General features: G+C 40.9%; 8 protein-coding genes across 12 annotated transcripts; 1 reads left to right on the plus strand and 7 right to left on the minus strand.

Annotated features, from left to right (window-relative positions):
• Positions 1–2,099: 2,099 nt before the first annotated feature.
• Positions 2,100–5,409, minus strand: mad2l2 (mitotic arrest deficient 2 like 2). The gene is made up of 8 exons (XM_069660385.1): positions 5,074–5,409; positions 4,589–4,707; positions 4,414–4,485; positions 4,227–4,327; positions 4,016–4,110; positions 3,683–3,756; positions 3,455–3,547; positions 2,100–3,325 (listed from the first exon to the last, which is right to left on the minus strand). Exons 1-8 carry the CDS (start codon positions 5,111–5,113, stop codon positions 3,287–3,289), a joined length of 633 nt encoding a protein of 210 aa, XP_069516486.1. The 5' UTR covers positions 5,114–5,409; the 3' UTR covers positions 2,100–3,286.
• Positions 5,410–12,564: 7,155 nt separating this feature from the next.
• On the plus strand, positions 12,565–70,476 carry tns2a (tensin 2a). 5 transcript variants are annotated; one of them, XM_069659441.1, is made up of 28 exons: positions 12,565–12,925; positions 31,712–31,817; positions 33,201–33,238; positions 47,980–48,018; positions 48,459–48,500; positions 49,882–49,931; positions 50,594–50,777; positions 51,025–51,075; positions 51,179–51,304; positions 54,475–54,539; positions 54,970–55,053; positions 56,794–56,906; positions 58,205–58,265; positions 58,704–58,779; positions 59,136–59,265; positions 61,192–61,257; positions 61,364–61,480; positions 61,753–63,324; positions 63,537–63,702; positions 63,823–65,036; positions 65,170–65,301; positions 65,427–65,522; positions 65,657–65,734; positions 66,042–66,119; positions 66,270–66,438; positions 67,362–67,430; positions 67,761–67,790; positions 68,139–70,476. In XM_069659441.1, exons 1-28 carry the CDS (start codon positions 12,797–12,799, stop codon positions 68,275–68,277), a joined length of 5,220 nt encoding a protein of 1,739 aa, XP_069515542.1. In that variant the 5' UTR covers positions 12,565–12,796; the 3' UTR covers positions 68,278–70,476. The 5 variants fall into 5 exon arrangements, with proteins under 5 accessions (XP_069515542.1, XP_069515543.1, XP_069515544.1 ...); XM_069659442.1 differs by having other exon boundaries at positions 51,182–51,304; XM_069659445.1 differs by lacking the exon at positions 12,565–12,925 and adding an exon at positions 21,570–21,673.
• Positions 70,477–71,324: 848 nt separating this feature from the next.
• On the minus strand, positions 71,325–79,891 carry tmem106c (transmembrane protein 106C). The gene is made up of 8 exons (XM_069660319.1): positions 79,819–79,891; positions 79,275–79,531; positions 78,762–78,825; positions 78,500–78,659; positions 76,043–76,183; positions 75,102–75,151; positions 74,496–74,549; positions 71,325–72,681 (listed from the first exon to the last, which is right to left on the minus strand). Exons 2-8 carry the CDS (start codon positions 79,486–79,488, stop codon positions 72,522–72,524), a joined length of 843 nt encoding a protein of 280 aa, XP_069516420.1. The 5' UTR covers positions 79,489–79,531; positions 79,819–79,891; the 3' UTR covers positions 71,325–72,521.
• Positions 79,892–81,018: 1,127 nt separating this feature from the next.
• On the minus strand, positions 81,019–82,840 carry LOC138589225 (PTB domain-containing engulfment adapter protein 1-like). Its single transcript, XM_069659427.1, has 6 exons — positions 82,793–82,840; positions 82,070–82,141; positions 81,686–81,784; positions 81,443–81,580; positions 81,249–81,353; positions 81,019–81,092 (listed from the first exon to the last, which is right to left on the minus strand). Exons 1-6 carry the CDS (start codon positions 82,838–82,840, stop codon positions 81,027–81,029), a joined length of 528 nt encoding a protein of 175 aa, XP_069515528.1. The 3' UTR covers positions 81,019–81,026.
• Positions 82,841–84,142: 1,302 nt separating this feature from the next.
• sars1 (seryl-tRNA synthetase 1) lies at positions 84,143–92,701 on the minus strand. The gene is made up of 11 exons (XM_069661030.1): positions 92,546–92,701; positions 91,395–91,465; positions 91,171–91,251; positions 90,911–91,069; positions 90,165–90,308; positions 89,884–90,039; positions 87,263–87,484; positions 87,016–87,145; positions 85,618–85,775; positions 85,349–85,478; positions 84,143–85,140 (listed from the first exon to the last, which is right to left on the minus strand). The coding sequence occupies exons 1-11, from the start codon at positions 92,679–92,681 to the stop codon at positions 84,989–84,991; spliced, it is 1,539 nt and encodes a 512-aa protein (XP_069517131.1). The 5' UTR covers positions 92,682–92,701; the 3' UTR covers positions 84,143–84,988.
• Positions 92,702–93,155: 454 nt separating this feature from the next.
• LOC138589181 (interleukin-17 receptor D) lies at positions 93,156–107,716 on the minus strand. The gene is made up of 12 exons (XM_069659361.1): positions 107,594–107,716; positions 102,105–102,189; positions 100,265–100,423; positions 99,744–99,862; positions 97,561–97,684; positions 97,221–97,259; positions 96,943–97,088; positions 96,721–96,795; positions 95,889–95,955; positions 95,460–95,606; positions 95,204–95,376; positions 93,156–94,284 (listed from the first exon to the last, which is right to left on the minus strand). Exons 1-12 carry the CDS (start codon positions 107,714–107,716, stop codon positions 93,724–93,726), a joined length of 1,818 nt encoding a protein of 605 aa, XP_069515462.1. The 3' UTR covers positions 93,156–93,723.
• Positions 107,717–108,185: 469 nt separating this feature from the next.
• On the minus strand, positions 108,186–120,659 carry fam50a (family with sequence similarity 50 member A). The gene is made up of 13 exons (XM_069660241.1): positions 120,418–120,659; positions 119,980–120,064; positions 119,023–119,122; positions 117,088–117,212; positions 115,339–115,415; positions 113,360–113,426; positions 113,138–113,199; positions 112,854–112,930; positions 111,636–111,690; positions 111,098–111,146; positions 110,914–110,984; positions 109,873–109,983; positions 108,186–108,467 (listed from the first exon to the last, which is right to left on the minus strand). Exons 1-13 carry the CDS (start codon positions 120,526–120,528, stop codon positions 108,459–108,461), a joined length of 999 nt encoding a protein of 332 aa, XP_069516342.1. The 5' UTR covers positions 120,529–120,659; the 3' UTR covers positions 108,186–108,458.
• A 2,225-nt stretch (positions 120,660–122,884) lies between these two features.
• cav4b (caveolin 4b) lies at positions 122,885–126,242 on the minus strand. The gene is made up of 3 exons (XM_069659466.1): positions 125,988–126,242; positions 124,650–124,837; positions 122,885–123,068 (listed from the first exon to the last, which is right to left on the minus strand). Exons 1-3 carry the CDS (start codon positions 126,240–126,242, stop codon positions 122,885–122,887), a joined length of 627 nt encoding a protein of 208 aa, XP_069515567.1.
• Positions 126,243–128,290: the final 2,048 nt, after the last annotated feature.

Genomic DNA, 128,290 nt, shown 5'->3' on the forward strand with positions numbered 1-128,290 from the left:
ATTCTCTGAGCAGAGGGTGCAGGTCTTACATTGGATGTTCGCACCCACCCACTATCCCTTCTGCTTGAGTGTGTGTGTGTGTCTCCCTTACGTCACAGAGACGTATGTGCTTGTGCAAACTGTCCAGAGTCAAAGAAAATGTGCAGGTTGAATACGTCATCTCCATGACCCTGAAAGTTGCTGGGATAATTGGTTTACTGTCTCTGTCTCACGGATGGTGAGATCATCCATCATGCAGGTATCCTCCTCTTCTTCCACGTCAGTGTCTCAGCTAATAGGGAGAGTTGATTATTTATAGATGCTCATGTCATTAGAAGGCTCCCAGACTTCTAATGACCTATACAACTTTAGTGATCTCGACTCAGAGTTAGACATGGAGTTTATAACAATCCTAATGGTGACACATGTTGTGATAATGTATGATTAAATTATATTATTATTCTATTCAATTCTATACTTTATATCTACCCCTCTGAGGGCATCTGTATGCAGCAGTTGCTGCAGTGCAGGAGGGCAGCGCACCAAGCTTCTTCTGCTGGCTCCTTCAACCTCTGAGCCGTTGCTTTGTGTTTAGTGACACAAAGACTGACTGATATTTGATGTGTGAAAAAAATAAAAGTAGAACTAAAATAATTGTCATCATGTGACAAATTGTTTGAATTCTGTACTGGTTAAACTATCACAGTTTTAAGATTTGGAACATTTTTTTTTTTTTTTCAAAATGTGAATATAACATTTTCTACAACAAATCCACAAATGCTGATACAGTGTATATTAAGAAATGTTAGTTTAGCTCAGTGTGTGGAGCAGGCGCCCCATAAACAGAGGCTACAGTCCTCGATGCAGCGGCCACAGGCTCGACTACCGCCCTCGGCTTTACTGCATGTCATTCCCCACTCTCTTCTCCCCTCATTTCCTGTCTCTCTAACAAAGACAAAATGGTGAGAAAAAAAAAATGTTCAGTGGCCTATAATATTACATACATACATTACAGAGAATCATTCTGTACTATAAAAACTGCACAATGTCTGCATATGTTTTTGTAAGAGCAGAGAACACAGTAATACCACAAAACAAAATACTCAATTATGATTAAAGGTGCTACTTTCAAAATGTAACTTAGGTAAATTGCATGAGTCATACCAGCAAATTGTACTGACAGTATCTCAAGTATCAGTATCGGCCTTTTGTGAAATGTTATTCTAGGTAATGACTCGTTTTTGTGGTTCATTAATTCCCCAGACATTCATGAATCCAGGAAATTACTTGATAATTTTTCTTGCCTAAAATGCACAATATGTGACATTTCTAGATCACTGGATTTGAGACATTAGAATAATTAAGGAAATAATTGAATGGATGAGATTTCTCTTTTGTATTACACCTAATAACACAAGAGGGCGCTCTTATTCCACAAACAGAACTTCAAGATGTTAATCAACTTCATCCATCCATCCAGCCATCCATCCATTATCTATACCGCTTATCCTGTTCAGGGTCGTGGGGGGGGGCTGGAGCTTATCCCAGCTGCCATTGGGCGAAAGGCAGGGTACACCCTGGACTGATCGCCAGTCAATCACAGGGCTGTAAATCAACTTCAGTAATTCTAAAAGAAAGACATGATGATTTTATATTTGACCCCATCACAATGTCATGCGGGGGAGGGATTCAGGGTTGTGATGAAAGCAGCAGCTAACAAACCTCACCTCACAGTCGGACATCGGTGAAAAGAAGTTAAGAGATGTGCCAGCTTCTTTCAAATCAGTTTGTTTTTACAGTTGTTCTATAGCTCTGAAAATTTCAGTTACGTCCTGAAAACATGTTCATTCAACTCAGTTTGTCAAATCACAGTGAATAAATATGGTACATTTATCCTGCATTTTTTGTATTCTTCAGTTACTCAGATATGATGTTTTATTATATGATTGTCTTGCAATATATCAATTATCGTAGAATCGCTGTATCCTTATCGTGGGCCACGTATTGTGAGTTACCCTGCAAGTCCCACCCCTACTGGCATTAACTAAAATATCTGATGTCAGCAAAGGCAGGAAAATGTGTTCCAACCATCTGCATCGAAGGTTATTCCACATAGAAGAATAGCTTTATTGCTTTATAACATTTAATACAGAAGGATTTCTAATGCTGGTGCTTTCACTGCCATTAAATCAGTTTTTCAAATATCAAATGACTTTGTTATCAACAATAAAATCTGTAGAATAGAATCTGTTACTTTATGACAACATCAAGACACGAGTTTGTTACATAACAGTTAAGGTGAACATTATCACTGGTTGCAAATTGGCATGAGAAAACACACAATGTCTTTAATTCCATAGGAACCTATAAAGCATGATCACCTGACCTCTGACCTCCCCTTGGAGGTGAAAACCTCTAGGTAGCATTGGCAAAAAAGTAACCAAAAAAGTAGAGCTGGGTGTGTTTAAAAACAAAACTTTTTTCATTTTAACCTGGGAATTTAAGGTACAGGTCCGTTCTCTTCAAAATGTCAACATGGCAGCATTGATAGTGCTAATAAGGGAGGAGGCTCCTCATTTGTTTGAAATTAGTTTGGTTTCGCAGTAGTTTGCTGTCCGCTGTAGAATTTGTGATAACCAAGACACAACACAATTTTTTAACTATCTCTAAAACAGACTGTGTGGGAGAAGAGTGTGCGGCCATCGGAGCAGAAGAACACAGCAGCTGCCCGAAAACGCATGCTAGAAAGCAGCTAACATTAGCAAATTCAAATCGATTCAAATCGTAAATCTTGTGTAATGTAAAAAAATGTGAGATTTTATTTTTTAGGTCATAATGCCCAACTCTACTACAAGAGAAAGACAACTTTTTTTTTACATAAATGTTACAACACAGCTAGGAGTTACACTGATTGCACTGCTTCATAGATGCTGCTGGTGTTAGATATTTAAGTTAAAAGCTTTGTTTTTTGTTACACATATAAGATTACACTGAAACAATTAAATATAATACATCAAAATAAAACAACCATTTCCATGCATATGTGATCAAATCACAGCCAGCAAACAGTCTGTCAGGGCCAGATATCAATCTTCATGAATGTCGCACCAGTCTATCAATCCATCCCTAGATACAAGTGCAGCATAATGACTCCTTACAAACACACTCCACTTCTCTTTCTTGATGATTTCATGTGTTCAACAAAAAAATCATGTTTTGCTGACTGTTCCAGCTCTGATAGGCTGTCATTCAAGATAAACTCTGCTCATGATGAGACACGGATTAGCCCCAATTTGTGAGGGAGGACCTACGTTTTCTGGGCTCTCTCTTCAACGTAGAGTTGCATCTGTTAAAGAAACACAGATATATGTCAACATGTCGATCTAAAAAGGAGATTAAAACCTCAACTTAATTTAGGTCTCCATGTTTTTTCTTTGAAAACGTAAACTGATCCACTTGGGATGTTACTGCTCACTTTTACAATGTCAGATGTCATGGTCTTCAGGGGGATGAGTCGAGGCTCCTGCATGTGGACCTCCTGCTCATCAGCAACTATCCAGGGAAAATCCTAAAGAGGGAAATGATGCACAAATACAACACATGCAAATAATTAATCAATGTTAACATATTTCTCTGCTCTGTGAGTATTGGCAGTAATATATCATGAATTAATCTGAAGGTTTGCAGTGTTTTAAAACCTGACCTTGATGACTTGAACCTTCTCCATGTTGCGTGTTGCAGCATCTCTGGTGTGAACTAGTACAGTAAATGAACACCCTGAAACAAAGAAAAACAACAGGTCATAAGTTCATGATTTGTAACAATTCTCATCTGAATATCACTTATGTTTCATAGTATCTTCTTAAAAGCGAAGTTAATGTTATTACAATGACTTAAGTTTCTTTTAATTCTGTAGTTCTTGGACATTTAGCTGGGCTCAAAGAAGTAATTTACTCCTACTTGTACTGGATCTTTAAATCTTGGTGAAGTGCACTACATGTCTGTTATCTTTGTATGTATTCATCAGTCACAATACCTGGTGGGTTATTATTCAAAACAGCATCACACACACTGATCTTCAGGATGAATGCTCGCAACAGCTGCTCCACGTGTGACAGTAATGTATCCGAGCTGGAACAACAAAAGCCCATGCAGTTAGAGACACAATCACCATGAAGATGTATTACAAAATAAATATGTTGTATCCTGATATCTCTCATTTTTAAAAGTAGAGAAAGAAGGGAAACCTGATAGACAGCAGTGTAGGCTGGGAAATCTCAAACACAAATCTCTCTACTGGATGATGCTCTTTGTCCATGATGACCACGACCACCTTCTCTGCATCATTCTGAGAGGAGAATTAAATATTTCAGTATTAAAAGGTGACACATACTGTATATCCTAAGCTAACCTCAGCCTCAGACTATGTCTTACCTTCTCAATGAGTGGTTTTATACAATGAAGTGTATCTTGGATATACTGATTCAGCTCAGGGTGACATGACATCTGGAAATGAACATATCAAAAAACACAATCCAGTATTAGCAACATAAATATGGAAGCCTTGCAAAACTGTGAGTATGTCGTAATTACACATCCACATCCATACCTGCACAGGTACATTGTATTTCTTCCTCTTCTGGAATATTCCGGAGGGATAAACTTCGCGGACATATAGGATGAGATGAATAGCGACTTCCAGGAACTCACACAGGATGTCAGCAACCACTAAAACATAAGAAAAATAAATATCAACATCGAGCATTTTGTTGCTTTGTATTATGACAGACACAAAACTGCCACAAAACTCAACTCAATGCAAAAAGCCAGCGATGAGACCATATTAGCTCAAAAAAGATAACAAGCAGCACAGGGTGACTGACAGCATAAAAGGGATAATTTATAGAAATAAATCGCTAATTTGTATTATACCAAGCCGTATAGACCAACATGATATATAATAATGATTTTGCTTCATCTTTGTTTGTGGGTTAACTGCTGAAAGGTAAAATTGAGCAAATTGCGTTATAAATCAACTAGGTTATGTCGAGGCAATAGACCGTCTAATGCTATAGGCTGGTTTGATCATCTTACCTTGTCCAAAATTCAGGTCTTGCCTTGTAAGAGTCGTCATATTTTCGTTCCCCCAAATTGTCAAATAAAACAGATACACAGTTTTCTTGCTAACACATCGGCTGTCTGTGAAGCGATCACTAACTCTATGCTAGGCTGTTTGTAGGTAGATATTTGTCTTTTCGTAGCTTTTCACTCTGTTACCCGGGCCGGCATCACATTGTCAGCCAACGGTAGGGGAGAAGTAAAATGTCACTCTTTACAAAGATTTACAGAGGGTCTATAAAAGTCAGAGGCTGAATTTAAAAGGCTATGACTGAATTTCATGATCCGAAACGCGGCTTTTCCCTGTGACCATCAAATCTTCATCGCGCTTGACAATGACGTCACGGTTGTTTGTTTACACGCTGCTTGCCGTCCACTACTGATGACGTTGCTTGCCCGGTGCAAGACGAGAATGTCGAGATGTGTGCTTTTTTGGCAAAAGAAGTATGTATTTCTTTCTGCATATTTTTTTCTATGCTGCTACATTTATTGGTCAAACATCCCCAACAGTGAATGACACTGCAACATAATTAGGTTATCAGTGTGACTGTAACAGACTAGGCTGTGGGACCATACATTGGTAAGTACTTCATTAGCTAAGACAGCTCAACCTATAAAGTCAGTTTTTCAATCAAGCAAACTATTAAATACCTCAGTAAATCAAAAATTACTTAATTTTGTTATAGGCTGTTTAATTTTATTTGCAAACCACTTGTTTCACCTTTTCCTGAAAGTGCTCTTACTAAAGGCAGAATGCAGAGCCAATTCAGTGAAGACAAAACCATCATTCTGTAAATGTTTCCTTTATTTTTCACCCAATTTACCTTTGCACCTCAGTTTTTTAAAATAGATTACACAATAAATACAGTAAAAATAAACAAGTAACCTTACACAAGTTTAAAAGAGGTATCAGTCATTATTAAGTAACACACATAAACATGTTTGGAAAATGTCATTGTGTTTGTCAAATATTGTACTGAGTATGTGGATGTCTTGATGAACCACATCTTTGAGAATTATTTTGTTGATTTGTCTCCATTAACGGGTTTAAACGTTTTGAAGATCCCCATGAAAGTTTAGAAGTTTTTCAGCAGTAGGTGGATTAAAGACCACTGGGAAAATCTCTTTCAATCATCAAGCAAGTAGTTCATGTTTATTTAATAAAATCTCAGCTCAAATAAAAGCTATATACATTTTTTAACAAGGCAGAAACAGCGAAATGCCACCACAGTACTGTTACTGTTGTAAAGACATACTTTACTTTGTATATATTTTTACTGGAAAGCCACTGGAAAACTTTTTTACTTGGCTTCCTTCATCCAGGGAACCAGTTGATGTATGCTGCAGACATAAGGGAATGATGTGGATATGACACATTTGTAGCCTAGCCTTTTATTTCAGCTTCCTTCCACATTTTCCATGCTGACTAAGCTAAAAACCTCTCTGAAGCAGACACTCTGTTTCCGGCTTTTGTGTTCACCGTGTGCTCTGAGTCAAATCTGACGTCAATCATAAAGATGAAAAAATAATATCCTGACCTTGCTGCTCATGAGCAGTTTGCCACCTTAATAAACGAAACGCACAGGGCCTGTACACCCCAGTGTTTTTAGTCTTTGCTACAGCTATTTTTTTTTTTTACTTTTAGGGAGATGTCTTTTTCATTTCCTCACAGGAATGGTTTATATTTCCATTTAATTATCATGAACACTGTTGTCATTGTTTGCTTTTCAGGAGCCTGTGGTGCCACCTGGGCACTGTGCCACAAAGGGCAACACAGGTGTGAAATTTCCATCCTGTCTGACTCCCACAACCTTTTATTGTTTTAAGTCATTCTGCTGATTCTTTTGCTTTTAGTCCCAAAACCCATTTAAGTCCTTATATATTAGGCTTCAGCTTCTACCCAAACAACTTGGTAAGGACTGAATATGATTGAACAGATAAGGTTTGAATATTATATTTCAGTATTAGAGTTTTTAAATGTCAACAAACCCCATGGAAAGATTTAAACCAACAAGGTGTTAGTCATTATCAATATTTTTTGGCATACTATGTGTGAAAGGTCCAACCCCTCTGGTTCATACTGAGGATAGGAAGTTTAAAAAATGGCTCCCAATTATGTATTTACATTTTAAAAGGCTAAATAATTCTGTTTGGGTGATTAGCACTGATTAGCAGTGGTTAACACTGTCGCCTCACAGCTATAAGGTTAATGGTTCGAGTCCCGGTTTGGACGAAGAGGGACTTTTTGGAGCTTGGAGTCTGCATGTTCTCCTCGTGCATGTGTGTGTTCCCTATAGGTACTGTTGCCATTGCTTATATACCAAGGACTGTTGGCTTTGTATCCATCATGCGACATCCATGGGAGTTATGTATTATATGTATGTATGTATGTCTCCTGTCCTTGTATTTATGTCTTTTGCGATGTGTATTGCTTGTGTGTGCTACTGTTGAAAAACAAATTGCCCCTTGGGGACAGTAGAGATTTCCAATCTAATCCAATCCCTCCTGGTACTCCGGCTTCCTCCCAGTGGTCCCAAAGACATGCTCGTTAGGTTCATTGGTGACTCTAAGTTGCCAGTAAGTGTGAATGCGAGTGTGTTTGTTTGTCTGTCTCTGTGTGTTAGCCCTGTGATTGGCTGGTGATCATTCCAGGGTGTACCCCGCCTCTCGCCTAATGACAGCTGGGATTGGTTCCAGCCCCTGCGTGATCATGAACAGGATAAGCAGTATAGAAAATGGATGGATGGAAAATTGTTTCATTGTTTAGTTCTATTTTTCATCATCAGATAAATACACATTTGTTGCACTGTTTAGTATTAACAGCAGCAGGAAGGCGTACCGGTGATGTGGGATTGACTCAAAATAAACTGTGGTATTTGTGAACATGTTGGCCAGTGCAAGAATGTGACTCATTGACGTGTTTTAATAGCTCTTTGAGTGTTGGATGCATGACAAATCAATGCTGCTTTTGGTATTTTCGTGAAACAAATGCTGACAATAAGATAAATACAGACTAACACTAGGCGTATCTTTAGATGTGATATCCTCTAAATATATATTTGCCCACTAGGGGGCAGACAAACTTCAAAACAAACCAATAAAAACACAGCTCTCATGAACTGACAGTATATCAAGTCTGTGTTAGACATTGGAATAGTTACCCTGTCCTTTCGACCCTGTTGGACTCATACTTGATGACTGGAGAGCCTAACCAGTGCACACACCCTTGGCATGGGTGTCCTCAGCCTGTGGCCAAACAAATATGGATTTATGGTTTGGTCGAAGACTGACTCCAAAAAAACAACCACACATACACGGAGAAAGGGCCAAAGAGAGGGTGACGTTAAGCATATGGGAATGTTACGTATGTTTAACAACTTTGGGAACCTGCATTTGAAGATGATTGAAGTCCTTAAGTTGAGATGTGAAATAGTCAAAGACGCTCAGACACAGAACAAGGCTCGAGTAGCATCATCCCTGACATCATCACAACTGACTCTATTTCTGTGCTCCTTTGTTTCTTCAGTGTTTGTTTCTTCAGATACAATCTCTTCTTTTCTCTCTGCTTCTCCATATTTGGACTTTGTTTATCAACTCTTAACTCCTCTCTCTCTCTCTCTCGCTCTCTGTCTCTCTCTCTCTCTCCCTCACTCTCTTTACGATCCTCCTTATCAAAAACTCTATCTCCCAGACTAAGAGACATCCAGACTGAAAGATGTTTCTGCCAAGACTGTCAAACTAGAGCCAAGAATGCTGCAACAGAAGGTAGCCACATCATGCAAGAGAACACTCAGGGTTGAAGCTTGTTATTTAGCTTTTAGTCTTTTATAGAAGCAACATTTCCAACAGTTTAAAGTTGGATCTTTATACTGCATTTGTAATAAGCTGGCCATAACGGCTGCACACAACCTGCATAAGTAGGATTTTGTCACACCGTTAAAAGTAGAATTGAAGGAAAATAAAAGATCCTAATCAATGCATTATATGTGTTTTTTGAAGTTATTTCATTTCACCTGTTTAGAGCTATGACGTCTTAATAAGTGATATAACTGTTCTCAATGGTTCTGAGGAGGCCTGCACGATATGAGAACACTGTGATATGCGATTACGTCGTTCAGTATTGCGATGACGATATGAAGTGCGATAAATAAACAAATATTAAAGAGTGTGTATTAGCTATACCTCTTAGTTTCTATGTATATATATGAATATGAATATATAAAAGTCCCTCCAGAATCCAAAATAAATCCAATAAGCTGTTTTTTTGGCTGGGGTCAGCCCCACACACGGGTCTGTATGTGACTGACTGAGTGACGGTACTTTCAGAGCCGTAGAGAGAGTTGCGACATCGCAATGGCGGATCATGGAGCATATTGGACCTCCACTGACGCGACTCTTCGGGGAGTAGGCGGGGTAGCTCGTCAGCTGTCCTCACCATGTCCTCAGCGCGCATATCCAGGGGTAGTTTGGGGTCGTTGTTTTAAAGGTTTCCATGGGTTGGTCTTAACAGAAAACAATCTTATATAAGTTAGAAACAGGACCTTAATTAACGCACAGCAACTCTCTGTCTATACAGCTCTGGGTACTTTGTTCGGGGAGTAGGCGGGGCTGCTCGTCCGCTGTCCTCACCTACATCCGTAGTGCGCACCTGCTTTCAAACACATCGTCATCAGCCTCATAAGGACAGTCCTTGTAACACATTGCTGTCAGGTCAGCCACATACTAGGTTTTGACCTAGTCTTGTGTACCACTAAATTGACACCAAATAATCTGAGGGTAGCCGATAGCTTCTTGAGCTTCATCTGATCGCATCCAAATGATGTGTAAGCATGGCCATTATACCCAGGGCTCCATCCAATAGGTAACATTTTTGAACACTTACACTACCAGTCAAAAGTTTGGACACACTTTCCCATTCACTTGTATGAGAAAATGTGTCCAAACGTTTGACTGGTAGTGTAGTGAGAAAGCTCGGCTCGTTTCTTATTCATTTCTGATTCGCAATATGTTTTGTAAATGCTCTTACTGGATGACGATGAAATTGCAATTTATTGTGCAGCCCTAGTTCTGAGGAACTTTGTTGGACCCAATAGCATGAGGTTATTTTGTTCTAATGTTTGTACATAGTTTGGTGTATACAGTATATCGATAGAATGATTCACTTTGAACACTAGGGTGTGCATTGTGTTGGGATAATTGGCCACATGATAAGGTCAGGTGTTTACAGGTCACAGGTGAATAGGGAGTTAATAAGGCACATCAGTATTGGATTCATCATCATTCATCTCAGCAAAGTGGTAATCACTTTCTATCTGTTTCATCATTCTTCCATAAACAGGAACATCACCTGCAGTTAATTTCATTCTGGACAGTTATCAAGAGCATTCCTACACACATATGCAAGTTAGACCACTGGAACACTGGATAGTCACTACAAAACGTAATGCTTGAAACTAGAATCACCAGAATAATAAAACAGTTTGATCCGAACTGACAAGAACAAAAAGCACTTTGTCCAACTCAGAATTTCCTGTTTCAAGCATTTTCTTCTTTTCATCTCTTCACATGTTAAAATCAGATTATTTTTTGGTTTTATTTTCAATCTTACATCACAGCAGAACAATCATCGTACATTTAAACTGACATGTTTGTTTATATGTGGCTAAAGTACGTGGGACTCGTGACCTCGTCTGCAGCGGTTCTTAGCTTAGCTTCGGTGTAGGAAGTCTGGCAGGCTTCTCCTAACAGGGGCCGTGCTGACTGTTATCTACTGTACATAGCACACGTACTATTTATAAGTACCTCATACAACCCCACTTCTAAAATCCTAAACTATCCCTTTAACCTAAGATTTAATTATTTCCTAAAACAATTAAATCTAATTTCTTGTACAAGAACATTTTTTAAGGATTCATTTAAGCACAATGTGCTGTTATTCTTATGAAGTCCAGGGTAAACGCCTTATCTGAACACGTGCAGAAGCAGTGGTAGTTCATGTTTCTTCATACCAAGAAAATATCTCAAGATAAATATGTTTAGTAATGCTTTCCCCGTTAAAAACTTTCCCCCTGTTCTTCAGAGCTGACTTTTTGTGCTGCAGGACTTGAGTTGATTAGAAGGAGTTAATTTCACGGCATGTAAAACCAGGAGGGGGGCTCGCTGTAAACACTGTCTGCAGCCTGAGCTCATGTCTGAGGACTGAGCATGAAAGACATACATGGAGGGGAGGGATCGCAGCATAGCCAGAGGAGGGGTTGGGGTACACTGGAAGGGGGTCTAAGAGAAACAGGACTGGGGGATGGATGGATGGTAGATTGTAGGAAGGGAGGAAAGGAAGGACACCTGGAAGGCTTGTCTGGGGCAGACTGCCTGCAACAACAAGGCCGCATTACCCCTGCTTCTCTCTCTGCAGAGAGAACATAAAGGCGAGAGAGGAGAAGAAACGAAAGAAAGAAGAAAACAAATGAGAAGAAAGGGGGAATGTGGAGGGTAAATACAAAGAAGGGGAGGGGGCTTTTGGAGGAACATCAAGAATTTGCCTTTTAAGGGGTACAGTCTCACTCGTCCAAGCCTTGTGAGCTGTTGCGTCGCAGCCAAAACACTCAAGGGAGGAGAAATAAACAACAGCAAAGAGGCGGCGAGGGAGAGACACATGAGCAAGGCTGATATTTTTCACACTTCGTTACACAATATTAAAAACACACAGGGCGTCTTTGTGCTTGAAATTTCCTTCAATATCCAGGCAGAAATCAAGAATCCATCTGACATTCCTTCATACAACATCTCCCGTCCTTTTTTTAGTTAGGTAAGGACTGTGCAGTGAAAGAGACCTTGTTTCCTCAATGCAACAAACAGGCTTCTGCATTGTAAACAAGGGAAGACTCAGGCTCAGTCCTCTCTGAATCACTGGTTCGCCCAGCATCCCGACAGCTGCCGTCACTGTTTGGTTTTCTTGGTTGTTCTCTAGACAATATCGGCCATGTGCTTCCCCCGAGCCGAGGAGAGACGGCCTGTATCTGGGAGCAGGAAACTGGCGAGGAGGAGAGAGGGGTGGGGGTGAGAACAGAGAGGTGATTGTATACGTGAGTGAGGCAAGAGGTATAGGGGTAGAAGAAGCAGGAGAAAAGGGAGGAAGGAGGAAGGGGCAGATGTGTTCTTGGATGGTAGGGCTGGGGAATAGAAGAAGAAAAGGAGAGAAAAGGGTGGAGAAAGAAAGAGCGTTTAGAGTCACAGGAAGGGAAGATGAATCCTTGAGAGTCCAGAGAAATAAGGGACTTAATGACTGATGTATAGAAAAGCAAAGAAAAGTAGGGAAACTCAGAAAGTTTGGGTGTCAACACTGTGAGTGTGAAACAAAGGAGATTAGCGAGAGGGGGTGGAGGCAGAAAAAATGGGGAGTCCACATGTGACTGCACCAAGTTGGAGAGAGAGGTGTTTTTAAAGGGTGTATAGAAAGGAGAAGGGGGGCAGTGAGAGCGTGCACAGTGTATCCTTCCCTCTGTCCCTGTAGTCGGGCTGAACGAGAGCCAGGAAAAGGGGAAGGGCCTCCCTCTCCTCCTCTCCAGCTGACAAAAACAGCTGCCCAGGAGCCCGGGCTGGAGACAGTTTAGAGGACCGAGAGGGAGAGAGGAGGAGGGAGGACAGAGGGAGAGAAGAGAAAGAGAGAGAGAGTCCCCGAGGCCACGACCCGTCCAGCTTTATGGGTTGCGTCCTGAGTTCGGACTGGTGCGGGGAGGAAGAGGTGCTGCCGGTGCCGGTGGTCAGGAGCTCGTCTCTGAAGAGAAGGAGTGTGGAGAGGAGTGAGAGCGGCAGGATGAGGCTGACAAAGGTGAGCGTGCATGCAGTGTTCACGTGAGACTATAGATGAATATATATGTGGTGTACATTTGTTTATATGCATCCACGAGGTACACCATGTTTGTGGTCAGGTTGTTGGACATCCTGGGTGATGGAATAAGGAAAATTCATGCTATAGAAATTTTCACCATCCACTGTTATGTAAAACAATGTTAGAATGAGAACTTATTTATTTATTAGGACCGACATTCCTCGGAAGTCTACCAGATTAATAATAGAACTCTTACACATGAAAGTCTGTTTAAAGGTCTTCTGGAGTGCTTGTGCAAGATATATTAAAAGAAAAAAATGTTAATGGTTGCAAAGACTCTGGAGATAGTTGCGGGAATTCTGATGAATTGCCTTGAGTGATGTCACTTGAGTCAGGGTTGGTTGTGGCTGAAAATTACAAGTCTGAGGAAGAAAAATATCTGTTATGTTGAGTTACACAGAAGTAAGTTTGTTTGACCTTTCAAGCCTGCGCCTCGTTGAAACCAGTGTTGTGCCTGAACCTGCTAAAAGAGCGCGTTCATTGAACTTATGAACGAAAACGTAAGCGTAGTTAACTTTGGAAACAGTGAATTACCTCTCATGTTCTGAGACGTACCGAGAGTTGCTGAGCACTGTGTTTTACGGCCGCTGACGTTGGTTTTACAGCAACGCAGCATGCATCCGGCGTGGCTAATGCTGCTAGCAATTCAGGCAATTCAGACACCAGTACAGCTGAAGCAAATCAGTACAGATTCCAACAGGAAAAATCTAACATCAGTCACATCAGCAACGAATTTGAAATGACACATCGAGTTAAAGCATCCGGCTCATCTTGGAAAATATCTGCAAGTGAATGTTGATAACAAGATTCAAGATCATTAACAATGATTGAGGGCTAGGGATGGAAGCATAGGAGGCTCTACTGAACAGGAGGAGCTCTTCATAAAATACAAAAATAAATTAACTTGAACTAGTTGCACAACACTGGTCGAAACTAGTTAGCTGCTGCTAGCATAGCGGCACAATCGGGGCAATGTCGGTGTACGTGTTGGATTGTGGGTAATATGGTTTCAACAGAGTAAATTAATATGTAAAATAAAATACAGAAATGTTCTGCTGCATCAATTTTGAATTTTCCAACATCAGTTGCAAAGACGGTCTTGCTGCTGCACGGTCATTATTATCAGACTTTTACAGCCTGCATATTGACATTATTGCCCAACATTTGGCAGGTGAAAATTTACTACAAGAAAAACAAACAATTGAGGAGAAACAGAAGCAGCTTTTAGCCGTTTCCTTCCTCCCTTGCCTCCTTGGTCACGGTGACCGCATTCTTGTGTTAGCAGTGGCTTTAGCCTCCCCAGAGTCCCCTCTATAACAGCTAACCTGTTTGGTGCTGACAACGCTTATGTCATTGAGCTTTACTATGTGCATGTGTCAAGACCAAAAACATGTTTAATTGTATCAGATCACAAAATGAGAAAAAGACTGACTTAAGACAGCTTGAATGCATGTCCTGGGTGGCATAAGAACAATTGATTTATTTAAAAAGATTTATTTTAAGTGCAGCTCATGTACAAATCATGCTCAAATCATGCAATCCTCCAAGAATACATGTTTGCGGTGCGTGTGGCGTGTAATTTGAACTCCCCAACCAGCAGTAGACTTTTGTTGCCTTACCACAGAAGATGTAGTAATTATGTTTCAGCATCAGCACGCTTTGGACAGACGCGTGTTTCATATCCACATTTTAAATAGATGAGCAGAAATATAATGTGGTTTGGTATTTTTAATTGTCTCGGTTTGTTTATGAAGGAGACGACAGGCCTGGCACTACTTCTTACAAGTGGTGTGTGTGTTGTGTTCGGCCTTGATTAAAAGACGGTGTGGATGACGATGGCATCTCGGAGCTGAGGTCACATCTGTGCAGATACAATGGCACTGTTGTGATGGCCTCTGCACTGCTTGGGTATTACCATTATGTAAACAGGCAGGCTGGCCGGAGTGATCTTAAAGTGCCATTCAGGAGAACACAGAGAACCTTGAACCAGTTTACATCACTTTGATTACATACAGCCTGAAGTATTTGTGGCCGTTTTATCCAGATGTTTGAATTATCTCTGTGTAAGATGTGCATACATTTCGTCTTTTATTTGCACTTGATTCTGTGTATGTGTGTGTGTGTGTGGGTGTACATGCTTGGTTGCACCACAGTCCCAGTGGCTCCATCTCACATGCTGAGCAGCGTGGGAATGTGGAGCCCTCTGGACTACGTCATCCAGCAGTGTTTGACCCCGCGTCAGGGGTGTGGGAACCAGTTTGATCCCAGAGATTGCACTGAAGCAGGAGATGTCCCATCTGTCTATTTTTGGTCGCTTTTCATCAGCTTGTTTTTCACTGCTTGTTTTCATCCTCTCATGCTCGTCTCTAATGGATCTGCAGACAATCACACATGTTCTAATATGTAGGGAGAGCCTGCCCGCAATGTGACCTGGCTTTAACAATCTTGATGTTTTGGCAAGCGACGTGAACATACAGTCCATACCCAGTCAGACTCGTGCCAAGTACTTACTGGAAATATTTGGCAACAGAGGACGATGTTCCACATGTTCTGCTCTCAGTGTGATTACATAATTTGCTATTATGACAGGAACATGAGAAATTGACTTTTTCTTTTCTATTATTTGACCTTTCCGATTGACCAGTTTGTCGTACAAAAAATTCTTTTAAAACATTCTTTCAGTTAATAAAATCTAGTACATAAACTGTTTCTTCATCCACTGCACTCAGGAGCAGTTGGCAGAGTGGAGTCTAAACCATGGACTTGAGTAAGACGTGGACGTAGCCTCTCGGTTTAAAAGTGGAGCATCCAGAAGTGCCTTAAACCTGAAGACAAAGAAGTGCTGCTGTCTTTGTAGTAATCACATACTGGTGTTCTTTGGATACTTTGGGTTTGCTGTGGTTAATTCATCTTGTGAAGGGGTGAAAAAACAAACCCAACCTTCAGTGCCAGATGCAACCGTCCTTCAAAAGTTTGGACACATTTTCTCATACAAGTGAATGGTAAAGTGTGTCCAAACTTTTGACTGGTAGTGTATGTATATGTTTAAAATAGCTGATGCCTTGCGACCAACTTGGTCTTCATCAGAGCACATGTCAGCAGTGGCTTGCCTTAAACCTGAATTCTTTCTAATGGCCAGCAGGGTGCGAAGTTTCAAGAGCGTAAATGTAACTGTAAGTGGGATGACCCAATCAGTGGATACATGGAGTATTAATAAACTACACAGCACATCAAAGGAAACCCATGTCCTTCAAAATAAAAGCACAACATAAACTTGTTGCCACAACTTTTTTCAAGCACACACTGAAAACAGCTCCGCAACCCACCAGTTGAGTACCAGGGGTTTAGGGTGTGGCTAGCTGTGATTGATAAGTCACTAGAGTTGCAGCCTGGCAACCTTTCCTCCAAATATGGTCACTTCAAAAAACCACAACAGCAACAACTTAAGGCTCCAGAAAGTTTCACCACAAACCAATGGGCGACATCGCAGAGGCTGCATCCATTTCTCACACACGTTCTGTCTTGGCTTTGTGTCATTAATGGTCCCTAATTGGTGACTAATTGGATTATTCATATCATTTTAATTGTCACATGCATTCAGAATAAGCCTAATCGCCTCACAGTCTCGATTCTTTTAGATGTTGATAAACAGAATCTGAGCATCAACAAAAAACTTGAAGTTGGATACTTGAAATAAACATTTGATGGTGGAGAAAGACAAACATCATGTGTTTCTCTTTAGGACGACAGTATGCGGAATGAATTCTGGACAGATAATAGACGAGCCACTTTGCGCTTATATTCCTGTTATAAGAGCTTTTTTCAGATCCGTCCTCTTATGTATTATAATCAAAAACAGACCATATTGGCATCGAAAGTTAAATGTGTTCATATCTTGGCGGACATCATAATAAATGTGCATTTAATGCACCTACATGAACAGCCAAGAGTTCAAGTCTGACAGTTATTAATGGAATCGCTTGGCAGCGGAATTTTAATATGAAACTTATTCGCTCTCGCCAAGGAAAGGCAGGAGCAATTTAGCAACGCTAGCAGCATGGCTCTGGAGGTCGCAATGTTAGTGTGTGTGTGTCTGTCGGTTATCCACTTTAGTCCACACGCAAACATAGAGTAATGGATGATTGGCATTGCATTCAGTGTGGATATCATTTGTTAACTAACTAACTGGGCGCCGCTTGTGAATTTTTCTGCGAAAGTCGCCACAGGCACCCAGTCTGTAATACTGCAAATGCAAAGGCTTTCATCAGTGGGCCATAGGCTCAATCACCATTGTATTACCTCATTCAGCGGGTGACTTAACAGACATTTATTTAAATGAGAATCTTTAATCTGTTTGATACTTTGGTTGGTGATAAAATACTTTTAAAGCTAATGACATCAGCTGCTCTAATTTGTGTTCAGGTCAAACTAACAAAAGCCTCCCTGTTATGATGTAATCTAAACCCAATTTTGGAACCCGTCAGCTATTGTCTGACGAAGATTTTGCTGACAGCTTATAACTGGGGCTTTCGTTGTAACCAGCGGATATCAAGTTAACTTAGAGCCATGACATCCTCTTCTGTCTGCTGGTCATTGTTTACAGTCCCAATAGCATTTAAGATGCTAGAATGGAGGTGGAGTTCAGAGTTGACATCCATGACCGGATTGTTATCTGCACTCATGTGATTAAAGGCTAAATTATTGTCAGATGACAGTTGATGGGTTGGGTCTGCATTTCGGCCAATGCTTTCTGCTTCTATTGCTGTTGTCCTGCATACAATCAAAGCTAGCTTAAACAGAAATGCTACTTGGGCTACTTCTACCTTCTACTACTCCTTCACCAAATATCTTGTCCCTTGGCGACAGATTGTGTATTCATATCCAGGTGTCTTCTCATTGATATTACTCTAAACGAAGAAGATAACCGTGTTTGCTGCTAGTCATTCACCATATTAGCTTTGTCATTGTTGCCATGCTGATTTTAGCATTTCACACAAAGCATCATTGTGCCTGAGTTCAGAGCCACTAGCACGGCTGTAGAGTCTTAGCCTTGTTAAGTTCTGGGCTCATATGTTGAGCTCCTTTTCTGTTATGTAACACAGCTTTGTTCCTGTTCCTTTGTTGCTCCAGACTCTACAGCAAGTGTTGCTGCTTCTAAGACTGCCAAGCTTACTGGTAGTTACAATGCCAGTGATCTACAGTTCATTATATTCCTTCAACCCGCTGTTTGTCACCACGGAGGATGAAAAGGATGTGGTTTGTCTCTAGAAATACACAGAGGCCTGGCGTTGTTTGGATGATAGTGGTTTTGTATGTATTTGTATAGCTTCCCTGTAATTTCTCTACGAGCAACAAAGTTTAGATTGGCCGTGACCGATACTGAAGCCTCGAGCCACAGGCATTCACTACGAACACACACCCAGCACAGGAAGGAACACTGACCGGTCAGGGTTAAAAATAGACCCCTCCTCCCAACATCCAGAAAAGAATAAAAAAGAAATAGACAATTCAACAAAACAAAGGTCAACGCCATTGGAAACTCCAGACTCAGGGGTGTCACTGACCAGATTCCAGAAGCTAGAAATCAACAAACTGTCCCCGACTGTGAGCGGGATTTTAGGAATGCTTGTTGTTGTTGGTGCACATGCAGATGAAAGCTGATCATGGGGAAAGGGAAACACATAAACCATTTCCTCTCTCGGCATGAAATATTTTCTTTTCTTGCACTCAGAAATGTGCGGCTTTGTCCAAGTTTTAAAACTGTCTTTGGGGATTGAGTAACATTGGCTTACAGAAAAGGCATTTATTGATCTCATCGGCACAATAACTGAACATGTGCTAAATTGTGTCACCACTGTTCCCATCGCTTTCTTGGTGTTCTGCTCCTTCCACAGCTGCACCTTATCACTCTTTGGTGTAGGGGCTGTCTTACACAATCCTTCGTCAAGCTACGCAGTCCCCTTTTCCAGCCTCCTCCTCCTCCCTTCATTTCCTCTTGGCTCGGTTCCTTCTCTGTCCACCTCTTTCTCATTTACCTCCAAGCATGATCCAAGTCCTTCCACTTCCTCGAGACTTTAAATCCTCCGTTCTAGACGGACTAGACCACAACACACCTGGCATCCTCGCAGTATTTCATGCAGTGTTTACGAATGTTAAGCACCTCGATTTATGGCTTCGACTGTGGTTAATTCCAGAATGAACTCCATGTGTCTGCAAACGAATATTTTTCTCACATCAACACTTGTATTAATTCCTCTTTCTTTCAACCCACAACTTCTTCATCTCCATCTTCTTTCGAACATGACCCTCCCCCCAACTTTACTCAAAAACCTCGACCCCTCATTCCAACCCCAAGCACCAGCTTCCTGTCTCTCATGGTCCTTTGGTATTTTGCTAGACACACATGTGGCCTCCCCCACCCCTCATTTTACCATTTTCACCTTACTTCTATGTTCCTTGCTTCTTAATCCAGCCCTCCTCCTCTTCTACACTCTCGTCTTTCCCCCCTCAGCCCGCCACGATCCAAAACAAAGGGAGCCAAAATTCCAGGAACAACTAAACTCCCCAAGACCCCCCAAATCTATCAGTCCTGCTTTTTTTTCAGCCATGAGCCGGAAATTCTTGGATCATGAGCAGAAGGACTGCTTTACTGCACATGTTTTTTTGGTGGGGGTTACTCTACACATATGACTCACAGTCACGTTTCACTGATTGGTAGGGATATACTGTACGGCCTTCGTACCTGCTCGTCAGTCTAACACATATGGAAGTGACTAAGAGATTGAGGCAGCAGACAGAAACAATGCTCTGTGCATTATGGATCCTGTGTCTGGGGAATATTATGGGCTAACAAAAGGAATGATCTACATGTGGGAATATATGGAGTATAATAATGACAACCATAAGTGTTTACAGAGAGGTTGGAGAGGAATCAAAGATTATGTTAACATATTTGGTTGCAGGAAATGTAATGCTATAGTAAATCAGTGCGGACTGCTGCCTCATTGTGCATGTAAAATAGATAAAATGTAAAGATACTACATGCAAGTTTTCGGTCAAACTTCAAACCGTGTATCTGCAGACTTTCTCCAGAGCTCAGTTTTATTAAAACGGAGATTGTAAGGTGCCCTGTCGTAAACTATCACTTGGACGAAGCGCTTTTTCTGTTCAGGGGATCAATATGTGGAATGCCTTACCTCCCTACCTACTGTTTTTGAAGACGGCTCAGTCATGTAGTCATGTTTGTTTTGTGCTTCCTGTTTTACAGCTGGTTTTATTGTATTTTGTACTGTCTGTGTATTTGTTGTTGAATTCATGTATTTTAAAGGCCCATCTAGGGACGGGCATTACAAATATGCTATGGCTATAAATGCTGTAGTGTGTGGCATCGGTTTACTTGCTTCATACTTGTCGCTTTACAAATAAACACTCAATGAATGAATAAATAAATAAAACAATCTAAAAAGGTCAATCAACTCTTAAGATACAGCAAAACGTCTCCTTCACCTGCTGCAGTTCTCTTACTTCACCACTAGGTGCTGCTACTAACACACTAGTCGCCACTCAGCTGCCGTGTACATGCAGGTGCAGACACGTGTGTTTGTTGTACCTCTGGAGGGAAAAGTGGAACATTGATAGATTGGGGAATAGTAATTGACAGGTAATATTTAGTCTTTGTAATAATATTATAAAGATAACAGTTAAGACATTTTCTTTAAGAAAACTTACAATTACTAATTGTAATGGTATTTGTTGCTTTACAAATTAAAATGACTTTAATTGACTGAAGCATAGGGCAGCAATAGCAAGTCATTATACAGTATGAACTTTGTCCAGAAGATCTTTGTTTTCTACCTTTCACACTCTGAGTATTCAACTGTGGAACTACATCACTCTGGTTAAGTGTCACAGACCAAATACTAGTAAGATATATCCTTTAAATATCCAGTTAAAATCATATGACAAAGACAAAACAGTTTGAGAACCACTGATCCAGGGTGTCTGGATACTTTCTGTGCAGAATATCTTGAGTTTATCCCCATTCATGGGCTTCTTGTTGACATAAACATGTCTGTTTCACGTTATGATGGCAGTATGTAGGAGGAGGGGGCCCAGAGACATCTTAAACACATGGGGCCCATAATTTAAACGCCTCAATATGTGTGTGTGAGCTACATTGCTGCATGTATGTTGAGATGCTTCTTGTATTTGCATACCAGAGTTGTGATAGGGATAATTCTGCATGATAGTTACTAACATGATTATTTGAATGTATTTACACGAAGATAATATTGGATTAGATTAACTGTAAATGTAGGCTATCATAAGTAATACAATAAATGCTATCTTATGAAGAGGGGTAATAGAGTAAAGCACATTCTAGAGTCATCACCTAACTCACGCCAGAACTTTTTCCAAGAATATTACCGTGTTTCCTTCAGCCAATCTGGATCAAGTATCCCTACGCTCCCCTCCGGAAACCGACCAATCAGGGGTTTAAATTCCAGTAATAGTACTCCACACATGCGTTTAGCTGCGTGTAGCTCCGCCCCGCAGCCTCAGTGCGGAGGGTGGACCGGAGTAAAGAAAACAAGTTACCTCAGTTGCAGGCCATGTTATTGATGGCCTTCCTGAGAATGAGGGGCAGCTTTTAAACCGGGGGATATGTTAAGCGGGAAAACGAACAAGGTAAGATTCAAAGAATATTAGTTGGAATGAAAGTTGGAGTAGAGTTGTGTTTGTCTTGGATTCGGTCATCCAGTATCTAAATAGACTGTATGAAAGATTTTGGATGGGTGTATGATGCTGAGTTCTCGTGCACATGTGTTGCTGTGAAGTCGCACACTTTTTGAATTTCTTGAAACCTTTATAAGAAAAGTAGGCACCTGTATGTCTGTGCTGTTCAAAAGGAGATTTAGTTACACTATTTTCTCTATGATTAGCCCACATTTTCATTCCTGATAATGTGTTGGCTACATTTATTTCACTTTGTAGGCAAGTTATTAGAAACATAGAGACTTTAAAGGGAACTCTGAGAGGTTGCTTGAAGCATCGCACTTCATTAAACTGACATGAAATGTTCTGAATAGGGTCATATGATGCATTAAGCAGCCCCCCTACCATCCCCTCTGTTACTGCGTCAGCGCCAGTCAGACATTGTTAATGTCGCACAGTCATGTTAGAGGGAAAGAAGCACGAGCGTGCGTGCGCGTGCAAGGCTTTGACGTTGAAATAATAGTGAAATTGGAGGTAGAAAACGAATATATACGTTTAAAGCAGTACGCTTAAGATAACAAAGTAATTATTTGTTAAGTGTGTGCAGATGTTACGTGATGGTTTCTCTATATTTCTATGTAAATATTATCAGTATTTCCCAGCTGTAAATCTAAGTATGCTAAAGCCAGTTTCTTTTGCCTTGTCTCTTTTTCTCATCACTCACTAATTGAGCATTTTGAAGAGTTTTACAGACTTAAAGTTTGTGTTTAAATTTGCAATGTTTCAATTATTAGTACCTTGCTAAGGAAAAGTAGTCCTAAAGTGCATTTTACTCATAATTATTTAAAGGATACTGTTGATAAAACTCTGTCATACATGTGCATGTCCACACATGGATGCTTTGAGTATAGTCCACACATTGCACTGTAGGTGTTTGTGTGCGCGTGTGTATGCGTGACAACACTGATTAATTACTGTTTCTGGTTCATATGACGGCCAGTTAATGTTGACGGATTTCCCATCCTGCTTTGCAACATGAGGAAAACTGCTCTGGATTAACAACAAGATAACATTGTCCAACCTTTCAAACCTTTCCTTTACTGATAACAGAGCCTATGTGAACTATATGTAATGCAGATAAGCTGGAGTCTGTCTGCAGGAGCTTGTGATGTTAGAAAAGTCAGATTTTCTGGGGGAACCTGTGCATGAAATTCATTCGAGTAATACTCCTCCCCTCCTATAAAAACACAGCTGTCTTTTAAAACTAAGTTTAAACCCTTAAGTTGTCCCCTGCAGATGCTTAGTAACCAACAGGACAATACTTCACTGTACCGCGCTGTTCGTAGTATACTGTAGGTATTGTATATTTGTAATTATTGGGTGTAACTGAGAAGTTTGATGGTCCAGAAATGGTTCATGTGTTTATTTGGGACATCCCCTCTTCACTGCCAAGCCAAGAGACTGAAACACAGGCCGGTTCACATTCCCTCCCGCCAGATGCACTTACACTGAGTTCAAATCTACAGAAGCAGCTTTTGATTCACTCTCAGCTGGAAAATCCTGCAGCATTAAAACAGAATGGATGCAAATGATTCACAACTCCAGCAGGAGAAACCACAGGTTTCCTTGAAACTGAACTTCTGTGAGTCATGTGTCTGAGGATGCAGTCTGATCAGGTCTGGTCCTAACTAATGCGCTGTGAACCATCACTGGATGATGTCATCAAATTACCCAGGCTCCTTCACAGTACATGGGAAACATATTGAGGCAGAACAGATGTCGCATTTTGCGGGTAAATATCAACAACTGCAGCAGGGGGGTTTGGAGCTGCTCCTGGAGTAATAAGACCCTTCTGTACGTGTGTGTGTTTGTGTGTGTGTGTCTGCAGCAGGAGTCTTGTGAACGGAAGTGTGTCATGGCGGCACATTGACCTCACCCCGGGAACAGGCAGTCTCTGTTCCCTCTACTGCCTGTCCCACCCTTTAGTTTGGACACATGCGCGCACATTCAAATACAAATGAATTGGAACACATTTATTAACACACACACCGGCCTCGATGCCAACAAATGATGCAGGAACTCAGACACCGGCCAGTGTGAGGTAGTCTCAATGGAGGGTGTGATTTAAGCAAACAGGAAGTCACAAACACACCACTGAATGACTGTGTGTGCTGTGGTGCATATAGTCTATCAGGAGAAATACAGTAGGTTCCAACATACATGTACATGCATGCCGTTTTTTCTGGTTCAGGAGTTTTGAAAATGGCATTTTTTCTATTAGTGTGACATCAATTCAAGATGGCCGCCTAATGAACCCCATGGCCCTTTAGTTAACCTAATGGCAACATGACGAATTCTTAACTAAACACCATAAAGAGTCAATTGATGTGTTTTGTAATGTTGACATACTGTGACGTTTTGTTCCGTCTCAGGCCCAAACTGCACCATTTTTCATTAAATAAATTTGAGTGAAAATTGTGTCGCGATTTGTCATCAAGGAGGTGGTGGAACTGCTGTGAAACTACGTGAAAATAATCTCTTATTTTACATTGATTGCTCTCTCTCTCTTCACTTCCTGTCTATGTCGCTCAACCACAGCTGCTCTCTCTCTTTTGCTTGTGGCAGTTTTAGGTTAAAAACCTGACTGTAGATCTTTTTAAAGCTTCGATACCTTTGGTACTAACGAAGGGAAAAATAATGGAGACTATCGTTTAAAAATACGTGCTATCAAAAGTATTCAAGTATTGAAAATTTTAACAAACGTACTACAAACATTTTTTGTTTGTTGTCCATTCATTTATTTATTTTTGTCCATTTGTAAGATTTTGTAAGTTTTTTGGTATTTATGCCTTCATTAGGATAGGAGGACAGTGGATAGAGTTGGAAACAGGGGGAGAGACAATGGGGGTTGACACGTGGCAAGTGAGTTGTGCTCGGGTCCGCCGCATCGCGGACTGTGGCCTCTGTACATGGGCCGCCATTAACCGCTGAGCCAAACCGGCGCCCCGTTACCCATTTCTGATGGACTTTAAAGTTCCTGTCACAAAAAGAAGACTTGGAGCATTTCTGTGGAAACTGAGGGTCGAGTCTGTAAATTCCTTTAAGGACCTTTACAAGAATTTCCGTCCTATTGAAGCTAACTTTGCCATTTGCACACCATTTCTGCTCCATTTGTCATAGAGCTTTAGCAATTCGTTACCATCAACAACTTTCTCTACGGGATTTCTCTACAGATGTTACCAACAACTCAATCTCATCTGGTTCTCATCTCTATTTTTTGTATGTTTCCAACAAGAGAGAGAAAAAAAACGATGGCTTCAAAGTTGTTGAGCTCGGCTGGCGGGATGAGGGAAAAAAGGCCACATTGCTGCTAGGCAACAGACATCAGAGTAAATAGATAAGGTTGGATTGAGTATTTAGGATTTCCCAACCAGAGATAAGTTAGGATGAAGAGAAGAGATGTGATTCTTTGAATTAGTTCGGACTTAAACCAGCGTCAGAAAGTCTTATCTTAGACTGTCTCTAGCCTAACTGTGATGTGGCCCCAGATTCTGACTAAATAAAGACTGTGCAATAAAAAAGCAGAGATATCTGGTTCTGTTGCATTGCTTTTGATTGTCTTGAGAAGGCTAACCATGCCAGTGATGATGAAATAAGAAAAAAGGGTTTGATTTCATGCTGTTTAGATGTGGTGGTTGTGTCCTGTTGCCAGAGACAATAAAACTCAAGCTATATATATTAAATTAGATACAAAGTAGGTCAGAGAGATCAAATGATCAGAGCAAAGTGGCCTGAAAATAATGATCTAAAGACCTGATGACAAAGTTCCATTATGTAGTCAAAGTAAATCAGAAAGAGGAGTGTGCCCTCAAGGCTACTTTTGATGCCTTCACTGACCATCTGCAGCTGAAGCTGAGGTCACAGTGTGCAATCCTGTAGTCAGTAATGCACCACTCCCACACAATGCACAACATTGTCTAAATATCAGGACTATTTTTAGAACGGAGGGATGGAGCAAGAGAGTTTCCATCGATGTGTGTGTGCCAATGGCTCTCTCTGTTTCTGTCTGTTTTCATTTTTTGATGCATAAATCTCTGCCTGTGTGCATTTCTTATACATGTCCAACCCCTCCCTCATTCAATCCAGCTTCTGTTCGGCGACGCCTGGCAGAGGTGCAGCGAGGAAGGGGAGGGGTTTCTGGTTAGAAAGCATCTCTTTGACTGCAGGAACCTCTGGTTCATTTTTGTGCCAGGAGTAAAAAACATAAGAAAAAGGACTTTCTTGTAACAGATGTTGTTGGAGAGCTGGGGTCTGTCCTGTCACACAGGGGGGGACACCGGGACTGGAATAGGAAAGAGGAAGGCTGTCTGTTTCCACTGACTGTCTGCAGGGATACCCGTCTGCACGTGAGTGAGTGTTTGTGTGCAGCGTTACTTCCTGAGGCCTCAGGTAGCTGTTTACAACTTGAGCCACTTGTGTGGAAATGTAGGCAGGTCCCAGCTGGTGCAGGCTTTGTGCCTCCGATGGTCACATGTTCTGTCTGCTTAGGAGGGTTTGTCCATCACTGTTAACCTGAAGCTTGTGGTCGTGGAAATATGCATCTTCATTTTATAAATTGATGTGTTGATTTCAAGCTAAATAGAAAAATGTCTGTGTTAGGGTCTCTTCTTTTTCAGCGGTTTTCTCCAAGGCGGCACACATGATTTAAGCAGTAACAGTTTCTTCATAATCATAGAGTTTTGAATACCGACTAACACGTGTTCTACCAGAGGAAGAGGCATTTAATCCATTACAGTGGTGACAGTAATGAGTATCTTGGGGACCCGGCTCAGCATCACAGGTTGTGTTTTGTGCTCTTTCACTCACTCAACCAGCTGTTTTCTGTTGTGTATGTTGTAATCCTCCTCAAAGTTGTAAAACCTCCCTCACTGTGGTTTCCTTTGCTGGACTCCCAAGACGAGCAGAGTGGAGTGTTTGATGGATTTGCTTGTTAAGCCTGTTTGCACAGTGATGCTTTCCTTGATTAAGCTGATCACATTTGTACTTGTAAAGGTTTCCGATGAAAAAGGACCAGTGACTTGTTCTCTCCAGGCTGCTGAGCAAGACTTGTTCTATTTTTATTCTTTCTTTCTTACCATAATTACATGTAAGCATTTAGGACGACTGTGCTTTAGCCAATGCAAATGTTGTTAATGTTAAATTGTACCTATTTTACAACCAAGTGTTACAAAATAGTCTAGGCTCAGTTCGAGGCTGAATTAGAAAGCTGCTGAGAGACAGCCAGCAGAGTTTGTTTTGTATATTTCACTACAGCGCATCTCTGAGACGGTAAAACATCAACGACATGAGTGAACATAACATGGGCATCGAAAACGGGAGTTTGTCAACCACTACGAAGTTCATATCCTTAATTGTTCACATGAAATAAGTGATGATGGACAAGTTGCTGTTGTAGCGGCTAAACTAGCACGTAGCAAGACTGTGTACACGTGATCTCATCTGCGCTGATTAGATGCGCAGAGTGTTGAAACAGCGGTGCTCTGACAGCCAGGTTTCCCTTGGGGAGCCGTGATTTTAACACAAGTTTTACTACAAATCTCTTATAAAGTATTGTTCTGTATGGGAAAGATGAAGTGCATCCCTTGGACCCATGGATAGCGAGTTTACTGTGTCCTTTTAAATTTTAATGCGTCAGAGACGCAGGACGCGTACCCTGGAACATCACTGGTGTAAAAGCGCTTTGAGTGGTCGGAAGACTAGAAAAGCGCCATTTAAGTACAGTCCATTTAGCATTACCATTTACCGGCACTAATGCTTTCTTCTTCTTTTGTCATTTAATGGCGGTTAGCAAACAGATTTCAGATGCGCTACAGCCTCCGTCTGTGGTAGTTCCACGTTACAACCAGGCGCCACTAAGAACAACGGGAAAATATTTTTTAAGATGAGATGACAGTTGCGTGAACTTTTCAATTTTTTGTAAATTAATGATTTTGAATATTAGAAAATGATGACTTATCCCTAAATTGCTCATATGCTGTTTCCAAAATAAAGCGTGAACTTTAACCTCAACTAGAGTTTTCGCTTTAACATTTAATACTTTAGGAAAGTTCAATGAACTGTTCTTTATATTATAGATGCTGCATTTGTTGCAGAGACAAAACATCAGTCAGTGGTCACTCTGACCACCTGTCTAGCGTAGCATGTTGCATTTTTACTGAAAGAGCAGCACTCTCATTGTTATTTAAAAACAATTTCAACATTTGCCTTTATGTGCCTTCATTTGATTACAGAGTATAGAGAGCTGACAGGAAATAGTGGGAGAAATAAAGGTGGAGGATGCAATGCAACAAAGATCCTCGGCCCTGATGCCAACAGAGGACATTGAGGTTGATGGTCAGCGTCTTTCCCATTGGCCACCATGGTGGTTTCAGTCCCCTCACATGAACCAGAGTGTAGCTTATATCTGAGTTACTCCATATGAGACCTTATATAGAATCCAGTAGTAGCCGTGCATCCCTGCCTGACCATGATTGCCTGTGGGTGGATTACATCGCGGTCTTGATTGTGTCTGAAACTGGAAGAATGCTACCAACCTGTCATCTGTGTGTTTATCTCTCTGCCCACATCACCACTGCGGTTTAGCTGACAGGTTGCTTTTTTAAACTTGGCACGGGCCCCGAGTGTATACTCACGCACGCATGCACACAGACACATAATTATTTTTAAGATTATTGCACAAGTTAAGAGATTGAGAATGAGGACATATTTCTGTCTGAATCCACAAAAACACACACAAGGAGAAGTTTGGTTTTCTTATATGACTGTAAGTCTGTATCCGACATGTCGGGTCAGCAGGCAGAAAGGTTGAGGCAGAGCTAATGAGCAAGGATTACATGAGGTAATTAAATTGGTTGAGGCAAAGTTATGTTTAGGGTTTAGAAAAGGGTGGACTTTGAGTAAGGAAGCGGAGCCAAATTACGGATTCATGGAAACAGGATCAAGATAAGATAACGTGAAACTTTAATAAAGTCTGTGTGGACTCCGGTTTGCTACTGTGAGAAAATTAACAAGCGAGAAGAGGCCAAATCACACCGAGCCAAACTGAGATTATTTCAAATCTCCACATGAGAAACACACACTTTCCAAAAGGAAGGACTACACAGTTTTAGTGAGGGACGTCAATCCTCCGACCACAACACATTACATAACAGACATCAGCCTCGAAGCCACCCACCCTGTGCACCTCTACCATCCATGTTGCTGTGGTCGTAGTACACTTGTATCGGAGCGGGCCAGCAGCCGCTGAACGCTGCTGGCGGAGGGTGATGCCAGGCAGGCAGCTGTCCAAACAGCGTCCAGTCCCTGGAGCAGAGTCAGAGCAGCAGAATAATGGAAAAAGTGTGCAAACAGCACCCTTTCTTTGTTACCAAGGACTAAAAGCATACAGAGGAAACAAAAACCCTTTATGTGGCTGTATCAGATTAATTATCGAATCATGGGCATTGAGTGGTGTAGCAGCATGATCGCTATCTTACATGGCTGTTCTCACATGTTGATGTTTGTTTGCATTCGTATTTGAGTGAACAGAGCAGGACTGGGCACGCACTTTTTTTCTTTATTGATCAATATCAACATTTATCAAGACATTTAATTTGATAATGTTTCCAGTTGGAAGGTAATCTTGATAATAATGTGGGCCTGAAGCAACCAGACGGTTCAAAAGTTAAACATTAGATTGTAGTTTAAGAACGTATGCTAAAGTAACACAAGCTGTGTTTTTTAAGAGTGACAGGAAATGTGGGGAAGACAGAGGGGATGACATGCATCAAAAGGCCAGCAGCTGATGTGTTGACGGCTTTAACTCTGTATTTGGGGCGCCTGCTCTACTGACTGAGCTAAACCAGCTCTGCATTATTATTTAAATCAACATCATTAAAACAGGTAAAAACACTGAATGCAGCAGTTGCTCTTTAAACATCTGTTTTATTCAATGGACAGGACGTCAGTAGGGGCTATGAGCTGATCGGCTGCTAATGATGTAAGATCAGTTTTTAGGTTAGAATTCCTTTATTGTTCACCATCACTGGGTTTCTACGTGAGCTGAATTATCTGAAGAAGTCTCCTCTCCTAAACAATCAGACTCAGTGATTAAAACCGGTAGAATCAATAAAAAAAGTGGTTTTGTGTCAAAATCATTGTTTCTCTAATGCTCTCTGGCAGTGCTTCAGGGGCTGCGAGCTGAGCTGCTGTTTACTTCTGCTCAGTTTTTTTTTGTCTTATCTTCCAGATGCAAAAATGACTAAAACTCATCTCGGTGAAATTATTATATTTAAAACAACTAAGCTCTATAAAGTAAAGGTGACATATCTTGCACAGGAAAAAAAAAGAAAACGTTTTAAAAAACAGCTCCAGTCATGTTTTAAGACATTACATTTTCTGCTTGAAATGATAAATTGAATTAATTACCTTGTAAAAATCCTCCCAAGGCATCTCCTCCTTCTCCCTCATTAAGCATTTCTGAATCTGCATAGTCCCCGCCCACATATTTCCAACCGCCCCCTCCATCGCGAAAACAAAACACATCTGCCGTCGTTTAGTGGAAACTTGTTGAAACTTAGCTAGCTTGAAATGTAGTAATTAGTAGTAACGTTAACGTTAGTAGTCAGTAGTGAGTTTGCAGAAAATATGTTGACGGTTACAGCTGGCTCACGCACCGCAGAAGTGGTTGCCATAGGTTACACATAATGATATGCATAGCGTCACCCCGTCCATTAACGGGATTGGCTCCTTAGGTGCCTGCCAATCTGAAAACGTGTTGTTCAGCCTGTCCTCGGTACACTGCAGTTTAACAGCAGACAGGCCCAGCCATGGAGATGACTGCTGATGTCTTGTAGCACATGGAAACACCACATGGATGTTTACAAGGTTAAAACCAGATTTTCACTGGGGGGGGCCATTAATGTTTGGCGCATGAGCTTAAACTGCAGACTGACCAGCTGCTGACTTTTTTTTCTGCTCAGTTATCGGATGGATCCAATTAAATTTCCAGAGTTTATCAGAGTTTGTAGAGATCCTGTTTCGAGATTAATTTATCGTCCAGCCCTGGATCAAAGAAGCTCTCCTACACTTTGACAGGATACCTGCCAGCATACGAGTGCTCCCGCTCTGCATGACATTGCGCTTACTGTTTGTTCACATGCCCATCCTCCCTCTACCATTTTCCTCCTCCTTTTATGCATCCGAGCATGAAAACACTCTTAGCAGTCCCCATACTTAGCCCATGGTAGTAAGTGTTCTCATGTTCAAAGAGTCACGTCAAGCCCATTCATCTGTGGATCTGATCCCATGTTGGGAAACAAAGAGGGACTGAGCGGGAATGGCAACCACAAGCACACAAACACATGATGTACACATGCTAACGCTCATAGCACATAAAGACATGAGAACGCAAAGGGACACATTTATTTTCGCTCTCTTGTTAAGTATTTGGCCAACACGTTTGCTCTTTTAGATCGTTCCCAAACCTTCTCACACACATTCAAACACACTGCGGATTATAGTGCGGTCTGGGCGGGAACCACATGGATTATTACTGGAAAGTTACACAACCAGAACAGAAGTTCAAGAGGCAAACGGAGAAGAGAATAAGTGTTCGATGTGGAGTTATGCACTCATTCACACAACTATGCACCGTGGTCTGCTCAGGTTAAAGCCGACAGCTCTAATCTCCTGACGTTGTTTCAGCCCACTAACTCAGGCAATCACTTTTTGTTCTTCTTTCTTTATTGTGGAAAGATTTGGGAAAGTCCGGCTTCTTTGCATGTCTTGTTCTCATCCTGTCAGACTGAAGCGTGAAGAGGGACAACAGGCAACACTTTCCACTGCCAAGTCAAACTCTTGGACGAAGGTCAAACAAGGATCATTGTTTCTGAAAGCAGGCAGCAGTGTAACTTCTGTGTGTCAAGTTTTGAATTGAGTGTGAATCTCATTTTCCCTTGTGTGTTTGTGCAGGGGGGGAAGGGAGAGCCCCACGTCTTCAAGGAAAAGACCTTCAAGAAGAAGCGGCAGTGCAGCGTGTGTCGCCAGAACGTCGACAACATCGGCTCCTTCTGCAGAGGTAAATTATGCAAGCATGATAATGGGTGTTACAGATTATACATTGACGATAAAGGGACCAAGCAGAACATGATAAGCAAAGTCATGACAGGCTACAATGTTAGCAGGATGTGTCGCATATTAATGAATCAAGGGCAGCAGACACTAGCTTTGTCTTGTAACGTAGTTTCATTTGACCCCTGAAGCACCTGCCGGATGTCTAATATGAGAAGTAATCAAGATGCTAAATCTGGGGAGCAAAAGGAACAAAATGACTGCTTTTCTAGAGTTTTATGAAGTTGTGATGGGAAGCAGGACAGCTGAATATCTTCACTGTAAGCTCATATGCAAAAAAGCAATAGGTACTGATTTATGACATGTGTCATTTGTAAGATGTAAGCCACAGGATGAAGAGATTTATTTTAATATATATAAGATATATAAGATAGATAGATGATTTATAAGACAGATTTTTTTGAAAACATCTAGAGACCAGTTGTGAGTATAGGAAGTGTTTTGGTTTACGTTTGCAGTATGTTTGGAAGCAGATCTGTTCTAGATCAAAGGTTTCTAATTGATCGACAAATTCACTTGACGCTGTGTCATGAAAGCTGTTAAGCGTTTAGATTTCCCGACTTCCTCGAATGCATCAGAAATGATCGATCTGACCTCCATTCAACAAACGCGCCTTTTAAAAGTAGTTTCTTCTCCTCTTGAAGACAGACCTGACAAAGCTTGCATTATTACTTTTTACAAATCTGCATCATGACGTTGTTATTTCGGCAAACTTCAGCCCCGTTAATTAAAGTCAATCACAAGAAAATCTGTTTCCGGGTTCATACCACTGAAGTAAGCCAGAGTGCAGCCTCTGTGTAACTTACTATTTACAGTGCAACTGAGACTCACCAGAAACCGATGAACGGGCGCTCATCCGGGGGTTGGAATGAACCATGATATGAAGGGGTTTATTTTACAGACATATTAGGAGGGCCGAATTTCGCTTCGCTTGTGATCTGAACACACGGTTATGCTTTTCACTTTGCTAATTGGACTGTAAACAATGCACGCAGGAGACAAAGTCTTGGCTGCAAATTTTGGCTGGCTAAATCAGAATGCCTGAAGAGTTCTCCCAGATGATGTAGTGTCGTCAGACAATAGCTGATGGCTGAGATTGGCGTAGCATAGAAAAACAGAAAGCAGGTTACTTCATATTCAGGCTGATCTACTAGTTTTGCACGTTAATATCAGGGGTGACAGTGACAAAGTAAATTTACTTGAGTACTGTACTTAAGTACATTTTGTGTACTTTGCCCATCACTGGTTAACATACATCACTGGAGAATGCAGCTCATATTGTCTTCTTGTTTTTCTCTCCTCTCTCCTTCCTCACTCTCATTCTTCTCAGTATGCAAGACAGCCACTCACAGGAAGTGCGAGGCCAAGGTAAGGATCCAGCTCACACCTGCTGCCTGAGTATGGTCTCATAATGTAAAGTGTCAGCCGTGATACAATTATGGACATCACTGAAAGTGCTGTGGTCATTGTTTGGAGACCTGATGGGACTAAAATTATGTAAATTAATTAGTATTGATCCCTCTAGTTATGTTAACTATTTGAAGTTGACAGTATGAACATGAGAACCAGGTTAAATGTGCAGTCATCAACAACCAACAGCATGACCCGACTAACTCGAGGTTAGGTCTTAAAGCTGACCTTTAATCTTGCAGAGTCATGAGACAGTTAGGCCCCTGGGAGTTCGCCATCCTTTATGTTGATCTTATGTGACTGCACTGGACTGTAGAGGTCACAAAGAAATAGTTAGCGGAGTTGTTAAGTAGTTTGTTACGCCACTGAGGTGTGCAAAGATACATGACTCAATGAGGGCAGAAGCCTTGAAATCTTGGCTTATATGAAGGCTGCTCAGTTGCATTCCTCAACCAGAGCTGCACGCCTGGCTCAAACCCCACACTGCTGCCTCAGTGAAAGGCTCATTGATGGAGGGATGGTATAATGAATAGACAGAGGGATGCAGAGGGGGAGAATGCCAGCCATGGTCAAAGTGACGAAGAGGAGGTCGAAGCTAAGGCCAGGGGAGCCTTGGCAAGCAGCAGGCGATGGAAAAGCCAAGGGCGAAGGCATGTGGCATCCATCCTCTTGTCTTTTATCTGAGGAGAGAGCCCGAGGATGATACCAGAGATGAAAGGAGGGCTTTCAAACAGCACATGTAATAAGGAAGTGCAACTTGTGATATGGGTTGTGTCAAAAATGTTCTTATTTGCTTTGATACGACTCTCTGTATGAAATATGAAGCTACAGTCAGTATATAGTTTTTATTTTAGATCCATTTAAACAGAACTATGCAGACAATATTTTCCCGTGGCCCGTTTGCAGCCGCCCAGAGGATCTCTGTTTCATATCTGGTTAAAATTGATAACTGAAAGGGACAGGATATTGTTTGACAGCCTTACTGTAACTGTCTAATGTGTTGTTGAGGACTGGTTGTTAGTCAGAGATATCCATCGCTGCTGCCCAGGAAGGGAGAGGTCAGATAAGAGGGGGCGTGGGGGTCTGGCTTATGTATCCATCACTGCTGTTATCTAAGCTTGTATGTGGGGGGAAATCTGAGGCAGGATGGCATCAATCTGTAAAACAGAGAATTAAAGCTGCATACTTTAGTGATGACAGAGGCATGGCCTTTTTTACAGTTCTAACTAACTAACAGATCCCAGCTGTCTAACTGCCTATCAGATTAGCTTCAGCCCCCTGCAACAGCTGCTCTCACCTGTGCTACAAGTGCTAACAGTTCAAGGTGTTCCTCATTTGCACTACATTCACATTTGGGATTAATAAACTGTAACTTGTGTATGATTCAGCCATATCTACCCTCCTCTGTGAGCATATTTACTGAGTTGGCGTGTGTGTGTGTGTGTACTCACACATCTGGAAGGTCTGTCATCTGTAAACCATCCTGCTCTCCCCCAGCTTCTATTTACATCTCCACCCGGCTGGTGTTGCCGTAAACTGTGTGACAAATCATCTCATTACCACTCCATCCAGAATTAGTCAGTGCATCCGCTCCAGGTCTTTGGGAAAACCCTCTCATAATCCTGAAACTTCCCTTCTGGAGAGAGACATTTGTGGTTAGAAAATAGACAATTCATGTTTTGTTGTCTTTTGGTTGCCTTCTGTCTCTCTGTTCCCGACTCTTAGCCCAAAAGGTCAACAGCCTCCAGCTGACCCATCTCTATGCTATTTAAAACACACAGACTATCTCTCTGTCTATCTCACACACACACATAAACACACACACACACACACACACACACACACACACACACAAACAGACGGCCATAAACAGATTTATTCCAGCATGTTCTTCTCTCAGAGAACAGTTCCTCCTTATCTGTGATCCCAAGTGGAAAATTCAGTCCACAGGGAATCGGAGAGAGGGAGGGGAGGAGGGGGAGTGCTGGAGGCAGAGGGGCAAAGAGATGGAGAGAGGGTTGGGGAAAGACACTGAAAAAGGAGGGGGGGTTAGAGGAACAGTGGGAGGAGGAAGGATTAAAATTGGTGAAATACAGCCTGTGACAACTTGACTGGCGTGTCCGTCTAATTAGGCCAGAAGAGGCATTTCCGCCGGGCAGGGAAATCTCAGCTCTCAGACTGAGTGACACAAGAGAAAGCTCACTTACATGAAATCCCACAGGCTGGTTCACTCTGACTGACTGACTTAATGTACGGCTGATTAGCAGATGAACTGCACAGAGGAAAGAGCATGATGTGAACACAGTATGAAGCTCACAAACTCTTGTTGGCTGGCTTTCAAGGAGTGACTAATTGTACAGTCCATAGCTGACAGTATTGTACAGATAATATGCTAAATAAAACACCATGTAATTACCCTTTAAAGCTAATTTCTAGTTTGTTCAACTTTGTTAATTTGAGAAAAATATCTTTGTGCAACTTTTGTCACCAGTATTGCTAATGTAGGGCTGCACAGTGCTTAGCGCTGCTGCTTCACAGCTAGATTGTTCCAGGTTTGGCGAGTTTGCATGTTCTTCCCGTGCATGCGTGGGCTCTCTCCGGGTACTCCGGCTTCCTCCCACAGTCCAAAGACATGCTCGTTAGGTTCATTGGTGACTCTAAATTGTCCATTGTTGTGAGTGTGAGCGTGAAAGGTTGTCTGTCTATGTGTGTCAGCCCTGTGGTTGACTGGCGATCAGTCCAGGGTGTAACCCCCCCTCTCACCCTATGAGCTGCGATAGGCTCCAGTGACCTTGAACAGGATAAGCGGTATAGATAATGGATGGATTGATTGCTAATGTAATGTACAGTAAATTGTGGCTATTATGTATATATTGAACTTTTTGCCGGTTTACTTAGTATCAAAAGATATGATGGTATCGGAGCTTGTTTCAACATAAATAGAATTTGACACGTTTGTTCTTGTTGATGTCTCCTCAGGTTTCAGACCGAACAATTACACTTTAGTTTAAATTGAGTCAAATTTACCCATGTAGCTCACATTACTACTTTCCTACTACTTGGATTTCCATTTATTTGTTGGTCAGCAAGTTTACAGAAAAGTACTGGCCTGATTTTCATTAGTGGATAAATGAAGCACGGGCCAAGAGAGAACAATGTTAGACCAGATTTGGATCCAAAGTCATTTCATAGATTGCACTCTTGCAGAGCGCAGGTTTAGCTCAGCAGTTAAATTGTGCGTCCCTTATACAGAGGATACAGTCCTCGATGCAGCGGCCCGGGGTTTGACTTCCACCTTCAGCCCTTTGCCGCGTGTCATCCCCACTCTTTCTTGCCCTGATTCCAACACTATCCACTGTCCTCTCTCTCTCTCTCAGTAAAGGCATAAAAAGGCAAGATTGCACTCTTTCAAATAGCAATGGAGTACCACTATTTGTATGTGTTTACATTGCAATGTTAACACAATAACTTTACAAACTTTTAGTTCAGTTTTACAGTTTCTGATTGCAACTTTTTTTTTTGACCTATTTGATTGCATGTGTCTCCATTCACTTTCATGCTGGAGCTATGCATGTGACTTACTTTCACTGACGCTGGATAAAGGTAGACTCTGAAGTTGCAAAGGTCTTTATAACTGCAAACAGACTTTGTGTGATTCTTTATGACTGTGACTCTCAACTTTAGTGCCTGGCTGATGAGAAGGCTTAAAATCCAGACCATGATACAGACAGGAAAATGTCTGAATGATAAGCCATCCTACAGATGGTGTACGTTGGCAGTGCAGAGCTCTGTATCACAGTAATTACAATCCCTGCTTCCCCTCTGTGAATCAGGATTCCTGCGTGTCTCCTGTCCTTATCCACAGAACATGTCCAGATACATTTAACATGAACTGTGTGCTCTGCCTGCTCCTCTTTACAAGAAGAGGATGTACAGTCAAGTACAGATAGACAGAGCGGAAGTGGGGGAGGATGCGGGGATGAGAGGAAGAGCAACATGACCCTCCTGATGTTTCTCCAACATAAAAGACTTTCATCAGAACAGTTGTGGTTAGAGTTCTGCTCATCCTGCCTCTTCTGTGATGTCGGTGGGGGAAATACTTTTAAGAAGAGAGACAGACAGAAGAACAACAGACTAAACAGTCTGCAAATGACATTTAACTTCTCTAATATTGTTTAAACCCTGTTGTTTATTTACTGGAGCCATTTAAAGGTCATAGTTCTTGATTTCTTCTGGCTAACAGACACAAAACAAAGGAAGTGATGAGGAGATGGAATGATGGAGTAATGTTGTGTTTCCCAACATGAAGCTCAACATGACAGCTGACCCGACACCCCCCTCATCCTACGGACTTCCTGTCAAATGGAAACCTCGAGGTCACTTCACTTCCTGGATGCTGCTATAGGAATTTGTCGCTCATTGCAGTTAAAACATCCTGAGGCTACACGTCAAAAAAACCCTGAATATCCGGAAATATTGCAGTGGGTGAAAATTTCCCAAAACTGTAGTTTTTTGGTGGATCTGAGTTGCATCAATAGTGAGTAATCCTGGGTAGATTTTTGCGGCCTTGAGCCCAGACCTCTGGTTCCCGTCCTGCAGACCTTGCACTTCACCAAATCCTCATGTAGTCGTCAGAGTGAGTCATTCAGGATAACAAGATCCAACTGTATCGTTTTAACATTAACGGGACTATGACTGTCTCTCCTGTCTGAAGGAGTCGCCACTCTATCACAGACAGCTCCGGTAATTGCCGAGATAGGCCGGTGTGTTTTGAGTTCGAGCCATGTGTGTGTGTGTGTGTGTGTGTGTGTGTGTCTGTGTGTGTGTGTGTAGAGCAATGGAATGAGCGAGTGAGTGAGCGATGTTGATGAGAGTTAAAACCATAAGCATGACAGCTAAGTTAGCCAAGTTGGGACTCCGCCAGTCCACTGTGTGTGTGTGTGTGTGTGTGTGTGTGTGTGTGTGTGTGTGTGTGTGTGCCAGCGGGGGCATAAGCCGCACTAATTGGCTGGTGGGTTTGGTCTGTCTTGAATCTAACAGGAAGAGGCCCTTTGGATATCTCTCTAACCGGGGTCTTAAGTAGTGACAGAGACTGAGTCACAGATTTTAAAGATATGCGCTGTACCTCAGATCACAAGAAAACTCCAAAGGGTTGTCTTTTGTCAACACTTAAATGTCCTTTACTGTCAAAACTCCCTGATGAAGGCTTGATGCCAAATCACATCAGAGTTTGTTTAAAGTTAATCATGTCCGTTCTGTGACTATGACGGCATTTTCAATGCTCAAAGAGAGTGCCTTGAAGTGTTCTTGTGATTTGATGCGTCTGCGTATCTCTGTCCAAAGAGCACCTTTAACTCTTTAAGTCCAGACTGCGATCCTATCGTTACTTTTTTTAATATCTGCTGTTTGTGTTTATGTTGTTAATAGCAGGGCATTTTACATTCACATTATAGTTTCCATAAAATAAGTTAAAACATCAGTTTAAAATTTACTCCATTGCCGTCCTTGAAGTAACTCTGAGAAGTATGTTTCAATGGTTATAAATTTAGTTTCCTATCAAATATTGATCTAACTTAACAACAACTGTGCATGGCTTCAGAGATGTGTGAATAATAACTGGGCACTCTTGTCCCATCTGTCCAAATGCCGAAACCTTAGGCCGAAATAGTCCTGTTTCCATTGACATATTTTTTTGTACGTATAGAAACAGCTGAATTCGTTAAACCTTCTCACTTGGCCCCAAATGTCGAGGTGGTTTTGCCCTTTGTCCAATAAGAGATGATGTACTAACTGAGATATGAAAGGGGCGCTGGTTTTGCTCGGTCGGCAGAGCGGGCGCCCCATGTATAGAGGCCACTGTCCTCGAGGCACTGATCGCGGGCTCGACTCCCGGTCTGCCAATCATTTGGTGCGTGTCATCCCCAACTCTCTACTCCCCACATGTCCTGTCTCTCTTAAGCTGTCCTATAAATAAAGGCAAAAGCCAAAGAAAAACATCTTTAAAAAAAACTGGGATATGAAATGTATTGACTAAGTACTTCTGACATTTAACTCACATGACTGATCAGCTGACCCATGCTACGTGCATTTGAATCATTGCATTAGTCTTTGGAGGGCAAGAAACACTACCAATACTATACTGTATAGCCAAAAGGCTGAGGACCTCTGTTATTCTCTTGTAGATGGATTAGACTGCCAGGGCGACTTGTTTTATTTCCAGTTCCCACCTTCTTCTTCTACTTTCTTTCCTGGAAGAGTACAACCAAGCGTAAAGCAAACTTCCCCCCTCTGTCGAAACGATGCTTTGAAATGAGACCAGTTTATTTTCCTCCAATCAGCTGATGAAAAGGCACCTGCTTTGCATTTATACATTTTTTTCCATTTTAAAAGTTAGATTAAAATGTTTTGACAATTGCATAGAAACATGTCAGCTGAGATAATATACAAAGAAAATCACAGTAAGACTTCACCACAGAGTTATCTTGTTTGTGAGCTGTGGTTTGACTGCAGAGGATGATGGGCCCTAAAGAAACCATCTTCAACACACAATGTCTGTCTGAAGAATGTGCATGAACTTTTGTGTGAATGGTAAACAGTGTTTGAGCTGAAGCGTGCTTCAAATATAGAAAGAGGAGGGATGTTGTGCTTGTGGGAACTTTATGTGTGCCTTCTTATCAGCGGGATGGATGACAGAGATGCATTTGAGGGAAGCTCAACCACAAAGGACAGAAAGGGAGGGAAGATCTGTAATAATGCCCTGTGTTGGGTTCACAAGGGTTTTTTTTCCATTGTTGATGTCTCCCAGTATCATCTTGGTCCATGACTTCCTGCTTTGTTTGTGTACTCACGTTTATTTTTGTCCAGCTTACAGCTCTGTGCCTGCGTTTGGCTTGGGAAAATGGTGAAGATGGGTGCATGAGAACACAGTGCGGCCCTCAACATGTACCTAGAGGCTCTCCGTATAAGCAGCATGTGTGCACTCCTGTTTTGCTTCTGCATAACTTTGTGTGTAGCTGGTGTAGTCAAAACTGCATCCATAACAGGGAATTGCATCCCGCTTGGTCATTAAATCTCCACCACAGGGACCCATGTGACCTGAGATATCTTGGGCCTCCCTCTCAGCTGCTTGGAGCGAGAACGAAACGGCAACAGACAGAGTCCTTTTTCTTTCCTTTTGGGGTCAAAGGAAAGTGTGGGAACAAGAGACAAAGAGTGAGAGAGTGAGACATGTGCTGAACAGGGAAAAAACAGGCTTTGTTAGCCGGCCTCACATACAGAAGAGTTTGATATGGGACCCCTCTGTAAAGTCCAGAGGATACAAATGTTTTACCTATGGGTGTTGTTTTTGCTTAGCGGTGGCCTTGAAGTCCCCTCGTGTAAGGCTGGGTGCTTTCTGGTTTTCTCATGAAGTCCACCTTGTCATGATTAAGGGGCATTAGACATGTGGGGTGCATTTGAAGTATAGTTATAAAGCTAAGCCAGGTAACTCTCAAATGTGCCGTCAAATGAGTCCTGCAGGTTTCAGCAAAAGAGAGACCATCTGCTTTTTGAGTGCCAGACACACATGAAAAGTTAAAGTTCGTCTCAAGGTTATGGTTCTGTCAGAGTTCAGCTTTTGCAATGCATGGATGGAGCTGATAACAGATGGCATGTTGTTGAAACCGTGATGCCTCGACAGAGCTCTGAAGCTAGGACTTAAAAGAGTGATGCTCAATAGTGAAAGCATGGTGGTAACTTTTACAGGAATCATCCCCTAGCCTGCATATATCCCATGTGACAAAAATGTATTCTCTCATTTGTTTTCTGGTGAAATTCAAGTTCAACTGCAGCACACTAACCAAGACAACAGCACTAAAGAGATGGATTCATGAAGGATGGATTGAGGGTCTTGAGGGAGGGATGACGGGATGAGGATAAGGCTCGAGGGGTGAGGGGAGGAGGGTCGAGGGATGAGGAAAGAAAGAATGGATGAAGGAGTATAATGTTGGACCAGTTTGGGCTGATGGCAGGAGGACACAAGGGAACCAGAGGAGTTGCGACCCTATGATGGGGTGGCGTCTCTTTGCGCCAAAGAATGGAACCACCAGTGGTTTCTGAATTCAGACAAAGAGAGAGAAAGGGGAAAAAAAGGAAAGTGAGTTTATTTTGCGGAAATGGGATATGTTCAAGATGTGTTTCCCAAACCTTGTTTAACACTCCACTCAGCGAGCATGTGAGTTAGTGGGATCTTCAGAGAGCTACGTTGCTCTCCTAATCCCTCTGAGCAGCCTGTGAGACACAACAGTTCATACTTAGTTAGAAAAAGGAATGGTCGTTCTTTCCACTCACTTGAACCGTCAGTGTTTATGTTGCAACAGGTTGCATGTAATTTTTACCAAAAGTATTGCTTGTGATTGCCAACCCCCACTACCAACACACGAGAAATTAGTGGGAAAAATATTCCTGTTTTCACCGTTTCCAAATGAATTTAGTTGGCTTTGACAGCCTTTAACAGACATTCAATTTATTAGGAATTCGGACGATGGCAGGAAACAGATGTAAGACATCAAGTCCAAGCATATTGCTCAAACTCCAGTATTCTCTCAAGGGCATCCTGGGGTTTGTGGTGTTTGGAGTGTGTCGTTTTCTTGACATTAACTAGAACACCTACAACATATGTGACTGGTCAAATTAAAAAGGCAGTAGTTAGTGATCTTCATCATGCGCCCGTGCTGTCACCAATGTTCCCACAATCAGAGAAACAATTGCCCTCTGGGGCCTTAATACTGAAACATTGAGTCCCTGTGTTTGCCCCTAGTTGTTCAATGATGATGGTGAAGATGAAAGCACGAGGTCAAGGCCAGCATCGCCTTTCACTGTTGATTCGTTGCAGCTTTCATCAGTGCTCTCTGATTGGCTCTCCCAAGGGATCTTAAGGAATGCGTAGGCTATTAAGCCTAAGGCTAACCATTAAAGGAAATGCTGCATGAGTGCTGCGATCATATGTAACCAAAGAACACAAGGGGTTTGATCAGGATCTCACACATGTAGTTCCAAGACCATCTTTGTGCCCTCTGTCAGTGAACTATGAACTCTTGTATGTGGTATAAGGTGGCTGGTGTAGATTGGGAGTTAGAGTTAGCATCATGGGACCAGCTAGCAAAACTCGTTGAATAGATCAGAGAGATGGAAATCTCCACACTGCTACGATTCTAACTCTTGATTTTCCTCACTGACAGTCGCTTTCATTTTTAGTGTTTGCCTTCATCTGAGCGTCAAATTTCACTTATTTTTGAAGTTGTATCTGTAGTCACCCATCTTCTCTTTGTTTGTTCAGCCATAGTAGATTACTGTTTACTCGCAACACTTGCAGAGACCGGAAAAGCAGCCGCTTTACATACAAGTGTGTTTGTTGCGTTAGCACCACTACCCTCTCTGGCAGACCAACCACTGCTGGGTGATGGTAAACGCGTCACTAACTCGCACCCAGCACCCAGTCTGTAATACTGCAAATGCCAAGGCTTTCATCAATGGGCCATAGGCTCAATCACCATTGTGTTACATCAATGGGTGACTCAACAGACATTTATTTAAATGAAAATCTTCGAGATTATTACTTGAACATGGGCTATTGTTCCATGCTCCATGCCACTATAATCACCATTCATACAAGAGCAGTAGAACATAGTTAGCGAAACCTGCTCCGACTCGTTACTCATGATAGCTCTCTGCTTTTCTGCCTGGTCAGGGTCAATAGCACTGAGTACTCTCAAACCTAGTGAATCACATCAAAACAAGTGATGCATCATCTAGTGTCACTATTTGGCCTTGCAAAATTACCACATTTTCAGAGTGTTACAATTGATGTGGGCGGTTGTTTAGTTGTGCAATAAGTGTCAGCTCTGCACATGGGGGAAAAGTGACCCTCTGCTTTGTGCGACAGATCCCACAGGCTTCATCTGATACCTGTACAGCGTCATATAGAAGGCCCCTTAACTGAAAAAGTTGTCTTGCGTGAACACTGTACGCTGAATCATGGAGTAGTGTATGAAGTACAGGCTCCCACAAACACTGCCCTCACATACCGGTTTCTCACACTAACAACATACCAAGGCAGCTACCTCACCCCCTAGTTATCCCTCTCTGAGCCCACAGCTCTTAAGCCATGCATTGAGCGGAGAGAGCTGTGCGTTATCCATTAGCCATGCTTCTTCTTGCTTTGATGGATCAAAGAGCATGTAAAGAGCTGAAGGAGACGGGGCCACTGCAGCACAAACAAAGCCAACGAAGAGGAAGAGGACAGAGGGTTGGCAGATGGAGATGGAGGGAAGAGGGCAGGGGACGAAAAGGAGGAGGTGGAGAAGAGAGATGGAGGGGAGGGTTATGGGGCTAAAAGCTCCTTGAGTGTCGCCAGCTGGACCCACCTGAGAGGAAGAAGATGGCAGCGATTTGCTTGGAGTGTCGAGAAACTTTCAAGTCATGTTTCTCTTCTTGAGCTACGTGTTTGATTTGGTCTTTCTTAGGAACATTTCAGGCACTGAAGTCCAGAGCAAGTTAGAACAAGCTACTCAGGGGTCTTTTTCAAGGATATTTTGTTACTGATGAACACAGGGGATCAAACATGTGACCTTCCAGTTGTTAGACACTTCAAAATCCGGAGACCATGGAGAATTTAGAACAACAGTGGAGGTAGAGTGAATGAATAGATTTCAAGAAAGCCAGGTAGGAAGGTAGAGGGGTTAGAGGAAGACAAACAGGAAGGTGTTTGTTTGAAACCAATTAGACAAGGAAGAGAAGAAAGGGGAAGGAAGTATTCAGATCCAAAGAAGAGGAGGGGGAGAGGATAAACAAAGGTAGAGAGGGGGTGATTAGGTGAAATTAGTGTGAGAGGCTTAAAGAAGAAAAAACTGATGGAAAGGAGAGGAAGAGGGTTAAAAAAGGCAGAAAAAGTACTGAGGAAAAGAGAAAAACAACAGCGAGGAAGGAGAAAGAACATGATTTGGAAGAAAGTAAGTTGACCTAACTGAAGGTAAAAAGGTACAAAACAAAACAGGAATAGCAAAAGCAAACGAGGGAAGTGAACAGGGATGAAAAATGGATGGAGAAAGTCGGAGAAAGAAAAAAGAGGAAGGGAATAATTGGCTTAAAGAAGAGAGAGGAAAAGGAGGCAAAACGCATTAAAAGAGAAGGAGAGGGATGGGTGGAGGTCTATTAGCAGGAAGTTGGTGCGTAAGTGTTGGCCGGGGGAGATGGAATCTGGTGTAGAGTGTTTGTTCTGGCTTAGTGGCCGCCCTCTGCAGGCCCCTTCACTGGGCACAGTGAGTGAGGGATGAGGAGGAATAAACGAAAGAGCGATGTGAAAGCACCAACCCAGGTGAAGCCTGATTCATGTATTGCACTCAGAAATAAAAGCAGTAAAGGATACACATTTAAATTTGGATAACTGGAGTCATAACAACTGGAAATGTAAGACAACATGGAGTCATTCCAAGATTGGGAAGGAGCAGAAGCTGGAACCAGGATGATTCCAGAAGGTTTTGATTTTGCTTGTTAAAAGTTTCTGACATATTTTCGACAATACCACCAGATTTTATTATGAGTTATGTGGAAGTATGAGGCATTCGCTGACCCAGTGGCACACGGTTCTTGCCAAACTTTCAAGTTTTCCCAGGACTTTCCCAATTTCTTCTTGGGGTAGCAGATTCAGTCAATCAGTATGAACCCAGATTTATGGAGTGGTGGTCTGAGAAACCCAGAAAAGCAGGCCGCCCATTTTGTCAGTTTAGAACTGAAGTAGCCTTTCGGATGAGAGGTGAAAAGTCATCAAGAACTTTAACCAGTTGCCTTTTGGATTAAGCTTAGAGTTAGTATTTCCATATGTTTATAACACTTTAATGCACAGTGTCTGTAAAATTCCTGACCAAAAAAATGTAAATGAAAGGGGAAAGAGGGGGAAGTCTAATAATGATGAGAAGAGAAAGAAGTGTTTCCACTAGATGTATTACAAGAAACAATTACATCATTCCCAACCTGTTGTCAAAAACTGGCTTAGAGAATTTGGCAATGAGGTAGTCACACATCTACAATGAAGACTGGCATGTTTCTTCATGTAAGAACATGATGAAACTGCTGCACCTGAAAGGTTGATTCAAATTCAGATCGCTGAAATATCTGCATTTTCCATTCACAGTTGCATGGAACTGTTAATGAGGTTTGGGGACGGTGCCTGCCTTTCAGAGCATACAAGCATCGTCAGTATGTGAAGGCAGGCATGCACAAACAAACAAGCCGATTCAATGAAATTCCCAGGATCTCACAGGTATTTATCCTGTGAAAGGACCGATTATCACAAGAAGTCCCAGGAGGTACCAAATCTCGAATCGCAGTGTTCAACCCTACACCCAACTATAGAGGTGCAACATATGCAGAAAAACAGCGTCCTCCAGTAAAATAATCCACAAGTTTGAAAGACTGAAAACTGGCAGTTATGCTGTTTATTCCCAGAAGAGAATATAAACAGTGGAAGGGAAAAAGAAGATTTAAACAGGACAGGAAGGAGGTGATTGCTTATTTACCATTGCTGTTGGAAATTTTGGATTGATTGAGCAGATTAGCAGAGCAGAACACAACACGCAAGAGCCCAAAATAAGGCCCAGTCCTGCAATATTGAAAGAGCATTGACCTGATTGAAAGCTACATTTTAGTCGGGCAGATGAGTTTCATGTTCCAGCAGAATTAAACTCAGTGTTTCTGAAAACAGAAATAAAATAAAATAAAAACTGCTTTGGCCAGAGAATTAAGGGAAAGTAGCCAGACACAGCCCGAATCAATCTAGCCCTAAAAAAGAAGCACAATACGCGATAAGACCAGGGATACATGTCCCTGCGGACGTGGAAAACACATTAATTATCAGAGTGAGTCATACAGGAACACTGTCCAGTTTGTCGTATGATAACTGATCTCCAACCTGAACCTGTTTCCTGCAACTTCTGTCAAACACGCCAAGTCTCAATATAGCTCATTATCTGTCCTTTTGCCTTCCTGCTGAAGTCTGTTGTTACGTATTCCTACAAGCAAAAGTAAGAGACTGAGCTTGATGCTGACGAAAAAAGGGAAGAAAGAAAGATAATACGAATTGTACAACACACACGCACACACTTTGGGGGACACACCCCCAAGTTCAGGGCCGGCGTAACTTCCCTTTTGTGCACAATGAGATATACACAAGCCCTTGCCCTTTTCCTGTATCCAAATAAACAGTCCAAAAAGGGCTACGTAGTGGGAACATTGCTTTATGTGTGTGTGTACACGTGTGTTTGTCCGTGTGTTACGTAAGTATGACTGTGGACCCCTCAGCCCCCTTTCATTAGGGCTGCTGTTCAGCTCCTGCTTCCTTTGGTCACAGTTCATCGACCCATAGGCCCAAAACAGACATGGGAATTGGATTTGTCTGTTTGTGTGTGTTTCCGTTCCAGTGCTCCTCCAGCTGTGTAGCTGACTGGATTTGGCTTCACAGTTGCACACACTTTACATTTTGTAAACATGCTCTCAAACATCAACTGAACTTGTGTTTACGTGGCACTTAAGTGCATCTAAGTGGTTTTACAGACAGTGTTTGTGCTCTATTCATCATCATGTTCCTCTTAAAAATGTTGCTCTGTGGATTCCTCCCTCAGTCTGTCCTCAACAAGCTGCACCGCTGTCTACTATCTTTATCTTTGATGGGCAGCATTCCCAGCAGTGGTAGGCAAAGAGAGATACAAGGTTAACATTATTGAATTAGTTTAAAAAGATTTTTTGGTAATTAGATGTTCATTCCAAACATTTAAGCACTTAGTATTTATTGTTCATTGATGTAAATGAAAATAATTTTACATGTTTGGACATAAGTCCTGATTGTGGTGTTGTTTAAGGGACACATGAATGATCACCAGTCATGTGAATATGCTACTGTTTTTGATTGACTTTTAAATTATTGGTGCATATTTTTATTTTAAAATATTAGAACAACTGGGGAAAAACCTTTTGCTTTTTTGTGTCTAATGGAATGAGAGGATTGATTATCATGGCCATCAATATGGAGCCAGAAGACAGTACGGTGAACTGTTAGCTTAACTGTTAGCTATCAGCTATGCAGCTAGCCTGGCTTTATCAAAAAGTAAATAATACTCCAACTAACTCCTGTATAGCTCATTAATCATCATATTATATTTCTTTTGCTTACCATTCACTAACCAAAATGTAAAAGCAACAAGCATTTTCTTTGCTCCATGTGCTGGAACTTTTCCAAGCCAGCTAAGCTAGTTTTCGAGTTACAAGCTAGCATTACCGAGAGTGCAGCAGTTACTCGTTTAGAAGTCAAAAAACAGCTTTAACTATGTGCTATTTTTTCATCTTTGTTTGCTGAATTCAAAAAGTTTCCTCACATTACTTTGCAGATTTGTTGGTGTTAACTTTTTGTTTAGCATGGGTTTCTAGTTTTTTTGTAAGCAAAGAGAAGTCGCCTAGCTAAAGGAGGCTAACCCTCATTTTTCACAATGGATGAAAGAGTGGTATCATTGTTCTCACTTCTCTGCAAGAAAGCGAAAAAGTGTTATTTACGATGTTACTCTCCTCCTTTAAGGTAGATATTACGGTCAAATGTAAGTCAGATGTTGGTGTTTTATTTGTTGTTTTTTCTATCTTTCTATACACTGTGGCTGTCTTTGTGTGTTTTCCAGGTGACCTCAGCCTGCATCCCTGCCCCCTCCAATGATCTGGTAGGTCCTCTTTACACATCCATTTCTTTTCCTCAAGAGTGTTATGCATAAAAAACTAGCTTCCCTCTCTGTCTTAGTTATATGGTATGGCTTCCCATAACCACAGTATGGTTTCCTCCTGCTGAATTCCTCTTGGGAAGCCGAGCGCTCGTACTAGTTTGAGCTCAGTTCATTCCTGGAGCACTGCAGGATTCCAGTCCTGGAGAAAAAATAGTTAATGTTGCTACAGGAAGTAGTGATGTTTATCCATTAGAGAGTCTGTTTGTTTAATTAACTCTCCTTTCCTTCCTCTGGATCCCTCCTCTTCTCTCCTCCCTCTTCTTTTCTCTCACCTCCTCTCAACCTCCTCCCTTTGCCCCATTTCCTCTTACCATCCTCCTCTTTTCATTCTTCTGTCCTCTCTTCTCCTTAATCCCGTCACCACTCCTTCATGCATCCAGCAGCGCAGAGGGACCGCTCCTTCTCGACACACCCAGCACCTGGTGAGCACACTTTAACCTCCCATCCTGTCTCCTTGTCCTCATCTCCATACTCTCGCCCTGCAGCTTCCCTTGTCTTCTCTCCCTCATGTCCCCAGTGTGGTGCTGTCTTTCTTGGAAATATCCAAAGTTGTCAGGGATAAACTTGTGGATTAATTTAATTTGATTTTGCACATACAAACTAAACAAGATACAGTCTCTGTGAAAAAATGACACATAGCTTGTGACCCCTAAATGCTGCGATGATCAGTACATGGCATAACTGTAAAGCATCAGGCATGTTTCTTCTGAGGGTCATGCTAGAGGAAAGAACAGGAAGTCATTACAATCAAAGATATTGTATTTTTTGGAGCTTGTGTGTGTTCAATAAATAATCAGATTTCATATATGTCTTGTGTCAAAGTGTAAGATCTTGCCTCATCAAGGCACCAGAGGACAGGTCAAGGGTCACCAAAAAGATAAGAATTAACATTGTGAGTTAACACAATGGTGATTGAGCCCATGGCCCACTGATGAAAGCCTTTGCATTTGCAGTATTACGGACTTTGTGTCTGGTGCGACTTTCGCAGAAAAAATCACAAGCGGCGCGTTTCCATCAGCCAGCAGTGGTCGGTCTGCCAGAGAGGGTAGGCGGAGCTAAGCGGCTGCTTTTCCGGTCTTTGCAAGTGTTGCAAGTAAACCGTAATCTGCTATGGCTGAACAAACAAAGAAAAGATCGATGACTACAGATACAACTTCAAAAATAAGTGAAAATCCAAAGAAAAATAAGCAAATTTGACGCTCAGATGAAGACAAACAGTCTAAAAAGGAAAGCGACTGTCAGCGAGTTACAACCGGAGCCGACCGTGGACGTCACACATGGGAAGTGTGCTCCCGCAATTACCGTTTATCGCCATAGGTGGCGCCAAAAAGAAAGAAACTGAAATCTTTGCGATTGGAACTTTAAACTTATGACCTGATGATGGTACTAAATTAAAAATCAGAGTTATAAGAATAAAGTATTACAATTCCACCTAGGTAGGTTGAATGTCTGTACCAGCGTTAATGTCAACCCATCCTGTAGTTGTGGAGTCATTTCAGTCAAACCAAAAGTCTTATGTTGCATAAGGCATCATAGATGTCATTAGCTTTAATTCTCTGGGACTGGAAACAAATGATATCCACATGATATCCGAGTGTTGAGGATAGATCAGTCATGTGTCTCAATTCTGATACTTCCATAAACTGCCATGTTATATACTGTGAACACTTTGTATGTACTTGAATAGTCCATGAGTTTTGACAGGATAGTGCTGTCTCAAATCGAACGTGGCCGTTGGGATCTCATCAACAATGACGTTTGCGAAGGTTTAGGTTTTAAATCATTCCTTGTGTTCTTCCACAGGGGTCCACCAAGTCTCTGACCTACACCAAACAGAGAAACACGCTTCCAAGGTAAAGGTCTTCGACATGTCACTGACGTGTCGCTTTGTTAAAAAAAGTTTTCTACAGAAATAATTCAATGCAAATATTTTCTGGGTTTCCACATTTGCACTGAGTCACACTTTGCTCCTTTCTCTGTCCTCTTGTCCACTTTTTCCTCACACACGAGTTGGCAAACTCTTCGAGCTTCAGTGCGGTCATGTGATGGAGCAAGTTGGCTTTTGGTCTGACCTTTGTGTTACACACAGTATCCAGTTTCTCTCTATTCTTTCCTCCTCTGTTTTCCCTTTCTCTCCGTCCATCCACCAACTAGTTTCAATCAGACTGTGTCAAGGAGCACATTAATTCTGAGCTGCCCAAAACATATTTTGACCCATGGCCACCTTTCTCTGTCTCTGTGTCTCTCTGCATGACCACCTGACCCCTGCTCCCTAGTTCTTTATTTAAGATATTTTTGGGGCTTTTTGCCTTTATTAGAGTCGGAAATGAGGGAAGAGAGAGTGGGGATGACCTGCAGCTAATGGCCAAAGGTCGGAGTCAAACCTAGTGCGGCTGCATCGAGGACTGTGCCTCTGTACGTGGGTTGCACGCTTTAACCGCTGAGCTAATCTGGCGCCCCTCCTCTTTCTTTTTTGTCTTCTTTCTCTTCCTCTGCTCCGTTTTTCCACCTGCAGGAGCTTCAGTGTGGACCGCGTGATGGAGAGAGTGATGGAGCGCCACTACGACTTCGACCTGACCTACATCACAGAGAGGATCATCTCCGTCTTCTTCCCCCCGAAGCTGGAAGAGCAGAGATACAGAATCAACCTGAAGGAGGTGGCTGCCATGCTCAAGTCCAAACACCAGGACAAATTCCTGGTGAGGGAACAGAAGTGCAGCACAAACTATCCCTGTCTATTTTCTGTCTGTGGTATTTGTTAGAGCAGTGATTTCACCTCAGTTTAGATCAGCTGTTGTTTGCTGCACAATAGACAAAGACATATAGCCACAGGAAGTTGCGAAATACACCCAGAAACCCACAAATTAGCAGTTTGTTTGTTTTTCCTGGCACACCCAGGAGAAAATAACTTAAAGATAACAGTGATAAAAATATTTCCTGTTTCAGCTCCTGAACCTCTCCGAGAGGCGCCACGATATCAGCCGGCTAAATCCAAAGGTAAAATTTAGTTATTGCTATTCTCTTAACAGGTGTTAAATGCTCAGTTCATATCCTGTAGTTAAGTGTCCGCAAACAACATTTCACATCCATCTGGATCCAGCAGGTTCACGACTTTGGCTGGCCGGACCTCCACGCCCCGCCGCTGGATAAGATCTGTGCCATATGTAAGGCCATGGAGACCTGGCTGACCTCTGACCCCCAACATGTGGTGGTCCTGCATTGCAAGGTCAGAGTTCAGGGTGTGACCAGGGATTTTCAGACAGATGAGACATTGTTTCCCAGGCCCCCCAACGGGCAGATATATCAAAATGTACATTTTTTCAACCTACTTAGCAACACATATTAAATTTGTTAGTATTCGTTTCAAGTATCATTTAGGTACTCAAGTTCCCATGAACGACAAGCAGATAGGTATTTGATTTTAATATTAATGTGTTTTCTTTTGAAAAGCAGGAAATGAGGCAGCGACTTGTTGATAATAAATTGCATTTAAAGCACTGTGTGTAAGTACAGTCCAGCAAAACACAATGACAACCCTCAACTGCTTGGTAGCTTGTAGCCTCTATGTGTTATGGTGGAGGGACATAAAAACTTGACAAAGCGTTTAATTAGACGCAATGTTGATTTACGCTTTAGAGTGAGTCATCCTAATGCCTTCTTATGTTTTCCAGGAAATTAATACTGTAAATTATAACTCTAAAAGCGCTTAAAGCTTATAGCGCTTGAATTACCAACAAAACTACTTTTTTTTATTGGGCCGGATACTAAAGAATCTGCTTCAGACATAGGCAGTAAAAAGAACCGTAAACATACTTTGGATAGAACTGGAACTGTGAAGAACAGGTTACTATATAAAATGTGGACTCTATGTTTGATTGAAGTAATTCAATTTTACTCAGTTGGGCTACATAAAGTTGTTTCTCAATAACATTAGCATTGGCTCTGTTGCCTGTTGACCCCTTAATTTGCTATCCAGATGTCAGTGCTGATATTCAGACCCTCTACCTAATTTTGTCTTTGTAATAATTTTGTTATAATTATAAGTGCATTTGATGTTATGAGCTAAATTTACTTAAATTATGGAAAGTAGGAATACTTTTTGTGCATCATCATTTTTGCAGAATTATATTAAGCTATGTTAGCTCTATATACTCTTAGTGGTTTGATCCATAAAAATGCATCATTTAAAAAAAAAAGTTTTGTTTGTAAAATATGAATCTGTAAGGTGTATTTTCACTAACTTTCAGGTTAATATATTATAGAAAAAAGTCCGATATTTCCATCTGACATGTGGTGGGGTAGAAGTTTAATATAGCTTGAAACCGAAATACTCAAGAAATGCAGCTCCGGAAAAAACACAAGAGACCACTGAAAAATATGTTTTTCTCTGGTTTTACGATTTATAGGTTTCTTTTTGTGGAAAATGAACTCTTGTTTTATTGTAGACAACATTTTTTCCCTACTTCCAAAAAAAATATTCTCATTAAGGTCTTTTATTTGCAGAAAATTAAAACTGGTTAAGGTAACAAGAAGATGCAGACCTCAAAAAATGCAAATCAAGAAGTAACTCACAAATAGAGTTCTTATTTTGGTTAATGGTACAGTTTATGCTATAACTGCTCTGACTGATAAAGTTGAACATGATCTTCAGTTACAATCTCTTTCACTTGCTTGCCCTCCCCATTCACTTCTTCTGATGTACAAGTTAGGTGACGCAGTTACACATAACCTGACTCAAACCAAAATTGTAGAGTAAATATTATATTATAAATCAACAAGCCTATCCACCCATGCCAGAGAATTAACCATACAATCTAAATGAGACTGATTGAAGTTGATGTTTAACTCTCACATTGTTACACTTGATTTAGTGATTCATTCATGCCTTCCTGTTCGGAGAGTAGTGGCAACCTTTCAGACCAATAAACTGTAACCATCTAACACAGAGGGCAACCGAGCTCCCACGGCTTGTCTGCATGTTTTATGTATTGGTTTTGGTCAGGAGAAATGCAATACTAAAACCAGACCACTTCTGTGGTCTGCTGGCTTCCAGAACATTCCAGCTACAAGCAGTTTTTTCCCAGCTGCAGATCACGCCGTTGAGGGAAATAAACAAGTTTTTTTCATTGAGGAATCTGCCATTGAAGGACATACTGAGCAAACCAACTTTAATTCGTGTGAAGTTGCAGCCTTCCTGCTCGTATTTGGAGGGGTCCCATTAGGAATTTGAGGCTGGAATGTCCTTGGAATGTGTTAGGAAGTACGGAGCACCCGGTGTGAAAAAAACACAACAGGGAGCTTTTTAATTTGATCTCAACCTGCTTGTCATCATTTTTCTTTGTCCCTGCCTCGTCTCTGTCACGCTCCCTCCCTTTCCCACTCTGGTTCAAACTGCGTCTCTATCAAGAGTCAGCCCTGCAGTCAGGACTGTCAATTCTGAGAAGCAGTGAGAATCAGCTGTCTTGATACAAACCACAGTGCATGAGGATGAAATCAAAGACCGGTTTCGATTCGCAGAGACACTTCAGGCTGGTCCTTTGTGTTTTGCAAGTCATAATTTTGCTCTCGGAAACAAATTTTAAGCTCTAAAAAAATGAACCACACAACCCCAGAGCTCACTACAAGCTTACATGTTAAAATGTTGATTCAGCTGAATGCATTTGTAACTGTTTAATCCTTACAGAAGGCAAACATTTTAATGTGGTGACTCTGTCAGCCATAACAATTTAATATAATCAAGAGCATGACAGCTCAGTGCAACAGATTAATTTAACCGACTAATCCTCACTATTAGTTTGACATAAACCATAGTCATTTGCCAAATCCCCATCCCCACACTCACTGACTCTCAGACTTTGAGGCGCGTCCCCTGTAAGTGCTTAGTGCTGTGCCACTGTCAAAAGTGCGTGAAGGCTCTGATGCAGACTTCTCAACGCCAAAATGCAGACTTTCCGTAAATGTGCAAATCTGCAGACTTTCCTTTGGTAGTTACCCAGAGTTCATAGCGAACTTGGTGACGTATACAAACGTGATTTTCCAGCCCCCCACTAAATGTAGACAAATGTTCATATTTTGCAGAAAAACAAACAGCAAATGATTAACATTACCGCCTTTCTCAATTTTGATAGTTTGCTAAAAAATTTAAACACTGTAATGCAAGACACACAATTACACACCGGAGGTTGGCTTCTTGTTCCCAGGCAACGTCTGATGTCCGATTCCTCATTTTTATGCAGTCCTCAAACCCTCATGGACTCACGCCTGACGTCACTGATTTCCGTGAGGGTTCAGTGTTTAGGCTTTAGGGAAGAGATTGGGATTTGGCTAAAGTCTATCTTTGTGAAACCAGCCCGAGCACATCACGACTCTGACCCTTTTCCTGTCTCCCTCCTACAGGGCAACAAAGGTAAAACAGGAGTGATTATTGCGGCCTACATGCACTACAGCAAGATCTCTGCAGGGTGAGTGTGTGTGTTGGAGACTTCAAAGCCTCTTTCTCTCATAAATCAGAATGTATCCACTCATGCAACACGTTAAAGATTAGCAAACTGACCTGCAAAAATATATTTATTGTCAACTTTGTAAATGTGCATGGCAAAATATATTTAAATCTGTATTACAAGCAGTACATCACTGGCTCATGTGTTCCAGTAAAATTATTTCTATTCAGACTGTGTTGATAAGTCCTGTGATAAATTATGCCCAGTGGACGCTGCAGTGGAAACTGGTTTATCCTGTGGCCAATCCCAGCTGTATCCTCTCCATGTGCTTTCTAGCATCAAGAGAGTCTGGTGCAAGTCCCATGATGGAAATTGTTGGCTAAAAGTATGCGCGTGTGTGTTTGTGTGTGTGTGTGTGTGTGTGTGTGTGTTTGCCTGCATCTATTTTCAGGGCGGATCAGGCTCTCAGTACGCTCGCCATGAGGAAGTTCTGTGAAGATAAGGTGTCCTCTTCCCTCCAGCCGTCCCAAAACAGGTAGAGGCCACCGGATGAAAGAAGGGGAGATTGGGGAGAGGGAGGGTAAAAGGTGGGTGGTTGAGGGTCTCCAACGTCAGAGCAGTGGTTGGCAAATGTATCCCCTTAAGCATCCTATTTAAGGGAAAAGAGAGAGGAAACAGCTTTTAGCTTCAAGCTCTTCATATGCACAACTGCTGGATTGGATCTGTCTTTATCTCAGGTTAAAGGGATGCTTCAGGTTTTTGGAAGAGGGGTTGTTTTTCTGAAGATATTCCAGTTGATGTATGCTTGTTTTTTCCGGTCTGCTCAAACAAAGCGTCCTGCTCACCATGTAGATTTCACTGTGTACTGTTGAGTGATATTAGCTTCAGGCAGCTGGCTACCAGCACTGAATGTTAACACCAACATGAGACAGCATGCAACACTAAGACAGCTCCACGTCTGCAGTGATTATTCTTCTGAAGAGGATTATGTAAAACCAACGGGAAATACTCCAGCTGGACTCTTGCTAAAGAGCACAGCTGTATCCAACCATCAGAAAACAACTCACCAAAGTTTCCCCCTCTCTCTATTTTTGCCTATTTAACTCTGCAAAGGTAATGTTTACAAGGACCTTTAATTTAAACAGAACCTTGTTAACATGATTAGTAACACCTGTGCCTGTTCTACCCTGATGATTAAAAATGTCTATGTACTAGGCCATTATAATTGTGTAAATAAATATTAAGAAGGTATTTGATAGTCATTAAGTGTGAAGAAATGTCTGCCTACCCTCTCTGGCAGACCAACCACTGCTGGCTGATGGAAAACGCGTCACTAACTGGGCGCCGCTTGTGATTTTTTCCACAAGAGTCGTACCAGACACCCAGTCTGTAATACTGCAAATGCAAAGGCTTTCATCAGTGGGCCATAGGCTCAATCACCATTGTGTTACCTCATTCGGCGATAGATGGTGACTTCACAACATTTATTTAAATGAAAATCTTCAAGATTATTACTTTAATTTCATCGCAAAAAAGTCAAAACGTAGTCTAGAAGGACTGATACACAACGCTCATTTTACATTCTCAACAATAATAATTTAGGCAATAGTTTATAATTTTGGGGTAATACACTTATTCACTTCCGTACTGTCCTAAATATAAAGGCGGACAAGCAGTATCCCCCTGGTTACAGGCTTTATGCTAAGCTAATCTAATCATCTCATGAATGTAGCTTATTGAGCGTACAGTTATAAGAATGGCATAAATCAAGTAAGGAAGAAAATATGAATATTTTCTGTCTGTCAACTTATTCTTTTATGAGGGGTGAAATCCAAAGCAAACTCGGAAAAAAGCAAATTCACATTTCCTTTTTTTTTTGTGCTTAACATTAAAGGATTCCCTTGATAGCTCTTTCTAACATAAAAATGTAGCTATGAAAAATTGAATGATATAAAATGCAGGAAACAACTTATTCCAGAACATTCCTGAATCAAGTTCAACTGGGAAAGAAACAAGAAAAGTTTTCCTAGACCAACTGCAGACAGTTTAAAGGAAAGTGAAACATTCTGTTTTTATTTATCTGCGTCAAATTCTCATTTGAAAGTCTACTGTAGCTCTCTGTCTGGCAGCAGCATCGTCTGCTCCTGCATTTTTCTACTCTCTTTAAAGACGTGTGTTCATGCTCTCAGTCACCATCTGTTATTCTTATTCACCATTTTTATCACACTTCTTTATATCATAAAGATCTCACTCACTCGGTCTCTGTCTCTCTAAGGTATATCTATTACTTTGGAGGCCTTCTGTCCGGGGCGATCAAGATGAACAGCAGCCCTCTCTTCCTCCACCAAGTCCTCATCCCATCACTGCCCAACTTCCAGGGCGAAGGAGGTGAGATTGTTGAGCATGGGTTCATCTCTATCCAATCCCTACTTCTTTTTAATTTGATTTCATATTTAGTTCGACGCTACCTAAAATATGTATCCATCCGACCATCATCTATACCGCTTATCCTGTTCAGGGTCACAGGGGTGCTGAAGCCTATCCCAGCTGTCATTGGGCGAGAGGCGGGGTACACCCCAGACTGGGCACCAGTCAATCACAGGGCTGACACACAGAGACAGACAACCTTTCACACTCACATTCACACCTAGGGGCAATTTAGAGTATGTCTGCTTTTAAACTGCAGTGTACCAAGGACAGGCTGAACGACATGTTTTCAGATTGGCAGGTTTGAGACATCACAAACCTAAGGAGCCAATCCCGTTGATGGACGGGGTGACGCTATGCATATCATTATTTGCAGCCTAGGGCAACCACTTTGGGCGATGCGCGAGCGCCTGTAACCGTCATCGTAATTTTTGCAAACTCACTACTGACTACTAACGTTAACGTTACTGCTACTGATTACTAAATTTCAAACTAGCTAAGTTTCAACAAATTGCCACTGAACGATGGCAGAGATGCGTTTTGTTTTCGGCTGTTATTTTATGAAGGGAAACCTTTTTGCAGAAAAAAACACATCAGACACAATTTATTATTTCAATCAGAGCATTTTATATGTCTTAAAACATGACTGGAGCTCGTCTTAAAGTCTAAAAATAAAGGTTTTAATTCAGGTGTGCATGGATTTAAGGGGTAAATATGCAGAGATTCAGTTTTCAAGTTGTATTGTGTCATGTGGTTGTAGTAACTGCAAGTAGTAGTAACTATGGGCCCTTATTAAGTCGACATAACATCATATTTACTGCAAATATAAACTCTAAGGCATCAGAAGTAGCTACAGAGCTATTGATTATAATGAACTTTCATTGGAGAGAGATGTATGAAAAGATTTCTCCTCTTGGGTGTCAAAATAATGATGGAGAGGAACATGAACACAATTAAGTGAATTGATATGTCCCCTCAGTCTCTGATCTCCTGTCCTGCCTCAGTATGCAGCAACATGCGTATGTGACATGATGTTTGTCTTGGCGTGTTGCTCTGTCAGGCATCCCTCCTGAATCACAGCCATGTTACTGACTCAACGCTCTCATAGATGGGCACACTCACTCTCCGCCCACACAAACTTGTCTGTTTATCTTTAATCTGATGATCAAGTCCAGAAGGCGGGGGTGGCAGTCAGCACATTCCTCCCTCTTCCACTTGATAATGCCGGCTGTGTCTAAGTTTCTCTCTCCTCCTTCTAGGTTACTACCCCTTCTTGAAGATCTACCAGTCCATGCAGTTGGTGTACACATCAGGCATTTAGTGAGTGTTTATTGCTGTCATATGGCCAACTGATAACAAAGGGCCTATTTGTTGGCTCGAGGGTGTTTTCTTTCATAACACAAGTTTTCAACAGCATCAAAGTCATTAAAGAGACAGGAGTGATTAAAACTACACGGAGCATCTTTCTTTTTCAAACAGGCTTTTATAACTCATATCTTTTATCTTTATTATTTAGCTCAAGGCCTTTCACAGTTTATTAAAAAATTATCAACTTTTCAATTAAAACTTTATCAAAATCAATCATTTAAACCAATAACAAGTCACATATTGTTTTGTATCATCATGTGACAACATGTAAACAAGTTAATCAACTTTTCTCAGTTGGTCAGTATGCGGTCATATAGTGTATCTTCTTGCACTTCCTGTAACTGTTCAGTTATCTAACGAGCTTGTTTGTGTACACTGTGTTGTCTACAGCGACCTTCAAGGCACCGGAGGCAAGCGGCTTAGCGTGACGATCGAACCAGCGCTGTTGCTCAAGGGGGACATCATGGTGAGTTCACATGGGGAGGAAATGACATCAGAAGGATCCTAATCATCACTTATAAAAATAAAAATGTAAACAGATAAGCTTTTATTTTTTATGGAAAGAAAAAATATAGAAGTACTTCTAAAATGAATAGTAAATATACTAACATGGGTGAAGTTGGTACAGCTGTCAAAAGTCACTTTGTTAACAAGGAATCATAATTTGTTCCTTTTGTGCTGTCTGTTATTTTAGAAAGTGTAGGTGTCACTCATTTTGCAACAATAAACCTCGAATTTACTGACCAAAACCCCTTCATTATCCCACATGCGTTTTGATCCATGTCTTCTTCCCTCTCATCCACGCTCTGCTGCCCTCTGCAGGTCAAATGCTACCACAGGCGAGCCCAGAGTGCTGACAGAGACACTGTGTTCAGGCTGCAGTTCCACACCTGCACCATCCACGGATCCCAGCTGTGGTTCGGCAAGGGGGAGTTGGATGAAGCTTGTATTGGTAAGTTAGTTTAGGTTGTAAAGGTGAACAGCTGATCAATATATCCACAGTATTAATCCTGTTTGTATTTCAAATCCATATTACATTGCTTAATAAGCATTTCCTTTTATGGGAAGCTCAAAGACGTTCAGCAGGTATACTATGATGATTGTATCTGCATTCTGTTAAAGCCTGTGTTTATGTATTCACAACACATGACTATACATACTAGTTTAGTATAGGAGTTGCAAGGGGTGATGAACCTACAGAGAAATAATAACCAACACAGAGGCTCCTCTCATTTTCAAGATTAAAATAGATGGGCCAAAAGTTGTCTTAATAGTGGACCTAAACAAGGCAAATGAATGCTTATCTGCTGGATGTGAACTAAAGCCGGGCCAATATGGGATTTTTAATGATCATACTTTTACAGGGAAATGATAAAGAAGTTGATATAGTGACTTTTTGAACTGGAATGAAAACACAGTTTTCTATATACATTATGTACCAATTTTGCACCAATATGGCAAAGCAAAGGTTCTTAGAGAGCTGCTTTATTTAACAAATATCTTACTTCAAGAGAACTCAAGTGTACATTGCATTTCTATTCTACCACGCTATTCTCCAACGTCTGCTCAGCTCTGCTACATGTGCTGCAGAGTAGATTTGCATATGGAGAATGCTCTGCTAGACAGACTATGGGATGGCACAACTTACTAAGGAAGCCTAAGCATTGTGTTGTGCGTTATGTTCTGTAAAATACATTTTCATATGGGTGCATATCAAAAAATACACACACCAATATAATGATAATTGACAGGCCCATATTGTCCTAAAAATACAGTATATTAGTCAGGCTCTAATGTGTAAATAGGCAACTCATTGCTTACATGTTAACCAGTAGCACAACTGTAGCACAAGTAAAGAAGAGTCATGAAATCAGGAAACTGATAAAGTAATTTTAGTTACACGAAAGGTAGGTAGGTAGCTAACATCAGCCACAATAAGCTACATGGCTATACCAAACCTAGTTAGGCATTGTATTGAATTAAGGACTTATTGCTTGTGAGTTCAACTTCTGACTTGTAAAAGTAAGATTGTGTTATTTCTCCTTTCTGAAGTAACTCACTCCCACTTTAAGTGTACAAGAACAAATGATATTGCTCCCTTGAGACCACATTAAATTTCGCAAGATCCTGCTTCACTGGCTAATCGTCATGCAGGGAAAATGTGTTAATTAATCACCACATGCAACTTTTTTACATAATAGCTGCTTCTTGGAAATAAGCATTAAAGGGATGTATTCACAGTACTTTGTTACCTAGAATGGCCTTCTAATAATGTGGTTGAATAAATCCCTTAATAGAGGGAGCTTAGTCTCCATCCTGGACATAATAACAGCTCCCTGGAGGCAAGTAACCAGAATGAGTTGTACTGTATTAAGGGATCGAATGTTTCTAACTGTCCCTGTGGGAGTGTGAAGGACGCCTAGTGAACACTGGTCTATTGCTTAAGTCCATAATGAATAAGGTCATTACCTCGTTTCCGCATGGTTTCAATTTCTGTGAAATCACAGGATACGTGCAGCCGAGAAACATGTCCGTGAAGCAGAGGAGGTTTTGTATGTGGTTGTCAATTCATTACTTGAAATGAAGCATTACTAATGTACATCAACAGACCGTTGTGGGTTCAAGAAACTCAGCAACACATCTGTGGAAGGTATTAGTATATTTGACATGTTGGACCAGAAATACTGTTGGATTTGCTTTTGGAGGTTCCCCACATCACTGATGCTCTGGTATGCTTTCATAAATCTGGGTCTGTTGAGGTGATTACATTCACAGCTGAAGACTGTAGTGTAGAGAGAATTCAAAACTTTCACAGGCATTTTTTATGTTAGGGATTTCTATGTTTTGTTGAGCATTTTTTCCCTTTTCTTCTCCCCAGATGAGCGTTTCCCATCTGATGCCACGGTGGAGTTTGTCTTCTCCTCTGGACCTGAAAAAATCAAAGGTAGGTTCACTACATTTTAAATCAAATTTCTGTTCTGTTAGTGTGTGGCAAAGAAAGGTTACTGAAGGAAACAATTGCAAAGGAAGTGAAATGTGTCTTTCCTCAGGTCGTGAGTACCAGAAGAACGACCCAGCTGTCACAGTTGACTACAATACTGCTGACCCAGTGGTTCGCTGGGATTCCTACGAGAACTTTAACCAACGATACCAGGACAGCCTGGAGGGTATGACACTAACTCTTCTCTTAATATACCATCTCAGCTTGATTTGAAGTGTTAATTGATGAGGGATAATCACAGCTCATTGGCACTTTTGGCCTAAACTTGTCTAACCTGTCCCTTCGACTGTTCAAATCGTAGCCATTCACAAACACAGGCGGACTAGATTTTTAGGTAGAAAGAGAACCAAAAGAATAAAGTTAAACTAGCTCATAATTGGCTCTATGCTAATGATGTCAGTTTGAGAGCTGATCATGTTCTCTCTCTTTTGGCCTTAGATATTGCCCACACCAGAGGTCCTGTGGATGGGAGTCTCTACGCTCAGATAAAGAAGCGCCGTGGTCCTGGCTCCGGTTCTCTCACATCAACCAATGGCAGCAGCCCAGCGGCAGGCCTTGCAGAAGACAGGCCAGATCATCTCATCGCTCAAGGTTCTGACTCCGCTCTCTCAGCCCACTCCGCCCACTCCGCCCATCTGAACCAATCATCCATCCATCCTGAATGCCAGGAGGAGCCCATTCGCCCTCCACCCCCGACCAGACAGGAGAGGGAGGAGCTTGAACGTCTTCTTGGAGGCATCGAGGGAAACCGAGATGGAGAGCGAGAGACGGCCATCTTGGATGATGGAGATTCTTTGCCCTCTGAGAGAACTGGGACGCTGAGGCTCAGTCGGTCTTGTTCCTGCCGGGATGGTTACCGATCCCAACGCTGTGCGGAGCCTGGCTGCGACCGCACCCTCCTCATGCCTAATGGTTACTGCCTTGATCGGGCTCCTGGCACCAATGGACACCATGGGGCGACCCCTTCTGTCAGCCCTAACCCAGCTGCTCCTCCGTCACACATGGATCTGTGCCAGCACTACAGCCCCCACCCCCACCAGTCCCTTCCACCTCCAGACCTGGTGTGGGACCGGCAGAGTGGTCCACCACACTACCTACACCGCTCCTGCTCTGAGGCTTCCTCATCTCGACATATCTGCCCATACCCATCACCAGATCTCACCCCTCACTCCCACAACCACCTGCATCACCACCCTGTGTCTGCCCCAGGTCGTCTGTACTGTCGAGAAGATGACTATGGCCCCTACCACCACCCTCCACCACCGCACAGTCACCACCATCCTCACCCACACCACCCCAAACCTGCTACAAGCCCTACCTACCACGATATAATGCTAATGGATGGCATGCCTCCGTCTGCTTGCCCTTGCAGAGACTGCAGCATCAGAAGAGAAGACTCGGCTGCATATCACAGCCTAAGACTGGACCGAAGTGAGAGCTTCCACTGGGACAGAGAGGCGGAGCTTCAGCAGAGGGAGGCGGGGCTTAGGAGAGCCAGAGAGGCAGAGTTACCCAGAGGGTCAGAGCTCCACTGGGAGAGAGATCCTGGACTGAGACGAGGCAGAGAGCTGTCCCTCCATTGGGAGAGAGACAGGGAGTCTGAGCTGCAGTGGGAGAGGGACAGAGAGGCTGAATACTGGCACAGGAGGGCCACAATAGCCTCCTATGGCCCACAGGGTCATGATCTTCCGGCCTTTACATTTGACCCCTTGCCATCGGGTCACCCAGCCTATCCAGAGGCGTCGAGGTCTCATGCTCATTCCCAGCTGGACCTGAAGTACAGCAGCAGTAGTAGCGGCTACCAAACACCCCGACAAGTGTGCCCCTGCTCGCCTTACCAGCCTTCACCGTCTGAAAGCAGAGGATACGGCTCGGGCTACCAGTCTGAGTCGACATCCCCGCTGCCTACGGGTTCCTGCAGCCATAGTAACGGGCCAGCAGATCATCACCATAACCACCACCATCATCATCCAGACTCACAGCAGTCATATGGTTCTGACTCACACACTGGTGAGTCACTTTAAAACAGAGACACTTGAAATTTGTTTTCCTTAAACAAGGGAATTGGGAGAATATCAACAACAGCAGGTCCTGAATAGTTTGACTAGACAGATCCGTTTCACATTTTGGAAGCTTTGCATGGACATAACTGATCCCTGCTGACAATGTCTGAATTGAGCTGACTTTTTTAATGGTTACACATTGTTTCTTTCCCCTTTCAGACGGCCTTCGGAGTTCTGGTGAAAGTGTGGGCTGGAGGGATCACATTACCCACGGTTCTTTTAAGAGAGTCCACAGAGACGTCCATGCTGCGTGCTCCACGCCATCTGACATGTCTGGACCACCCACTCCCGTCCACACTAGCAGCCCTCTACGCACACAGGAAAGGTATTCCAGCTGAGCAGGCCTTGTTATTTTATACTTGATATCAATAAGCAACCTTGTGATCTTGTTTTGGCCTGAAATTTGGTTGGATCTTATAATAATAACCATATTTGTCTGTTTAAGCCCCAGTCCAGGAGGGAGAGAGTACGAGATCCGGACCACAGACATCATCAGCAGTGATTGTGAGGCTTCCCCGTCCCAGGACGGACCCTCTCGCGCTGATATTATCGCCCCAGAAAGCCAAAGAAGCAGCACAGAACCGTCATCTCTGCCACAAGCTGCCAAAGACATTCAGTCACACCCAAACTCACAGATACAAACAGAACCCCACAACCACTGCACTGCACCAACAGACCCGTCCACCTCCATTCCTCAACTGCAGCACTGTAGCCAAGAAACAACGTCAGGTATTCTGACAATGCAGAACTCTTGTTCTGTTGACTCTGCAATTCCAGCCACATCAAACCAGGGACACTGCCAGGCCCCTTCTTCCCCTGTACATGCTTCATCTCCAGCAGATACACACTCCCAACCTGCCCCCCTCACCCTCCAGACCCCACATCCTTCAGAGGCAGCTGCTCTGGCACAGTCAGCGTCCCGTCCTCAGATCCAGACACAAATGCAAGACACCGGACTGACCAGAATGACCCAAGCAGAAGTCATTGGATCTTCCCATACCAATGAACCTCACCCTGAAGCCCCAAAATCCATCATCACCCCAGCCCCCAATGTCACATCTGTCCCTTCATCTCCATCATCCCCCCAGCCTGCCTCCAGTAGTATGGAGGGCTCCCCAGTCTCAGATGTCCCAGTTCCTGGCTTTGCCACTTTGGGTAGGAGGTTAATGTTGAGTGGGCCTGACCCGCACCATCCTAACCACATCCAGCAGCACGGACCCCCACACCAACACCACCCAGGCATGGAGCACAGTCCTGCCAGACACACTGCAGCCCTAGACACCAACAAGAGGCCGTGCTATTCCAGTCAAACTCCTCAGCTCCACCCATCCTCCCACTCCAACTACTCCACCATCTCCATCCCCCTTCCTCACCCTCAGCCACCTTTGCCAGAGAAGCGCCACCCACCTGCCCAACCAGGTTCACCTAATGATGGGGTGGGAACTCTGAAGCCAGCTGTGGGCCATGTGCCTCCCTCCAGTGCCAGCAATGCCCAACATCAGCACCATGTCACATTCTCTCCCACTGTGGGGGAAATTGCACCCCCTGCAGGGCAAAATGATAGAGAGGCATCTTTGGAGAATGCGGACAGGGTCAGTGTGAAGTTTGTTCAGGACAGTTCGAGATTCTGGTACAAGCCTGGCATCTCCAGAGAGCAAGGTAAATCTAAGAGGGTAAAATTCTTTCTTGGTTTGATTGTATTTTAAATGAAAAATCTTTTTGTCTACAATCAATCGTTTTTTAGAATAACAGTAGATATAATTCTTAACATTTTGGTTGTGTTTGGCCCTAGCAATCGCAGGTCTGAAGGAGAGAGAGCCAGGAACCTTCCTGATCAGGGACAGTAACTCTTTCCAGGGGGCCTATGGCCTGGCCCTGAAGGTGTCTACACCTCCTGCAAATGTCAACAACCACAGCAGCAAGAGTAAAACTTTTTTTTTTTACATTTTTGTTCCTTGACAATATTTAATATGCGTCTTTATTATTCCACAGTTACTAATGTCCTTAGTAGACTTGCAGCCTGGTGACAGTAAATCTCTGCTCTTACAGTGAGCGACCCTCTGGAACAGCTGGTCAGACACTTCTTAATAGAAACAGGCCCTCGAGGAGTCAAGATCAAGGGATGTCAGAATGAGCCCTACTTCGGTAAGCTCTCTATAGGAGGTTTTTTATATCTGCTTTTAATAGGAAGCATTAATAAAAATAATAGATCATTATACTTATATACATCTTGTTACCTTCAGGGAATGTAAAGTATTGTTACTGTTTCTTACCCACAGGGAGTCTGTCTGCATTAGTCTATCAGCACTCAATCACACCCATCTCCTTACCATGCACTCTTAAGATCCCGGAAAAAGGTTAGTACGCTTTCCTTTTTGTAAAGAGATGAAACTAATTTTCATCTCTGATTAAGTTCTTGACTGTTTCCTCAATGAATCAAATTGTCTAAAAAAAATACCAGAAAAAGGTCAATTTTGGGTTCTTTGTTTCTGTATAAGGCCGAAGTCTAATAATAAACTTTGATGAGTTGGTGAAAATTAATTGGATCAAACAGAGCATGAACTGCTACATTAAATGGTGACAGCTTCGACCCGATAGGAGGATAGCATTTTACAGAGAATTTTATCAGATATAACTGATTGTTAATAATCTCCATGTCGTCAGATCTGATCGGAGACGTGCAGGAGATTCAACCAGTGAGTAACATCAGCACAGCTGCTGACCTGCTGAAACAAGGAGCAGGTGAGTCCATCTTGCCTTAATGAATGCATCTTTTCATATTACCATATCAAAGAGAAAATATTTGCTATAATATACATTACCCAACAACTAATGTAAAGATTACATTGTTAACGTATGCTCACCTCTGCCTGTCCCTGCCTGTCCCCTCAGCCTGTAACGTCCTCTACCTGAACTCTGTGGAAACAGAGTCTCTGACTGGCCCCCAGGCCATCGCCAAGGCAACAGATGCTTCCCTCGGTCGTAACCAGCATCCTGCTGCCACAGTCGTGCAGTTCAAGGTGACGTCGCAGGGTATCACACTGACTGACAGCCAGCGCAGGTAAGAGATTCTGTATGGATTCATATTTGAAAAAAATCTTAGATCTTAGATATTCAGTACTTCCAATTAGTTCTTAACATCACATTATAAATGTTATATGAATATTATATTGTTTAGTGTTATGATTTGATTTCTATGGATCACCCATTACCTGTAACAGGTAACAGTTTTTGGGTTTAGTTCATCTGTAAAGGGGTCATTGCATGGGTGAAAAAATGAACTCAATCTAATATGTAAAATGCAACTAAAGCACTCTGTAGGATTTATGTAGAATAAAAAGATTTTATTTCACATGGAAAAATATATTTTAAAAATAGCTGATACATTGCGACCAACTTATGTCTTCATCAGGTCATAGTTTTTTGAGGTTGTCTGTCCGTTAGCCTGAGCTACGTATATCTGTCCGCTCATCCGTCCCATGCTTGAGAACACGATAGATCAGACACACCTAGAGTAAATTTTATTTTATCTGGTTCATCTTTTTTTAAACTGTTGGAGGGAATTATGCCATCTGTGATCGATTAGAGGCAAATCTCCTCTTGGTCTTCTCGCCTTGTGTACCCGTTTAAAAGGATGTTGTCTGGTATTTTGTCCCTGCTGTAAAGGAGTGTGACTAATACTGTTCAGATGTTTTATTCACACAAACATTTTGTCCTGACCACAGTTACATGATCATTTTGTGGGGAATACTGATGAATATAATCTTCAAATTGACTTGTTGGTGGAGGCATAGAACAGCTAGGGGGTTGTTTTGTGGGGTCATTTGATCTAATAGAAAAAATGTCAGCTTCTTTATAGCCTTGAATTATCAGGGAAATGTGGCCATTTAACACCCATGAATCATTGCCTTATAAAAGATGATGGATAACACTGAACTGAAAAAAACTCTTCTGTCTTGTCTTGTTTTATCTGTCCTCTTCTAGGCTTTTCTTCAGGAGACATTACCCTGTGAACAGCGTCACTTTCAGCAGCATCGACCCTAAGGACAGGAGGTGGGCAATAATTGTTAATGTAGCTGTAGTTGGAACAGAAACTAACCTGAAGTCTGCAGAAACCAATGACACATCATCACACCAATCAGTCATTCATTGCACCCATGATCATTCACTGCATTTGTTGCTGTGAGCCCTGGCATGGACTTGTGTGTCTGTTTTTGGGAATGCATTTGTTAGCCTGAGTGAATATGTCAGTGAGCATGTGAGACCGCTCATTATGTTCGCGAGCATGCTGGCTGTGGCCGAGGCTGCAGCTGCATCAGCTTGTTTGGCAGCTCTGCCTGTGTGTGTAAGTCTGGTTTCTGTCTCTCCCTCTCTTGGCTTTAGGTGGACTAACTCAGACAACACCAGTGTTAAGTAAGTGCTCCGTTTGTGTTTGATGATTGAGGGAAAGTATGCATGTGTGTTGTGTGTATTTTAAAAAGGGTGTGTGGAATTTAGTGATATGTGAGCCTCTGCATGGCATCTGATTGCGTGCAAGCCTTGCAAAATCATTCTAGCAGACATGATTTAACAATGAAATCAAGTCCCATGTGAGCCTTTCTTACATAAAAGGGTTTTGCTTCTCATTTCTTGTAGATAACCTTTCAGGCTTACTTTAAATATAAACTAAAAGTATTTGAGTAATTACCGCTCTTTTGCCTCCTACTTCCTGTTTTCTGCCTAACATCCTCTTTGTGTCTTTCTCGACCCTTCCTCTCTCAGGGTGTTTGGTTTTGTAGCAAAGAAGCCGGGCAGCTTAGCAGAGAACGTCTGCCACCTGTTTGCCGAGCTGGACCCTGAACAACCTGCGTCTGCTATCGTCAACTTTATCAACAAGGTCATGTTGTCGCAGCGCCGGTAGAGGGAGACAAAGAGAGGAAGCACAACTCAGAGCAGATCAGCAGTGACACACAAAATACTTTTCTGACAAGGCTGTCATTGTTCAGGCCTAGAACCAGTGTTTTCTGATTTGGTGCCATGACACTAATTTTTCCATTCAGAGATTTTCTCATTATTGGTGTTAAGACATTTCAAAGGCGATTTAAAATCTTTGATCCCTACTAATTGTTTTTCCATTATTTCATTTTCCTCTTTGTCTAATCCTGAACAAGGATTGTTTGACAAAATAACTCTACATGTATAATTTCTAATATTGTACAGTACTTTCGAAGACACAAATAACAGAGTTCAAAGGAAGCCATGATGTTGAGCGTTACAACTCCTCCAAAGACGGGAGGCTTCAGAGGAGACCACCACAGTCCACATTAGCCTTCTAAGCAAAATGTATCTTCTATTTCTACCAGGGGCCTGTATCAGCAAGAAGGATTCGTCGATTCTTCAGCTGTTCGATATAACTCAATAACACAATTAAGTGAAATTAAATTAACAACATACTTATTTTGTATAGGTCAGTTAAGTCCTTTTACCTACCATGAAAACTTTGTAAGAGTTTGAACTCTGAAGACAATTTTTTGTGTCCAATTCTGGTTTAAAAATGACTCCAATCCAACAAAGAATTTGTTAAAAAATTAAATTAAAAGTAGAGAAAAACATCTGTTTCATAGGACAGGTGTGTAGGAGGGAAAAGAACCAATCAAAATGCAAAAGATTTAAATTAGATAAATGAATACATAAAAATGATCAATTTATATTAATTGTGCATTTACGATATATTTAAAATTACTTCAGTTAAACTATAAAGCAACATTTATGTCCAATTAATCTAATCGAGCATTCATTTCCCTTCTTCTGGTCCTTACACTCTTTACTTAACTATTTTTAAGTATCCTTTATTCAGAATACTTTCCTCATCATGACTCACACTAGCACAAAAAATTAGACGCAGCTGGATTGTTAAACCCTGAGCAAATTACCAACCAGCCTCATGACAATGGTTATCCAGGATCATCAATGTTTGGCTCAGTAAAGCCCGACTTAGTTAACCTTGGTTTATGAAACAGGCTCCTGGTTGAATGAGTGTTAAAAACAGCTTTTATCATCTTGTGTCAGTCTTGTGTTCAGTGCAACAATAGTAAAACTAAAAGCAGCTTTAAGGAAGCAGACTTTACAAGGAGGATGTTTTGTTGCACTGTTTCTGGGCAGCAAAGCCCTCATATGTTCTATATAGAGACATAAATAATGACAGTAAGTGTTTATATTATGTATTGCTATAAAGCTCCTTATTTTTCTTTGTATAAAAAGGACCAAAGCCCTCATGATGTAATTCAGTTTCTATATCTAGAGATGTTCAGGTATTCAGATGTACAGCGTATTTACAGCCACTCTTGCCTTCAACCGGACGACAGCACCTTTATAAGTGTAACACATTTCATTGAAGACAATCATGTTTGTTTCTCACATACACGTCATAATCGGAGCGAGAGAGAGAGACATAACTCTAATGAAAGTAAACATGAATGTGAGGTTTTAGCCTTTAATGAATGTGTGTGTGCCAGAGATGGGTGTGTACTTGTGTTTAGAGGGTATTAAGGTAAATATATTAGGTAAGGTTTTGTTACGTCCAACTTAAAGAACAGTAAGTGAAATGTGGCAAAAGCTTGATCGATAGGACGTACAGTGTTAAAGCACACCACTGCCGGGAAATGTTTGGTGTTTATTTACCGCTTTGCTGCCAAATTCGTTATAAACTGATTCTCACACATTAAGTTAAAAATAACAAAGCAGGGTCACACACACAGGAAAGACAGCGGCCTGAAGACAGACGTACTTAACCAAAGACGAAGCACTCTTGTATTAATAAGCTCTTTACCAGCTATATTTTTGTACTTATGGCTTCTTATATTTGTACTATGCATTTATTTAGTGTGTTGCCTTTTTTGTTCAACCCAACAAAAACACTACTTGTATTACAGTGATAATATATTGTGGTCTGTTTTCTTGTTGATCTCTATATGATGTAGTAATATATTTTCACATGCAGCTATAGGACAGCGTATGAGACATGAAAAAGGAAACATTCGTTTGTTGAAAAGGATGTTATGCTATTTTGTATGCAAAAATATGAAGAATAGAATTAAACTGAAAATATGTGGTACCTAAAGGGCTTCTTGTCTGTTGTGTTTTTCTGGTTAGGTGACAAATAATGTGTTTTATTGATGGTATATTCAATTTTCAATGATATTTAATTGAGAAATTCAGCAAACTTGAACAAGGACAGGTCAGGCACGCTTGCTGGAGGGACTATGCCCCTGTTCAGACCTATGTGGTTTTATGATCGGATCACAAGTGGACAGCCTTAACCACAGGTGTGAACACACACAGGACGGATTGAGGACGCATTCAGATCCGATCACTCAGGCCACATACGGAGGTGGTCTGGGACACATTTATCCACATCCGTCTGGCTGTGTGTGTCCTGGGCTGCATTAAGCACCGCCAACTCTCCTCATATCCACAGAAACGGTCACGTGGATACGGAGAGACCACTCGCCTGTCATTCTTGTCAGATTTAATATTTCTCTTCTGTGTATTTGTATTTAGGTCTCATGTCACTCCAAGCATGTGTAAATGTAGTTCATACATGAGAGCGGAGTGTGCACGGAAACACAGACAGATTGTGTCCGTATTTATTCAGTAGGTTTGTGGATTGTCCAAATTTATGTCGTGAAAGGATGTTATTTGTTGGCAAAAAGGTTAAAGGTCAGCTTCACTGTGACCTGGAAAAACACTTTCTTTGGGGCATTGTCTTCTGTCCCACGAGGTCTCAGGCATGACGGGAGGGAGTTTCCTCAAACTTAGAACAAACATCCACTTGGACTCAAAAATGATTTTTTTTAGATGTTGCTGGTTAAAGGTCAAACTTTCAGTAAAGGTTGCTGATCAGTTGTCTGTAGATCAGTTGGTCAACTTATTGTTGCAGCTCTAAATGCTTTAAAAAAACAACAACAGTTTATGGTGTTCATTACTTTTATTTATTCACAACTCTTTTTAATATCATTTTAAGAACCGTATTTTTAAAAACACTAGTAAAATCTTTCATACATAAATTTACAAACAACTATCCCTTTAAAAAAAAATCACAACTCTTTGTGTCAATTTGTTGGACTATGAAGTCGATCAAATGTCATACAAAGCAGATGATGGAGAAGAAGTCCTTTGAGAATGTCAAGAATCTGGAAGTTTGAAGATTGATTAGCCACATAGATGATCATTAAGAACATCTTAACCAGGATACTAAAGTAGAGTAGGTTAAATGATCAGCGATTAGGTCACTTCAAAACATGATTTAAACCTGAAAGAAAATCCAGTCTGAGAGCAGCTTTACTCTCTGAAACCCTGGACTGTAGTCGGAATCTAAAATGCTTAAACTTGCTGTCATGAGGTTCCAAGAAATATCTTGTCGGTTAATTTAAAAACATCTGACATGTTAAATGTGTAAATGCCATGTTTAACTTCACTTAAATAACAAAGGGAAAGTAATATGTCAACAATACGCCCCCGTTTCACGGTGCAAAAATAATCCCTGCATTCAATCCAAAAGAGTAACAGCAGGCCAACTACTTCTCTTAGCAGTCTTCAGTAAACACAGTGTAATAATACCAAAGGTCATTCAAGCTATGCTGAAGAATTCTCTCCTGATGTTGCAACAGCAGCAGCAGACACAGACAAAGCTCTGCAGCGTTAATTAGAGCGATGGGAAAAATGCCGTCAGTGGCAGTTTCTTGTCAGCTGAGAATGGGAGCCATTCCCCTTAAAGAAAAGCTCTTTCTCTGACATTTGTCCTGCCAACAAAACAGGGCCTCAGCTCGTGCTGGCAATGACTCATTCAATTTTCTACTTTTGTTTTCAACACTGGAACATGTGACACATTCAGTCTGAAACAGCAGAAGTTCAGGCTATCATGAGCCACGCTAATGCAAGGAAAAACCAAAAGTCTCAGCTGTTTGGCAAGAAATATCAACGTCTAACAACAACCACTACAAAACTGTTGTCATGTCTTCATTTTAACTTTTCTGCCTGAGCTAATAGAAAAAAAACATCATTTTTGTTGCTGGTGTTTCTCTGCAAAGGAGAAAGAATCCATCCTGGAGTGTGCACAAACATCTCCCACCTCCTCTTGATGAGTGATCGATCTCTCTGCAGGACTCACAGTAGAGGGGTGCTGAGTAATAAGGCTGGTGAGAGGGTGGAGGAAAGGGGAATCTGCTGCTGGACGTCTGTGGTGTTGGAGCCACAGTCGATGTAGCGATAGGCCTCCAGGCTGTTCTGGGATGTTCGAACCATGTGGGAGGTTTTCACTGTGGTTCTGAAAGCAGGAAACACGATACAGAAATGAAGTGCTGTAACACAAGCTGCCGATCCTAAATAAATACATAAAGACAGAATGAATGCATATGACCACAGAAATGCTCTTAAGGTGGAATTTCTGACTGATCCCTGCGATAATGTCAAAAAAAGTTCAGAAAGGAGAAACACTGGGAGTCATTTCCTCTATGTCACATTTCGGTTTCAACACTACCCCAGCCCTTTAGTAGACTAGCTGCAGGTTGTTGAGAGTATTCATTCAAATGGGAGAAGTGAATTAGAGCCGATCCTTTAGAGCCACATATCTTCTGAGCATTCTGACGACAGAACAGCATTTTTAAACCGAGAAATCAGGAGATAATTAAAGGGACTTATTTGTGAAACTATTAATCAAAGTGATCATCTGGAAGATTTTCATGTAAATAAATGTCTGTTAAGTTACTATCTATCGTCGAATGAGGTAACACCATGGTGACTGAGCCTATGGCCCACTGATGAAAGCCTTTGCATTTGCAGTATTACAGGCTGGGTGTCGGTGGTGACTTTCACAAGCGCCGCCCGTTAGTGACGCGTTATCCATCAGCCAGCAGTGGTTGGTCTGCCAGAGAGGGTAGGCGGAGCTAAGCAGCTGCTCATACGGCTTCTGCAAGTGTTGCGAGTAAACAGTAATCTACTATGGCTGAACAAACAAAGAAAAGATCGATGACTACAGATACAACTTCAACAAGAAGTGAAAATCCAAAGAAAAAGACACATGCAACACTGTCTGGATATCTGGGAAGTGTGCTCCTGCAATTACCGTTTATCGCTATAGGTGCCGCCAAAGAGAACGAAACAGAGATCTTCGAGATTACAACTTTAAAATCTAAAAACTGACAGAAAACTTAAAATTCTTTACCGCAAAATTCCATTTTTGCTTTTTAATAATTAACTGCCATTTGGAAAATGAACCTACAGAAAACTGTTTCCAGTTTTTTTCCAGTTTGTGGATTTGGGGCTGTTTGGTCTCGAGTTTGTTACATTGATGGTTCACACATTGTCACACAAACCCTCGCCTTGAGGAAGTGGCTGATGTGGTGACATTGCCCGCTGTCTCATAGTGTTACCCAACATTACACCCAACAGAACTGCACAGATGCCTCCTGGCCGTACGATGATAAGTAAAGGTTATGTGGATGCAGTGGTGGTATAGTCAACAAGTACAGTTACTCAACTACTGTACCTCAATATAGTTTTGGAGAACATGTGCTTTACATGAGTATTTCTATTGTACGCCATTATTCTCCACTACAGTTCAGAGGTTAATAGCTACATTTATCTGACAGGATATTTAACTCTTTCTTATACAAACCATACCATGAGCTCCTTGAGTGAGATGTATTGTTCTGTGGCCAGAATGTAAAGGACTTCTCAAAGTTATATCTTTGTGTCGTGAAAATATTCAAGATAATACTTTTCCTTTGTGTTTTCTGAATTTAATTTAGCTTGTGCTGCAGGCTGCATTATGCTTCCAGGTTTTAAAACAGAATATTCTTATGTAGAATATTTTAAACTGTATTGATATTAAAAAGAGGTGTAAGTATTTGTACTGCACAGAAGCTTTTAGGACAGAGATGTCTTCACATATCTACAGTGTTCTCACTAGATTACTTGATATTGAGGACTTTTACTTGTTAAGGTGCATTTTTGACAGTGTTTTATCAGTACTTATACCTAAACCTATGCCATCATAAAAGTAAAAATGTAAGCCCAGAAAAAAAGAACAATGTAATACAAATAGAGTGTAGCATTTTATCACAGTAAAGAGATACTTACTGCATATACACGACAATGTTGTGGACCTTGATGCTGGGCATGGTGCAGAAGGCACTGGAAAAGAAACAAAACAGACAGTGTTTAGATGCTTCACTGACTTTGGGGTAGGTTTCTATACCAACTCCAAACAGCATCCTGTAAAAACATTGTTTCACTCATTTTCTCTAAGTGAAATCTACCTTTATAACAGACACAGAAAAAGTTCTTCATTGTGTTAGTTTAGGAAGTGCACTCAACAAATTTTCAGTTTCAGTCAAAGTCAGTTTACTTGTCATGACAGAAATTCTCAGCCTGTGAAAAGGGTATACTATAATAAAGTATATATAATATATCATCTTGTGTCTCTGACAGTCTTACTTAGAGGTTACACTACAAAACTACAACATTACAATATAATCCATATTCAAAATAAGTGCATAAGCTGTGTAAAATGGCACTTCAATGTGCAGGCATAATTTACACAACATCCCAAAATGTTGGAACCAGGTGGTATAACATCAGAAAGCCTGCGTTGCAAATTGGAGATGTGCAGTTAGAGATGAGGTGGATGTGTAGGTGGCGGGGTTCCCCTACTATGTGGTAGTTCACAACTAAATCAACACTTACTAGACGTAGGGTGCACTGCTGCCAATCTCCACACTGACTGTGTAGTTCACCTGCAGAAGATTGACAGATAAACAGTCTCAACATGTTGTTAGGTAGAGCTCATGAGGATTTAGCTGAAATACTAATAAACAGATGCTTTTTCAGCAGCAGAAGGTTTGTCTTGTGTCGAGAGATTTCATTGAGCTTAGATAGTAATACAACACTGTCAGAGTGCAGCCCTTATACATGTCACAATGTTGAGCAGCTGAGAAGAATTACACAATTATGCTTGTTTTACATTAGATTTTTGTTGTTATTAACAAAAAGCATGAAAAGCAATTTGTGCATCTCGGCAAGCTTAGCAAAAGTTACGGAAACAGAAGTAAATATTGCACATGTACAATCTTTAGCTGGAGTGACTTGTCTAGTCTGTTGCAGTTCCCGTTTTAATGGTGATCAGCAGTTTGTTAGAATAAGTAAAATAAACCTAAAATTCTTGTTAGTAGGATTAAGTCATTTTTCTTTTCATGGAATTTGGTGCCAGTAGGAGTAATATGCTGTACATGTTGCAGTGTAAGGTCAGTGGCAGCGTGTGTTCTTGTACTGTCTTCGAGCAATTTCGAATTTCCCAGAGGGAGTCATCCCAAAGGGATCAATAAAGTTGAGTCTAAGTCTAAGTCTAAGCAGATAAACTTGTACCAGCAGGGTTTCTGCTGCAGAGCTGGGAGTGCAAATTCGAAACAGTCTTATCTATAACAGATACCACATCCTGAAGCAGGCACACCTGCTGCCAACTATACAGATGATTATGACACATTTGTTTGCACACTGAACTCTGTACCCATGTGTGGACCAACCAGTGACGCACACAAATCAATATTGACTCAGCAATAAAAATGTTTTTCAATGCTGTCCTATATGATTAAAATGTGTGCTTTTTGAATGAGCTTGTTCTATTTTACCTGACTCTCACTGAGCGGGAGGAGGGTGGTGACATTGTGTAGCTGCTGAGTCCCGATCACCGTCTTCATGTAAAAGACCTGGCAGCTCACACTGTCCACCGACACCGAGAAGAAGTTTGGGTTGCTGAGGTTCAGAGTGCTCTTTAAAAAAAGGAAAGAAGTATGAAGTTAATTACAAGAACTCTTATGCAACATGTCTGTCTAAAAACTAATTTAATCAAGTACAATTGTTGTCCTTGGTGTGGTTATAAGAAACACTTCCGACACACACACAAAGTGATAACAACTGTAAGTGCACAAACAACCTGCTTTCAATGGCATACTTGGAGCTTAAGAAGGGAAACATGTCTCACAGCAATACTGTATCAGAATACAGGTTAAGATTTACCTTATGTACAATAACTGAGGCCATTATCACACAAAGAGAACAGCTGAGACACTCGAGGTGCAGATTTTTACATTTTTCTGTATCTCAGAAACATGCAATTCTATTTGAATTATTCATTATTTCACTGAAAACTTGACTTGAACATTATCGTCAACACACTGCAAAGTGGCAGTGCATGAGAAAAATGAACAAAAAACAATAACAATGATAAAAATGGCTGGCTCTATTTTGAATGGCCACTCGTGCCCATTAAACGGAATTTCAGGTTCTTTCCTCTGGATGAAGGTACATGGTACCAGCCTCTAAAACCAAGCGGTACAAAAACAGCTTTGTCCCAGCAGTGTGATCAACACGTTTTAGCAAAATCCCTTTGTATTGATCATGTATCTTGTGAATACTGATGCACATTTCAATTTTATCTTGTTATACTGGTTTTACTCATGGTATATCTTTTATCTGGTTTTATTTACCTTGTTTTTACTGATGGCATATTTTGATTTTTATCTTGTTTTTACTAAGGGTTACCATTTTAGTCTTGAGCACTGTTGTCACTTTTTGTTTCACTGTTAACGTAATCTACCTACGGGTACAAATAAAGTAACCTAACCTAATAATGATAATTGGAACATTGGCTCTGCGGTTTAGATTAAGGCTGCAACAAAAAAATGATTATATTTCCATTATTTCTTCAGAATAATCCACTTTGGCAAAATGTGTCAGGCAATTGTGAAAAACTATATTTTCCAAGGCCGAAGGTTTTTCAGTGAGCTATCATTACGTCAGAAAACATTTGGCACCTAAGGTGGAAAACCTACTGAAATCGATTCTCTGCAAAGTTGCTGATTAAAGTTTTGTGGAGCGGCTAATCGGTTAATCGTCTGATCACATTAGTCGTATTTTGGATGCATAAAAACAAAATTCTGGACTCTGCTCTAAACTAACCGCATGCTTCAGCCAAAAGTGAGGATTCAATCTAATAAGATTTCCTACACCACATGGGAATTAATTTTAGTAAAGCAGCAACAGTAACTGGATGAGTTTTCATCACATTAAACTCCAATCACTTTGATACTCAATTTATCGCTTTGAGTGATTTTATGAGCAAGGAAATGTAAAAGAATCCTCCTGATTGCAGCTTCTTAAATATGAATATTATTCATTTTTCTAAAAGCCCTCTGACAACAGATTTCATATCTCTAAGTTGAGTAAAAAACAGGACATTAGAGACCAAACAAATAATCAATTAGAACAGAAAATAACCTTCAGAAGAATCATGAATGAAAAAAATGTATAGCTGCAGCCCTAAACTTATGACTGAAAATACATTCATAGTTTATACACTCAGTTTTGAGCTTGTTAGCTGCACATAACTAAAACTAATGCAGTCTAAGACAAATGTCCAGGATTAAATCCAACAATCATGAAGGTTAAAATGTCACTTTTTCTGTTGAAACCATTTTAGGTGTTGATTTAACGTTTTGGCTAGTTTGAATGCTTCAGTCTGTGGTGTTGTTTAACTATATTGAATTACACTGACTTCTTATATTATGTCCAACCCATTTTATCAGTAAGATACAAAAAAACTAGGGCTGCACAATTAATCGAATATTAATCCTGATCACTATTTTGATCTTACATAATTAAATAATTGATGTTTGGAGGTATTTCGGGTTCAGGGTGAGTGATGTTAAGCAAGAACAAATAATGTGCGTCACTTTATTTGTCTATATGTGAAATAAAAAATTATCCCTAAAATAAATATATAATTGTGATTCATGATTGTGATCTTAATATTGATCAATATAATTGTGATCATTTTTGCCATAATCTTGCAGCCCTAAAATAATATTTATGAAAACCTTCACAGGTCAACAGCACCACAAACTGCCTCTAAAATTACCCTAAATTTGAATCAACACCTCTCTGAAAAAATAATACCTGAACTTTATAACCATCATGAAGGTGGAAGGAATGTTGGATTAGACTTAATTAGTTTCAGCTCAGTGCACCTAATAAACTGGCAATTAGTTAAAAGCTATAATAAGCTGAAAGTGTGAGGGACAACCTACCGTCATGTTCATTAACACCTTCTGATTGGAGGTGTCGAATTGTACTGTGACTGAGTGAATCCCATCGTCTACCACCCCCACGGAGCGAGGGAAGAGGAAGAAGGCCACAAGCGAGGAGGCCAGGAGGCACAACACAACTGAGAGCACCACATACAGCTTCCTGTGATGCAAGAAAATGTAGCATTTATTAGATTTAATTTGACTTTGAGTAACAGAAATAAATGCACATATACTGTAGATACATAAGGTTTTGGTGACTCACGTTCTTTGGGGCTGCAGCCTTTGGTCACTATATGGGATCAATGCAACCAGTTCATTCACTTGATCTATGAGGCAATGAAGAACAGGTCATGTTGTAACACATGATTATGATCAGCTTTCCCCTTAAAATAGATCATTTGGACACATAATAGTCTCAAAATTGCAGAACAACAGCTTCCTCAGTCCCATAACAACAAAACAAAAATTAAAATACAACATATAACCAGTGCTGGGAACAAGAAAAGAAACATGCTGACATCTGTAGAGCTGTGAGCCAGTTACTGTATCAGCTGTTTGTACGTAATCAAACTGCGACTGCGCAGACTTCACTGACAAACTCAATGTTCGAGATTTCATTCTAATACTTTAAATACTTTCTTTGAATGTGCTTAACTATAGGTTATATACATTAAAAGTTATGCATAATGATTTAATACACTTTCTCCCCAGACAAGTCTTTCTTCAGTGAGGTAAATAAATACTATTAATATTGATTTTACTCGTTTATACTCACATGAGGGTATTCGTCCAGTGCCCTGACATGTTGGACACGTTATGCTGTCCCTGCCGGTGAATTCCACGTATGGGAACTGGGCTATATCCTCACGTCTGCTCACCCCATCCAAGGAGTCATTGTCGGAGTCTCTGCGTTCCCCAGTCCGCCCAGGGCTCTGCCTGTCCGGAAGGAGTGACAGGCTGCTGTCGCTACGAGACCACCTCAGCCCCATGGTGGCTCAACCCGCCAGAGTTTCCCCGCCGACTACAGCCAGTCTGCAGGTGGATGAGCAAAAGCCGTTTAATCAAATAAGTGAGAAAACTACGTCAGCTTTGATTTATAGACAACACCCACGTGTACGCCATAAATTAACTGTGACCATCTCCATTAAATCACCTGACAGAATCAAAACTAACGAAGCTGAGCTGAACGTTGTTCTAGGTAGCCCCTAAGCTAGTTTGCTAACAGAGATGTTCAACAAGTTAGCCGTTAGCAGGTAGAGACTGTGACAGTGTGTATCGTTTCTTTTTGACTGAATTAACGTTAAATAAACTTTGCTCACCTGTTACACCAAACAACTTAAACGCTGCCATGCCCAAGTCGTATTATCACCACTGCTCCCAGCTTTATGTCAAGTTTAGCTACGTTCATTCTCTGCATTCACGTGGTGGCGGAATAATTGGAAAAATGAGCGTCCCACTGGAAAAATTCACGTGAGGGTTCTTCTAAGTCAGAACAACAGCTGGCAAATCCGGAGAAAATGTTGGCACCGACTACTAGACGAGCAGAATTGACGTAATTGTTTGCCGAAACATGGCGAACTAAAGTAAACCAACCAAAATGTGTTATTTATAACGTTTTGAAAGTTAACTTTTTGGCTAATTAGGTTGTAACAGTTAGCGGCTGTCAGCCTTGTTGAGTTCTGTACTATAAAAATATTTTTTTTATTGGGTCCGTGTTGTTTCCACATTAGGACTTTAAACTCGTGAACACATCGAGGTCAGAAGACTTCCAATCTTGGAAACCCGAACCATCCGAGGAGCATATGAATGCAGCAATATAGTGTTGCCTTCAAGTGACCTACGTAGTTCTACCAATCCAGTATTCGATAATCCAATAAGACTCGTTTACGCATTAAATTGGTAATTGTTAGGCTATGTATTTTTATTCATATTATTAGTATTAGTATTAGTATTAGTATTGTATAGCGTCGTCGCATTATATCATATTTTAAAATACAAGCTTCAAGGAACAGTAAACCAGGTATGCAGGTCCTTTTTATTATTATCCAATTAGTTACAAACATTTTGCATGCTCATTTCTTACGAGTTAGTTCTTGAGGGGTAAAGAAGTCACACAGAATGCTTTCTCAGCCTTTATTTGGTTTATCAGACAGGCACAACAATTAATCTCAATGATTCCGACACTGTAAAACGGAATTTAACGCACCCTCCTAATTCTTTGTTGACAAGATAATGGTATCATAGTTGGAGAGCTCATTGCTGCCCTCCATTGTTGTGGATCCAGATAACACATCTAAATAAACTGACGATAATAAACTTCTGAATATGGTTAAAAAAAGACAACATTTAGGAAGTTGTCAGTAATGATAAAAGTGTTGTTTTTTTAACTCCAGCCTCAATTTACATCCTTTTTCAATTTGTCAGTACTTTTTTCCATGCTCCATCAATTTGCTTGAAGATTTTCCTTGGGAAAACACCATACAAAAACCTCAAAACAAAAGGGAATGGATTTCAAACAGTTTACATATTAAGCATCAGTCTGTGCTTCAAGCCTCCTCTTAAGCTCAGTATTCTCTCTCTGCAGCATTTTATTCTGAAAGGAACAGAAAAGAGTGAGAAAGAGGATGCAACTGTTAATAAGAAGCACCACAGAACATTGTAAACATTTACATTCATACAGAATAAGGTGAAGAGCTCAAACGTATAAAACAGTACATTGTAGTGATGTAAAAAGCAAAGCATAGCTAACCTTATGTCTGAGTGCCTCCACTTTCAGGTCTCGTTCTCCCCTGGTGCTCAACTCCTTTTTTGAGGCTCGGAATGTGTCCCCGATTACTGACACCAGCACGTGAGACTGAAAAAGTATAGAAATGTCCTGCTAATAAACCACTGAATTGTTCCTTTAGGGATGCATAGCTGCTGTGCTGTACTGGGAATACTCACAAACTTTGCGCTGTGGAACAGGTAACAGTGGTACTTGTCTGCTGCAGGGTGTTGAGCCACAAAGCCAAAGACTTTGGGTGAAGACGGCACCACGGCACAGAAGGAAATACCGGGCAGAGGGCATGTGTACAACAAAAACTGAGGGGAGGAAAGACAATGTGAAGAATAAAAACAATGACGTGTATTTAATAAGTATGCAAACATGGACTTATGGAAGTTATATTGAGTACATTTTTCACACACCTTGGTTTTCTTTTCCAAAATGTCTACCCCGCTCAGTGACACAAAGAGATGGACTTTGCTCTTCTTTGCTGCTTTTTCTGGGTTGTATTTGTCTGGGGTCTGTAAGGACAAGAGATTTAGTTACTGCATCTTTAAAGCCAACATATGTAAAGTTTATATTCAGCTCATACCGTGATACAAACTTGGTTTTCCAGTAGAATTCACAGTGTATGGAAGAATTCTGGTGTCCAATTCAACCATTTTTTGACCACATTGTAAAAATTTAGCTGTATCTCTTGTGCACAAAAAACAAGACATGCTGGCATCTTGGAAGAGTTGCATAATCATCAACAAATAATTGAATTACAGGGAACTAAAGTAACTAAAACGGGACGTAGGTGGTACCTTTAGGCTCTGAACTGCTTCATTCAGGACCTGTATTCCACTAGGACGGACCACCTCAACTCGGCCAAGAAACTTTAAGTTAGAGAAATAAATACACACAAAGAAACATTAATAAGGTTGAATATCAGCTTGTGGCCCACAGCACCAGGCAGCACTGACATCACAGATTAACATAGAATCAGAATCAGGGTTTATTGCCAAGTAGGTTTACACATACAAGGAATTTGTTTTGGTGCAGAACAATTAACTAGAATGAAAATAAGTAAAAGACTTACACAGAGTAAAGATAAAAATAGGCAATGAGAATTAAAAAAAATACATAGATGTATTTATTAAGGGTCATGGTCCACCAGAGCTCTGCTTGTATGACTGCTGAAAGTCAGTGAAAGAACACAAAACAACTACAAAAAGATGCAAACCAACCACAAAGTTTAACAAAACATTCCCAAAGAGACACAAAATGCTCACAAACTAAGAAACTGCAAGTCTTTCTAAGATCTTAGAGAGGTGAGTGGCCCTTTACACGCCTGTTCCCTTAAATCCATCGTCTCTTATTCTAACCAAGTAGATTAAAGCCACATTCAAATGTTCTTAGTTACAAAATAATTAATGTATCACTTAAAGCTTGTTCAGCTGCCTAAGAAAATCTAAGAAAAGTTTATCACCTTGTTTATTTTCCACATTCAGAATGAGACTTTAAACCGTGAAAAACTCAGTGTTTACCTTCACCGAGAAGGAGATCTCGTTATCATCTTCTGAAATGTCGCTCATTGTAACACGTCTGGTCCCAAACTGAACCCTGGAGCAAGAAGTGAAGATGGTTCTTACAGAGTTAAGGGGTACATAAATGTTTAAATCACTACAATCATTAAAATAGTGAATCTTACCTTTTGGAAGAGTAGCTTGGCTTCTTATTGTATTACAAATGGTTGGGTGTAAAGTCTGTTAGAGTTAATCAGTAACTGTCGTTTCTTCCTTATTGTCCTTATCAGAAGCACAGGTATATCCTGGAAAGGTTAATAACATATAATGATACGCCAAAGCAATTTAAGCACAAGGATGGAAAAAATATGATCAATAAATTAAAATCAATGTCCTAAAAGAAAGTAACATATCCAGAGTACTGAAGATCAGCGGAGCCATCAATATTATGTGCTATTCATTTATATCAGAAATGTATTCCAAAAAAAATTTACCAACATACATTACAATATATTTCCTTCTCTCTGAAGGTCATGAAGATTTTTTATTCTGGAGTGGTGGAGAGTGTACTGACTGGGAACATCAGTGGTACCAGTGGTACGGGAACAGCACTGGTCGTGACCAGACAGCCCAGCAGAGGGTACTGAAGTCAGCACAGTGCACCATGGGTACAACACTCCAAGACATCTTCATGAGGAGGACCATGAAGGATGCCCACCACCCCAGCAATACACTGTTTGAGTGGCTACAGTCTAGACGACACATACGCCACATCAAGGCGAACACAGAGAGACTCAGGAAGAGCTTCTTTCCTTCTTTCCTGCTGTCAGGACTGAACTCTGCCCTTCTCAGGTCAAACCGTAGCACCTCATAAAAAATACTTAAACGTGTTGACTTGTTTTTTATTTCTGTTTTATATATATATGTGTCTTGGAGTTATGCTTAATTGTTTTTTATTGCATGGCCTTGCAGTACAATCTTTGCATTTCACTGCCCATCTGGATGAGCGTTTGGCTTCATTTGAATCAAAATGCTAATTGTTGCCCGGTGAGAACTGAATAACGCTTTATTTAAAATAATGAAAGGCCTTACTTTGACTTGAAACAGTATTTGTTCATTTTTCCATTATTCCACCAAATAAGGCTTTTCTGAACATTTTAGGTTAAGCTTTTCTTTCCAGGTGTTCCTTTAAGAGGCATTTTTTTTAACTGAAAAACTTTCACTATGAATTAAAAATAAAACATGATTAGTGAGTTTCACTGAATACTGCCTGGAGACATTGTTTGTTCATTGAAGTGTTCCTTCTTACACATAAAGCAGTTTGAAAGTTTAAACAGACGTGTATGAAAAGACTCAATAAAAAAACACAAGTATGTTCAATACCAACTGTATTTAATTTGGATCTGTGAGTGCCACTCCATCAATCCACAATCATATATATTCATATATATATATATTTGTATTAGTAAGTGCTTACAGACAATGCCAAAGTCATCATAAGCTTGTGGACAGCGTTATGGTCAACAATGACGTCAAGCATCAAGGGTGGGAGATGAGGATTGTGGTTGGCAGTCGACGTGAAGCGAAGCCTTAGACAGACAGAAAATTCCCATACCTGATCGTTTAAATTACAGTTAGTTAGATTAACTTTAAACCCACCAACAGGAAATAACCAACCACAGAGGAGATGAAGGTTTTGGTCTCAACAAAGTGTCGAAAAATGATCAAATATACCCGAACACACCTTTCATTGATAATTACACACCCCCAAAAAGCTGGAAACAAACATGTACCTGTATGTAACCACTGGTTTATCTGCACTACACTCCAGTCATGCTACATCATGTTCTGTCTGTATTGATTGTTTGAGGCTCGGTGTTGCTGCAGATGTATGAACAGGACAGGCAGACAGGTGGTCAGTGGACTCTGAAGTGAACTGTAGATGAGTGACAGCACAGAGGTTTCCCTTTTTGAGTGTGCTTTGTGTAAAAGAGGGAGGAACAGCTGAGATGAAAAACACCACCCACTCAGACAGTAACAGATAGCATAGAGCCAGCCTTCATAATATGAAACAGATAACATTAAGTGCATATTTTCTGAGATGTTTAGTCTCAGAATAACAGCTAAACTGACTCCTGGTCAGCGTGCATGAGGCTCTATTCCATCAGTTTCTATACGAGTGTTTGGTGAAGCGACAATGTGGTCGTGTTCTGGAGTCTATGATTCGTTGACGGACATGCTCTCCATGGCGTTGGGCAGCTCTCCTCCCTGCTTCTTCTTCTTCCCTCCGTCGTGCTGTTTCTTTGCTTTCTTAGACATCTCCTGATCGATAGGAGCCGGCTTGACGAACTTGATGATCTCAGTCAGACCTGGAGGAGAGGCAAGAGAAGTTAGGTGGCAGAAGGCCTATATATGCGTGATAATCCTTTAATAAGAGCACACCGATACATTTGCTGCAGTAGAAATAAAGAATCAAATGTTTACTTATTCATACAACCAAAATGTTTCATAGCAGTTATTTGTTGTTGTTCTTTTTGAATCAAGAAATCAGATGTGAAAACATTCAGCACAGCTTACCAGGAGGCATGAAGTCCCTGAGCTTCTCTGGAATAACGATGCCTTCTTCGGTTTGGTTATTCTCCAGGATGGCGCATATCACACGCGTGGTGGCGCACATGGTTGCATTCAACATGTGCACAAACTCCGCCTACATCACATACAGAGAGGAAGAGTTCAGAGGATGAAGCTACAGAAGAGATACAAACATCTGCAAAGGGACGGGATGACATTCCGAGGGCTCACTATCTTTGTGGAGATGCACATTAGTGTCGGAACAGAGGGCTCACCTTGTCCATCATCTTTTTGGTCTGTCCGTAGCGGATGCGAAGGCGTCTGGCCTGGTAGTCGGTGCAGTTTGAGCAGGAGACCAGCTCTCTGAAAGCCCCAGAGGCGGGGAACCAGGCCTCCAGATCCAGCTTCTTACTGGCTGCATGATTCAGAGCACCTGCAATGACACACAGGAGCAGTGAGTGGAAATCATAGTGTGATCTTCATTAAAGCACTTACTGCTTGAACAGCAGCCTGTCAATGAGCTGATGTTTTCTGCAAAGATTTCAGGGCAGGACACAGGTGTAAAAAAAACCCTCTTGCCTTGACAAAAACATCATATTGTATTATAATTTAATCTGCATATTATACTCTAGACTAATCATTTGCTCAATAATGATAATATCATAAAATAAAAATCATAAAATCATATTTTTCTTCAGCCCAAGGTGACGTTTACTTTTCCTCATAGTAAAGCAGCACATCCTCACGTTTAAGAAGCTGGAACTAAGAGGTCTTTGGCATTTCTATTGATAAGAAAAAGACTTAAACGAAGCAGTGAATAGATTATAGTGACATCTAGTGGGGAGGTTGCAGATTTTGACAAAGGCTCTGTCTAACGCAGTTGTGTCTGCAAGCTATCATTTGGGACGTACGGACAGATAATTTATTGATCCTGAGGGAAGTTTAGAGTTAGGGTTCATTTATTCAGCCCAACACCGATCTATTCATAAAGCTATTAAAATTACAACTGCTTCCTACTTAACGTTAATGAGTGGAAATTGTTGCACTTTGGTTAGCTTCATGATAGGGCTGAACAATTAAATTAAAAATTAATTCAAATATTATTGAAATCGCAATATGGCCAACTGCAATTTATAATCACATGAGGCGCAATATTTGTTAGTAAGTAAAATGTGTGTGAAAATACCATTTTAGTTTAAATGTTGTGCTGCAGAGACGCTCTGGCCTGCACATCATACACAGACAGAAGTATTAAATATCTTTGTTTAGTATAGGTCCCCACAAAAATCACACTATCATGATTTTAATGTGTTTTTCAATGAAAATGAGAATAATGATGTAAAAAAGAAATCGCAATGTAAGACAAAATAATCGCAATTAGACATTTTTTCTAAATCATTCAGCCCCAGTTTATGAAAAGATCATGTTTGGATCAAAATGAACGCGTTAACATTTACCCCTGGATTCTCATAGAACAGGAAAATCAACCACCTGGTTGAAAGAGAAAGTGCAAGTGTGCATGTGGAAGAATGTTTCTGATAAAGTTACTAACGAGACACACCTCTTTAGAGTGGGTGTTTGGTTTGTTTGTTTGTTTGTTCTGGGTTACAGTGACATGTCAGTTTAGCAGCTTAAGCGTCAAGCTGAGGTACAATCATGTATGTCTGACTTACCAGACACGATGTTGACAATGCGATAAGGAATTCCGAGAGACTGGTAAAACTCCTCTGCCGTTCCGATCATCTCGTCAAACATCTCCCATGATTTGCCGTCATGTGGTGAGGCATAAACAAACTGCTCGATCTGCACGGAGAAGAGGAGCAACCACAAAAAATAAACATTAAATCATCATTGATCTTTTAAAAAACACATAAAAAAACACTTAAATATAAAAACACTACTTTTGTCAAAACAACTGACCTTCTCAAACTGGTGCACCCTGAAGATGCCGCGGGTGTCACGCCCATGGGAGCCCACTTCCTGTCTGAAGCAGGTGGAGAAACCTGCGTAGCGGACGGGCAGGTCTTCGGGTTTGAGCCACTCTTCCCTCAGGAAGGCTGCGATGGGCTGCTCGGAGGTGGCGATGAGGTACTTTTCATCTACGGCGCTGTCGTCTGACTTCTCACTGCTCTTACCGATGACCTGATGTGAACATATGCAGGGGGTGATGAGGAGAAAAATAGAATATGAATATGAAGAGAGGCCAAACAGATAACTAAATAACAATCACATGAAATATGATTATTTAACTATTATGGATTGAACTGTTGTCGAGCAGAAGCTTGATGTAGTAAAACAAGGATTCTGGTTCTGCTGTGCTTCTGTTAAACAGTGAAACAGTGAAACAGAGCTCACTCATGTCACAGAAAAATATTGATGGTTAGAAAAAATACAACCAGTTTGTTTCATCATGGTAGAAAGAAAAATAAGTATACATAGTGTGTGTTCATTAACAGAGTAGTACAGGAGTATACAAGACTTGAGTTGTTTCATGATAACCAGAGAGTTGGGCTGCACAGTTATGGCCAAAATGATAATCCCTTTTATTTTGATCAGTACTGAGATCATGATTATTGATCACTATTATTTATTAATTTTAGGGACAACAATTTTTTTTTTACTTTCACATTTAACTAAACAAACCAACACTTTTAGGGCGGGTTCACACCAGCCTTGTTTAGTCTGATTGGAGCGTTTGTCCCCTCGGTGCGGTTCGTTTAGGTTGTTTGAACGCCAGAATGAAACTCTGGTACGGACCAAACAACCGGACCATGGTCCACTAGAAAAGACGGGTCTCGGTCCGTCTCCAAACGAGCCATGGTTTCTGGTGAGAACGTAAACGGACTTAAAGTAGGACCAAATACAGGAAACAAACCATAAAACTGTTCATTGTAGTATGTTTGCGGGTGCTGATATTTGCAGAGACATGCAGCAAGATGAGCAGAGGACAGATGTGGGGGAGCAATGAGGAAATAGAAATATGGGCTCACCAAACAGTTTCACAAATGCTTGTGGAAACGCACAACAACACAGAGGTGTTCAAACTGTTCAGTGGAGAACTAAAGGAGAATGGAACTGATTGAACTGTGGAACGGTGTCAGTTAAAAGTTAAAAACTCTGTGTCCGTGATCATGTTGGGTGTGATTGATCAGTGTGCTCTCTTGCTTTGTTTACTTCAGGGAGTTTTCCCACGTGGAAATTCTAACCAATCAGAGAGCAGTTTCCCCGAGAATCAAAACTTTTGGTCCGCTGGTAAAAGCTGCCGTGTGAACACAAACCAAACTCGAGGCAAAATGCAACATTGAAACAATTTGGTCTTTGATTCGGACCAAAAAAACAGACTTTAGACTAAGACTTAACTTGGGTCTTTACCAGAATTTGGAGCATCTTGTAGAGGCAAAATGTAATGCTAACTGGTATATTGTTTTGTTTTTTTGCTTGCTTACCATTACTTGCCCTAAACCCGAAATACCTCCGACAACAAGCCGTTTCAGGGGACCAGTGTTTCGGTTAACAAGTGACTTGCTCCTGACCTCTTTTAGCGTAACAAGCAGCGTTCAAAACTGTGCAAACATGTCATGTATGTTTGTACTTCAAAGATGTAACAGATAAGCAGCTATATTTTGAGATTGTAATGAATAAAAACAAAGAGGCATTCACGAGGACAGCTGCGTATTCTCTTCCCGCTTAAAACAGCTGCTGTAACTAGGACAACCACAAACGCATTGGGCTGACAGTCACCAATTAACACGGTCAGTCGTCACACCGAAAAAAAGATCTCTGTTGTTTACTCTTCCACTCTAAACTGTTGCTGCATTGGAGGCGCTCATGACATGACATGCCAGTTCCCCAAAAGTGAAGCCAATACGTCTCGATCAGCCCCCGGGGGAGTGCCTGTCAGTTTAGGGGGTGTTTGATCTGATATGCAGCAGAGTTTTCTACGGGACGGAGCACGCATTTGAAATGTCAATATCGCCGCTAATCAATTATCTAATCACGGAAATCCAAAATCGAGATCGCTACTAGAGAGCAGCCAGTTCTCCTAAAATCAAGCTCCATTTGCTGTCAATCATCAGTGGTGAACAAGGTATATTGTATGTTAGGGCTGGGTTACATGGTAACTTTTAATATTACAATATTACATAAAATATTTGCAGTATACTGGTATATAATGATGACAAATGTATATAAATTCAATCATGTAAAAAAAGTCAAATTGATTCTCCTTCCAGTTAACTGTTTTCCACTGATAAGCTACCCATTAGTCAAAACAAAACCTAACTTTATACAGTCAGTGCATCGCTGCTAGTACCACATATTAGTGCAGCTCTTTTTGGGGGTAATGTTACACTACCTGAACTACACGGACCAGGTGTATGTTGACACCAGAACATTTCTAAACAAAGTTTTTAGTATAGTTCATGTTTAATTTCCAAACTTCATAAGCTTTTTTTTATTCCTGTATTGTTCAATGCTGCATTCATCCATGCACACACAGCTCATACAGTTAAATACAAGTTAATGGAATAAGTCATTCTGACCTTGTAGAGCTCTTCATCAAACTGGCTGAGCTGCGCGACTTCCTGCATCACCTCCTTCCTCATGAAGAAGGGTGTGTAGAGCGGGGTGTAGTTCTTGCTGTGCAGGATCCTTAAGGCATAGTTGATCAGAGCCTGTTCCAGAAACACCAGTGGCCCCTGAACACAACAGCAGAAAGGAAAACATTGCTATGCTGATCAGAAGGCAAATGAGCAGTCACAGTTGGTATTTGGTGACCCGTTTCCTTTTGTCCTGCATGTGATGAGATTAAATCTGAGCTCACCTTCAGAAAGTAACCTCTGCTCCCAGCCACAACAGCACCCCTCTCTCCATCAAAGCCATCGATCATGACCACCAGGTCAACGTGGGAGTACTTCTTCTGGACGGTGCAGTCGCCCCAGGTGCGCTCCACCTTGTTGTCTGCATCCTGTCAAGAGGAAACAACAGGAAACACTAGAGTAAGCTTAGTGGTTAACAAACTGAAAATTGTATTGGCAATAATCTTGATTAAGTATCATTAAGTATTGCATGTACAAATGTTACAGTGGTAATAATCTGCTCATCAAACTCAGAAAATTGAATAAGTGCACTCCAAAAAATTTACTAAAAAAAACATATCATCAACATAAACTCTGAGATTGTTTCATTAACTAATAACTATTTTAAAGATGAAACTGTAAAATGTTCTTTATTGTAGATTAATAATTAATAAAAATTATCAGTAATTGCAGCCCACCATGAAAGAAACCATTGTTGGAGACAATAAAATTGTGTGCAAATAGGTCATAAAAGCTCCCTCCACTTCCTTCAAAAATGCTGTAAACGCTTTTTTTTTTTTATTTAAACACACCAGCATTCTTTGGGTAAATTAATTAGGTAAAAATTTGAAAATCTGTTCTTACTAAGTTAAGCCTCATCATTCGGCAGTTTAAGGCAGTAACATTTATTTCTATGATTGAATATTACATCTTCATGGCAGTCCAGTAGAACTGCAAAGTAGGCAAAGATCTGCCAGATAAAATCACTCACCTCATCATTGCTGATGGGTACAGATGGATGCAGAAGGTTGCCAATCTCCCTCAGGTACTCGAAGCGCTCTGCCTCCAGTTTTATCCTTTCACTGTCTGTTTTCTCCACAGCCTCGTCCACCAACAAACGTACCTTCTTGATCTGGGTCACTGTCAGGGGCTGACACGGGAAATGGGTAAAGCAAACACAGAAATTAACCTACTGGTATAACTTCTTGAGAAAAAATTCCGCCATGCAGATGAACATACAGATAGTCATACCGAGAGGGTTTCAGCTGATAAGGACTCCAGGTTCTGTACTTCTTCAGGTACAGACTCATCATCCCCTACTGGATCCTTTCTCTGCATTCACAACATAAAAAAGGTGTTAAACGGTCAAAATTAATGTTCAAAACCTCCCTCTCACACGTTGTAAGTGGACACAGGCTGAAAGTGACTGAAATATCATCTGTTGTCAGACATTTAGTGTCTGAATGCTTCCTTACTTTCATTTTCTCCCCAATGCTCTTGCTGCAGAGGTTCTTAGCTTTGTTGAGGTTGTCTGCAGTGAAGCGGCCTGTTAGAGGGGGAAACCACAGTCATTGAGGATATAGGACTGTACTTGTGAGTGTGTGTGTGTGTGTGTGAGCTGCAGAAGGACGCTTTGTTACCTGGTGACAGCTGATGTCAATGCCATCTCACCATCATGCAGTCAAAAATAATTATAAATGTTATAAATATAACTTATAATATTAGCAATATTAGTGACAATGCACCAAAAAAGTCAATCACGTTATCAAAGTGAACAAAAATATAACTTTAGCAGCACCACAGGGCGAGGTTGACTTGGCATATTGGAGGCTAGGATTGCATCAGATTGCACGTTACTACCCGGCATCCCTGAGCTAACCCAGCATTAGCCAGCATGTCGTTTTACATCTGTCATTAAGATTATACAGATGCGTGTTTAAGTACTGCTTGGTATCCGTCTACCTATTGAGAAGCTGATATTGAGTTATTACAATTAACTAATGTGAAGAAAACCATATGGCTTATTTAGAGTTCTTGAATGAAGCTAGCTACGCTAACATTAGCCCAATTCGAGCTATTCTCTTACCTGGTTCCTACCAGACTTCATTTCAATCTGGCTAGAAAGGGTTGGCTATCTTTCTCACAAAAAGTCACCTGATTTTAGAAGTCAATTTTTTGACAACCTGTTAAAATAATGACTACTGGTGAATACGGCATCCATGTAATGCAGGCATAACGGTAACTAATACAGTAGGTAGTTAACTTTCTGAATTGATTAGCAGTCTACTGCAGTGCAGCGACCGTCACCTGGCGTCGACGTTACTGCGATGCCGGGGTGTGTGGATAAAAGAAGAAAATCATTATAAAGGAATATTTTATTTCCTGTTTAATACAACCGAATAGAAAACTGGATCCTAAAATTGCGTTGAGTCTTTTCAATTCCCGGATGGGACGTTATAGTTGGGTGTATACGCTTACTAACAATAAAAATGCCGGATTTTAAATGGAGTTGGGCGTGAGCTCCTCTCCAGCGAGAAATACACTGACGTTACGCTAGCATTAGCATTAGCCACCGCGCTAACAGTAGCGAACATGACTGAAACATCTGAAATGAAACTTTGCTTACATTTTCTCCACTCTGTATCTGCGGCGATCAGTTTATCAACCAGCGACACATCTTTAAACCTCTTCCTTTGAGTCTCGCGGACGATTTCTGGATCGCCGCCTTTGTCGGTCCGAAACAGGTCCAAGTCGAGCACCATCTTTCCACGCTGTCTGACTGTCAGAGAGAGCCTGAATGAGCTCAGTACGCTGACGCCTCAAACCGGGTTGCCAGATCTTGTTGCTAAAGCCGCTAAAACCGGAATTACTTAATTTGAATAGTTACTGATTCATACACGAGAATAGCGTACTTAACAAAGGAATCCCTCTCTTAAAGACGACTTAAAAGGCTACATAATTACTTTTTTTCTTTGTTTGATAAGCGAAAGAAGAAATAGAAGAAGAAATAAGATTGCAGGTTTTTCTCTAGTCTGGCAAACTCTCCTCGCTCATCAGCAGAATCATAAATGTCATGAATCTCCTCAAATGATTACTTTAAAGAGCCAGATAACACTTGTTTCAATCTTATTTTATTAGATAATATAATGCATTAAGAAAATGTATATTTCACAAAAATAAAATATAAAAGAGACACAAAATGTATCAGCATGAAATCACAAATGATCTTTATAAGAAATGCACATGTAAATATAAGAAGCTATAAGCATGACCGTAAACATGCATGTACACATTGTTCAATAATGTACTTCAAACATTCTCAAAGAATAACTTCAGGAACTCATACATGCAATTAATAGATTATTTATGAACAATACTGAAATTACACATATTCAGTTCCTAATAGCTTTTATAATGACAAAAAAAATCTGAAAATCTGCCAATTACACTTGAAAGACTAAGGTAGCTTTATTGACCGATACACACATTACTGGACATTCTTTTTACAAATCCTTCCTGCACACACACATATGTAGCATGTTAACACATTTTAGAGGTCAAAGTGCACAGTTGCTGCCATGGGAACACAAATGAGGCGGAGGTGGTTATTTGGTCGTTTGCTTAAGGGCACATTAGCAGCATTTGTAGGAGGACTCGTCACCCTGTAGCTGTGAGCTTATAGCCTCTCCTGTGTGGAAAGATATGGAACCATCAACTTTGAGGCTATGATTAATGTCTATCTTCAGGCTAACCTTTTACAAATGCTTTATACCACCATCCGGTCAGGCATTATGCAGTCCTTTTTTAGTGTAATTTGTCTCCTTCCACAAAGTGACGCCCTTTTGCCCTCATTTCCATCCCCGCCTCGTGGACAGCCTGCTGCAGAGCTGCTCCAGCTGGTAACTTAGCAAAGCCTTCTTCTGAGATGTTGTTTATCTTCAGGTAACCCCCCGGCCTGTGCAGAGCCACTTTGTGAAGGTGAGAGAAGAGCAGCGGTAGGTCTTTTGTCAGCGTGTAGTGAGATACCAGCCTCAGCTCAGTGGGGATATCTGTTTCCTCAGAGTGCTCAAAAATGACGGACATGTATTTGGACAAGTCATGGCACCTGGCTTTGGCTCGGCCCACCTCCTCTCCCACAAGTTGAACAGCTGCATCAGAGCTGAAGGTGTTGGAGCCAAAGTCCCAAAGCCTTCCTTCTGCTTCCTCATCTTCGTCATCAACCTGTGGCTCTGGGGTCTTAAGTTTGTGGTTGAGGCCCCGAGAACAAATCACCAAGATGAAGTCGCTTTCCCTGATCTGCCGACAGTACCAGGCCATGCTGCCCTCCCCAGCCACACTCAGAGAGTCCCACAAGTCCAGGCACACCTGGGAGGCAGAAAAGAGAAAAGTGTTGAAATTAAAGGATCTATTAACACATAAAAGGAGAAATGTGCCTCTGGAAAAAGCCACTGTCAGTCAAAGCTGGAGTTAATATTTGAAATTGGCACCATACTAGTGTTTTCAAGTCAAGGACATTGAATGCTGCAGGCAAGGCTCAGAGCGGTACGGAATCCGAAATATGACGAGAAAATACCGGTGAATCGTCTAAAAATCTTCAGGTCTGCAGTCCACATTTCAAACCTGACAATTTTGAACAAGACATGACATTGGAGGCGGCTGTCCTAGATTGAGGAAGTGTAGTTTAGCGAGCTCCCTGGCCTCCACCAGATGACGCGTTTTACATAGTCTGGCGGAGGTTTTCCAGGGCCCATTTGAGAAGTGGATAGCGTCCTCCAAAGGCACAAAGCGAAATGGCACTGGCTAATGGCATTAGCTCTCCATAATAGCATAATAGGACTGAGGTTGAAAATCAGCAAACTGGCCCTTTAAACCCGACCTGTATCTAATATTATAAAAGATAATAGAAATAGACAATATGACCGTGCACTTGGTTAGAAGTTGCAAAAAGGGGCGCTGGTTTAGCTCAGTCGGTAGAGCAGGCGCCCCATATACAGAGGCTACAGTCCTCGTCGCACCGATCGCAGGTTCAACTCCCGGTCTGCCGATCATTTGTGCATGTCAGCCCCCACGCTCTACTCCCCACATTTCCTGTCTCTCTTCAGCTTTCCTATCAAATAAAGGCAAAAAGCCAAAAAAATAATCTTAAAAAAAAAAAAAAGAAGTTGCAAAAATAGTCTCTAGAAATGTATCCTCTTTGGTGTTTATGTTTCAGACATCAGGAATCCACTTAAACATAGAAACTGCAGCAGGATGAATTAGAGCCATGATATGTCACGTTCATTACCCGAGTGGCCATGTGCTGTTGTATAAATGCCCCTAACTGCATGACGGCTTTAATATGGGCAGGGCCATCATTGCTGCTGTAGCAAATCAGAAGGCGAGGAGGGGTCAGCCTATTTCCAGGTAAGGCCACCACTTCCTCCTGAGTCCCACTCTCTTGATCATGCATGATGATATCTACATGGATGACACAAACATATCTTTTTAGCATTAAATAAAATGCAATCAGTCATTTTAAAGTATTTGTTTTTTCTGTGCACCTGGTTTTATGTTAAGTTTCTTCATGTGCCGTTGGGGCCTCCTTCTGGTGAGAGCAGCCAGGAAGACTATAAGTATGGCCCCCACAGCCAGGCACAGCGGGAGCATCAGAGCCAAGGAGGGTGTAACAGAGAGTGGCTTGGTTCCTTCTGAGGATGATATAACAATTCAGTGGCAAACCTCAAAGAAATATTTTGTAATATTGGAAAATACGCTTTTTGCATTATTGCCAAAAGTACAATGAGAAAGGTGCCAGGAGCTATGTAACTGGCACACAGACGTGATAACATATGGAACTTCTCATTTATCTCTCTTCAAGAAAGTAAAAAATGAAATATTTGACTTTTTTGATTGTATATATTGTGAGTAAAGGTTTACATAACATGATTCATTGTGACTGTGTGGTTCAGAAGCAACGAAACATGTCCCACCTTTTTTAATGTGCAGGACCTGAACATTGAATGTTTTCCTTACGGCATCCACCTCGTTTGCTGCAATCTGTGACACAAGAAATGCTGAGCGTGAAAAATCATTGTTTAGTTTGGAAATTGTAGTTTCACAAAATAATTATAACCTGCGTTAATTGAGCAGTGCAACGACCTGTAAGCACAACACTGGGAAATTTAACCTTATTATGTTGATATAGCAAAAGCGCTAACTTTGACCGTGTGCCATTTGTTAGTAAGAACGATGTGCATTGTACCGATACCAATATATCCACCTAATTGTAGATACCACTAAGTGTTTATCTTTCTTTGCTAAACAGACTCTGAAAAAATATAACATTGAAGCAATTTAGTTTGTAGTTATAATCATATGGAAATTTTACTCAGTGTAAACTATTTATTCAGAAAAACCCATACTACTGAAGAAATGGAAACTAATTTATGATGTGGAGGAGACTAAGTCAGGGAGTTAAATTAAATTAAGGCTGAAACAGTGACATGCCTGTATTATCATTCGTCCCTACGTTCAAATGTATCTCATTTCATCCTACGGTAAAATAATGACAGCTTATGATCTGATGAAGTTGCTAATAAGGGGAGGAAAGCGACAAAAAACACAGAGGTGAAACTTGAGGTAAGATTTTTTAGTAAATTTACAAGAAATGGGATTTTAAGAAAATGAAATAAAAACACATGTTCCAGCATAGATATATCCAAATACAGCACAGAAATACTAATATTAAAAATATTTGTTTTTGTTAAAACCAGTTTTTTTCAAGCAATTATTGTGAATATATATAATTAACTTTTGTTTTACCTCACAGGTGTAGTTGGTTCCCTCTTGAAGGTCGAACAGCTGATAGCTGTGGTGAGTTTTGTTTTTGAAGGAGTTCTAAAGGAAATTAAACTATTCATTATAGTTATATTTAATACTTAATACAATTATCAAACTATTATATTTATTTGATCATTAAAATATAATTACCTCTCAAACCTTTCATTAACATAAATAACAGAAGAGAAATTAATAAACACTCACAGGTGCAATGTCGGTGTATTTCTTCATGCCGTTTGCATAACACAGTGAGAAGTAGCTTCTGATGCCCAGGTTTGGTGGAGCCAGGTTAAAGGTCACGGTGACAGCGGTCCCTTCCTGCTCCACCTTGATATGTTTGGGGTACCAGTCTAGAAACAGACCAACGAAAGATCGACAGATTAAAAGACGTAATGTCTTAATCATTACGAAAAAACGAAAAAAAATGTAATCATAAAATAGCATTGTTGCACCAGACTGTAGTGTCAAACATAATTTCTCACCTTTTTTGCACTTCTCGAGACCGTTCTTCTCTGAACACGCTGTAAAACCATAATGTCCATATTATTATGCATTCACTGCTGTTTTGACAATATTCTTAGTGAAAGACATACAAAGAAAAGTGCGGTATTAAGAGAGCAGAGCACAAGATGTTATTACACCTACATGCAATGTAAATGAGCTGACAGACATAAGCATTTCGTTTTTGATCGTTAGCCTGAAGCAACCACAGACTCTCTGAATTCCACTGAAACTGTGTGTTCATTATGTACGAGTGCGTGTTTAAGTTTAAATGTGTGTGTTTGTGTCTGTTAGTTAGAGTGTGTGTGCGTGGGGTCTTACAGCGTGTGGAGAAGATCTTGCTGTGGTAGAACCTCTCCCACTCCTCAGGCACTGGCAGGGCCATGACAGTAACAGCATACTGAGACCCAAGGGAGAGGCCGGGGAAAGGGTCCGACTTGTACACCTGCAGAACAGAGGAGCGACCATGACCTTGGTTTCTAACACGCGACACACATTTATGCCATAAGGTGAGATAAGAGTTTTTGACATGTGCTTCATTGATTGTTCAGCAGAACTGCTTTCTCATATAAAATGTCGTATACAATGTTATATCTCATATACTGTATACAGATATGATTAATTAAGCAATCACATGAGAGGGAGTGATGTACTGCATATCATCACAGCTGTGATAATATTAACAACATTATAACCTTGAGTGTGACATTGCCTTTATACAACAGTTATACAAGAGGCAAATAGTAGAGTAATAGAGTAAAAAGTAACAATCAACAACAACACAAACATTCTCCTGCCCTTTCTGTCTCCAGGTTACCACTGATCAGCTGTTTGTATCATGTACATTTATCTGTTTGTTTTAATTTATCATCAACCAGTGAAATAAGTGCTGTGTGATACCAGCTAGATTAATGTAAACAGACACGGTCTGTTGTAATGTTAATTAAAAAGTATTCAGAACACCTGGCTGAGGCGGAGTGATACAGACAGCAAAAAGTCCCAGTGATGTTGTTCTCTATATCAGCACTCATAGAAGGCCTCTTGTACAATTAGGTTACTTGTTCGGAACTAACTGTTGTATAATATACTAATATTATAACATTTGAAAGTTTGCTTTCTTTAACATTTTTCTTTTTCTCTTTTTCAGATGTTTTTTCTCTTTTGACAGTTTTAACTTTAAAGTGATGATCTTGAAGATTTTCATTAAAATAAATGTCTGTTAAGTCACCATCTATCGCTGAATGAGATAACACAATGGTGATTGAGCCTATGGCCCACTGATGAAAGCCTTTGCATTTGCAGTATTACAGACTGGGTGTCTGTGGCGACTGTAGTGGAAAAAATCACAAGCGGCGTGGATGTCACACATGCGACACTGTCTGGATATCTGGGAAGTGTGCTCCCGCAATTATCGTTTATCGCTATAGGTGCCGCCAAAGAGCACGGAACTGATATCTTTGAGATTACCACTTTAAATATACTGTATAGTAATATATGCCTGTTCAATATTCTTATATTCTCTGCTTCTTTTGTATGTTGCTAATTTCTTGGCCTCAAACATAGTTTTGTTTACTTGAGTATCTCCAGAAACATTAAAGTGGCCTGATATGACGTATAACAGTAAATTATTTATTTTTCACTGACTTCTATTGTGTGATTCATTTTCTGATAGGTTATAAAAATAGTTGACTTTAGTATCGGACTTGGTTATGGTCCAGATGGTTATGACAGCCTGTGGTAAGGCAGTATAAATATTTGGCTGTTGTTGAGCAACACTTTATATGTTCCTTGTAATCTTTTATTAGGAGATTTATTTTAATGATAGAAATTTATTTGGTCTGATGTTTACGGTCTTTAAGCAGTTCCAAGTCAAACACAGTGTCTTTTTATAGGCAAACTAAACACTGTACCCAGCCCTGTGATGGCTTAATGTGATTTAAATTGATGTCACCTCCTTGACTATCATCGGTTAGTAAGGAACCTTCAGGTCTACCTGTGTAGGCGAGTGTGGGAATCTGACCAATGATCAAAAATATGGAGGGGTAGCTGTTTGTGTGAGTGCAGATGGCTGTGATCGGAGTGTGATGTCGTATATGTAATGGTATGTTAAGTCCTTCAGGACATTCTCGTTACAAGAGACTCTTCTCGTCTTGTATTTACAGCTTTTTGATAAAAATGTACAGCTGTTTCTGCAAAGGAGGAGGATGTCACTGTGGTCTCATCAAAAATGTACCATCTTTTTACAATCCCCGATTTTATCTTTTATAAAGAACGTCCAGGAACTAAAACATGCTGACAACTACCAGTAATCCATTTTCCAAGAAAGAATCTATTGGCAAAACAAGCGTGGGATCAATTGAAGATCCACTCTGTAAATGTACAGACGTGCATTTAAAAGAAAGGTTTAATTCTGTTGTTTATCCACACATCAAATTAGCAACGCACAGTCCTGTGAGTGAGAACTCCCAAGAAGCAAAGCCCAAACAGGTGGGGGCCCCTCCTACCCTTTGAGCATGTGACGCCGGGAGGGAGAGGTTACGGTGGAAGAGAAAGAGTTGACAGGCAACACTCGACCCTCCCAAAGCCTGTAATGACACCTGAAAGCCTCGAAGGAAGGCGATCCCTGCAGCATAAACAAAGGAACAGAGTGAAATCAGTGTCACGGTCTCAGCCGCAGTCCATCATCTAAGCTGCAAATAAACAATGTCAAATACATGTGTGTGCTGCATGTGCTACTCTGTTTCAGTGCACGGTCAATTAAACTATTAGGATGAAAGTCTGTCATCTGTCAGAGCCTTAGTCAAACACAGATGAATAAAACCAGATGTCTCTCATACTTATCTTTTATTACTTCAAACAATTATTACAAAGTAAGTCACCCTGAATGAACTCTTGTTCATGTCAAACCCTGATATGAAAATTACTTTGAGGGAGGCATGTTGACATTGACCTTTTTATGACTTCTGCTCTATTTAAAGTCATGCTATTATGTACGTATTTAGCTGTAAATTATCAATGAACATACCATAGTAACTGGGCTTCCAGGACACAACAATGGTGTCAGATTTGGGGTTTGGCTCATGTACAAACTCAACCTTCACATCATTCGGTGCATGGACGTAGTGCTGGCAGATTTTAGGGTCTTCTTCTCCTAGCAGCTCAAAACATGGCCAAGGAATACAACCTAAGGAGAAATAACAATTAAAGTGTCAAAGTCTTTTAAACAGTCTCAGAACAAGATGATTTCTAAACAGTATAAAAGTCAACACTGAAAACGTTTCTGGATGTGAAAAGGAGGAGAAGGAGGATATTTACGCAACGCTTGTTCTACAGCCACGCTAATGGCTCTGTTAGGAAGAGCTAATGTTAGCATGCTAATATTCACAATCACAATGCTAACCCTGCTTTCAACTGCTCCTTGTATACTTGGAGATTCTAAGGCACAAGACGCTGTCTTTCAATTTCGTTGTGTTCATTGGCTATAGGCCATAAAGTTGAAACAACATAGACGGTACAAAAATAATAAGTTGTAATTTATTGCTCAGGGCTAATTTGGGTCGCTATATGTACAGCAACGTTTCTTGCCATCAACATTAACTTTCTTCTGCCTTTTTGGTTCGTCAATTCTTCAAGAACAAAAATGTTCTCAGACCTTCCGAGATGTTTTTCCGACTTAAGGGGGCGTCCGTGTGAACGTTTGATTACCTTGTAAAAAGACTCCCAAGGCATCTACTCCTTCTTCCTAATTAAAAATTCCTGAATCTGCATAGTCCCCGCCCACTTTGCAAATTTCCAGCCTCTGCCATCGTAAAGTGGCAAATTGTTGAGCTTGAAATGTAGTAATTAGTAGTAGTAACGTTAACGTCAGTAGTCAGTAGTGAGTTTGCAAAAATTACAGTGACGGTTACAGCTGGCTCGTGCCTTGCTGAATGGTTGCCATAGGTTGCACATAATGATATGCGCAGCATCACTCCATCCATTAACCGGATTGGCTCCTTAGGTTTGTGACGTCTCAAACCCTGCCAATGTGATAACATGTTTTCACTGGAGGGGGTCTTTAACATCACATGAATGCAGGGTAACATGCTAATATTTAGCAGAAAACCCTTTCCTACTTTACTGACCTATGCATTTACATTTGCTAAGTAAGCAAGCATGCTAACATGGGCTAATAAACACCAAATACAATGAAGCTAGTGTAGAGGTTGATGGTAATTGTAGTTTTGCAGGTTTTTGGTAATAGGTTTTGAAACTTTGACCTCAGGCTGGTGCTGGTTAAAAAGTTAGTGGCCCACCAAATTAACAATCATCCTGTGGAAAGTGATTCCCGGTAACGCTTTTCTCGTAATCCAATAGCTGTTGGGATTTTTCATTCAAACGGCTATTTGAAAAAATAAACATCTGAGATGAGTTGATTATTGATTATTATACAGTTGGTCTAAATGTTGTTGGTCTTAAGATCATCGAAATATTTTCCCTGTTGCCAGCAGCAACAGTAGGGTAGAAGTTAAACAAATATTTGTCGTAGGATTGCGCAACTTTCTTTATTTTCATCTGTGAACAAAAGTAAAGTCTTCATACAAGTGCTATTGACTGATGTATGCTTTCTTTATTTGCTCTTAGCGCTTGCCAAATCCTTAGAAGAAGAGCAAACAATGTGACATCGGCTTATTACAATGCTTATACTGTGTCTTCAAGTTGAGGACATGCAGGATGAAGAACATTAGAGGAGAAGGGGAAAATCTCATTGCTGCCAAAACATGTGTCAGTGCTGTGATGCACTTTCTCACTAAGTCCACCGTGACGCAGAATGCAGACATGTGCTGGTGGCATTTGAGAGAGCAGCCTGTGAAAATCAGACTTACTTCCAAATGCTTCGATGGACTTAAAACCCAGAGCCTTCTTCACATCAGCTTTGGTTATTCTGCAGTATTCACACCCAGGTCCTCCCTGCAGAGGAGAGAGCAGATTCAAAGTTTTTATGTCCGTTTAACATCTGGTGAACAGTCTGACATTTTCAGGTCAACTTATTAAGGGTGCATGGAAACTGGAATAAAGAAAAGACTATTTTAAAAAATCTGTAAACAAGACATACCAAAGACTTTAAACGTCACACTGGATTAAATTGATGGTGAAAACAATTCCAGGAATATGTTGGTTCCAGGATTATCCTAATGGGGATTGGATTGGACATGCTCTGCTTATCCAAGTGCAAAATTAGGAATTAATGACAGCAACAAAGACGTCAGCAAAACACAGTTTCCACTTCCTTACGCTGGCTCTGTTAGCATAGATTTGAGTAAGTCTTGTCCTCATATCTTAGTGCCAGAGACCTGATGACTTCTGAACTGCTGTTTGTCCAAAGATCATAGTCTAGACAATTCTACCTAAACAGCACCAAAACACAACACAAATTATCTAATGACACTTTGCATACAGAGCAGGTCTAGATTGTACTCTTTATATTTACAAAGACCCATTGAATCCATCATTAGCAAGCACCTGGCAACGATGATTTGTTTGGTTAAACGAGAAGAAAAAGTGGTCTGGCCAGGGGGAAATAATTGACTGATTGTGCAGGGGCCTCATTTGAGGAGGGCCCACAAAGACACTGGAATAAATACCCGTGGATGTTAGAAGGGGTAAATGCAGGGGGAGAGGACCCTGAATTTTTTTGCTACACCTCTGGCTTTTTCAATAACTGCCTAAAAAACTACGGAGTCCCGTCATTCATGAGTATGTTTTCCTATTTCTGGTTGAGATTTTCAGATCCAACCACACTCCAAGTGTTCCTACCATAGAGGCATCAGTTAGCTTCAACTAAAGCGCTTGTTGGGTGGGGGTAGGCAATATCGTTAAGATAGTCTCAGAGGGTAGTGTTTAATGATTTATGAGGTGAATGCAATTTTGTATTTGCTTTTTAATAACCAATGAAACATTTTCCAATCACATGTAGCATTACTACCTAGCAATGCCCCTCTTGTTAAAGATACAATCTCGAAGATTTTCATTTAAATAAACGTCTGTTAAGTCACTATCTATCGCTGAATGAGGTAACACAATGGTGATTGAGCCTATGGCCCACTGATGAAAGCCTTTGCATTTGAAGTATATAGTATTATTACAGACTGGGTGTCTGTGGTGACATTGGTGGATAAAAATCACAAGCGGCGCCCAGTTGGTGACACGTTCTCCATCACCCAGCAGTGGTTGGTCTGCCAGAGAGGGTTGGCGAAGCTAAGCGGCTGCTTTTCCGGTCTCTGCAAGTGATGTGAGTAAACAGTAATCTACTATGGCTGAACAAACAAAGAAAAGATCGATGACTACAGATACAACTTCAAAAATAAGTGAAAATCCAAAGAAAAACAAACAAATTCGACGCTCAGATGAAGGCAAACAGTCTGAAAGGGAAAGCGATCGTCATCAACCGTGACAAAGGGAGCCAACCTCTGGTTATCTCAGACGTGTGCACCCGCAATTGCCGTTTATCACCATAAGGTGCCGCCAAAAAACCCCGCAGAATTTAGAGATAAGGACTTTAAGCTATTAGTGCAATTATTTGTCGAATTAAACTGTCTGTCAGGCCAACAGCAGTTGAAAAGAAAATACCACATGCACTTACTTTTTTTGACATGAACCCTGTTGATACTAGAATAGATCTTTAAAACAAGATATAGTTGCAGTAGTATTGATATTTAAGCACATGTGCAGAGCTGAGAATGTGGCAGGACTTAAATGTCACTCTCAAGCCCTCTTTTTTTTTTTTTTATATAACCAACACTGCAAATGCCTTGGAGGAGAGACACAAAATGTGCACTATTATCACCATATTTAAACTATCATCTTGTAAAGCCTTTTTAAATCAGGCTTTTTGGCTTGGAGTGTGGCCGATGTGAAACAAATGTACACTTTTACCTCTGGACGTTAGTGGCCAACAAATCATTGATATTCCTGCCTGCTTGAAACTAACAGACAAAATACAGAACTAGTTTTCTTTGAGGGTCTGCAGGTTCGTGCTTGTTCACCAAGGTGTCAACTGAAAACATTAGAAAGAACAAATATTTATAGCTGTTCTGAACAGACATACTTGAGAGCAGGCTGCATACTTTTGAACAGTCTTTCCTTGAAGGCTTTTGTTACGCTCACATGAGGCTGTGTAATGAGAGAAAATTCACAAGCTTGACAGAAGGATTGGGGGATATATCGGAATAATGAATTCACATTTTTTTATTGCAAAATGTGTCAAATGTCCACATTGTGTAAATAAGGTTTACGTGAACAAAACTGTTCTTTAAATCAACCCTAACCACGACAATAGCTGACAAGAGTCACAACAGTTCCATTAACTGAGTTACACAATAGTTACACGACGTGCAAACACACTGCAGTTAACGAGGTGTTGAGTCTCCATATTTGTCATTTAGACACAAGAGGAAGTCAACAGACTGCCAGGGAGTAAATGCTAACCAGCAAGCGGGCTGTGTGTCAATGCTTTGGTCCACATGTCAACACCTCTGACCCACATGTCTTCTGTTAGAAGACCCAGTTTGAGGTCAGCTTTGGCAGAAGTGTTCAGATGTTTTACTCAAGTAAAGGTCACAATTTAAAATCTTACTTAACTAAAATAAAGTATTAGCATTGTAATTTACTAAAAGTATACAATGTAATGGCAGTCAGTATGCAGAATGGGCCATGTCAGAATCCATCCATCCATCCTTGCAGCCCCATGTCAGAATCATGTACGTTATATTACAATGTTATAATTAGCATATCATTTTTACAAACAGATTTTTACAGCTATTACAGAAGCCCTAAGCGGACATGCATAAATATAAAGCAAGAAAAATAAGTCGAGATCTCAAGAAAACAGGAAATTACTCGTTATCCCAGGAAAATTGAGTGAATGATATGTATGGATGAATGTCCACTTAGGGCTTCCGTACAATTTTCATCACCAAAGTATGTGCATAAATTAAAATGGAATTACTCAAGGTAAGTATTGTGCTTTGAAAGTACTTTAAAATGGTTTTCCTACCTTCATTTTTTTGTGACATTAATACATGTTTGAAAATGATTTCATATACATGTCATGTTTATTACGGCTGCACTTACGTCCAAACTGTCACGTGTCATAAGAAAGACTGTCTACATTTTAAGTATGTGTCAAGAATCAAAAAAAGAAACTTGACCTTCAGAGAAGCTCGGATATAATGAGCCAAAACACAGCCTTTGACTTCCAAACATCTGCACACACTTAACATCAGCTGCTCACACACTTCAGTGATGACAAGCGCTTTCAGAGAAACCTTTAGGGAACATTAAGCGCAGTAATGAGTGTTCCTCGATATTTACTATGTGGTCCCACGCAAATGTCAGCTGCTTCTGGTTTTTGTCCTGAAACAATCGTAGTCAGATCAGAAACCTGAAGCGGTTGAAACAAATATTTAGTAAAGAAGGTATCAATCAAGTGTTCAGGATGCGATGATGATTGAGCCATATCAGACTGAGTGAGTCAATAATCTTTGATGTGGAAACTTCCTTCCAACACAGTAAACATCGGAGATGAGGAGCACATCTATATATTGACAACTTGCCCTGCAGGTTTAGAGACCATAACTTGAACAACAGGTGGAGAAAATGAGAGAGGAAGAAATACTGCGTCTGCCTCGGGCATAAGAGCGAAAGAGTCTGTCTGTGTGTGTGTGTGTGTGTGTGTGTGTGTGTGTGTGTATGTGTGGTTCACAATGGTAGCTAAACTGTCAGGTTAGGTAATGGCCGTCAGAAGTCTTTGTAGCCTAAATGGTTACTTGCACGCAACCTGATGAGAGAGCATAATCGACATGCTTAGCATGCCCGGCACAAATGAGAAGTCCTCCCCTGAGACACACACTGGGTAAATGTTAAACATACACACGGACCACATGACTACTTCTGAAGGCTCGTTTGGGTCAGCCGAGGTTAACCTAGTCTCGCTCAGTATTTACACTTTGTTCCATCCCTCTGTTTGAATCTGATTTTGTAATAGATATTGACAAAAGCATCACACACATCAGCACCTTAATATCAAACTCTTTGTGGTTTCACTTACACAAGAGACAAAGTTAAGCACCAGTTGACAACCTCGCCATTGTTTCTGAACGTAGAGAACACCCTGACAGAGGCTGAAAACAGCAAACCGAGACTGAAACCTGCAACAGTATCATTATCTTTTTGCCTGGAGCTACCCATTCAGTCATTTAATATTTCTCACGTTCAACGCAGAAGTAAAGCAGTTGTAAGAACAAAGAAGAGAGCCGTTTAGTCAGATTTTCAAAAACACAGGAGGTTCAGTTTTTCTAATCTGAATAAAGTAGAAAAAGCTCTGCAAATGGTCTTTCCTCACTTAAAAGACATTCTTTATTCTGTAGATTATATTTAAGACATTCAGGACTCCTCAGAGAAGAGGTCAATGTATATGTAAGACGTAAACATCATCAGTCGTTGGCAGACTTCATGTTTTCTGTATCTTCCATTTCAAATGTTCTTTGAGAATTACAGTTTAAGTCTTCTAGGTGAGTGGTTTTTAACCTTAAAGGTTCTTTTATATTAAGCTGCTGCAGCACATTCAACCAGACATGTTTTTCTTCCTTTTCAAAAGGTTCAATCTCTTACATTTTCAGGTGGATTAAGAAGAGTTCATTAGAAATATAATGCTTCTGCTTTTCAAATCTGGGGTGGACCGAGTCAACCAAAGAGCATGTTATTTTTGTTGCTGAGAAAAAAGCTGAGATTTAATGATTTATTAAAAATCATGTATTAGTTATGGAGTGAAGACACGTCTATGACTTTAAAGTATGTGGTATTATCTAATATAATTTGTTTTCAGGTTTCTGGATACATTTTGAAGAGGAAAAAATCCAGGGCAGGCATTATTTACATTACACAACATACCTAATTAAATGTAACCATGTATGTTTCAATATGTGTTGCACAACACAGGATAAGTCAGTGAGTCTGAATCTAAAGCAAGTTGCAGGAAATGTAACCCCGACCGGGGAATAATGTTCTTTAAATATTTAACCGCAAACATTCAGTCCAGGTTTGTTGTCTGAGCAGAGGCGCTCAGCAGCTCCTCCACAGTACGCGACAGAAACCCACACGATGTAAACACAGGCATCTGAGGGAGAAGCCGCACTTTTAACGACCTCAGCAGCAGTTTATTACAGGTCAACTCTCATTTTTCAGTTTATTTAAGCCCGACGTGAGAAACGAGGAATGAATGTTGATGCAATGTAGTCGCTACAGAAGACAAGCCTGCTTGTGTCAACACCGCCAAACTAGGGTAAATCTAGACAAGAGTGGAAATCCGGCTTACCTGTCGTATACAGTCCAGACTGCAGACCTGAGGAGTGATGGCAGCGGCGGTGACATCCTCCTGAGCCCAGAGCGGCTCACCCAGTGCCAAGAGATGGTACAAAATAAGAGCTGCCTTCCACATGCTGCTACAACCAGCACCGCATTGTCCAAATGTGAGCAGCGGCCCCTCAGACTCTGATATATACACACTCTCGCTCACCCCCTGGACTGAATGGCTGAAAGAAGCTGGTGAAAAGTGAAATCTTTGAAGTCAGAGTGTCCTTGATGGTGCGTGAGAGAGAGTGACAGGACCCAGGGAGGAGGGAGAGAGACGAGGAGGGGAGTGGTGTCTTAAGGCTATTGGTGGAGGCTCACTGTACATGTTTTAACAGTGACGTTGCCAGACTAGTTCATTCTCTGCTGTACGAGCAGAAGGCAAATGGCAGGTTTGGCTCTCAAAACAATTTATGGTTAGCAGCCTGAGCCAGGGAACGGTGTTCATTTCACACTCGGCACAAACACATGCAGGAATGACATGGCATATTTACAACAATAAGCCAAAGGTATTCACGTTCTGTCGCCATATCAATCAAGTTTTGTCTCCAGTCCAGTGAATAGTCATAGCCAGTCTCAGTTTATTAAGCACAGATGCTAATACATGTTTATGAGCTATATACACTTATGATTGTGGGGTTGTTTCACAGGAAACACTGCTTGAATTAAAACACATTTGGAAAAACTAGCATTAAAAGAAAAGTAGCAAAATAATGAATGAAAAGTTTGTCAAAGTTTGATCAAACGTGATGATGGAGAAAAAAAAAAAGAGGGAAATAAACATCATAAAGTTTGCATAAAGGATTCCAGGGAAACGGGGGGACAGCTGTTCACCGGATCTGAAAAATAAACAAACAAAACACAGAGTTACCTCACGGGAAGAAAACATCTTGTTCAAACTACATGCCGAACAAGAAATAACTGGAAACTGGAAATGGAAATAATCTGATCCAATAAGTTGTACGTTACTACATGACTGTAGGTATTTTGTAATTATTTAGCTATTGAGAACGACATGTATTAGCCAGGCATCTGAATTAACTGCTGCCATGTTGTAGCACGCCCATGCTAGCAGCAGTTGGCAGCTCCATCGTGCAGGGGAGGATTCTGTTCTCTGATCAATCGCGCTGTAAACACAGAGCTGTTTATCCAGTTCCACATATAATTAGACATCATTCTTTTAATAGTTGTGTGATACATTTATAGTGAGTGAAGATTTATTTCAGCTTCACACGAGACGGCCATGTGCATTTTATACAAACATTTTCTCATCTCACCTCATTTTCGTTAAAATCCAACGTTGGGAAGCTTAGGAGTCTTTCCAATATCAACTTTTAAAAGTTAAAAGGCCAATTTTTTACCAAGAATAAGCCGATATCCAACTCCTGAGCCCGAGCAGGAAACGCTCACACAAACAGTTCGTACACGCCAGGTATAAGAGGAAAGATATTTATGAGTCGTCCAGAGACGTTTCTTAGAAGTAATGTACTCAAACTTTGGCTCTCCCCTCAGAGTTAAAAATACTAGTTTGATCAGAAATCATAAAGTCTTTATCTTACTGCAAGCAGAGTTTAGGTATGATACCCAAACTTAAAAAAAAAAAAAGATAATTAATCCCATCTTACGCACAATACCTGACCTATTTGATTCACAGTATCATTATCATGGCTTCACAATTTGCTGAGTTCTTTGACAGATTTTCATTGATTAGAAATGTCTTCCACTATGACTTGTAAGAAGAATATTGTCATGATACAAATACATGACAATAACAGAGATTATATATTGAATTATTGCCCTGCCTTTTGATAATTGACAACACCGCTGTTGTGTTTCCTCTCTGCCTTTCAATCTGCGGCTCCAGCTGGACTTTAGTGCTGCCTTAAAACTTTATCTGAGTAGCCTTGAGCTGTCAGAGCTTTTCTGAATGTTTCACCCCAACAGAGAAACAAGACAGTGAGGTTTGACTGAGGTCAAAATCATTAGAGAGGTTAAATTCCACCTGTAGGGTGAGCAGCTATAGACTGCACTGCAAGTCCAGGTGCCTATGAGTCTGCGCCAAGTATCCACACAACACTGTCAATCTTTAAAAAGCTGATTAAAAATCCATTATGTTAATCAATTTATAATTCTATAGAAAATATATGTGAAGTATTTTCCTTGTTTAAAAATCAGGATCCAGATTAGATGAAACTGGAATCGTCCCTGAGCAGAAACTGAGTGAAGCACGCCGACAGCTCTCACCGTATATTTGTCCCATTTCTTCTCAGGATCGTACGGCTCCCAGCGGCTCGCAGGGAATATGTGTTTGTTCTTCTCATACCAGCTCCTCAGCACCACTTTACCTGCGTGAGACTGCAGGAAAAAGAGCAACGCTGGGTTAACTTTGATACTGCTTATGAATGCTGGCACAGTCCATGTCAGAGTCATCCCCATTGGTCTGCCTCTCTAGCCCGAGTTATGTGCCAACCTGAAAGTGACCACAGGGTTTCTCCATTATGTATTTATATTTATTAAACATCTTGATGGGTGGTGTATTTGTGCCTTCTTTCAGTTTCAGTTTTGCTCAGAGGAAGGCGACTCAGGTTACGGCTATGATGCTAGATGTATCGTGTGATGTGGAAAAATATCCAGTTTTCATATCATGATCATTTTTTTATTGTGTCACTCATTATGGCGACCTTTTTTACTCATTTGGTCAACGCTTTGTGTCTTGCAGGAAGTCTGTATTACCGCAACAGGAACAAACATTGAAGAGGGTGAAGGTGAAGCAGAATGTAAACTGTAACTGTGGGAGTACACTGCCTACATATCCAGACGTCTACAGTTGGCTCCAGTTTTAACTCTTGATTTTCCTCGCTGATGAAAGCTTTCCTCTTTAGACTGTTTGCCTTCATCTGAGCGTCGAATTTGCTTCTTTTTCTTTGGATTTTCACTTATTTTTGAAGTTGTATCTGTAGTCATCCATCTTTTCTTTGTTTGTTCAGCCATAGTAGATTACTGTTTACTCGCAACACTTGCAGAGACCGGAAAAGAAGCCGCTTAGCTCCGCCTACCCTCTCTGGCAGACCAACCACTGCTGGGTGATGGAAAACGCGTCTCTAACCGGGCGCCGCTTGTGATTTCTTTCCGCAAATGTTACCACAGACACCCAGTCCATAATAATACTATATACTGCAAATGCAAAGGCTTTCAACATGACAGTATTACTTTAAGGTACACACTGATTCAGCTCAATCGTGTCCTCTCAACAATCCCTGGTTATTGCTGTAAGAAAATCCTCACCTCGTCTTTTTCTACAGTAGCATCGTTCACCAGTCGAATGTCATCGTGGACGTCAAAGCTGAAGAGAGGACCTGTAGAGAAAAAAAACAACTTTATAAAACAACTGCACACATTTTTTTTCTAAATGGAAAAAGAAATGAAGGTATTGTCTGTCAACAGGCCGACAGGCGGTGCATTCACTTACCAGATTTGCCTCTGGCTTTGGTCACAATGAAGTCATAAAAACTGTGGTGCTGAAACAGATTAAGTGAGATGAAATTCAGTGAGACAGCTGCTGGATAAAATCGCACACAAATATTCTGACAGTTACCACATGGCCAACTGGTTTTTACTTTTATATCCTTTTTAAATATATAGACTCCATAGTATCCTCATATATATGAATAGTATTGTAGACTAGACGTTTACACTGGAATTATCTTGAGCAACCTCAACACCATGATGGCTTTGCTGGGCTACAATCTGGATTATAAGATTTGATCAGCCTGGGTTTATTATAACTAAAGTGTAATATAAAATATACCGGTGCACCCAGAGGGAGGGTGTTAAAATGCTTGCACGAGTATGAAGACAAACACGTCACTTGGAGGTGTTGAAAGTGCTCTAACACCTGGACGTTAAATGGAGTGAAGTAAAATGAAAGTAAACACAGTATCCAAACAAAGCTAAGATCAGTTGAGCTGTGGACTGCATGGGGAATTAGTAAAGCACACAGCGCTTACATGTGGGATTATCAGATCCTCTTTGATGTACATCAGCTGCTCCACTCCAGCAGACCTGCACACACACAGGAAGTGAGGCTTATTAATATCAGTTTTAAGGTTATGACATGGTCCAAATCCTTTCCATGTGTGAGTGAATGCAAGAAGCAAAATAGTTACATTCTTTTGGTTTTCAGACTTCATGTGTTGCCAAGTGCTGATGGTGGAATAATATGGAGTTTATGATGGGTGTTAAATAATATAACGAAGAGTACGGTCAAGACCCGCTCTGTTTGAAAAGTGTTCTGAGATAACTTACTAAGTTATGATTCAGCGATTAATAGATTGAAGTGTTAGATTTGAGAGTTTAAGACACAATGCTTAATGTCATTATTGCAGTGAGTTTGAGAAGGAACAGATAAAGTGTGTGAGTGTGTCTGTGTGTGTAGCTGAGTGAGTTCTGCATCTTTGGGGCCCTTCCCCCCCAAAGCACTGAGATGTGATTGAAGACTTAGATAAAGTCATTAAGTGAACATTTTAGTCTAATTGTGTTGTTACATTAACAAAACCAAGGTTTATAATTATTTACAGAAACTACGATACATTTCTACACTCCTCTATCCACACTTAGCATGGCACATGACGCTTCCTTTCCTGCAATTAAACTGGCACTCATCTGAAACACTGTACACTGTGTTTGGATTGACTGTCTCTGTGTGAAAAAAACACCCCACTGCCCTCTCATTCATTGGAATGAGGCGCAGCAGAGGCTGCCACACGGGGCTTCAGCGAAAAAGTTGGACCTGGCTCATCTCGTGCTTGTCCTGGATTACTTTGTAAAGTAAGAACATGCAGTTTACAATTGTTACAAAAGGGGGAAAAAAGCTATGATGAGAACTTTACTGAGTTGTATCTTTACAGTGCTTTGGTCTCTGATGGGTCCTCTGTATCATTGATCTGCCACTCAAAGTGTTTTTCTGTTTTGTATATCATTGCATCACTAGTACATGAAACAGCCCCACCCTGCGTGATTTTATCACATCATTTTTTCACTCTGAATGCCCGTTGGTATTTTCATCAAAAAAGATAACGGCACAAAAAAAATCTCTTAAATCAAGTTAATTAAGTTCGTTTCCTACTAGTTTGATAGGTAACATCATCCTGAAGCCTCACAGCTGAGGGATTAATAATAATACAAATATATAAACAATCTTTATGATGTGATGATGTTTGTCTCACCTGAGCTCACTGAAGTCTTTTCTGAGGACCTCAAGTGCCCTTTGCAGAAAGTTCTGGATGGTATTTCCCTTCTTCATCTGCAGGGGAAACACACAGACATAATGAAGACGTGGAGAGTATGCACTATGTTGTGTTTATAGTTATAGTAATGGAAACAGAGGTAAGTCCCCCCCTAAATATATAAAAAATATTGTTACTCTTTAAATGGTTTGCATTAAGTACTCTATCTGTAGCGTTTAGAAACTGAAAACAGTGAAGCTGAGTTGCAGCACGTCATGCTTTACCTTGACAGTCTTACGATGTCCAGAACCATCCCAGTAGCTGAATGTGATCTCAATCTCCTCACCTGATGACAAAGATACACACCGATATTTTTAGTAAGAGTGAGTGTGTTCGTGTGTGTGTTTGTAGACAATAGTGGGGAAAAGACAAAAAAGCTGTCAGCTTGTAAGTGGAGTTACTTAATTACAGAGGATGCATGTGTGTCTGATAACTCTGGTACTCACTCTTTATCTTCTCCTGTTTGAGCTCCCATTCCTGCCTGAGCTCCTCTCTGAGACGATTCTCCTCCTCCTGACACCAAGAAGCAAACAAAAAAGGTTTTTTAAAGAGGGACATGTTGTGGTAACACAGGAGACTTAGCTCATGTCGATTTGCCCTGTACAACATCTGGATGTTAGACACCTGTTAGAGCATGCAACACAACTGCTGGTACAGGCTCTCGTGACATCACGAGTACTGCAGCGCCCCACTGACAGGCCTTCCTGCATGCACATTCAAACCTCTGCAGATGATTCAGAACGCAGCAACGTGACTGGTCTTCAATCAACCTAAAACAGCACACGTCACTCCACTGTTCATATCCCTCCGCTGGCTCCCAGCTGCTGCCTACATCAAATTCAAAACCCTGTTGCTTGCTTACAAAACAGCAACAAAAACAGCTCCTGCCTACCTGAATGCCCTCACAACAACCCATCACAATAGGGCCCTAAGTCACAAACCAGACTTTTCTCCTCTGTAGTGCCCCGGTGGTGTTCCCTCCTGTCTTGATCCGTGCTAATCAAGACATTGATTCGTAAAAATTAGCATGTCACAGTATAAGATTTACAGCTTCACCGTGGTATTATCCGCATGGACAGCCTTATCAACCAATGTGTGAATAATTCAGCCACAGATGTTACATGGGTGAGGTTCTTTCCATCTTGCCTCTTGGTTATGCAAGATTCAATTATTAAAGAGTCTGTCTGTTTTGCAAAAATACAGCTAAAGGGGACAATTGCGAAAGGGTATCGGGTTAGCCTGGTTTTAACGAGTTATTTCTTGCCCTAATTGTTCCCTGGTTTCTGTGTGTTCCTCTGCAGCTTTCCAGAGAAAGAAGAAACCAGATAAGTACGTCATTATCTGCTAAATAAAAATCACGCTTTATTAATCCCTCTGGGGGAAATTCTATTTTGTCACTGTTATACACACATGTGCAGATAAAACCCATTGACATTCATCAGTATGTGGAGAGAGGGAGCCCCATGCAGTTAGGGTTTTGTGTCTTGCTCAAGGGCAGCTCTGCTTTGCCCAGGAGGTGAACTGGCACCTCTCCAGGTACCGCTCATCACTCTGACTGGTACGTGCTTAAATTGACCTGGCCACCATCCAATAACCAAGCCAAAGACTGAGCCACTGCCGCCCATAATCAACAGAAAAAAACAGAACCAGGGCTTTGAATCCTTCCAGTCTTAACTATTTGATTTGCAATGTGTTGACAAACAGCTGAACACATCTATGAACCTACCTGTAAAATCCAAATTCAAATCTATCCACAATCACATACATTTTATGTCCTTACTAGGGATGCAACGATGCCTCTCAATGCAGTTAAAAATCAAATCAAAGTCAAATCCATACGATGAAGAGATGAATCGCAATACTATTTTTTAAACAGCAGAGGGCGCTTTATGCTTTTGGCTTCTCTTGTTCGGCGTCATCACGTCTTTTGCGTCTGTAGCTGAATAGAGGTCAATCTGCATCTTTACTCTTTCTCGGTACAAAAGTTAAACTCGCCATTTCTTGGTTTTCCACGACGTAACAGCAGGAAAAGTCAATCTGATATCACTTTTGTGCAGCCCTTCATCAGTGCAGCAGAGTCTGTAGCTGTGTCCCAATCCAGGGGCTGCATCCTGTTTTGTCACCTGCATGTAAACTGCTGCTGCTGCTGTCTTGCAATGTTGGCCAGGTTACGATTTCAGGGCTCTTCAGCTTTTCAATGAATGTATTCCCGTTATCAGCGACACCTCGCCCTGTTTTTTTTAACATCACAATAAATAAACTATATAACCTCATAATTAAAAAGGATTATTAAATTTACATTTCTTTATAATTTGATGGGATTCGTATCGAATCGTGAGTTGAGTGTATCGTTACATCCCTGGTAGAAAATCACACAGTAAAGTGTGATTAAAGTGTGATTAAAGTGTGATTACATCGACCTCACCTCTCTGTCTCTGTCAGGAAGGAAACTTGTGTCCACGTCTGGATTCTTCCCCAGTTTCTTCTTCTTAACTGGAGCGTCTATGAGACACAGACAAACTGTTTGATTCGCATGCATCACGTACAAAAACCAAAGAGTGACACAGAAAAGTTGTGGTGTTGGTGTTGCTGGGGGGGTCATGTGCAGTGACTTTGTGTCTTCTCTTGTGACAATGATGAAAAGAATCCAGGTGCTGATAGATGGATCGTTCCCTCCTTCACACAGAGCCACGCTGTCTGCTTCTCTTTGTTAGTAAAGCGGAGCTAACTGTTTCCTGGTTGTTGTTAGGCCTGTCAATATAGTTACATCATCACCTGATTCTTTCATCACGGGAAATTTGCAGTGGGATAATATTTGAATCATATTCGTTAGTATTCTTCAAATAATGAGTGTAATCCAGGTCTGTTCAGAGTAGTTACAATTACAGTTTATTTGTTATCTGTAATGCAAAAATATAGACCTTCTGATCAACTGCCACAAGTTTAGTGCAGTAAGAAGCTTCAGGTGCAGAGTGGTGCAGCAAAGCTTTGTGATCCCCGACATTTGGAATAAACAGAGATAAAATAGAAAGTGGATAAATGAATCCATTTGCCTTAACCTACAGGTGAAGTCGGTGCGAGCTGTGTGGATGCAGCGCAAGAAGCATGTGGCTATTTAAGGGTTAGACTCTGTACTTTTTTCACCACGCAGCTGCATTTCCAACAGCTGGTCTTTGCAAATAAACAACATTACAATGCCATATAATACAGAGTGAAAAAATAACACGGCTGTTTAAACCTTACTTCTATTGTGCAGGTTCCTCTGTTTTAGCGGATATGTGAGCATGTTTCTGAAAGGTGCCCATATCGGGTCTCTAGGCTGATCTTCAGTTATTTTAGGTACTCTTTTTATAATAAACATAAGTGTAACATGTCAACATTGTCGGTTTGTCAGTCAGTAGGTAGGTAGATAAACAGGTAGGTAGGTCGTTGGTAATCATTCATATTGAGTGTTCAGAATGTGGTTGGGGTTGCAATGTTGTTACAATGTTGTTGTCTTAACATGTTTTTATCTTTGAGCAGATTTTCATTTGATGGAGCAGTTTAGACTTTAACACAGTGGACAGACACTTGTGCCATTAGGTGTGGTGTTACAGTACTGTAGGATACTCAGAATCACAGAAGTAAAAAAATAAAGAAGAATCTGTTTACTCGCCCCAAAAGATCTGTCGGCAAAGTAAATAAATTCTTTGTTTTGTCTTTTTGCAGACAAATTCCTATGTTGTCTTTCCAGGAAAATATGTTAAAAAGGAAGGCTACTTAACAGTGTACTATAGATGTAAAATCATGACAAGCATTTGAATAAAGGTCTTGATATAATGAATATAAATGCAATAAGCAGAACACAGTCATGGGTAGCAATAAAGCAAAGCATGTAAAGGGCATGTTCTTTTTGGACATCTTGAATTAGGCCTTTAAACGCCTATAAAAGGCATTTTATAACATGATGGATATGATGGATATTGTTCGTGTTTTAGGAGCATTCTTTGGACATGTATACAGCGATTGTGTAAAGAGTGTGTCTAAATTTAGAATTTTACTGTAGTTTCCTACGCACAGCTTCTTGCCCACTTTTTTTTACACGAACACATCCGATCCGCCACATTAACTTTAAATGGTTATAAGAAAGAATTCACCTCAGGCATGTTTCAACCTGTTAAGCATCATTACTCACAATCCATCTCCTCCTCTTCATTTTCCTCTTCTTCTTCTCCTTCATCTTCGGGATTAAAAGACAAACTGGCTATTTTCCTCTTCTGTTCCTCCTTTCTCTTCTTCTCTTTCTGCTTCTCGAGTTTACTGCAAAGAGGAAAACAGACGACAAACAACGTTAAACGGTGACACCATAGAGAGGATAATCAAACATCCCATGATCATCTGTTCATTTCCACCCTTTAAAAATGTGTTTTCAATGAACAGGACCTATTTTCCTAGCAGGAATAAAGATAATAACAATTGCATCATTAGAAGCCAAACAGAACACGTAGTTTTACTCTTGGCTACGCTTGTTGTGACGTCAGGCAGGTCTCCAGTGTTTTGTTTTGTATGATTGCTTGGTTATGTCTGTTTTCTCTGGCACGAGAGTACTACAAGAATGCAACTCAATCCTGTTCCAGCTACAGTGGAGTACTACAGCAGCTGGGAAATAAGCTTCAGTGCAAGTAAGGACAACTTTAGGAATTTAAGAACTGCCTGTTACAAACAAGAAGAAAATTTGGAAATGTTCTTGGAAAATCCTTGGAACACATTCAGTTTCCTCTGAGTGACATGAGGAGACGCAGATCTTTTTGTATAAATGATGATTGACAGTCAGTAAAACAAGCTTCATTGTCAGTTTTACACTGTCAGAAATAGTAGGAGCTCTTCATTCTCTTTGGCCATCAACATTATGCTGTGATTAAGGAACACTGTGCACACGTATGAGTGTGCGTATGAGTCATCAGTGCAACAGCTTATTGACCAATATTTAAGTTTATAGTTAGGCAGTGACCTCTAGTAGCTGTAGTAGATATTACGGGAAATTTTGATTTTAAAGGAGCAATTCGCCCCTGGTTCTCTGTAATCGATAGAAGCAATAATATTAGAAATTGGCGCCATACCTGTGGAGACAGTTGTACAAACCGCTCGTGGTTTCGCCAATTCTACATTCCTACAACACCCAGCGTGCATTGCGCCCCTCCCCCTGCAATACTACCGTTTCACTGCAGGCAATGGCTCAGAGTGGTACAGAATCCGAAATACGATGAGGTGGATTGTCTAAAAAAAATCTTCAGGTCTGCAGTCTACATTTCAAACCTGACGATTTTGAGCGAGACATGACATCGGAGGCGGCGTCCGAGATCGAGGAAGTGTAGTTTAGCAAGCTCCCTGGCCTCAGCCAGACGACGCGAGCAGCCTCAATCTTGGAACATCGGCTATCATCTGATGATTTTTGCCTCTGGGAACAATGGCCAACTTCTGAACGCAGCCATTGGTTAGAGATAAACAACCTCCAGCCAGGACTTCGTGTGTCCATATGTTGCATTGTTTACAGTCCAGTTAGCAACTTGAGAAGCGACCGTGTGTTCAGACCAAAAGCGACGTGAAATTAGCCCCTCCAGATATGTCTGCAAAATAAACGCTGCCGTCTAAGCGATTTTTAGTTCATTACATTCCATGGGGGATCGCCTGTTCATCTGTTTCTGGTAAGTCTCAGTTGTTCCACTGTAAATATTACGTTACATAGAGCATCAAATGGTGTTTCTGTGTGTACATTTTGGGTCCTTGGTCACATTAAAGCACTTCCTAGTCTAATGAAATGCTTTTGGATTTATTTTTTCTCATGTAGCGTATGCATTAGATTAGGCTGTGCGTAAGGGTAGAAAAAAACAACAAATTATATCCTGTATTGATTTTGTATGGGACAATGCATTGTATTTTTAAATCGAGGACAACCCCTTACAGACGAGGGATGCGGGGTTAGACAGCAACTGGATGCAGGCGAGAGATTAGATCCCCAACAGGTTCGTTTGTACGGATTTATGCAGCAGAGTGAGGATACATATGTTTCATAGAGAAGGGCATGTATATCGTGGATTTATTGGTCAGAGGAGCGGAAATAATAACTCACAGCTGGAGTTCCTTGGACTGCTCCTTCTTGGCCAGCTGTTTCTCTCTCTCCTTAACCAGCGCCTCCTGCTTCGCCTTCATATCATTCAGAGTCACCAGACCTGATCAAGACATAAAAGTCAAACAAGATTCACATCATTACAGTCTCTCAATGATGTTATCAAACTATAGTATAGCCAGTATAGTGAGGAAAAATGATGTTCCTGTTTATACTTCCATGAAAACACTTCACCAGCTTAGTTGTTATTCTTTTATTTTTGATGCCAAGACAGCAGCATAAAAAAGACAACAGACTAAGACAAGCAAGAATTGCTTCTAACAATAACTTAACAACATTCAGCAATAAGACAGGTGCAATCACTAACCAAATGATCCTTAATTCTGTTTTTAGAATCTTCCAAGCTAATAGCTAATTGCTCCAGTTTAAGGTGATACTGTAGCTCAGACCGAGATGAAGGAGCAAAAACATTAAAAGCACTTTTACTGAAGATAGATCGAGTTTGAGGAATGACAAACATGATATGTCCATGTGACCAAAGGCTGCAGTCACTGAAAGTTTTAGGAGTCAAAACACAACATAAGTAAGAAGACATTCATGTAGTATCGCCTTTACTTTTTCTGACATTTCATGTCATATATCTAACTAACTATCTGTGTCACTCTCAAGCCTTTTTCTGGGAATTTGTCATTTACCTAATAATTATACGCAACTAAAACAAATTAAGGAACTGATTTAAAAGTTGTTTATAGCCTTATTTTATGGCAAAAAAACAATGTGTATGGTTGTATTTTTTAATACAAGACATCCAGCAATATTAAATCATACAAAAACTTCTTCTTACTCAACAGATCTAACTTTTATGGATCAGTTGTGCCACTGTAAAAATGTGTTCCTTTATTTTTTTGGAAGTATTATAGTTTTACAGGAGGGTTCACATGCAACAAGAAAAATACTTACCAACTGTGCTGGACTTCAGCTCTGCCTCTACAGCATCATAGTGAGCTGAGAATTTCTTATCAATATTGGACTTGACCATGTTGTCCTGAAAACAGAAACCAAACACACAGGTGAGTTTACAGGTAAATTCCACTGTTAAAATTATTTTGAGAGACTACAGAGAGTGTTTGGTAAAATTAATGTCATAAACTCATTTAACAAACATTTGAATATTCTGTCATTAACCTAAACTTAGCTCAAATGTCATGAAGATAGAATTTTAAAATGACACTTGTAACGACGGCCCCTTCACTGACCCTGCAGGAGGTCGCTGTCTCGGGGCTCTACTTACTAGCATAGTGGCTACATGCTTTTAGCAAAAGACATACGGCTAAGTTTATTCACAGTAGTACCACGTGATTAATAATAAACATTTATAATATGGGAAAAGTTACAAACCTCAGCAATCTTCTGCTTCAGCTGTTCAAGCTGTTCTCTTTCTTTTTCTCGTTTTTTCATGAGCTGCATCGCTCTACCAGCCTCGCTGGCAGCTCCTTTGTACTGCGCCATGTTGCTTCTTTCTGTTTTTCGACGCTTGCTTACAAGAACTTTTCAGACAAAATTGCCTGACAGAGAAGTTGAATTCTAAAAGGAACCACAGATTTCTCCTCAACTGTGAAGGCAAACCTGCTCACAGCACATCATTCACAACAAGAAAAATGGCGGTGTTGCATTGCATTCTGGGTAGTTGGGTGATACTTATGATACCTTCAAGTCACCCAGAAATCCTCGGAATTACGACTTTACAAGGCAACAACCAAGCCTTACAAATATTAGGCTAAGGTGTGTTGACGTAAAACCGAGAAAGCAAAGCGAACCAACATAAATGTCAAGAGGAATTTAGAAAGACTTATAATAATAATAAAAATACAATTGTCCAATTAATTAAATTTTCCATCTTGCATAAATTACATGAGTAAATGAGTGAAGATGAATGATCTTCCCTTTAGTGACAGTAATGCTGCTATTGCCACATACAAATCAATTAAAAAAACAACCAGCATTAGTAGTTGCGTGATACTTATGATGCCTTATGAGAGCCTTCTCTATTGCTGCCCCCTCCCTCTGGAACTCTCTCCTCCATCACCAATACAGTCTATACCTCAGACACTCTCCCTCACTCCCCTCTTTCAAAACTGGACTCAAACCCCACCTATTAAAATCTGCTTTTATTCTGTGACCCCTCTTTATCTTAATGTTGTAACAGTTTTCTTTTTATATACATACAGCACATTTTAAGTGTTTTTTGTCTGCACCTTCATTGTTTTATACTGTTTATTGCTTTTACTGTCTTTGCTATTTGTTTCAACATGTAAGTACTAACATAAGTACTTTTTTAAGCGCTATATGAATCAAATGTTAAAATTTTTTTTATCATTATTATCATTATGCCTATTATAACATTCTATATAATTGCAATTTACTTACTGTTATATTACTTACGCACTGTATTTATTTGCCACTTTATACTGCACCTTATATTGTACTATATCTTAAACCTTAGACCTCATACCATACTGTATTATCTCATCCTGCATACCATGTCACTTTATCCATTACTGTCACTTTAACTTGTCTCTTACTCCTACTTGTATAACAGCTGTATATACCTCGTATTTTTATTTCCATTTATTTGATCTATTCTTATTTTCATACTGTATATTTTATAACTTGCTTTTATATAACTTTATTTTGTCTTTGTACCGGTGCAACACCCAAATTTACCCCCTGGGAATCAGTAAAGGATTATCTTATCTTATCTCATTGTTTGAACTGTGCTGGGTGTGAAAAAAAATGGCCACCAGAGGGCGCCTCAGGATGCCATGATGAACGTTTCATATGATATCCCTGTGATTTGACATTTTATAGTTTAATAGGGGATCAGGTGTCTGATGGTAATCATAGGTTCATCTTTTTTAGCTGCAAGGTCATAATGCTGCGTTCAAAGACTGCTCTTCACACCTGTTTACAGTATAAACCAATATCTCATAATAGTTTTTGCCATCTTCACCCTAATAAACTCTCAATTGTCATTGTAAATGAGGGCATGCCCTCAATGATTTCTCTAGATTAAATAAAGGTTGCATTAATGAATAAACGTGCTCTCTCTTCTATTATTACTTCTACTTTTTATTTCTAATTCTACACATTCTACATCTTATTTTTGAATGAAATTTTGGATTTTTTTATGAGAAAGATTCAAAGATGAGCAAAATAAGGGACATTTTCAGATAAATATGACCTGATTCCCCCAGAAAAAAAAGTCATTTAGACAGTACAGTATAAGATGGAGTAGTTTGAAAGCACACCAATGTACATTTTTGATTAGATATTATATATGACAATAAAGTTAAATAACCACCACTCTAAAACTGTATCAGCAACAGATAAATTATAACCTTAATGGAGGTATAGGTTTAAGTGCAGGGCTGCTGCTTTACATCTCATTGAGCTAAATAAAGTGGACATTTTTCAGCCCCAGAAGTTGCCGCTTGGTGCATACTCGTATTTGTTGAGAGTGAGCCCTTTGATTTGAAACTACTGAGTCATTTAAACAATAAATAAATAAGACTAATAAGAACAATTCAAATAAAGACTTTAATTTTATGAAGAGCTTGATAGATATGAATTACAACTGAATTCAATGTTAAATTAAGCACATTAACAATAAACATTATAATTGATATTTTAATTTGTATGAAATGACTTTATATGTAGAAAACACATGAAACAGCAGTAACATTACGAGGTTGCAGAATAATGCCAATTGAAAAACTAAAAAAAGACGCATTTACGCTCTCAGTCACTCACTCGCTCACTCTGTCACTCACTCATTTCACACAGTATCACTCTGTATGTCTCCCATTCAAACAGCTTCTTTGCCTCTCATTGGACGCCAGTCCTTGTTCGACAGTAGAACGGAGATTTGACTGCAGCAGAGAGCGAGAGATATACAGCAGGGAGCGATGAAAACATCCACAGCGCACACAAACAAGGACCGCAGGCATGGAAGGAAGGTGCTGCTCAGCTGTACGCAAGGAACCACAAACCTGGAGAGAGAGAGAGAGATAGAGAGGGAGAGAGAGAAAATTAAATTAAAGAACTCGTTTGATGTTAGGTGTGAAGCTCTTTAGCCCTATTTAAAAGAACTATAGTGCAAGGCGCTGAACGCAAAGGGGTTGGACTAACTCTGTTGTGTTTTGAGCTTAATATGAATGAAACCCCAGTAAAATCTCCCTCTCCATTTGAAAGCCAGGTGATCCTGCAAATGACCCATTGCATTTCATGGCAGATTTTAGTCTTTAAAAACGGCAGCAGAAACTGGGAGTGTCTCTGCGTTAGGAGAGGCAGTGTGCGCAATTACGCACAAGGAGCAGCAGCGTAACTTCATTGAATGTTTAAATCCCCAGACACACAGACAGGATCGGACAGGATTTTGATATACAGTCAAATGGAGCTGTTGATGGGACAGAGAAGTGATAGACTGCAAGCATTTATTTCCTCGTCTCTGGACGTCATCTGCTATCGGCATTGTGAGGCCGTTCTGGGGGAACCAGAACACAAGCACAGGCTAACCGCCCTGCATTGTAAAACTATGCACTATAGATAGTTTAAAGTTGTAATCTCAAAGATCTCTTTCTTGTTCTCTTTGGCGGCACCCATGGCAATAGACGGTAATTGCGGCAGCACACTTCCCAGATATCCAGACAGTGTTGCATGTGTGACGTCCACGGTTGGCTCCGGTTGTAACTCTTGATTTTCCTCGCTGACGGTCGCTTTCCTTTTTAGACTGTTTGCCTTCATCTGAGTGTCAAATTTGTTTCTTTTTCTTTGGATTTTCACTCATTTTTGAAGTTGTATCTGTAGTCATCGATCTTTTCTTTGTTTGTTCAGTCATAGTAGATTACTGTTAACTCGCAACACTTGCAGAGACTGGAAAAGCAGCCGCTTAGCTCCGCCTATCCTCTCTGGCAGACCAACCACTGCTGGGTGATGGAAAACGCGTCACTAACTGGGCGCCACTTGTGATTTTATCTGTGAAAGTTGCCACAGACACCCAGTCTGTAATACTGCAAATGCAAAGGCTTTCATCAGTGGGCCATAGGCTCACTCACCATTGTGTTACCTCATTCGGCGATAGATAGTGACAGACATTTATTCAAATAAAAATCTTCGAGATTATACCTTTAAGGCGGCAGCAGAAACTGTGAGTCTGACTCCGCGTTAAGAGAGGTGCTGTGCGCAATTATGCATAAGGACCAGCAGCGAAACTTAATTTAATATTTAAATGCCCGACACACAGACAGTATCGGACAGGACTGTGATATACAGTCAAATGGAGTTGTTGATGGGACAGAGAAGTGATAGACTGCAAGCATTAATTTGCTTGTCTCTGGACGTCATCCAATCTCAGCATTGTGCATCATTTCTAGGGAAGCCAGAACACAAGGACAGTCTCCCAGCCATGCACGTAAAGCGCTGTAGATAGCTGAAATAAGGGCCTATATGATGCAGAGTGCTATCATAGCATATATTCTGTCTTCACTGTGTTTCATGAATGAGGGAGCATTTGACGGTTTTAGATGCTGTTGTGATGCATATGAGGGGGTATTTTCATTGCACCAGCATACCAGACGTGTAGACAGGCGAGAACAGCCAGGAATATACCACAAAGGAGAGCGAAGGGCACAGCAAACAGCAGGGAGAGGCAGCGGTATGTCCAGATGCGAGTCTTCTCGAAGCCTGCGACACTGTAAAGCCACACTTGGTCTTTGCCACGAGCTGTGGTTGGCTCCACCAGCACGTCGCTGACCTTCACCTGCAGACAAGGAGCAAGAGAGTGGGTGGTATATTCACGTGAAGTCATTTTATTTAAAGAACAAATGAAAGAAAAAATCAAGAACTGACTGAACTGTTTCACAGCTTCAGGTGAGAGGAGTTAGAGACGGTGGTACTTTACAACACTATCAGATAGGCCTAACAGAGATTCTAATGCAGAATCAAAAAATAATCTGGCATACATACAGACATGAGTCATGATTACAGGAAGCATGTAACATTTTCAAAACAACTTTAAATTGATTGAAGTTCATCTTTTTAACTTGGTTGTTATTATATTAATGTATATTTTCTAAAATAAAACAGACTCAAGTGGGAGCATAATCAGTGTGAGCTAATTGGGATACACCACAAGAGATGGAAGCAGAAGAGGAGGGACAAATTCAAATATTATTATATATATTTTTATATTAAATCATAACTGAAAATGAGTCATGTTGCAAATAAGAAATTGGCCGTTCAGGTATCATTAATGTCTACAGCAGGTTTAAGACCCAGCAGACATAGAACACACTGATATTTAGCAGTTGCGAACGAAGTGCAGAACACATTCTGGTATCAGCTCGTAGATATTACCAAAACACAAGTTTAAGGTAATATATTAGTATATTATCAGCAAAATGTACTTAACTAATACTACCATATGTTTTTAAAAACTTATATCTCAGGGTGGACGTTGGGCATCATGAGACGATAACTTGGTTCAGCGTGGTGTGATGACTCCATCCATCCATTATCTATACCGCTTATCCTGGGTCGCCCTATCATTGGGATACACCCTGGAGTCAATCACAGGGTTGACACCTTACGAGCATGTCTTTGGACTGTGAGAGGAAGCCAGAGTACCTGGAGGGAACCCTCATGCATGCACGGAAAGAACATGCAAACTGCATACAGAAAGGCCCCATATGTCCGAATCAGGAGCTGAGGCAACTGCGCTAACAACTGCACCACTTTGCAGCCCAAGGAAATCTTAATTTTATATATTTATTTCATCTTTAAAGACAAAGAAAAAGCAAATCATCTATACAGAAAAAATCCCTTTTGTGACAGGAAATAGTTTGTGTGCAAACAATTCCACAGCCATGACAGAAAATATAGATTCATTGAGGGGAAAAGGCAAACAGAACCTTTAGGTGCCGATTGATCCCATAAGGGTCCCTGTTGACAGGCTGGGTGGGGGTTGGGGTGGGCGATGGCGTGGTGGTGGGCGTGGCACAGGCTGTGGGAGGGGTCGGAGGTTTGGGCGCTGGAGTCGAGGCTTTGGATGCAAACTCTGGAGGAGGTGGAGGAGTGTTTATCTGCTCTTCTGTCCCTGCATTGTCTTCATCACTGTCGTCATCGATCTTACACTCAACCAGACAGTCGTCGCTCACCATCATCATCCTCACTGAGGGAAGAGGCACATGCTTGAACAAAATATGACCATGTTGACCATTATCATAGACACATTTATGATGTAAACCAATGCACACACACACCCCTATAAAAACACTCATGAAGCAGATTGCAGGCATGTAGAGTGTAACGGCGAGCTGAGCACTGGCACCACCTGTTCTTTGGCCCCCAAAAGAAGCCAGACAAAATCTGTAAATAGCATCTGGTTATTTTAAAGTGCCTTTTTTTAAATGAAACACGTGCAGTATCAGTTTTCTTAGTTTCACTTCTCAACTTTAGATATAATTGAAAGTCTAAAAAGTTGATTATAGATTTGTACTGAACTTGCATGTATTAGATATGACACACAACATACATGCAGCAGGTGCTGCAAGGTGAAAACTATGGTAGTAACTCATATCTTTGCAAAGAAACCATGGTAGCAGATCTATGGCAAAGACAGCGACACTGAAAAAGAATGTCTGACTTACCTTAATTTAGAAAGTGCTATCTTAACCCTAAACAGAGACCAGGGGCAGAGACGGGGCCGGGCGTCCTGCAGGAAGAAGCTATCCTTAATGTGAATGAGATCAGTTCAACCTCCTAATCACAATGATCCTCAGGGCTTATAGGAGCTCAAACAGACACTTCCAGTGTTTGACACTGACTTAGAGCAGCAGAAGTGCTAATGTGCCCCTTATTTCGTGTATGTGTGTGTGCGTGTGTGTGTGTGTGTGTGTGTGTGTTGGGTGGCTGTGGGAAGGGGTTATTTTAGGAGGAAGAAGGGATGGGTCTAAAAGATCACGTTACAGCATTAGGCTGCAGTTGTGACACAGAAACTGAAACAATGAAACACACACATGCACACACATGTTAACACACACACAGTGCATGCATTGTACATAGTGATGAGTCAGCATGCAGCAGTGGCAGATCCCAGGTTTGTAAATGAGCTGGCAAGAGGTTTTGGCACGGTTGACGTCGGAAGGTGAAGAGCGGGGATCCTCATGTTAATATGTACTGCAAGTATATAAAACATGATATTTTACATATGTTGCTGGACTGGAATTTATAAAAAACAAGAGCAAACACACCTTGAGATCCTGCTTGAGTTTTGGCACATACTGCATCAACTGCAGCTCTAGTTGTGTTTTCACCCTGGGGACTTTCCCCAAGGAGTAGGAACTCTGAAAAGAAGTCACAGGTTTCTATTGCCGGGATCAGCGGCTAAATTAAGTTCCAGAGACATTATTTTCCCTTCCAAAGGTCCCTGCTTCGGTGGGGGGAATCCTTTCCAAAAGTAGACCTAGAAAAACTTTAGGGAGGCTTGTAGAGCTGAACATTTGTTTAAAGTTGAGTACTTGCAACATTTCTGCTGCTGCCACGTTTGCTTATTTTGCTTCAGCACAGTAATGGAGTTACAGAAGACAGCAAAAGACATTTCGATCGACATGTCCAGGCCCTTCTGAACATCTTAATGAAATCGTGATCAACAGTAGCCGGACATGAAAGTACTGCATGCTTACTATGTTTGCACTGTTATTAAAGTTGTCATCTCGAAGATCTCAATTCCAATCTGTTTGGCGTCCCACATAACCAGATATCTACAGTTGGCTCCCTTTGTTACGGTTGTAACTCTTGATTTTCCTGGCTGACGTTCGCTTTCCTTTTTAGACTGTTTGCCTTCATCTGAGCGTCCAATTTGTTTCTTTTTCTTTGGATTTTCACTTATTTTTGAAGTTGTATCTGTAGTCATCCATCTTTTCTTTGTTTGTGCAGCCACAGTAGATTACTGTTTACTCACAACACTTGCAGAGAAAAGCAGCCGCTTAGCTCCGCCTACCCTCTCTGGCAGATCAACCACTGCTGGGTGATGGGGAATGCGTCACTAACTGGGCGCCGCATGTGATTTTTTCTGCGAAAGTCGCACCAGACACGGATGCTGTGTTTGAAATGCAATACTATTCTAGCAGTACGTAATGATTTTGTCAAAATTTAGTGTGTAGAATGCAAACAAAAGCAAAATGTGCAGTATGCCAAAAATGCCCGGATGTCG

Source organism: Semicossyphus pulcher, unplaced genomic scaffold (genome assembly GCF_022749685.1).
Source record: "Semicossyphus pulcher isolate SPU_LCO1_2020_fin unplaced genomic scaffold, fSemPul1.0.p SCAF_13, whole genome shotgun sequence".
NCBI lineage: Eukaryota > Metazoa > Chordata > Actinopteri > Labriformes > Labridae > Semicossyphus > Semicossyphus pulcher.

Coding starts and splice junctions, on each gene's coding strand:
- sars1 (XM_069661030.1), bottom strand. CDS start 92,681: ATGGTGCTCGACTTGGACCTGTTTCGGACCGACAAAGGCGGCGATCCA. Junction 91,070..91,170: donor TATCAGCTGAAACCCTCTCG/GTATGACTATCT, acceptor TTCCCGTGTCAG/CCCCTGACAGTGACCCAGAT. Junction 87,485..89,883: donor TTGATGAAGAGCTCTACAAG/GTCAGAATGACT, acceptor TGTTCACATCAG/GTCATCGGTAAGAGCAGTGA.
- LOC138589181 (XM_069659361.1), bottom strand. CDS start 107,716: ATGTGGAAGGCAGCTCTTATTTTGTACCATCTCTTGGCACTGGGTGAG. Junction 95,377..95,459: donor GAAACTTAACATAAAACCAG/GTGCACAGAAAA, acceptor TCATCCATGTAG/ATATCATCATGCATGATCAA. Junction 94,285..95,203: donor AACAGCACATGGCCACTCGG/GTAATGAACGTG, acceptor TCTGCCTCCCAG/GTGTGCCTGGACTTGTGGGA.
- mad2l2 (XM_069660385.1), bottom strand. CDS start 5,113: ATGACGACTCTTACAAGGCAAGACCTGAATTTTGGACAAG. Junction 4,486..4,588: donor AATACAATGTACCTGTGCAG/GTATGGATGTGG, acceptor GTTCATTTCCAG/ATGTCATGTCACCCTGAGCT. Junction 3,548..3,682: donor AGAAGGTTCAAGTCATCAAG/GTCAGGTTTTAA, acceptor TTCCCTCTTTAG/GATTTTCCCTGGATAGTTGC.
- cav4b (XM_069659466.1), bottom strand. CDS start 126,242: ATGATGATGGTGAGCGACGACTGTCTGGTTGAGTGTAAGATCGATGAC. Junction 124,838..125,987: donor GGATCAATCGGCACCTAAAG/GTTCTGTTTGCC, acceptor CCTTGTCTGCAG/GTGAAGGTCAGCGACGTGCT. Junction 123,069..124,649: donor CTCGCCTGTCTACACGTCTG/GTATGCTGGTGC, acceptor CTCTCTCTCCAG/GTTTGTGGTTCCTTGCGTAC.
- tns2a (XM_069659441.1), top strand. CDS start 12,797: ATGGGTTGCGTCCTGAGTTCGGACTGGTGCGGGGAGGAAGAGGTGCTG. Junction 58,266..58,703: donor GTGTACACATCAGGCATTTA/GTGAGTGTTTAT, acceptor TGTTGTCTACAG/CGACCTTCAAGGCACCGGAG. Junction 67,431..67,760: donor ATCGACCCTAAGGACAGGAG/GTGGGCAATAAT, acceptor TCTTGGCTTTAG/GTGGACTAACTCAGACAACA.
- LOC138589225 (XM_069659427.1), bottom strand. CDS start 82,840: ATGAGCGACATTTCAGAAGATGATAACGAGATCTCCTTCTCGGTGAAG. Junction 81,785..82,069: donor AAGCAGTTCAGAGCCTAAAG/GTACCACCTACG, acceptor TTGTCCTTACAG/ACCCCAGACAAATACAACCC. Junction 81,093..81,248: donor TGGAGGCACTCAGACATAAG/GTTAGCTATGCT, acceptor TGTTCCTTTCAG/AATAAAATGCTGCAGAGAGA.
- tmem106c (XM_069660319.1), bottom strand. CDS start 79,488: ATGGGGCTGAGGTGGTCTCGTAGCGACAGCAGCCTGTCACTCCTTCCG. Junction 76,184..78,499: donor AGGTGTTAATGAACATGACG/GTAGGTTGTCCC, acceptor CTTTTTTTAAAG/AGCACTCTGAACCTCAGCAA. Junction 75,152..76,042: donor TCCCGCTCAGTGAGAGTCAG/GTAAAATAGAAC, acceptor AATCTTCTGCAG/GTGAACTACACAGTCAGTGT.
- fam50a (XM_069660241.1), bottom strand. CDS start 120,528: ATGGCGCAGTACAAAGGAGCTGCCAGCGAGGCTGGTAGAGCGATGCAG. Junction 115,416..117,087: donor TGAAGAGGAGGAGATGGATT/GTGAGTAATGAT, acceptor TGTGTCTCATAG/ACGCTCCAGTTAAGAAGAAG. Junction 110,985..111,097: donor CAAAGCCAGAGGCAAATCTG/GTAAGTGAATGC, acceptor TTTTCTCTACAG/GTCCTCTCTTCAGCTTTGAC.